General features: G+C 34.2%; 4 protein-coding genes across 4 annotated transcripts; 2 read left to right on the top strand and 2 right to left on the bottom strand.

Annotated features, from left to right (window-relative positions):
* Positions 1-14,061: 14,061 nt before the first annotated feature.
* Positions 14,062-41,597, top strand: LOC132556778 (collagen alpha-1(I) chain-like). Its single transcript, XM_060221219.1, has 49 exons — positions 14,062-14,374; positions 19,358-19,561; positions 22,217-22,233; positions 22,673-22,774; positions 23,111-23,155; positions 23,573-23,626; positions 23,987-24,040; positions 24,224-24,277; positions 24,574-24,627; positions 24,778-24,831; positions 25,197-25,295; positions 25,456-25,554; positions 25,962-26,105; positions 26,999-27,097; positions 27,582-27,689; positions 27,869-27,922; positions 28,368-28,475; positions 28,838-28,882; positions 29,100-29,153; positions 29,283-29,381; positions 29,926-30,033; positions 30,204-30,257; positions 30,583-30,681; positions 30,787-30,885; positions 31,007-31,060; positions 31,316-31,369; positions 31,698-31,916; positions 32,157-32,210; positions 32,393-32,446; positions 32,851-33,012; positions 33,316-33,423; positions 33,595-33,702; positions 34,472-34,579; positions 35,399-35,506; positions 35,779-35,832; positions 35,960-36,013; positions 36,535-36,588; positions 36,757-36,810; positions 37,072-37,125; positions 37,463-37,534; positions 37,724-37,759; positions 38,022-38,066; positions 38,466-38,519; positions 38,717-38,737; positions 38,924-39,068; positions 39,283-39,386; positions 39,733-39,777; positions 40,191-40,403; positions 40,604-41,597. The coding sequence occupies exons 1-49, from the start codon at positions 14,284-14,286 to the stop codon at positions 40,757-40,759; spliced, it is 4,188 nt and encodes a 1,395-aa protein (XP_060077202.1). The 5' UTR covers positions 14,062-14,283; the 3' UTR covers positions 40,760-41,597.
* Positions 41,598-46,291: 4,694 nt separating this feature from the next.
* LOC132556773 (cysteine sulfinic acid decarboxylase-like) lies at positions 46,292-58,393 on the top strand. Its single transcript, XM_060221215.1, has 16 exons — positions 46,292-46,408; positions 46,814-46,932; positions 48,082-48,215; positions 48,621-48,714; positions 50,135-50,225; positions 50,566-50,672; positions 51,004-51,119; positions 51,446-51,580; positions 52,034-52,150; positions 53,439-53,503; positions 53,829-53,907; positions 55,630-55,711; positions 56,130-56,247; positions 56,823-56,877; positions 57,083-57,172; positions 57,426-58,393. The coding sequence occupies exons 2-16, from the start codon at positions 46,833-46,835 to the stop codon at positions 57,603-57,605; spliced, it is 1,563 nt and encodes a 520-aa protein (XP_060077198.1). The 5' UTR covers positions 46,292-46,408; positions 46,814-46,832; the 3' UTR covers positions 57,606-58,393.
* LOC132556772 (fibril-forming collagen alpha chain-like) lies at positions 58,228-88,751 on the bottom strand. Its single transcript, XM_060221214.1, has 50 exons — positions 88,480-88,751; positions 84,069-84,194; positions 82,597-82,616; positions 78,629-78,658; positions 78,408-78,461; positions 78,014-78,082; positions 77,577-77,669; positions 77,278-77,322; positions 76,978-77,031; positions 76,692-76,745; positions 76,398-76,451; positions 75,901-75,954; positions 75,656-75,709; positions 75,362-75,460; positions 74,926-75,024; positions 74,560-74,703; positions 74,315-74,413; positions 73,943-74,050; positions 73,275-73,328; positions 72,972-73,079; positions 72,715-72,759; positions 72,046-72,198; positions 71,800-71,907; positions 70,457-70,510; positions 69,976-70,074; positions 69,702-69,800; positions 69,418-69,471; positions 69,025-69,078; positions 68,646-68,861; positions 67,852-67,959; positions 67,554-67,715; positions 66,686-66,793; positions 66,118-66,225; positions 65,662-65,769; positions 65,048-65,155; positions 64,575-64,628; positions 64,389-64,442; positions 63,955-64,008; positions 63,696-63,749; positions 63,308-63,361; positions 62,682-62,753; positions 62,355-62,390; positions 61,973-62,008; positions 61,696-61,770; positions 61,420-61,443; positions 60,849-60,984; positions 60,383-60,489; positions 60,108-60,185; positions 59,373-59,594; positions 58,228-59,033 (listed from the first exon to the last, which is right to left on the bottom strand). Exons 1-50 carry the CDS (start codon positions 88,565-88,567, stop codon positions 58,878-58,880), a joined length of 4,302 nt encoding a protein of 1,433 aa, XP_060077197.1. The 5' UTR covers positions 88,568-88,751; the 3' UTR covers positions 58,228-58,877.
* Positions 88,752-108,847: 20,096 nt separating this feature from the next.
* On the bottom strand, positions 108,848-124,413 carry LOC132556817 (motor neuron and pancreas homeobox protein 1-like). The gene is made up of 3 exons (XM_060221262.1): positions 123,867-124,413; positions 112,499-112,659; positions 108,848-109,192 (listed from the first exon to the last, which is right to left on the bottom strand). The coding sequence occupies exons 1-3, from the start codon at positions 124,411-124,413 to the stop codon at positions 108,848-108,850; spliced, it is 1,053 nt and encodes a 350-aa protein (XP_060077245.1).
* Positions 124,414-133,345: the final 8,932 nt, after the last annotated feature.

The following is a 133,345-nucleotide window of genomic DNA, read 5'->3' as shown; positions in this document are numbered from 1 at the left end:
TCAATTCTAAATTTGATCTCGCATACTTTTGTGACAGATATTTTCTGTTTATTTAGATGTTTTTTTTTTTTAACAAAACGCGTGTTCAGTGAGCTATTCGCAAATGAAATATCATCCTATATCGAAGAGAGTAATTTGTAAATCTGCGGCACTAAAACTGTAAATAATATTCCGTTTTGCCAATGTATTTTTTATGATTTGTCGTTTTAATTTATAAGAATTGTTTTTGTAACGAACATGAGATTCCCTTTTCACTGCTCGACAAATTGGCTCTGGTCAGACCGGTCAATGCAAAGACAGCGTTATATTTTGTAGTGAACGGAGCACATGTAATTAACAAATGGACGGTTTTCACAGCTCAATGAACAAACACAAAAGCTAACACCAGGCTTCCCTCTCTAATATGCCCCTGGGCAAAATGCCTGTTTTTTATTTAGAATCCGAGACTTACATATTTCTGTTTGATCATGTCTGATTGGGAGGGAAAAGGTACCATTTGATAAGATATGTTTTGTCAGGGACGTATAATAATATAATTTGTATTATACGTCCCTGGTTTTGTTCAAATTGTAGAAACAATGTAACAATAATGAAATTTGGAAACTGCCACACGTAACACCGCCCGAGGTGTGAAAGTTAACTGCCATGTGGTGTATACCAATTAGTACCTATGTTCTGGACACGTGATGAGCCAAGTGGTATATGGGGCATTTCGGGATTGACGTAGACAAACGTCTGAAATATGAGCTGTGCACAGATAATGACAATAATGCTTGCCTGATTCGTCATTATTGTTTTATTTAATGTAAGTGAATCGGTCAATATATATTTATACCAATGGTTACAAATATCAGTCGTAAACTGTACATATGTCTTTGAAATTGTATTGTGTATACGAACGGAATGTATAGTGACAAGCTTATATATAAATGAATGATGTAAAAAAAGACGAAAAGATTAAAAAAAATAAAATAAATAAATAAATAACAGAGACATAAAAATCAACTCCAGTGATTGTTGATATTCACATACTTTGAGCTATGTTTTGGTTTTAACTCTGCCGCTATGTGGAAATGTCGTTTATATTCCATTATTCATTTCGTTAATTACATATGAAATCCTATTTTTTTAAGATATCAAATGTACTTTAATAAAAAAAAAATAATATGATTATTTACTACATGTAAACAGCAGTCCGTCTTAATTACTCACCGATATATGTTCATGTTTGTCTCCAAAAAATCTTCAATTGCTAACAGGACGGAACACTACTTACTCAGATGTGGTACTTGTGATTAATTGTTTTTTATCTCCTAACTTATAATGATGCACTTTCTCTCTATGCACCTTTTGAGAGAGAGAGAGAGAGAGAGAGAGAGAGAGAGAGAGAGAGAGAGAGAGAGAGAGATGGTAACCCCTGGAGTATGGAAGGTCGTTCCAGGAGTACAGAGAGAGGAAAGGAACGTAATACCTGGAGTATGGAGGATAAAATATATCCTCTAGCTCTAGTCAAGCTTAACTGTCTATATCTGTACGAGTTACCTCACTTGCATCAGTAATTGTTCTCTTCGGTCCTTTTGGTTAGTGGCGGAGTGTTGTGTAACTCGACAGAATGTTGGTTAGTGGCGGAATGTTGCGTAACTCGACAGAATGTTGGTTAGTGTTGCGTACCTCGACAGAATGTTGGTCAGTGGCGGAGTGTTGCGTAACTCGACAGAATGTTGGTTAGTGTTGGATAAATTGACAGAATGTTGGTTAGTGTTGGATAACTCGACAGAATGTTGGTTAGTGGCGGAGTGTTGCGTAACTCGACAGAATGTTGGTTAGTGTTGGATAAATCGACGGAATGTTGTTTATTGTTGGGTAAATTGACAGAATGTTGGGTGGTGTCAAGTAGGTAGTCAGGAGTGTTGGGTAGGTCAGGAGTGTTGGGTAGGTCAGGAGTGTTGCGTAGTTAGTCAAGAATGTTGGGTAGAGTTAAGTAGGTAGTCAGGAGTGTTGGGTAGGTCAGGAGTGTTAAGTAGGTAGTCAGGAGTGTTGGGTAGGTCAGGAGTGTTGCGTAGTTAGTCAAGAATGTTGGGTAGAGTTAAGTAGGTAGTCAGGAGTGTTGGGTAGGTCAGGAGTGTTAAGTAGGTAGTCAGGAGTGTTGGGTAGGTCAGGAGTGTTGGATATTGTTGGGTAGGTAGTCAGGAGTGTTGGGTAGGTAGTCAGGAGTGTTGGGTAGTGTTGGGTAGGTCAGGAGTGTTGGGTAGGTAGTCAGGAGTGTTGGGTAGTGTTGGGTAGGTAGTCAGGAGTGTTGGGTAGTGTTGGGAAGGTAGTCCGGAGTATTGGGTAGTGTTGGGTATTTAATGAGGAGTGTTGGGTAGTGTTGGGTAGGTAGTCACGAGTGTTGGGTAGTGTTGGGTAGGTAGTCAGGAGTGTTGGGTAGTGTTGGGTAGGTAGTCAGGAGTGTTGGGTAGTGTTTGGAAGGTAGTCAGGAGTGTTGGGTAGTGTTGGGTAGTGTTTGGTAGTGTTGGGTAGGTAGTTAGGAGTGTGGGGTAGGTAGTCAGGTGTGTTGGGTAGTGTTGGGTAGGTAGTCAGGAGTGTTGGGTAGTGTTGGGTAGGTAGTCAGGTGTGTTGGGTAGTGTTGGGTAGGTAGTCAGGAATGTTGGGTAGTGTTGGGTAGGTAGTCAGGAGTGTTGGGTAGTGTTGGGAAGGTAGTCCGGAGTATTGGGTAGTGTTGGGTATTTAATGAGGAGTGTTGGGTAGTGTTGGGTAGGTAGTCACGAGTGTTGGGTAGTGTTGGGTAGGTAGTCAGGAGTGTTGGGTAGTGTTGGGTAGGTAGTCAGGAGTGTTGGGTAGTGTTTGGATGGTAGTCAGGAGTGTTGGGTAGTGTTGGGTAGTGTTTGGTAGTGTTGGGTAGGTAGTTAGGAGTGTGGGGTAGGTAGTCAGGTGTGTTGGGTAGTGTTGGGTAGGTAGTCAGGAGTGTTGGGTAGTGTTGGGTAGGTAGTCAGGAGTGTTGGGTAAATTGACAGAATGTTGGGTAGTGTTTAGAGGGTAGTCAGGAGTGTTGGGTAAATTGACAGAATGTTGGGTAGTGTAGGTTAAATCGGCAGAGTGCGTGATAATCGACGTGGCAGTTTTTACAAAAATATCATCTTTCTTGAGAGAAAATATACATGAAGGAAAGAAAAGATTGTTTTGTTAGATCTTGTAGACATGTTTTTGATATCTGTCACTAATTTGCATATCGAGTCTACAGGGATCACTATAAATGGATAAAAGAACCAATTTAAATGACTGATCAGTTGAATACTTGTGTCCAAATGCAGAAGACCTTAAATGTGCCCGCGTGCTCCCGTCGCGTGCCCCACTATTACCCCGTCAGAAAAGTTCGGCATTCTACAGTCAGGAAATATTTACACAGTTCGGCAATCAGCTGCCATTTGTGTTAGACGTTCGAAATACACAAGTTTGCTGTTATAGAAGCTAACATTTAAAAGAAGATACACACTGCGCATAATCAGACCTATATGTTATTAAGAAGCACCTTATCTCCCTCTTCTGTTTTATCATATTCATTTGTTGCTCGAGATACTAATTCGTATCTGATTGCCGTGCTCTGATTAGATAGATATATTTCTATACTGTTTCCAGTACTGTTACCAGTTAATGATAAAATTCCATAATCACTATAATTGTTAGTAAAATACTAGTAAACGTGTTCAGTTATTGATATTTAAATCTAACTGATCTGATTAATTCACTTCTTCAGAAGCAAAACATAAAAAGTGAAAACGAAACCACCATGTGTTGCACTTGTATGTTTAAATTATGTTATTTTGTTTTTTAAACACAGATATAATTTTGCATTGAACATAATGAATTAAGAATGAAGTCGGGAGTAGGGAGTGGGGATGGGAGGTTAAACAATTTTTGTTCCATACTTTTTACCGATATAACGGAATACAGAATTACCTGACACGATACATATCCTCGTTGTGTGAGGACCTATATTACATCTATTGTACAAAAATTAGGTAAATGACACACAGAAATAGAAATAAATCACATAACTCAGTAGTGATTTCCTTCTAGATGTTGCAAACATATTAACTGAAATTTCTCAACGACGTTTCCATACATTTTCAACAAACACTTTCAGTATATTTTCACATGTACAATTTTAACGGCGCTAAATTTTGAACATCAAAAAACACAGAAACATACATAAATGATAAGTTAGCAGATAGTTTCGAAGAAAGGACCGTAAATTTTGTGGTCTTATTGTAATAAAAATAAGAAAACTTGAATTTTAATCAAGGGAAAAATACACTAAAAACAACAATAAAGAAACACCCCCCCACACACACACCCCGCAAAATAAAAAAAAAGCAAAAAGCATGCTATACATATAATTTTACATAGCGTTAGCTAAATGAGATTCCATTGCTTATTTCGTTTTCTTTGTAGATAAACATAGCCAAGAAACAAAGACTTCGCGATTTATCAAGCTTATTTGATATCTCGTTTGTTGAAATACTTTTTCATTTAAGATTTAAGGTATTGCAATATTTAGAGGGCAGATGTATGGAGATCGATTTGCGAATTGCATTTAGGACTTGAGCTACAATGGTGACTTTCCCGAAAATTCAATATTTGTTATATAATTATGAACATGCCTAATGAAATCTAAGGCTGCATACATGTACCTAGCCCTGCATACTTGTACGTCTTATTCATTTAAATCGTTTTATGCTTATATCAAGTCACTAGTCAACGGAGGAGACACTCCATGTTTTAAATTTCCGTTGAAATGTTGAAATTTTCAGTTTAAATATTTCCATATTTACTATGTAAGAGTCAAGGTTGGCTTAAATGTTTCAAATTGTTACAACATAGCTATTAGTGTCATTTTTTTTATGAAAACGGAACTCAATTTGGACACTACCAACTTCAAACGATCTATTAATGATATCAATTATTAATGATTTTTTACATAACTTGCGAATTTCGTTTGTACCATTCTCACAGATGAGACGCGGAATATTGTACAATAACTACATAGTGACTGTAATGTACAATGTGTTTCGTCGCCGCCATCTTGATATGTCCCCTCTGAATCACGCACAACCCACAAATACACAACATAAACATAAAACAGACACAATAACAACGACTTACACACAATATAACACATGTTACATCAATAATACAAAGGAAAAACAAAGTCTAGGTGTTCGAGTAATGTGAACTGATTTTATCATTGCTGTCGATGCAGAACTGGTACAATACGTAGATTTAGCTCGTATGAAGTAACATTTTCTGTAGTGGTTTGTGGTCTACTGAAGTCATAAGCACCTGTGTACGAAATGTAAACATGTTTCATGCCGAGATACATGTGATTGCTTGGTTTTTTATCGTTTGTTTAATATGAAGTGTTAACAACGTTCTAGCGTGGGAAACACTTTAGTATGGAGAGCTGAAAGGGCAAACCGAGTGTTATCCTGTCAGAAAGTTGTATGATATATCGTATGTAACACAACACGGGATACTGTTGAATTTAATTCTCTTGAATGTTCTGAACATCTTTGTTGAGGGACAAATATGAACAATTGAAATTACAAATCAAATCCTAATTACAAAGAAATGATATTCACTGATAAAATCATCAGTACATTTGAATGTCAGGAGAATATACATTGTTTTGTTTCTGTTTCTTAAAAAGACATTTTTAGAAGTGCTTCACATCGTTGACCATAACCGCTTCATAATCAAGAAGTAGTGTGTTGTTAGAACTTTCCATAAGTAAATGAAAATTCATTTTAAAATGAAACTCACCCAAATGTTTTTCAGGCCAATTGATTTAGGGAGGCGATGACCTTACTACTTTTCCAAATAAACAGAAAGCACATTTGAGTTAGAGACAGGTATACGGTTTACTTACATTTTCTAAATAAACATATAAAACCCATTTTGAAATCAAATTATGTTTTGCTTTTCTTTGGGAAATAGATGAACGACACGAATTTTACTGAAATAAATTAACATTCTTACGTTGTATAAGTATATACCGACGTTTTGATGTAATTTTGTATAAACACTATGGTTGATAATTAGTTCTGGGTGCAAACAACTTTGGAGATCAGTTTTGTGACAGGTATCGATGATAGCTGTCATTGTCGTTAGGTACATTCATAAAGATCGAGAAACCAGACATGCAGGAAAATTCGATATCTGCTATTTTTTTTACCGGCTGTACATATCGTCTCTACTTATATATAGGGTACATTTGACGTTTAGCGTTGAAAGGATACAAAGTTTTATTTTTGGATTTAACGTAAAACAGTAGTTAGTCTGTCAATGACCTGAACGGATACGGGGCGGTGCTATTTCAATCAGCTGATTTTGATACAGGCGACACGTGGGGCCCAATTAGGGCAATTCGTTTGAAATATACAATAACTGGGACATCACCATGGTGAATGCACTTCAGATGATTATTTCATTCTTTGATTACTGTCGACTTAAAACTATGAACCCTTTTCAATGACAGTACCTAATTTTAAAGAGCACACTGCTGTAAAAGTATCAGCAGAGGATCGTGACTTCTGCTGAGTGTTTCCATGGTGGAGGCTGAACTGAAGCAATGACCTCAAATGTGGGCGTTTTCCTACCTAGTATACACACTTTATTTTGCCAGATATTTGTTTTATAGACCTAAATATTTTATGTCCATTCAAATCTCGTCTGTTCGACTTTATCAAACTAGATTTGTTTGAATCAACATGCTTCCATGAACATTAAACTTTCACATCTATCACGAAATTCAGGTTCACATAATATTTAGAAGAACGTGTATTATGGACATTACAGCTATCATCAGCAAGTCTGTGAGATTGGTGTTCTTGTGATAAATTACACTCATGTGAGAGCACACATGTTTTCAAATGAGAAGTGTCAATTTACTTGAGATGATAACGCTTGTAGTCGCTTAAATCTAATTTTCTTCCGTGAAAAAAAATCTGTAATAATGGTACTCTTGCAAAAGCAAATGTTAAATAAGACCTTGTTAAAAAAAGTTCTAAAATATTATGTCCGGTGCGGTAATGCTATCCTGACACTTTGGACCGTTTGTACAATCATCACAGACAGTCATCTCAATATGGAATGTTTTCATAAATATTTTTACACTGAAATAACTAATAGACAAAAGTTCAGTCAAGAATTCCACATAATTGGAGACCTGGGTTAGTAAACTTGCCAACTATACGACAGTCTGACTTTTTTAATGATGTATTTGAATAGCTTTATTGTCTACATCTCTAAGCATATGTACGTTGTTGTTATAATGAACATATTTTACAGTATACAAAAAGGATGTTTGCACCGCGAGTATTATTTACTGGCAATATCGCTGTAATAACATGTAAACATAACGCGTTATTGTTATATTCCCTAACAACACCTTTGAATTCAGAACATTATATTTCACAATAACAAATCTGTTCTGTAATGATATTGTGGTAAATTCATAATAGCAATGTTAGTAAGAAATTATCCTTTGAATATTGTATTCGTGGAATATTGAATGTTACTGCGGTGAGATGGAACTGTCGCCACGAAATAGACATACAACACAGTGTTGTTTATACTAGACATATGACTAAGTATCAGCGGCTATCACAGTTAAAACATTGATGTAAAATCACCTGCCAACTATTTTTATCAACACTTTTACTGATTACAAATACAGCATTTAAAAGTAACCACTTGAGATGTTTTTGCAATCTTCCAGACACAGGAATATATAGTGTTTGAAGCACATTGCACTATCTACATGCATTCCCACTGAAGTAGAATTTATCTTTTTTTTTTTCTTTTTTGAAAGTCATCCACACTTCCGACCCTCCCTGGTAGCTACGCGAAAGAGTATAACATTCACGCCACTGTTAGTTAAAGTAAAAAACGAAACATTTGTGTTTTTTTTTCTCTGAACATATAATTTGTATTAGGTGGCAGCTGAAACCTGTGCTTGGAGTGTAAACTGAGAGGGCCCTATCGATGTCCACCGATAACCCCGAGCTGGGGAGCGAGATAAACGTCCCATATCCCTCCCAAGGATTGACCCAGTTACCGTGTGTTACGGCGTCTTAGAGAATCGTTCGTCGTCTCAGATACTTCTTTCAATACAATAGTGCTCCGTAAGCAATTCAGAGTATTCTCTACGCTTGTTTTTGTATGATCAGCTTTTACTTGAAAGTTAATAAAATATATAATTTTCACATCAATAATATTTAGATACTGGAGTTGAATCAACGGTTTCAAACTGTATGTGTTTATATTGTGAACAGAAATTATGTACAACGTAGCACCAAAAATACAGAGATCATAACTCGCCATTTTTATAAGATTACACCACCAACAACAACAACCACAAATACTAATTACAAAATAGAAAATTGGGACGAATATTATAGCAGACAGGTATGGAATCTTACGACATAGTCACACAAGAATGACGCAACTGCAGGTGATTAGTGACGTTTACAAGTTCAACGAGCCTTTAAAGTGATTATTGTGTGGTGGCATTTTTCACGATAATAAAACTCAGAAAATATTACGCACAACTTGCAAATTGATAGAATATGGGCACGTTTTGTCAAGTAAGCACATACGTGTAGTCAATTAAAGGCACATTGAGATCTCCGACTGTTTTTGCCATGCAAGCAAATCAGGATTTGGAGGATGAAGCACTGTAGTTAGAACACACGTTAACATAACGTATCAGTTTCAAGATGAACCTGAATTAAGGTCGTTAATGTTAATTCCAAAACTGATTTAGTTTGAAATACATTTTGCCTTTTTTAAAATCAAAACTACATATTACGAAAAAGAGAAATACACAAATACAACGGACCACCGAGACTGATTTCCAACAAATAACTCTAGCAATGTGTAATGTTTAAAACTAATGTATACATCGGGTTTTTTAATGTCATTTTTATCGCCTATCAGCAGTCTTACACTTTAAAGAATATTTGATATAATTTTAGATTTTATCATATCGTCATAAAATGAATATATTTTATTTCCAAGTTCACAAAGTTTCATCAGTGTGTTTTGTTAATACATTTCCCTAAATTATGTGCTACTAATTAAGCGGAAATCACTTGCAAACTGTTAAGAAACACTAGCTTTAATGATTATTTTGTCATGAAATATTATTTGTTATTTACATGTTTTATTTTTTCGATATTTTTGTTTTGATCTATCGGCTATTTTGCGTTATTAAACAACAGTGCACTGCAGGCCATGATCAACATTGAAATCAAGGTCATTATAACAAAAAAAAAAACAAACAAACAAACAAACAAACAAAGAATTTCACCAGTTAAGAAATAAAAAAGAAAATTTCAATAAAACTGTTGTCAAATGGGGACAAGTCCAAATAAATGAAACAATACACGCGTCTCCCGATAATAAGTAAATTATATTTTCTGCGAATTATTGTACCAAAGATACACAAGTGAGTAGCACCTTGCAATACAAATTTAGAGTTGGATTTAATAGGAACTCAAATAATAAATAAAACTGATTCAGTTGTTTCGTCCTTCTAATGTCGGTAATGTTGACGATCTAAATGTACAATAAAATACATTGTATCAAAATCGATAGATAAAGAGATTCTATTGCGTCACATATGTTATTCGTTAGATAGGATATAAAATAGATGTTGATTTTCTTATTTCGTAACTATATGTTTTTGTACTGAAAATACTGATGATGTAGATAGACAATAGCGTGCGGTAGTTTATTCACTGATTAACGAGCTCTCACTCCCTATGTCAGATCACACATGTCAACGATCTAGACATTTATCTCCGGTCTAAATCTTATCAACTTGTTTCGACCTAGATCTTGTTTCCATTCTCTTGAAGGTTCTTGACCCGAAAGTGAAATCTTTACATGGAGATCCCCTTCTTCCATGTGGCTTCCACTTGTATACTTGGTAGTTACTGATACATATAGTTCAGGTCATTGCCATCTTCAGGAATACATCAAAATTATATACAGTGTTAAAATATTAAAAAAACTAACATTCAACTTTAACTATATGATCGTAAATCAGTTTCATTTCAAGTTGCGTTAACAAAAAGAATGTATTTTTAACCATTAGTATGAACAAATTAGATACTTTTTTCATTAGTCTCGTATATTATAGAAATTCCTTCTGCAAAAATGTAAAATGTTTTCTTCATATATCACCCGTGTTTTGTTCTTGTAATCTCAATCGAGACTTATTTATACACGGTGTTATTAATAGGTTACAATAAAATAACACAACATACCAAACCAACGACATGAATGTATTCACATAACAACAGAGCGATAAACTTATGCAGGTCTGGAATGCAAGCTCTGAACATTACCGATCTCGTGTGTTTATTTTTAATGAAACAATGGAAATACTGACAACACGTTCTAAACGTCTGTTTTTAACACAAACGTGTGGTTACACGTTCAAAGGAACCTGAATGACATGCTTAAAGTATCGAAAAAGATGAAAGAATCCTATGTGTTTTATGATATTTAAATTGGTCATGCATCGCTGGAAAACATTTGCTTCATGTACCCCCAGCTTCATCAACTAAAAGCTGATCATACAATTCTTTATCAATGCGCTGCTATTTTGATTTCATGCCGTTTTTACCAAAGTGGAGTATGATATGTAATCGTATCCACGTCCAGGCCAATATCTTAACGAGAACATGACTACGAAATTAATTTCTTATATCTAATCGAAGTATTTATAGGCGATATTTGAAGAGAAATAATGTTCTTATTCCTTTTATGACAGTCTTGCAGATCACGTGTAAAGTATATTATATTTAACGGTATATCAACACAGACAACGCCATAATGACTACTTAGTAACAGAAACAATACTGGAAATAAACATAATACCATTCTATTGGATTGAACAGATATAAACACAAAAAGTGGTTTTTTATGTCCTTGTGGAACTTCAACCTTCGATTTTTATTTGGCGAAGCATTCCAACAAAAGCTGTTACCCACTCTTGCTTTGCATTATGACAATGAACAAAAGTCTCGACAGCATTAAATCAGATTACATTGAAGAAATATCTATTTGTATCTTAATGAACACGAAACCTGGACAGCGGTATTTTTGAACAGGAAATGTGCGTCAGATGTCTATTTCCTCTACCTAGTGTTTTATATTTCTACAAACCCCATATATCCGTTCAGTAGTCGTTTGTGTGATATACATACTTAAATCATTTATATTCAGTATATTCTTCTCTTCCGGAAACATGCATACACGTCAGAAAAGGAATGTCTTGTCTATATCAAACTATGTTTCACATCAGAATTACAGTTTTTATGGTATAAACACAGTTGACGCGTAATGTCGTGAAGAATTTCTTATCTTGTTTGTGAATCGCAGTGCTGAACCATATAACTACCTACTGAGTCACAAGGGATCTTGGCGTATTAATGGTCTTATTTTGTTATCACGAAACTGGCAAAACATCAACTAGGCAATCTTTGATTCAAGATCTTTCAACTAGGAGATGAAAAAACAGAATTTTTATTTGTTGATATAGAATATACGAAATACTAGGGTTTTTTATCATTGCAATATGGAAAGAGTAGTTGAAAATACCAACATTTCAACAGAATCACGATCCGAACTTCAATTCTATGAAAATAAGGCAAAATATGAACAAAAGAAAGATAACACAGAGACACGTGATAAGATACAAGAAAACGACCAGGTGTACTGCAAGAGAAAGTGTCTTCTGTTTCACCAACGACATCCTCCCTGTAAATCTTGGCCAGTCCAAGTATGTAGCCAAATGGCACAATTCCAAATTAGAACAATAAGCGGGCATCATACGCGCCCAGTTCCGTATTGCGCTAAGAAATATAGTATTTCTTAATAAGATCTTTATGTCGACGTGTTTGCACGTCATTTATCAAGATAATGAATAATCTTTCTTCAGTGCAATACTCATTCACTAAACCTCCTTTAATCGTTCTAGAAATCTAACAGGTAATATTATATGTCCTGCTGTTTATCTATTCCATTTATCATTGAAATTTAAATTCAATGGGGAATATTTTGACTTCATGAAAAATATTTATCATGTTCATTCGTTATGTTAGTGAGAATGACATCTGTGCAAGGTTCATTAAATCATAAATAAGATGCTTACTTAAATTTGCTTATTGATAATAAAACGAATTAAACAAAATGTCATAAAATATCAATGACAAGTCATACACACAAAAATAAATTTACAAGCGAAAAGAATAGAAAAATTGAACTTAAAATTGATACACTTGAGTCAAAGGAATATTTACAAAGGAAATATTAACACAATTTTCTTCACTGATAAGACATTGTGTTCAGCAAGTTAAAGAGTATTCCTCTTTTATCGGCAATTTAGCATCATCATGCATTTCTATCTTTCCTCTAACAGTCTATTAATCAAGGGATCATGGTGTGATGAATATTCGACATAAGATTTTGTTTTTGCCTTTTAAACGAAGTCATGGCTATTATATCAATAGATTTAAAGTGTTAGACAAAGCCTCTTTTAAGCTGGATGAAAAACTCTTATGCTAATTAGAATATATTGATATACAATTACTTTAATCGGAACGTCACTATTTACAATAAAAAGAAAAGAAAACAATGATCAAGACTTTAAACATTACATTCAGTTGTATATATTTACTTGGACATATTGGACATTATCAAAATTCTGTCCCATTGCCTTTAGCTGTCAACCTCATTGCGCTTTCTTTAATCAACAGGTGTTCTGGCCACACAGGAGCCAACTGTACTGATTCTTGGCCTCTGTTAGAGAAACTTCCTATGGTGATACAGCACGCTGGATACAGTGGCAAAGGTTACACGCAAAACACTTTAATAGACGGCAACTGTACGTGTGTTCCCGGTTAAATTTTGAGAAGCAGGCAAAATCAGCCGATAAACAGAATGCTGACTACAACACGTTATACTGTCTGCTTCATAAAGAAACCAGCCAGTTCAGAAATCTGATGTTGGCACCGCTTCCTAGCTTGCATTACCTCTATATATTAAGTGTCCTGCACTGGTATATCATATCCATATTCTAAATTAAACGAATCATCTGTAATGATACATATCCCAAATCATATTTTATAATAATGGCTGTATTCCAATTACACAGTAGATACTTACGTAATCAATATTTTTAGTTGTCAGTAGTTTTATATTTAACTTTTACACAAAAATTAGACTACAACCTTTATTAAAATTATTATCCCATGTTACATGTACAAGGTCTTTTTCAGTTTTGGAGAAAAGTAATTGTCATCATGGATATATTCAAATCATCTCAAATTAATTATGTGTGCAAAAATCATGGACAAACAAACCCATTATAAATTGTCCTTAGTGTTGTAATGTATATATTTTGTCTTGCAGGCAAAATCCGAAAAATCTAAGTGCGTCTTTGGTTTATTGGTTTTAAGACTAACGTCCTCCATAAATCTGAGAAAAGTTGACGAAGCGAAAATTTTCTTCGGCAACTGAAATGATTTTCCCACTACGTAAAATGACACGTTACGTTAGACAAACAGGGCACAGAAGACGGGCACAGAGACGTGAATAGTTTAAATAACGGTTTTACGGCAGGGTCAACCCAGGTCAAGCTCAAACTTATTCACGTCTCCATGGCAATAATTTGTTTCATACTCAACAAGTTTTTTATCACATACATGTAAAGTATACGACTTCTACGGAGTGTCGGTATCAAGTTACACCCGAGTTGAGTGTGCAAGCTTGTGTTTTTGCCACTCATATAACTTTGCATAATTGAAACCGAGCTGGCCCGAAGGTCCATCCATCTTACGAACGGGTTGCAGATGCTGGAAACGGGCTCAGGAAGCAGCGCGCGACTGGTAGCCTAGGTCACAGTTGTGGAGACTGATTGGCCGTTAGCGCATGTGTACCGTATAAAATTCTGACTTATCATCGCAAGCATTTGAGGGCTAGCCGCCTGGCTTTTTGGTCGACGGTACTAGACTCAATATCTCCGACGTCGCTCTAGGAATCCTGTGTTGCTTTTTCTTCAAAAGCAGCACGGCTCTTCCTAGTGTTTAAAAGGCCTGAGCATTCAGGCTTTTACTACCAACAAGTCTTTCAATCTGGACAGATAATTCCATTTTTCTACTGTCCCCCCATAAATGCAGTAGATAGTTAGGAAAGGACACTCATTAGCTCAAAATGACATCGTACGAAAACGTACGATGGGGCATTCTGCTCATATGTATGATTGGAAAAATATCAGCACAAGGGATTAACTACGCTCAGAATGGTACGTATCAAACATTTTCATACAATTACTAATTACAATGTAAATTACAAATTAATTATCAGCGTTTTAGAAAATGGAATAAGGAAGTATAGCCTCACCAAAAGATGTACATATTGGACATCAATTGAAAGTCTGTGTCAACTTAATTATGCTGTTACTAAACTTAAATGAATATTAAGATTATATTCTATTTCTGTGTGTCTACACCAATTTATTTTTTTAACATCTAAATGTCACTTTATTAACAAACAATGTATATTTTTTCATTAGCTTTTATATGTCTATACCTTCAACAGGCACAATAACGCTATTGTTACAGCATGTCGTGACTTTGTAAGCTTTTCACCTTGCTTCGTTAACGTGCGATATGATATGAGAGATAAGTATTGCCTTACAAGAGATTCATTAAGGAAATGTTATAACATACAAAGACAGATTTTTCATATATATGTATCTTTTATTCTCTCATGTCATGGACCTATTAAGCATATTTCGTATCATAATGGCATGAGCCGATTTTTCAGATACCATTTCTAAAGATATCGCCAGACAATTCTATGAAAAATACCGAAAACACTTTGCGATATAACAACAATGTGAAATTATATTTCTGGATATTGCCTTACTTTATGGATTATATTACAATGTGTAAATTTTGCCCAAAATTTAACTATAAATTGTGGTTTCAATTCAATGAGTTATATATGGTGCCACGTTTGCAAAATGAATGTCCGCCATATTTGTCATTCAAAATGGCGGACATTACCTTAAGAGTAGCAATTGTTTACTTTTATTAATTTCTTTCGATATTTTCTTTGCAGTTGCCATTTCAGTTCCTTTCCTGTTTAAATGTCTATAACATACTTTCATTAACTCTAAGTAACGTTATATCAGTGATGTATACTTTGATCTTAAGTGCCACGTAGACATCTACAGCTTGAACTCTCTGTCAAATCGCTGACTTGGCAGTTCCTTTCAATGGTGGCACTTTTCATCTTCTTAGGAAAAAACATGCGATAAAACATTTAGACTTAAACATTTTACCTGAACATTTAAACGATTAGAGTTTTATGAAAATAAAAATCAAATAAATACCTGTTCACAGATTGCTGATTACATAAGAAAAGATCATGTCCCCAGAAAGCACAATAACGTGTTTTATAATTTTCTTATTACATTGTAAAAATCTTTTTATTGTTTTAATTAATCAAAGGATGTTTTATAACTTTTGACTAAATGATCACTTTTACAAGTTAATTTTCACGGTCTTTCTTTATCAAACATTTCTAAATTAAGCAGGAGCATAAAGATGATACACGATACATAAGATTATAATCCATCCTTATCCTTGATATATAAATTTCTACCACGTGCTTTATAAGCTCGTAGTACGTGTTGTATATAAATCTCATTTACAGATAAGCTTATCTATTTTCATGAATTACATCCTACAGCGTTCAGATGCCAGTGTATGGTCGCCCATTCAGTGGATGCTGTCTTTATCAATTATATGCTATAATGATGTAATTAGATAAAAAAGATGATATAATAATAATTAATTTTTTAGTCAATTAATTGAAAATTAGCATTACACCAAATAATCTATGCCTACGAAGTCTGTAAGATTTTAGAACTTCGGGAAAACAATACATTTTATATAAAAAAAGTTATTGAGTAAGACAACGTTTGAAGATATGCCGTCTAATTTAGGAGCTTAGAAAGTGTTGACTATATGTTATTGTAATGTAATGTTGACATACAAAACAGCTTAAGGTAAATACCATCTTTATCGATGTTGAAAAATTTCTCTTCTATGTATCATTATTGGATAAATAAAATAGTCAATGTTACGATGAACAATATCGCAACTCGATCTATGTTGAAAAGGATCATTCGGAATTCGTAACGAAACAGGCAAAATCAATAATATTTTTTAAATTTTATTTTCAATGATAATCCGGGTATGGGCATCAGTCAATAGCTGAAAACATTCAGTAAAGTCGTGCTGTAAGCAAACAAAATATTTAATACAAAATGATGATGTCAAGACCGTTGACCACACTTTAAACTTATAAAACACTTGTCCTACTTATCTTCACACTTATACTTCTCCATCTGTTTTGTTTTAATGTTGAATGTATCATACATTTTCTTGTTCCCGTTTTCTTTTCTTTCTGATTTTAAGAGTGGACTGGACACATGAAAAGTAGAGGTGAAAACTCTCTTTGGCACATTTATGTAATGCAAAAAATGAACATTCACATATCTCTACTCTTAAGTCTTTAATTATTTGAAACTAGCTATGATAATCACATAGCATACACTTAATAATGTCAAAATATTATATGAACAAGTTTTGACGTGAAGTGTCGCCCATTCTCTTTTTGAAATCGCGACATTTCTTGGATGTGACCTTTGTGCACTCTAGGTGTCACGTTTACACAAATAATGTTTTTCCTCAATTGATATTTTGTATCCTCTCTTGATATGATTGAATTCACGGAATACTATGTACTCATTGAAAAGTAGCCACATATCTTGTGAACTATTATTTTTCGGATATTATCATATCAGGTGTTTTGTAGCGAGAAATTTTGTACCAGTAAGTGACTAAATAAAGTCTGACATCATTAATCAAATTTAAAGGAAAGAAATGGATTGTTTATACAAGCGACATTACGGGCCCATGACTTACATAGCTACCGATGACTAAAATCAATTTTCAGTTTATGAAATATTCATTACTGAAATACAATTCAACTTTTTTGCTATGTATCTTTAGTAACTGTATAGATATGAAACGCCTTCCATAGAAGAAGTAGAGTAAACTAACAAAATCTCAATTCAATCTTTGTAAAAAGAAATAAGACAATCTATGATTAAAGGATATATACTACACGGGGATCTGTGACATAGTACAAGATGGTGTAAATGTCTGCTGCTGCACCGATAACACCAGACAAGCAAATTGGAGTCACGTGATGTAACGGCCTACAGTAAAAGTCGAATTAATAACAATGACAACAACATCATTATTTACACATCTAATTTCATTTTGCACAAAACAAATATGTTATTTATAGGCTTTGATGATGGCGACCATAACAATTGTCCATTTTCTTCATCAGTCTGCATCATTCGAAATCATGTGTTAAAACTATCATGGATATTGCAATATTGGGGACAAGTACATGGATATCGAATCATATTGAGTGAAATTAAGTGACTCTTCAATGTCTTTGGTACATGCTTAGATGTAACATTTGGTAGATTTAGCCTCGCACGAAACATACTAGTCAGACAAGACAGAGACTTGTTATTATTATGATATATTGATAACATGAAAGATTTTTTACAATAAAACTCATCATTATGAAATAATATGGAATAAGATATAGATCAAATTCCTTATTAATTTGCATGATATTTACTAGTGTCGAATGTTGAACTAATGTTAGTATTAGTTTCATAGAAATACATCTATATACCGAGCTGTTGGTGGATTTTAGGTTCATATAGGTTAGTGCTTAGCATTATTTCTAGGTTTCATGTATCTTATTTCATATTTTTGCTCGTAAAATATAAAATATTGTTTCAATAATAAACTTATACCAACACATTAAAACTGGTATGATAAATCATCACTCTCGCTTGTGCTAAATACCTTTCCAATTGACGTTATGTTTTTAGATATTTGACCAATCAGAACGAGGCATACTATTCATCGCATTAGAGTTTGATGGATTTCCTGTTTAGTGTAAAATTAAGCAAAGGTTGAATAAGTGGATTTTACAATAGTTTTGCTGATAATTGGCTGCGATTCCTGGCAGAAATGAATAGAATACGACGTATAGTGACCCATTCAAAATGACACTGTTGTCAACATTAACTCATAGATATCAATCATCAAAGGATATGTTAATACTAATAAAATAGTAGGAATAAAAAACCTCTTCAAAAATAGAATTCTATTCGAAGAAATTCCTGACTACCTTAAAAAAGTACAAGGGAAATAAGACCAGACGTTCCGTAATCGCAGGCGTCTCATGGTCATCGTACACAAGACATGTAATCTGGGTTAATTAAATAAATATGATGTTCTCATAATTGTTATACCAAGGTAACCAGCGTGTATTGAAGAAATCGAATTTTATTTATATTTCTCATAGTCTTTAGCAACCTCCATCTCTCGATCTTTTCGTGTTTGATGTGGTTTCTATATGCTGTCGACATCTATTACGGCAATCGAGATATCATCTTCACTTCGACTTATCAACGTTATTGTTTCTAACTATAAATAACGGAACAAATAGGAAAGGGGGTATGCATGTCCTACATCTTTGCGGTAAGGTAACCTAGATGATTACATTGAAAATAAAGACATTGCTTTGTAAAACAGTTTCTGCTATATGATGGTACAAGAGTTCGAAGTTGGAAATTGTATTAAGTTGATATTGCTCTGGCTGTTTGGTTTAGGTTTACAAACTCTATTAGTTTGAGTATGGAGCAGTTCAATACACCACCACACATGACGACATCTTGATATAGTATTCGCAATGGTTGTTATGCTAAAGGAAAATTACGTTACGCTGAACATTGTAAGGGATGCAATGTAGAAGTCCAGTGTAACAACATATATACTAAAGTATATTTATTCTGGTGGTGTAAACAAAGCTTATTCAAATGTACCAAGGATTGTAAATAGACACATTTACATAACAAGACACCTTCTGCCACAAAAGAACACATGCACGTTGAGACCAAACACATAACCGACACTTTCAGTTCTGTTAGATCGTTCTGTTAAGCTCTTGCAACTATATGAGACAGGTTGTGATAGTTTCTGTACGATTGGTCTCTTAAATAAGGTTAAATAGGAAATTTACTGCATTTTATTTTAAATTTCCCATATTTATCTCACCAATATACCTTTTTTTGCTTGCATTTTAGCAATAACTATATTGTGTCTTTTGTCTCTTATAGGTTTACCGCCACCAACGCCGCGAGACTGCAGTCTTGGCGGCAAGACTATTCCTCATGGCGAGACTATAAACGAATGCAGAACTGGTCAATCCTGCACGTGTTTTGATGGAGAACTGGACTGTAATCAGATCCAGTGTCCAGAACCTAATTGCGGGGACGGTTACGAATTAGTAGAAATGCCGGATTGCTGTCTTCAGTGTATCCGTAGGTTATCGATTTCTAAACTTTGAAACTTCCTTAAACTTCACATTAACGTGTCTGGCCTTTAAGAGTATGTTATTTCGTTGTAATAGTAACACGTTGGCATTTTAAGTAAGTGAGCGTTTAAACATTAAAATGCTGATTAGGTTGGCTTGTACTTTACATTTCGTTTTTTCACCTTCTTGCTAGCAAAAAGGCGCTGGGCGAAAAAAAAATAGATGAATATCCGCCAAAGCGTAAAACCGAAAAGACGAAAACCGAAGTAAAAAGGACGTCAAAAATGAAGTGTCGTCTTCCTTTTTTACTTCGGTAGGAAGTCTTTTCGTCTTGGTGAATAAACGGTTTTTCTTCTTTTCATTTTCCACTTTAGTGGGTTTTTTTTTTTTTTAATCTTTTTGTCATTTTTTCTCCTGGCTTCTTTTCATTGGCAATAGTGAAAAAAGGCGGAGTGTTAACTCATATATACTAATATTGAAAACAAATAACAGCACACTTTTTGATTAGCATTTAAGTATCCAGATGCAAAAAGAGATTTACATAGATCGTGCCTTTTTTTGATAAGAGGCAGATTGTCTATAACATTTTACTTATGAACGCACCATCCCCTATTGGTCTAAAATGATCATCATTACTTATTATGAAAAATATGATATATAGGCAATAGATATGATGATGCCGTATTCTGTAAAGTCATTCTTGTTCACATTTATTTTCAATATCTTTCAACGTCAGAATTTAAAATGTATGAAATATCGTTGTGTGCATGTGCAATCATTTGTCAATATGATTTTACAAAGTTTTCGTAACTATGAATAACCATTACGGCTTCACTTTCCTGGTAGAATAATTAGATTGTATGGGAAACGCTCGACATTTCATTTTGCCATAGACTTAAACAGTGTTCATGATTTGCAAAATTTATAATCATCATATCATTAGCAAAGAAATGTTTCCTGCCGACATTAGGGCATTATTTACAAATACCTTTAGATATTGGTCAGCATATCATTCCTTGACGATGTTTGAACATCATTTTACCATTGTCATTAGATATTAGTCAGTATAGTATTTCCTGACGATGTTTGGACATCATTTTATCAGTAATTTGGGTCAGTGTATCATTCCTTGACGATGTTGTTTGGACACCGTTTTACCATTGTCATAAGATATTTGTGTGAATTCATCATTCCTTGACGATATATGTGAGGACATCATTTTACTGTCTAGCAGATAATAGTCAATTTATCACTCGTGAAAATTATATCATCAGCGGGTCAAATGTGTTTAGTGTGATGAGCTTGTAATTTTGTATGATAAGCAAATATGGCTGCAGAACGGCGCTTCGGGAACAAAAAGTGAGAATGCAAAATTCTAATGAATATTGCGCTTCGGTTTTAAAATTTTAGCAGATTACACCATATTCTGAAACAGAATACAACATCCTGCATCCATTGCATGATGTTTTCGGCGGGTCAAGCACTTCTACGCAAGTTTAACATCAGTATGACAAATACAACCACTTATCACTTTAGATCATTATTCAACATGTTTCTTTAAAATAAATCGTGTACTCAACTGTCGGTATGCATAATTATGTCATCCCCGGATTTGATACGATGTGCTTTTCTTTGTTATATATATCAGCATTAAGAATGGGTATGTACACTTGTTTTCTATTCTTTGAACCGGGACTGTTTTTTTCGTTCTTCAACATATTTGTCTTTACATTTTGACTTTGTTCCGAATGTGAATAGGTTTCAGAACAATAATTCATTACATGCCGATATTTCACATCGAATAAGTTATACCTGGTTGTTTTCTTTTTGATATAGGATAGTAAATCAAGTTTGTGGACGTTCTAAATTTGACATCATTGACGACCTTAAAAACACCAAAATTTGTGGTGTACATAACTGAGCATACCGAGAGTTATGTACACCAAAATGAAATGAACGATATGGAAAATATAGTAATTTTTTAGACAGAACCATGTATCAATATTTATTAGTGATAAGTGATAATAAGTTGATGTGTTTGTCATACTCCTCTTCAATTGACTTAAGTGCGTGTCCAGCAGAAAAACGTCATGGGGTGTTGTTATCTGTCTCAGAATATATTGTAATCTGCTCAATAACTTCTCAATAAAAAATGTCGTAAATATGTCTGCCACGAGTGAAAATAGCAAACATTCCATCAACGCAACGCGTTATTCGTTAGAATCTTGCCTTCTATATACAAGGAAAATCTTGATTTCTATATTTGATTATCATACCAAATTACACGCTCATCATACCAAACACGTTGGACCCTTGATTATGGCATTTGCATATCGGTCAGTACATCCGTATTCCTCTTACGGTGCAGTATTACACACGTATACATTAATGTAACGTTTGCATTCATATAGTATTCAAATTGTTCATCCTTGCGTTAATTATGATAATGTGACTATATACGGTCAGTTGGAAGCGCTGGGCGTAATTGCAGTCAGTATATCATGAACTTTTGATTGGTTACCTTGTACCAATGAGGTAGGAGGGTGATGTGACGTTGTGTGCCGTTTAACGTAATGAATTTCACGAGTATTTCACGATTAAAAATTAAGTTTGCGTACAGTGTTGATCTTACATAACAATAAGCATACATGTCTCTTTACAGCTGTCATAGGCAAGAAGGTATGTATTACTTTAAATGTTTCGTCTTCAAATTGGATAGTAGTACTTTTCAAGACACATTCAATTAGAATAAACAAAAAAGATGTTCTTATAGTTTCTCACACAAACCTATTATTGATACTTTTATATTTAACATTTCCTTAAGTCTATCGCTAGTAATTTTGATTTACAACAACCATACCTTAGAAGATACAGTCTGGATTAAAGAAGCAATTATATTGTCTGTTATCAAAACTGAACTAAAAAATAATACTCCCTCTCTCATATTCTTTACATTCTTTTAAAACTGCAAAAATAAAGCTATACTTATATCTACTAAGGCTAAGGCGATACCGGGATCAATTTAACACGCGACCAATGATATAGCTATTAGTCACAGTTCTACAGACATTCTATGAGAACTACATTCTATTGTATTATGCGTAAATTTTGTCTCTAGGATGTGGGTCTAATTCCCGACCATACTCAACTCGTTGGAAAGATTGCTGTTGTTGCCGACGAGAAAGCTGGACCAGCAATCGCGGGTATTCCACTGACACAGGTAATTTTTTAATGTATTCTGATAATACCTTCTTGTCTACATTGTTTCTAATTTCACGTTTTTGAATCAAATTCGATCTGGTTGATTGATGCGTCATTACCTCTCATGAGAAAATTACGTCGTTTGCTCAAGACAGTACTCTCACAAAAATGACGTGACAATCAATACATGAGCAGAATGCGGAGTATGCTATTCATTTAACTAGGAAACCAATGCGCAAAGATGATTCCGGTCGTTGACACAAAAATACAAATAAAAAAATACTGATATTAATGATATGTACATTTATAATTGTTTATTTATCTATTAAAACATGTAATGGTATTTGTATTGTAGGGAATTCCAGGACCACGCGGACCTCAGGGACCAATGGGCCCATCTGTAAGTCCTAGCTAACATTTGAAACTTGGAAAGATTTGTTTATTCATTGTACATATGTACATCATTAAGTTCCCAATTGATAACTGATGTCCTGATGAAATTGATAGTACAACCACATTCTAAGAAATAAAATATGACAGTGTGTCGAGATAATTTCTAACCTGTATTAATGACCTTCTTTAGAGAAAACTATGATGATACCGAGAAAAACACAAACGTGGTTGAGAATGATATAATGCAATCGATGCATATTTCATTGTTTGCCTCTCTCTTTTCCTCATTTAAAATACAGACCGATATACAAAACATTTTTTGTTTACAACAGCATTTTATGTTAGTTCCAGCTTTTAAGACTATATTGGAATAAAAAAGAAATAAAAAATAACAAAATTAACACGATTGCGCTTTTATTTGCAGGGACCACAGGGATTTATGGGACAAAGAGGAGAACCAGGAGAACCTGGTCCACCAGTAAGTCGACTCCCCTTGATATCCTTACTTTCTAAACTTTTTTTTTATTTCAAGCACCATTTTCTTGAATTGACTACTTGGTTCAAAATATGCTTTTTGGTTTAAATATATTTTTGATATGCTTTAGGCATGTTATGTTTTTAGCAACTAACATAAGTATACTGATGGAACTGAGTCTTGTTTACTGAACTTACATCAACGTTAATTTCTTAAGACATTGTACACTACGTACGTCAGCGTTAGGGGTAATTTGTCTGATGAAGGTGACCGTGTAGTCATCGAAACGTAACACTTAAATCTTATACTGGTCTGGTTTAAAACTTCTGTCTCATGAGTCCTAAACTGTTTTTCATTCTTTAGGGACAAGCAGGTTCACGTGGATTCCCAGGACCATCTGGTCCACCAGGAGCTGATGTAAGTAATATGTGCCCAACCACAGAGTCGACGGGAAATGACTTAAAATCACTGTTTGTTAATGAAATATAAAATGTGAAAAAAAAATAGAAACATTCTATCTAAGATACGTTTCCAGTGGTGACGACTTTATTTAAATTTAAGATTTCTTAAATTAATATTTCATCATTCGTTCAATATCAGGGTGATGAGGGACAACCAGGAGAACAAGGACCATCTGGACAAATTGGTTCCCCCGTGAGTATAAAGTTTTATCATTAATAATCTCCTATGTTAAATATCATTCATGAATAACATTAGCATACTTAGCTTGTGAAATATCGTTTTTATTCCGCATAATATACAAAACAATTGTATGCCAAAAATAAAAATTAAAACATTTATGTATATAAAAGAAATAAACAAATTATATTTTTTTTTTTAAAAAATACGAATTATAAAGGGTTGAAAACTTCCAGAATATTGTATATTCATGTTTGTCGTCAACTGAGTGCTAAAAGCATAATATCCAGAGATTCTACATTCTGATGTAGGGAAACCCAGGACGTCCAGGTATGCCCGGTTTGCCAGGACCTAAAGGTCACAGGGTAAGTAATAGATTTTTGCGTATGAATGTAATGCCTTGATAAGGAAATATATGCATAAAATTCACATATACGCCGATAATGCTCAACATAACAATTCGTATCAAGTTACTCTTGACAATTCAATAAATTATACTTATATAATTTGAAAAGGGTTTCCCCGGTGTCTCTGGAAAAGAAGGCCCAGTAGGAGGACCAGGACCGAAGGTAAGAATCTTGATGACATCTTCAAAAATGTTACAATAGACACACAAGTGATTAGCACCGTTTCATACAAATTTAGAGTTAGCAACTGCATCCTACAGCTGTCTCGTCCTCTGAGCACTCGTCAAGTGATGATAAGGGCCTAAATTGTGAAGCCTGGGAGACGATAAAGAAAATGTAATGTGGTCGAAAGGAATTTCAAAAGTTCTAAATGTATACCAACGTCTACAACAACTGCCTAGAGAGATAATGGGCTTTAAGTGTACTTAAATGACGTTTGTTCACTTACGCTATTAAAACTGTTTTTAAGAATCATGTGAAACATATATGTAATTGATGTTCGTTCACACCATCGTTTATCTTAAAAGGGACCTGCTGGTCTTTCCGGACCACCGGGAGCACCAGGACCCATGGGACCTACTGGACCGACAGGAGAGCGCGGTAGGGATGGATCTCCAGGACCAATGGTGTGTTAATATATATATGTTAATTACATTAATACAAAGATTTTGTCAACATTTTGCCGACGCATAGTTTTCAATTTTATCAATAAAATCAATTGTTCGCATGTGACATTTATGAATATAGATCATCATGGACACATTCGATAATATTTATATTTTACAGGGATTACGAGGTATGGACGGAGCGCCAGGGGAAACCGGACCTCAGGGACCAACTGGAAATCCAGGACCTCCAGGATTTAGTGGCAGTCCAGGACAAAAGGTAAAACATCATATGACATAAACCAGTAAGATACTACAAGTATTACTTTAACTCACACTAAATTTGTATTGTTGCTTGTTGCTTTTGCATTCATTGTTCTCGTTTGAGAACATGACATTACTTTCTTGGATTGACCAAGTTTTACATGGCAGGTGTCGTCAATGAAGCAGAAAATCGCCCTAGTTTTATTGAATTTGAGTTTGGGATTTTAATATGTTGACATGTTGATTTTTGGCTCTACATGAATTACGAGCGTCTGTCAGCTATGATTTCTTTACGGAAAGTCAAAACGTTTAATCATATAAGGAATAGGAGAAGTGGTATAAACACATTAAAATAGGTCATATGAACCAATGATTTTCTCAGTATACATTTTCGATAAGACTAACACATCTTACGTTATACAGGGTGATGCTGGACAAGCAGGTCAGCGTGGTGCTTTGGGTCTTACAGGACCACCGGGCGAGAATGGAATCTCTGGACCACCTGGTACACCTGGAGCAGCTGGGCAAGCTGGAGTCGATGGCACCCCTGGCCCCAAAGGAGAATCGGTAATTTTTTGTTTACTGTAAATGAACGATTTATGTATTTAACTTATGATTTGATTCGTTTTCTTCATTTGGGGATACGTGTTCATGTAGGAGACACGGTGAAATATTGGTGTATGCATCAATATTTTACTGATTGCACTATTTGAACCTAGACGTACATGGAATTGAAACATGCAAAAATTGGACGTTATCTCTGCGAAACGTTGTATTGATGTAAAATTTAATAACCTGCGATTTTATCATAGTCAAGTGACTCCTGAAGTCATGATTAACTGTTAACAGAATCAGGACCGTCACTTGTAAATATGGTGATTCTAAACATAATTTATCTGAAATTAAAGCGATTGTCATCATAAAAATCATCTTAGACCATCAATACTGTTACTCGTCCTTACAAAATGACATTGCAGATACAAACCCTGCACTAATCAGTAGGACTAAAGAAAATTTCTAAGTTTCAAGGTGGCTGTAATAGCTTATCGCTACATCTGATAAAGTCACCATCTTTAAAAAAAAAGTGTCCGTACCACTTTACACAAATTCGTATTCAGATAGTTTTATCAAGATCTTGAATGAACATTTGTGTGTGTGTCTCTCTCTCTATATAAATTATAAGAATAATAAATAAACAAAATGGCAATTACAACAACCATGTTCATTTTTAAGCAATACGATAAAAGTCTGACATGGTAGAGTATATTTTTGCGTCAACAATTCTCATTACGTGTATCGAGTTTTTGAAGAAGACCTCGTTAATATTATAATGTGAAGAAGGGTATGAAACTGTTAAGGTTTACAAGAAGTATACAGTAAACATAACTGATAATTTGATAGACCATTTATAAAGAACTGTATTGAACACACAATAACTATGAACATGATTTTTTTTCTAGGGTTTGCAAGGTCCTCCGGGTTCACCGGGATTCCCTGGTCCTCAGGGACCTCCAGGAGAGTCTGGCGAATCTGGACCAATGGGCATGAAAGGAGAGTCTGTACGTGTAACATCAACTAATTAAGTCTAACATAAACGAAATATATGTTCTAACACTTATAAGGTGAACGAGACAGCAAAGCTATCATAATCTCATTGAAAAGTATATTCTCTTGTGTGATAAGATGTTCAATTCTCGGTAGTATCTCTGGTTATCTTTTGTCTTGTTTGCATATCCAGAATGATATTATATTACGTGAATTTGATCGAAAATGATTTGTACGGTGCTGTGGATGAGACGGTAGATGCTTACCTGGTCTTGCGTTCTTGGTTCTATTCCAAATGATTTCTTTATTGTTGTTGCTGTTGCTGAATTGAGTTTTCTTATTTGATTTTTGATATTGTTCGTGATCAGCTTATCCCATTAAAACCAAAACAAACAACAGGAAAATAACATTCAATGTCTTTTGATATTTCGATTTTTTTATTTAGCCATTATTATTTTAATGGGAATTTAAGAATGATTTTAAGAACAATTTATACAGGGAATGCACGGCGCTGATGGTCGTGAAGGAAGCCCAGGCCCAGCAGGTCCACCTGGCCCCCAGGGAGAACGTGGTCTGCCCGGATTAGCTGGAAATCCAGGTTCACGTGTGAGTATAGCTTTCAATTCAATCTCTTCAATTCCCTTTCGATTCTATATATACTGTATGGAACATATTTGCTGATATGTCAGATGATGATAAAACATGTTATCAACCAACATTTGTAATACTTTGCGAAGGTATTGCAACACAGAAAATGTAATGGAAAGTCGATGTTTGTGTTGTAGGGGCCTCAAGGATTACCTGGAACAATGGGAGCACCGGGAATATCTGGCGACAGAGTATGTAATATATATGTCTACGTCTTTGATGAACGTTTTCAATATTTGGAATCTTTTGCTTTAATTGATACTGTGTTAAACTATAATGTTTTCTTTGCGATGAAGATATCGCTGGTGTGACATGTAAAAGACACAAAGTATTTGCACGATCCAGTTGTACTTAACAGTCAAATATCAATATACTGTATATATTTTTTTTCTACGTCACTATTACAAATGTAGTTTAATTTCATCATCTCTATTTTTGCACTTCTTATTTCTGGTACCGAACTCTTCACATCTCATTGTGAGGGAAAACATCAAATTTGAATTTCGATACAACTATGTATTCTAAACGCTTAAATGATAAGTGCAAGGAATGAAAACAGAAATGAAATCCGAACTCATGAAAACAAATTTTATTTATTCATGGAGTGAAAATCAGAAACGTATTATCTCAAATTAGGGACCACAAGGTCTGCAAGGAATGCCAGGTGCCATGGGACCACCAGGTCAGCAGGGAAATGACGGGGAGCGTGGAGCAACAGGAGAAGCTGGTGAGCCAGGAGAGAATGTACGTAAACAATGATAAATTAGAGATAATATTACAATCTTAAAAAACTTTATTAAACCTAAACTTTAAATGCATGTAAAATCCACTATGCCCGTTTCAGTGGCAGGCTTTTAATCCATCATGATATAGAATAAATTCCAAACGACTTCATTCAAAAGTTTAGACATGTAATCAGTCGAAACTTAGATACTGTCACTCTCCGAATACAAATGAAATTAATACGGGACCAAGGAGTGGTTTGATTGTTTGTATCGCCACATTTTTTCCAAACAGAGTTATCAATATTATCTACACGGAATTATGTGGGTGATGAGATTGAAGATTAACACCTGTTATGATTATGGTATTGGTTTTCATTACAGGGACAACAAGGACCGGCTGGATTACCTGGTTCACCGGGACCAAGGGTAAGTTATGTCGAAAAGGTTTCCCTTTAAACATGAAAGGGACTATTGTAATTCGTTCATATTGACATACATATCGATACCAATTTCACCGCATCTTGGAGCGCGGTTTTCAAAAAGTAAGATAAGCTTAAGAAGTAGGATTTTGTAATAGAATTGATCTGTCATCTTCATATATTAATTATAAGAATTTTGTATTTGTCTTTAAATGTGTTGATAGGGACAACCAGGAATTAGTGGAAACAATGGGCGAACTGGACAACCTGGAGCAGCGGTAAGTTAATTGGTTTCGTTTTTTTTTTTTTTTTTTTGTCATGGTAGTCATGGTATAAATGGATCCAACTGCTATGCAACTCTGCAACAAATTGCATATTTTCATGATATGTTTTTTCCCCGTATTTAGGGAATCCCAGGAGATACTGGAAAGCCAGGAGAGCAAGGACCCACAGGGCCAGCAGGTGTACCTGGTCTGCCAGGAGCAGCCGGAGCAAAGGGAGATGAGGTTGGTTTAATCATGTTTGGTATCTGATAATTTTTATCATAACAAAATGAACACGTTTTGAAAACCATCAAGCGTAAGTACAAAGTATATTTGCCGTTCTAATAGGGGAAATAAGAAAAACGAAAGATAAAAAACAAGTGCCAAATGATTTATGTATATAACTTGAGGTTTATAATTATTGAAAATGGAAGCATTGCAATTTCACATTTGTGAGAATATGAAATCAGGCTTTCATATGCCTTCCTTATGCATCAAGTAATATAAATCTGCGTGTAAAAGTGTTTTAAAAAAGTCATTTCGCATTTCATGAGGTATAGAACCAATATGGGAAAGTACATATACTCTTTACGTGTGTTTTACCTACATACGGGCTTAAGTTTGCTGCAAGTCTCATTTAATACCTAGCTGGTCGATTTACCTTGAAAAGCAATAAATGCCTTTAAATATACAACCTGTTAATAGAAACCACTATCTATTTAAAAAAATAAACCAATTAAATGTGCACCAATTTCGTTCGCATATCTTCTTTCATTTTGTATTGTAGGGTAGCGCTGGACGACCTGGCGACTCCGGACCAACAGGTAGGCCTGGACCACGTGGTGAGAAGGGACCAGCAGGAGAGGTTGGACCTCAAGGAGGACCAGGAGCTGCCGTAAGTTAACACTACTTACTCACGGTAACTTAAAAAAATTATTGATTCTATTTATGGAAAATAAAGATGCAACAGACCAATTTTTTATGTGTTGGTTAATGAACTGTTTCTATTTATTCAATTTTGAAATGATATCAACAATAAGCTTGCTTGATATGTACTGTTTATAGGGACCACAAGGAGAACGTGGTGAATCTGGACCTATTGGAGAGCCAGGATTCCAGGTATGGTAAATCGTGCTTCATGTTCAAAGTATATCACTTTGTGTTTTAATCCAATTCTATCTATTTATTAAGAACATTAGTATATTTGAATACTACTGTCTGGCCGCTTATCACCAATAAATTTTAAAGCCAAATCAGCAGGTATTTAATGAGGTGGTACTTACAAATATTATTTTCGTTAATTTCCAATTTGTGTTAATGTATGTTTATTTAATATATATTTTACAATCACAAAATAATCTGTCTTTCATGTGAAAAACACTTCTCAAATGTTATGTACATATGTCTAAAAAAATAAATGACGTAAAGTATTCGTTGTTACCAGGGAATTACTGGACAAGCTGGACCTCCAGGAGAGGCTGGAAGAGCCGGAGAACCAGGCATCATGGGAGAGCCTGGAGTCCCTGGAGAGGCCGGAGCCAGAGTGAGTTATATACAGATTATCTTATGTTTTCTCCAAAACACTTATAAATATATATCCGATTTAAAGCATAATCTCCTTGTTACTGTATCATGTACTGCTTGACAGGGTGAGAGAGGATTCGCTGGAGAACAAGGACCTGCTGGACCTACTGGTGCCCCGGGAGAGAGAGGAGGTGAGGGACCAGCAGGAGAAATCGGACAACCTGTAAGTTTAGCTGTTATTACAATATTTCACAAAGTGACTTTAATGATATTTCATTATACTATAATTATTACATAACCTTATTCACACTGGGAATAAAAACTTTTACGTTTTTTTTATAAAGGGACCACCTGGACCATCAGGAGCACGTGGAGATAGCGGTCCTCCCGGACTCGTAGTAAGTGAGATAACACTTAGAATTCGAAGTTACGCAGAATGGTTTGTCGATGTTTTTCAATTTTGGTCAGAACAGAGGAGTGAATTACAGGAATCATAAAATATGTTAGTCCCTGAACAATTTCAACATATGTAGATTATATGGTTCTATATCATAATGTTTGAATAGGCATGTTGTTAAGTCATGTATTTTAATCATCGCATTTTTGATACATCGCCTGGATAAAAATATAGTATTTGTTGTTTATTTTATCAGGGACTTCCAGGAGAGGCTGGAGCTCCAGGAATGCGTGGAAAACAAGGTTTCACTGTAAGTTATTTATATGCAAGAAAGACAAGAAGCGCGTGGATATTCTTGCTTACATTGTAATATGTGTTCCATTCTGTGCCAATATATTCGCTTATGAGTTGATCTGGAATGTTTTCAAAAAGTAATATTTCATTACTGATGTTAATCACAACATAATATATAAACACAAACGAGAAATGAACGAAAAAAGACGAAGGAAAGTTTAAATCACTGAACAGAATGAAACTTTAAACCATTTGTATTATTCTACCCAGTAATTTGAAATTTTAACTTCAAGATCAAGATCAGTTTGTGTGTAATTACATATTAAATAGCCTTTTGTTGAAAGGGTGAACCCGGTGAGGCTGGAGCACCCGGTCTCCAAGGTCTCCAAGGAGAACAAGGAGCTCCAGGACCACCAGGACTTATCGGACCTGCCAGCCTTATCTCGCCACCGAAGGGAGAACGCGGACCACCCGGAGAATCCGGAGCATCAGGTGAACCTGGAGAAGGAGGACCAAGGGGATACGCTGGTCCACCAGGAGCATTGGGACCAATAGGACCATCGGTACACACAAATAACATTTCAATAGATACATTTTAATTGAATGAACAAGTAAATCCATCAAACTGCTGTAGACAAGGTCATATATAAACGATAAAAGTTAGGTGTGTTTAGGTCTAAAATGCTTAATACATAACATAATGATATCTAAATATATATTTTCATTCGCTTAAAAATATTCAGTTTTCACTAAATGAATATTTGATAACTTGGTTTTCAAAATCGCATAAACTCCTCCTTTAGGGACCACCAGGCGAGAGCGGACCAGAAGGAGACCCAGGCCAGACAGGACCACGAGTAAGTCATGCCGTTATTCCATATGCGCAAGGATGTTTCTTCATTTTGAAGTTTTTTGTAAATATTAACGATATAATTAATAAGTCATAGGAGCATACTAGACAAACATATGTTTCGACGTTCTTTCGTGAAGAAAAAAAATGATACTGTTATAATATATATTTCGATGTTGTTGTGTTTAGGGTGACGCAGGCCCAAGAGGATATCCAGGAGAACCTGGAGCTACCGGAGTGGCTGTAAGTCTCATTTTTTTCACCTAAAGATTCCCATATTAGTTTGCTGTTCTAAGTAAGAGCAGTTATCCATTGTGCAAGCCGTGAAATGTTCGTTGAAATATTTATTGTCCCGTTGAATGTAAGTTTAATTCAGGCTGGTTTGTACTAATCTATTCATTTGATTTGGTATTGATATTCCAAAAGACTGTGGCTTTTAACGGCTGATACCTTTTCTTGAATTAGAATGTTTTATTTTCCTATTTTACAATTACTTCGGCAAAATTCAAACCCAATATTTTACTTACTATGGTTCAGACTGCACGCAGATGTAACTTTTAGCGTCTTTCGATCGTAAGCGATATTTTTTTCATTGCTGAAAATCCTTACAATGGTTTTGTGACTTACGTACATTACCCGTTTTACAGGGTCAGGATGGACTTAACGGCGCTCCAGGAGCTGTTGGTGAGACCGGCGCTATGGGACTGGCTGGTTCCCCAGGTGCTCCAGGCAGGCCAGGACCCGGTGGCTTGCCAGGGGAGAAGGGAAATACCGGAATGGCTGGACCAGCCGGTAGGGCAGGAGAGCAGGTAATAACGGAAACCTCCACAATTTCATCATAAATGATATTCTTTTCAACTTGGTTATAATTATTAACATGGACTGATACTGATGTTATACAAAATTGTCATTTATATTACAATCTACAATATAGATAAGATCTTATTTACAACAACACAACTAGAGATTTTATAGAACTCAAATGACCGCTATTGTATCTATCCTGATAGCATATATACTATCACATTTTATAACGCTTGTATTTACAAAATACTTATCTATCCATATTTAACAACTATTATTGGAGCAAATTGTTATGAACTTTCTTTCAGGGAGATCGTGGAGAGATCGGACCACCAGGACCTCCTGGCACGCCTGGTGCAGCTGGATTCCCAGGTTCTGACGGAGCACCTGGAGATAGAGGAAGTGACGGACAAATTGTAAGACGTTTTTATGTGAAAATTAATGTATTACTTGTCATTTCACAAAAGTTAAAAAAGATTATATATATATAAATTAAGATGGTGATTATAAGAACATGGAAAATATCATTCAAATATATACATATATAGAAGTTATAATTAAATCGCTTGTCTAACATACGATTGCAGGGAGCACAAGGGCCTGTTGGTCCTACTGGACCTCAAGGTGAGAGAGGTGGACCAGGGTTCCCTGGTATGCCTGGTGAAATTGGACCTGTAGGAGAGGCTGGACCACAGGTAACGACCTTTCATATATAATACAATTATGTTTTCAGACCAATTCAAGGATGTATTAACCCAAGAAAGTATATATCACCTTTGAGGGTAAATAAAGTTTGACAAATCAGCGTGTAGGAATAATGGCAGTTAAATAAGAATCAAATTCAAATACTTTCTCTTGAATCTCTCCCTTCATCAGATAAAGAATAAACAACTCCATCATCTGCAAACTCCAAGAGAAACCTAATCCGTAATATATTAGATACTTATTGTAATTTGTATATCGTCATGGTATATAATTTCATAATATTTCATAATGATAAAGTAAATTATTTATTATTATTGCACTGTTATTGGTTCAATATGAGAATTTATGGAGTACAAAAAATATATCTTTATATATATTTGTACTCCAAAAAGTCTCATATTGAACTATTAATAGTGCAGGATTTTTTTATTGCATGTCTTACAAATTTTTTTAACCAGAAATCCACCAGATCCCATTGATATCTTGCTGACCGTCTGCCACAGTGTTTACAATCACAAATGAAGGGCGCTGAAGAAGTCCTTTTTTATTGGTTTAAAAAGATTCGTGACGTAAATAGGAATTCCCATCTATTAAAAATCGAACAAAGCGGTGCAATATGATAAAATATCCGGTTTACAGTGCAATATCAATAAAAATCGTACCATGTCTCGACAAATGGAATAAAAACAAAAATGTAAGACAAGTGGAATGATTTGAAAATCGTTTCTTTATCATAGCCATATAATCGTTTATTCTCAGGGTGAAACAGGAAATACAGGAAAAGATGGACTGGACGGTATCCCAGGACCACCAGGATCACCTGGACCAATGGGTAGCGCCGGCTATCCTGGACTGCCTGGAGAGACCGTATGTAACAAAGCCTTTGTATATACTAGATTGGAAAAATTTACGTGAAATAAGAATATATATATAGACAAAATAAAAGCTATTAAAAGTTAAAACTAATATGTTTTTACATTCTTTATCTGAAATGCATATGCATAGTATGTATCGAAGGGCATGGCCGCTAAAAATCATTATGAACATAAACCCTTTGAAGGAAAGGACATTGTCGGTCTGGCATTGTAACACTACAGAACTGCCGAACCAATAACTACAATAGAATGTACCATTAATCAGATCCCAAGTCACATTTTATATTTAACGACCAAAATTAATCCAATGCTAGAGACAAAATACCGTGAAAGAAAGAGCAATTGCTATTTTAAACGTTTCGTTTTCATCAAAAATAAAAATTTCTCAGAATAACATATATTAATGATATCATATTTCACTTAATCGGCAGTCTCAATGCCTTGTATCGCAACTGCAGATTCTTAGTAAATAATTCAAATTCGGCCAATGCTTGTATAGAAAAAATGTTATTTATTGAATCAGAATTTGCTGATGTCTAGAAACATAACGTAATTTGGTATATAACGTAAACTTAGTTATTTTAATCATAATATCGCAATTGAGATAACGAAAGAATCAAGATATTGTGCAATCTGATGTTGTAGCATGTACCGTTGCTAAAATAAATCCCAAAAATCTATGTCATGCATATTTCTATAAATTACCACAATTTGCTCTTATGTACATCAGATAATTGCATAACTTACTTAGTAATAATGGCAATTATCTCCTTAGTAAAGAGATGCTCAGTTGATACATTTATTCATTTAGGGATCCCCTGGTATGGATGGCAATATGGGACCACCAGGTGTTACCGGAGCCAAGGGCAGCAGAGGACCAATGGGCGTCTCTGGACTCCAGGGACCACCGGGACCACAGGTTAGAAAGCACCGCCAGTATTTTCAACAACCACCTCGTCGTTATCGTTTTAAATGTATTTTAATGGGTAAAACTAAAAACGTACAAAAAAAAATAAATAAATAAATAACATTGATAAGCTATAATTCAGCATTTTATTGAGAGTCATGATGATTATGTTGGTGTACGATTGAGGTTTAAATTCACAAAACTTTATATCTATACTCGAATCTTTGATGAAATCATTTACAATGCAAGATAATGGCTTTATTATTTAATATCATTATTTCTAGGGATCAATGGGATCTACAGGTGCACCAGGAGCTCAGGGTGAACGAGGAGAGAGGGTGAGTAAATAAAGTGCGCGTTTACATGTATTTGTTGCACAATTGTTTAACATATTTTGATATTTTAGTGAAATCTTTAAAACCAGATGATCGCTTTTAACTTACTTATAACCTGTAATTGTTTTAGGGAGCAGCAGGAGAGAGCGGACCAGTCGGAGCACCAGGACAACCAGGAACACAGGTGATTATATGTACAAGTGCGCGGTGCCATTAGCCGACGTAATTTCAGTAACTCTGTAAATAAATGATTTTCAACATTTGAGTAGATGTTAGTTTACTGGCATAAACTTTTTAAATGTGTATATTATACACCTGTCATAGAAAATATAGGTATTTTAATGAAGTTTATTGAGGAGGCCAATAAAACTTAATTTCAATTACAACAAGTTGAATATTTGCCAATGAATTGAATTTGTGAAATTATTCTTATCTCTTTTACATAATATATTTAAACGTTTTATTTTTTGCTTGTATAGTCATTTAACGATAATATGATCATATCATCATTTTTATAAGCATTAAATGTATGGTGTCATCATTTCTATGGTGAATCCATTTGCATATTTTATTTTCTAATGTGATACTACATCACATATGACATTAACTGAAAACAAAACAAAAATCATTGCGATGCTATTTAAAAGGAGGGGAGGCACTTAAGAAATGTTTGATACAGATATGACTCATTTTCTCCTATCACAGGGACCAGCAGGACCTCAGGGAGACAAGGGAGACGCTGGAGCACCAGGTTTAAGAGTATGAAAAATTCTTATTAATTCTCAAAGCTTAAATAAAGATAAAATTACATAACTATATCCTAGCATGTTCTTTGTAAGAATGTTTGATTTACCTGGCTCAATTTCCTCCAATACATTATTAACATAAGTATGAAAAGGTTTCATTCAACTATTTCTTTCAAATCAGGGAGATAAGGGATGGCCAGGTCTGCCTGGAGGACAGGGACTGCAAGGACCTCAGGTGAGTTGATATCGTATAAATGTTGTGATCATTTTCTTATCTATTCTAAAATAACTTGGTTATCAATAAAATAGATAAATGAGAAAAGACAAGGGGAATTATAACTTCACTGTCTTATGCGAGCAGTTGCTTCTATCTATGATCAATCAACAGTACAATGCGCAAAGTTTATCTTATATAAAACATTCATAATTGTAATTTTTCATAATTCATTCATATCTTTTTTCTTTAAAAAAAATGTTTTGACCATTTGTCTGACAGGGAAACCCTGGTGAAATGGGACACTCTGGACCTCCAGGACCACCAGGACAGCCAGTAAGTGGACATCGTTCATAATTAAAGTAACAAACTGAAACATGTTTATCTTATATCTCAATAGTTAATTATGAAAAGGTGCTTTTCACTAATATGTTTTTTGTACGATATTATTAGTCTCTAGACGGATGAATTAGCATATGTGAATTCGCAATTCATTAATTTCTCTATCAGTATACCTTATGGCAATATTAATGACCGACAAATTCTGTCTTTTGAATGACGAGAATTTAGGTCAGTCACGTCAAAGAGTGCAATTTATTTTTGAATGATAAAAGTGAAATCTGATTGGATTTGAACAAACCTATTGTTTTTTTTTTTTTAATTTTGATTTCAGGGTATCCAAGGGCAACGCGGACAAAGTGGACGCGATGGCGAGCCAGGACCCCAAGGATTAACAGGAGCACAGGTAAATCTTTCTCTCATTTTGTGGTAGTAAAATCACGCTCTTTTCATGGAAAAATATGTGGTAAAAACTTGGCACAATAGTCTATAAAATGTTACTACTTCATATGGTTAATTCATGATACAGGATGAATTTAATGGTCATGGTTTGTTAAGATTTGTGTTACCCTATCTTTTTTGTTCTGCTTTCAAGGGACCACGTGGACCTTCCGGAAATGATGGTGACAGTGTAAGTATCAAAAATATTTAACGAATAGTAATGTTTATATTTTGATTGTACAAACACTAATAAACGTGGTACGTTTATTATTGTTCCTGAGCATAATAGTTTCAATTCTCACTATCGAGTTGATTAAATTGAATCGTTTCTGTAACACCTCTTATAAAATCAAGGTTAAAGAAAGAAATTGACATCCAAATTTTCATTATTGTTGTAATGAATAGATAAACTCCCATTAACCATTTATTGACACATCATCATTGCATTGCAGGGCCCTGCTGGACCTCAAGGACCACGTGGATCTCCAGGACCTCCAGTGAGTTATTGGGATGAGAGAGAGAAAGAGATCTTCAGTTTCCAAAATCACATTAAGTGTAATTGGAGTAGTTTGGTGATGTTGTAGTACAAAGTATAGAAAATAGTTCTCTTGTAACAGAGACAATGAACATCAGCTGTAACTTAGTGATGAAGAGATTCTTATTTCATAGATAAAATAACCTAACGTACATAATCCATTTAGAAGATTTCACATATGAATGGATTTTAAGATGGAGGGATATTTCCAGTAAGATTTCTTAATATATGTCACTAAAATACCAAAATACATATTATGGTAGGTTTTCGATTATATATACATTTAACAGAACAAAATGATAAGACAACTTCTATCTGAAAACTTATGAATATATTGTAATGTTGTATGTTTGATTTGAAGGGATTCGGACAAATGTGTGCCGGAGCAGCAGCGCCAGTGAAGGCAGGAAGCTTCGTAAGTGATATTTTTTATATTCAGCAAAATTAAATTATGAAAGGAACATTTTAAAAATGACAATTTTTTTACAGTTGAAAGCAGGACAAAACATTGATACAATGCAAATTTCGTCTTGATTTTTCCTTTCATATTACAATAATGAATACTTTTTCAATGATTAAAGTCCTATACAGTTTGATATTCTCTCATTCCAGATGTACGATGAAGCTCTTAAGGTAAGTAAATTCTAAATCTGAACTGCATGTTTGTCGTAATTGTTAGATGGGAAAAGGTATCAGTGGTTTCAAAATCACGTGCAAAATGATATGATTTGACACACATTAAAAGCGTAAATAATTTTAATACAATATTTGGGCATATAGTCTGCAAATATTAACTGTAATTTACTTGTATCATTAAAGGAACTTCCATCCACATTCCTGCTTAGTTTAAGAGAGTCTATCTCTCATATATACAAACCTGACGGCACAAGCAAATCACCAGCCTTGGACTGTGCTCACCTTTATGATACCCAGACTGATGAAGCTAAAGCACAACTTAAAAACGGTAGGTGGAAAAAAGCATTCATATAGAGGACACTTCGACTTCAGTTCACACTTATACAATCATTCACTTTCATCAGGTTTGAAGTAAATTGATTTCTACAGATGAAGAAATGTTTAATGATACCTTTAAGTAGTCTTTTGGCAGATATTTGTCGAGAAAGGAAAAAAATAAAACGTATATCATAACCAGTTGTATTACATTATATTTTTCCAAGGATTTTATATGATTGATCCTGATGGTCAAGACATCAACAACGCTATCCGTGCCTACTGTAGATTTTCCACCAGAGAAACTTGCTTAGTACCAGGACAAAATGAGGTTTGTATATATTCTTAACTAAATGATTATTCGAAAGCATCATATGAATTAAAGGGTATTGCCTAACCCAAACCCTCCGATGAAACGTTCCATGCGAACTCATTTGAACGTTTAAATGAGATATGTATTATATATTTGCTTTCGCATTCATTTCATGTATGGAGTGATTTGTTTACATTTTCTGAAACTTCATGGCATTAAAAAATTACTCATTCCATAAACTTATATAACACATGTTGAAATTAAAAAACAAACAAATAAAAACATGATTGCCTGTGAAAATATCATTCTGACGTATATGTGTTGCATTCTGTTTGATTGAAATTAAACTATTTTTTATTTACAGTTAACATGGGACTCTGTTGAATCATTCATTGGAAGCACAAAAGAAGTAAGCAAAACATTTTCTTTAATATGTATGCTCTAACAAAGGATAATAATTGATAAAATTAAGTTTATTCAGTTTTCATATATAATACGACGAATTCAATAGTTGCGTTTTAAATAGATATCGTTAATTTTGTTTTGTTTTTTTGTTTTGTTTTGTTTTTGTTTTTTTTGTTTTTTTTTTCTTTTTTTAATCACTGCTAGATTTCGAACTGTCACCTGTTAAATATCGTTCTTGTTTAAATTTCAAACATTTTACCGATACACCATCTTGAAAATGGATGAATAGGTTCTGGATGTTTGGTCTTCAGTGGTAGAACATTCAATGACTGCATATATATAACTTACATATATATCAATCAATAAACACATTCATGATAATATCATCCTACTACATATATTTTTTATCATTTTCAGTTCTATTACAAAGCTACTAAGAGACAAATCAGGAGTTTACAAGACGCAAGCGAATCATCAAGACAAAATATTACATACAAATGTCGCAATCATGACATTACCCACAGCACCACCTCCTTCGAGACTTTCCTCGGCTGCAATGTCATGGCCAACAAGCCAATCGGTGCCAAGCCTCGCTATGTTGACGTCAGCGTACTCGAGGATAACTGTGGTGTAAGTAACAGAAGTACATTATAAATTCATGGTATAGTTATTATCTAAAAAGTAATTAGCCATTCTCTGTTTGCTTATCAAAGCATATTTTTATCACGTCAAAGGTTATATCTTTCCGGACATGGCCAAGCAGCGATGTATTGATATACCATAAAAATCTAAAATATAGCGATGTAATATTAATTGTTCTTTCTTTGCAGAGATCAAGCCAGTGGGGCCAGAAGGTATTCAGCATTGAGTCAAGGAAAGCGGAAGCCCTGCCAATATTAGATGTAGACATAGAAGAAAGTGATATTAACGGTAGCAACGCAGAGTTTAAAATAGTATTAGGCGAAGTTTGCTTCAAAAAAGACTAAACTCATTAAATTGATAAATCTAATCTTCATTCTTTGAAACATTTACTTGAAATCATGGCAGACGTTTGGTACTTGAAATCGTGGCAGGATGCCACACATTTGGTGTATTATTTGAAATCAAACCATCTTCCGATTGATGGTGTAAAACACAAATGAGAGTCTCGAAACAGCATAATAAATCATGGCAAAAATAACATCTTTATTGAAAAACAATTAATAACAGCGAAAAATGCGGGACCATTTTTCTTTGGTAAAATATCAACTATGAGCAAATGTGTGTAAATATGAGCAAATGTGTGAATACGTGATGAATTGGTGATACTTATTGATTTTAAGAACAAGAGAACACATAATTGGTTAATATCGAAATGCATATTTACAAAAATTCAAATTCATGGCAAATTGGAATATAATGGAATATAAGGGCAATCATAGCAACTTGATAACCCATGTTATATGTTCTCTTATTCTGATAAAGGGAGATAACCTTATCACATCCGTCCATATGTAATGATCACTGTTTCATCGTCTTTCCTTTCTGTCTATGCATATTTATAGGGGAATGAAATATGTGTCCTGTTTAGGTTAACAAACAGGATAGGTATGCAAATGCATGTATATGCCGTTGTAAAAAGGGGAATAATCAAATATCTGTCTACTGTGTTGGTGTGAACATTTACAATTAAAATCTGTCTTTACTTCTGGTTAGGGGGACATAATTCGCATACTTTATTTTTCTACCTCTCATTATTTCATCATTATAAATTCATTTTTCATGCGGCGTCATTTCAAACACTAAACAGTAGCTATCGGGGAACAAAATAAAGTTTATTAAGTTCACATGCGTTTGTGTTGTTCTATCGTAACCTATAGAATATTAAAAACTACTTTGATACAATAATGTTTCCGTGTTTATAAAATGCGTTGATATATTGTAAACTGTCGCTAAGTGAATACTTTTGTAACCTGTCGTGGAGCCAGTTAACCCATTTCTTGTTTTGGAGAACGAAATTGTTATATACTGCTGCCAATTTCTGCACGCAGTAGTGTTATCTGAATTCAAAGTCATACTTATTTTAAGCTAAACAGATTACAACGTGCAACGAAAAAAGATTTCCTGGCCATTTTCGGTTCACGCCAGATATTTCTAACAAATTTAGGAAAGTGAATAAGTCACTACTCTGTAAAACTATCCTTACTTTAATACTAGCTGTGGTAACTGATACCTGATGGATAAAAGTTAGGTTCTGATAACGAAGAAAAATTCATAGAAGATTGAATCCTGTCAAATAAAGCTTTCGGGAATTGCATGTTACCTTCTTGACAATAGAAATACCAACATAATCATAATCCAGACTCAAATTCAATAAAATCAGGACAAAATATTAACAAGAGAAAGGTGACGCACGATGACGTACAAGGATAATAAGACCAGGTGTTCCAGAAGAGTATGCATCTTCTGCTTCAACTACGGCACAGTCTGAACCATCTGTCTCCATATGGAACTTAAGCACCAACTGTGGATATGCAATATGCGATAAGACTAGTATTTTGATACAAGGATTACGAAAATAAACGTCCTGTGGAGAGAATTTGGCGTAGGAAAATATATCACAAATTTATCTTATAAATGATGTTATCAACATCACTCTTCGTACGACTTCCATAAGTCTAGCCTAATATAGAACTAAGTTATCAATTTACAAAAGTACGATAATGTGAATATAGTAGGATTTGAAAATAAAATACTGGTACATACATGTATATTTATACATACATTGAAACGATTTTCAAAGGTATCCATTTCAAGTAAGGAGTTAGCATGTCAATTTCAAATTCTATTACGAAAAATATATATTAGGATATCAGGCAAAGCCTTTATTAGCTTCGGTGATTCAAATAATTAATCAAAACAACATACTGCTGGCTTTATTCCTAAGTCGACATATAGTTACCTTTATATTTATATTTCGACTGTTATCATTCATAAGCGTTCTTTTTGAAAAGTTTCGCCACTTTTAAATAGTGTAAATTGTGATAGAGAGATGAATATATTAGAAAAGTGAATATAATAAAAAAAATTATGACTGTGATAGCTTGCTGTTCGACATAGAGAAATATGTATTTGTTTTTGTTTACATAATTAATCAATTTACCATTTTCAGATAGTATCACACGTTTATATTTGTAAGTAGCGAGATTAATCAGTACTTATTACTTCTATTTTTCTAGAGAAGATCGTTGACATAGCTTTTAAAAGTTGATGATGATTTTGGGGACGTGTCACGTACACCATAATGATCATTCGCGGTGAACGGTACAGACAAAGCCGGTTGGTATTCGTGTAAAGGTTTTAAGAAACTTCACCAATAGATAGCAGGCATACAAGAGGAAACTCGAGTTTAGAACAATTTGCTGGCCTTGCAAATGACAGTATTAAAGCAATACACGAGAAAAGCATTCCTAACATACAGGAAAAGGAAAAACGCTATTGACAATCAACGAATCAAACCGGATTTGTGGTGACGCAAAATTAACCTAGTAATAAAAGTAATGATCTACAGGAATCTCCGAGAAATGCAGAAAACACAGTGAGAATTTTTGGCAAAAAAAAACCTCTAAAAATGGAAGATCTCAAATGCCCCTCTTTCAGTGAACAAAGAAGTAAATATATCATATCATCGTGTTTAGCTCTCTGTTTACAAATTTATCATATCGTTATCAACTGGTAATATCAAAGAATGAATTAACACGGGTAATTTCATATGTCATGCTTGTTTATCACAATTTACCTTGTTAGCGTCTACCTAGTATGATTTGCAAGCTGTTCGTACATAAAAAACACTTAAATTGTAAATTCCCTTGGGTGTTTTTGTATAACAGCCTTTGCTAATTTTGAATGCACTTTAATATGAGATTGTCCTTTGTATTGTTGAGATGTTTATGCTCAAGATAAAGTAAAAAATATATTAATAAAGCACAGGCTAAAACGGAGCTCGGTGCAATTAGACCGACTGCAAACGGAAGTAATACCCATCTTCTCACTTCCGGCGTTTATGTGTAAAATAAATGTAATTAAAAATCCACCTGGTATATCTTCAATATCAATTTTAAACGCCATGTGTCTATGTATATAATTTTTATTCAAAATATTTAGAATCAATACCAGGTTCAGATAAGAAATCGGAAATATGCATTTCGGAATGATACCGTGGTTGTCGTAAATGGGTGGTACTTCTACATGCTAAGAGATATAGTACCTCCTTGCTTTTGACATGGCGACTTGCGGTATGCGATATGAGTCTTAGGTGATGGTCGTTTAATGTTTTTTGTCTGCTAAAATCCAGATCAATTAAGGCAGGTATGGCGTGAAGACTTCGTCAGCACGTACTGATTTTTTTGAGATGACATCTTTCAGTCCATATATACTGTGCGGACCTCAAATCGTTAAGTAAATATCCATTTCAAAAAATAATCTCAGAAAATATACTTTTTTGCGTGTAGTATAACCCTTATTTTTGTTGGCATTACCAAAATAGGAATATGACGATTTCACTTGTCAAACGATGTGTTTGATTGGTTTGTTTGAAATAAACCATTAATTCAATAACTCATAATATAAACTAGTTATAACACAGTTTACATTTTTGGTGTTTTTTCATTAACTACTTTTTTCTTCTGATATATTTTCAATGTTTGAAAGATAACAACTTGTTTCCACGCTTATCCAGATACATTAACATGCAAGGGTTGTCATGCAAACTTAACGTAAATAAATGACTCAAAATAAAGCCGAATTTAAACTCATGTAAAGGACCAAATCACACCAGAAACTTAGCGATAACTATCTTAGTCCAGTATTAAAAATCTAATTTACTGAAAATAACTGTAACCTATCATATTCTTGTTTCTTTTTTCTATAAATAAACATTTTCAGGTAATAATGGTCTTCGCTTGAACTACGTTTGATTACAATTCATAGATATAATTCAGTTGTGTACGTTTAATACCAATTGCAATTTGATTGTATCAAATAAGCGGAAAATAATACAAATACAACTTACGGCATGCTTAATTATATGTGCATAGTCAATTAAAATGTTTGATTTGTATTGAGGGGAAAACACTAATACATCAAGTTTTTAAACATTTTAGTTAATCAGAAATATTTATTCAATTTACATCAATACATTTTATTGAGCAAAAATGACGAAATATAGAAATTATTTTTGTTAGCTATAGCTTGTCAAAACCATGATCATATTTTAGAGGAAGAGTTTATTATTGTAAATAAATCTGTGCGATGTACGCACGATGTCTGCACAATGTACGTACAAAGGTTTTGGTGCGTTGTGCGCAACCACAACTGTATTTACTCTATGTTGTGCCTGTTGCTTAATTAACGAATGTTTTCCTAATAAGGGTAATGTTCAATTAGTATTTGATCCGTCTCTTATACATAACACAGGGTCACACTGTCACATCTATGACGAGACAGCCCGTCAGTGGCGTAGCAACTTTTTTTAGAATATGTTTTTAAGATAGGGTCCAGGAGCGAAGCTGAGGGTCTGCGTGATCATGTTTAGACAAGTGACGATGTCTGCTGGCCTTTAGATCATCAAGTTCCTCAACGTTCAATGGGATGGATGACGGGACTCATATTTTGAGTTCTTTTGTACTTTTGCAAATTTAATTTCCCTTTGTTACCACCGGAGTTATTTAATCGAAGGAAAATATTTCCGAACACTACATCAGTACTACAATATTCAGTACATAGATATATTTGCTAGGAGTTCCTTTTTCCTAAACCAGGAGTTTAGGGACATTGACGGAATTGGTTTTAGAAACAAATAACTGTATATTAGGTATTTGTTTAATAAAATCACCAACTTGTTTATCTGACTGTAAAATTGCATTTGTGAGCGGCATCCCACTTTGTTGTCAAAAGGGAACGACGCCACTGCCATCCTTCAGTTCGTTTTCTGAAATGACGTTGATATCATGATGAGGAGGTTAATACCCGGAAGGCTGATATTTGCCTCGAGATGTGTCACAAGACATAGTATCAGAAAGGTTTGTCGTCTTGTTTTCACTGCCTAAATTGTCTTTTGACCACGAGACATATTCCACATATCCGATTAGCGTTAAAAAGTTCAGGAAGTTTACGCTATGCCATTTTGAAAGTGAATCAGGTATAAACTTTATAACCCGGAAATAGAATTGTTATATCAATAACCAGAACCAAATATATTTGAAGGGCTAGATATTCCGTATCAAAATATGTACTACATGGAAATGATGGTTTGATGTTATATGCATACACACATACATGAATGTGCATATTTATTGAACAAAGCAACCAACACGATTTCAAAAGTAGAGTAAAAACAAAAATAAGAGAACTCATCTCAATGGAATTCGAGTGTATGCTTATACAGTATCGCTACGTCACTGTCCGTTGTGATACTAAGCTATCTCCATACTAGCTGACCTACATTATGATAAGACGACAGCTCACTAACACAGACCTGACGTCGATCTGTGCACTGACTGCATGATCAAACTGACTATATACATCGCCGCTTGTATTTCTTGCTGTTCTTTACCTTACTAACTGAAAAGGACCTACAGGACTCTCAGTGAATATTTGTAAGTATGAATATAAACGTCGGGAAATTATACTTGCATGGTGTTAAGATGAACATGTTTTCTCAATCTGCAATGAAATACACAGTCTTTGGTAAATACATAGATATTTTTACTTACACATTTACCTTAAAATGCTCTTAAATCGGCGAGACAATTGACCAATTCATCTGCTGAATACGGGACAAGGAGCACGTGTCAAGGTTACCAGGTCTGAACTAAAGGTGATGGCGATAGCGTGTGTAAACATAATAGCCCTGTACTTGATAAATATGGAAATTCGTTAAGGCAAAATACAAGACTCGATTATAGCATGATCGGACTGAAGAATCGTAAAACCGTAACCAAGTATTTGAACACATTTTACTGACTGTAACATGTACAGGTGAACGAATTAATATGTTACAGGTGTCTGCTGCTAAAGTTCATGTTCCGCCAAATTATCAGAAAACTACCTCTTCGGGTCACCGGCAGAAACGCATCACTGAATCCCATCAACAACATCCAACGAACTATGGCATCTTTAAGTAAGCAGGTTTTAAATAACATCACATTTATGAATTATGAATAATACATTTACACCCGCATTATTATGTCATTTTAATTTCGCAATCTGCGGACGGGACTGGAATTCAATCAGCGTAATTTTATCGTTGTTATAATTATTTCGAGGTGATCACTATGATTAGACAATGCTATTTATAGTCAATTGTAAATATATGAAAACGTTATAGTGGACGTAATACCGTTAAATAAATAAAAACAAGCCATCCTTTTCTGGCAATAATGTTGTCTAATTACACAGACGGAATTCAGCCAGTGATCTCCAAAGTTAAACTAAGATTGTACAAGACACATCATCGAATGTCTCCTTTGAATAGAGCTGTAGCGTTAGATACAGTAGAGCCAAATATTGAATTAAGCTGCTTAATACTAGATGGGTTTAAGTTCAGTACCGAAATACCATTTTTCCTTATGGAACTTTGGTTGTAGAAAAGATTTCAGATTTATACTTCATGAGTAAAAATGCTCGTTTTTGTAGAAAACCCGGGGTAAAAGCATGTCATGTATTACTTTAAAAATCGGCCATTTTGAACAAGATCATTAATATTCATAAATATGCAAATAAGCTGGTGGACATATGTTGGCATCAAACTAAAGCAGAAGTCATAAGCTTTTATTTGGGACTAACTTGATGACTCTAGATCTAAAATTAGCGAAGATATAACAAAATTTATGTTGCAAAAATCATCATCGAAAAATAGGGGGTGGGGGTATTTTACAATGGCGCCACGCCCAAAAGCCCCAACGGCCAGATGGTAGACATGGCTTAAAATGTTCCTGAGACAATGTACTTACAGAGAAAATACGTGTTTCTTGATCATGCCTATCTCAAACAGTAAATTATTACAACATCGATATAAATAGTTTCTCTTCTTTTTTTAGTGACAGTTGCGTATATTAGGGATTTAATGCAGTACCACTTTGTTCTGTAGCAAATGTCCGTGATGCAAATGACTTGAATTACTAAAATCTATAGGAGGCGTTTGGGAAAATCAAAATTTCAAAAAATAATTAAATTTCAAAATAGTGGGGAGATGAACCAACATCATAATACAAAGAATTTTTTAGTGCTGATGTCATATAGAGCTTCGTTATATCATTATTTTTTATAGACAAACCCTTTACCGACCCGTCTATGAAACAGTTTATGGAAGATTTTCATAAACTCATGATCAGTGAAGCCATAGAAGCGGAGGAGGATGTGAACAATAAAGTTTGTAACTTTGTCCAACCACAGGAATTAGAGGTAAGCAAGCATTCCGGTCTCATAACGCATTGCATTTATAGGTAGGATAGTGCTTCAATAGTACTTCTTAACATAAGCCAATGGAACAAATACTGAGGTGAGAGTATGAGTGTATTTCAGAGGGATTAGTCAACTGTAGGGAAATTGAAGAGAGACTCGAGTTAGAGGAAAGATTGTTTTCAAATATAATTGCATGTTCTTAACTGGGAAAATCGAACACAAACTAGCGACAGAGGTTGGATATCAATCCAGTGTTATTTGCTAAAACAGATCTGCTCTAAAATCAAATGTTACATAAAATTTTGATTGTTTGACTTTTATCTTGATCACACATCACACTAAATTAATCATAATTCTTTTTCGTTTTGATTATATCATGTTAAAAGAATTTGCGGTTCATTGCAGAAATTACTTGACCTTGACATTCAAGAAGGTCCTACTTCAAACGACCGATTATTGGAGTTGAGTAGTGACCTTATCAAGTACAGCGTTAAAACAGGTATTATCTTAATTTGTACATCAATGAATAGAGAAAAGAAAATACGAGTTTGAAAATATTTTTATTGTTCACAACATAGATAGCATTGATGTGACATAGCATGTAAACACATGTATAAGACATATAATACTGCATGTAAATACATATATAATACCTGTAGTACTACCTGTAAACACACTTATAAGATATATAAAACTACATGTAAATACATATATAATACCTGTAGTACTACCTGTAAACACATGTATAAGACATATAATACTACATGTAAATACGTATATAATACCTGTAGTACTACCTGTAAACACACTTATAAGATATATAAAACTACACGTAAATACATATATAATACCTGTAGTACTACCTGTAAACACATGTATATAATACTACATGTAAATACATATATTATACCTGTGGTACTACCTGTAAACACATGTATAAGACATATAATACTACATGTAAATACATATATAATACCTGTAGTACTACCTGTAAACACACTTATAAGATATATAAAACTACATGTAAATACATGTATAATACCTGTAGTACTACCTGTAAACACATGTATATAATACTACATGTAAATACATGTATAATACCTGTAGTTTTACCTGTAAACACATGTATCTAATACTACATGTAAATACGTATATAATACCTGTAGTACCACCTGTAAACACATGTATATAATACTACATGTAAATACATGTATAATACCTGTAGTACTACCTGTAAACACACTTATAAGATATATAACACTACATGTAAATACATATATAATACCTGTAGTACTACCTGTAAACACACTTATACAATACTACATGTAAATACATATATAATACCTGTAGTACTACCTGTAAACACATGTATATAATACTACATGTAAATACATCTATTATACCTTTATACTACCTGTAAACACAGGTATAATATCATTAGTACTATTTGTAAGCACATGTTTATTATGTGCTATATGCCACTAAGCACAAAATCTTTATATGTTGTATAATTGCTATATTTCCTTTTGATTTAAATTTGATTACCAATCTCCATTACACTGAAAACGTAGTAAGATAATTGTAACATTTATGGTATTTGTAAAGTGTATGTTGACAAAACAAAAATATCAACATCGTCATCCATCAATGATTAACAGGCGTTTTTGACCTGTTTACAGTTCAAGATAATGTTGTGCAATATTGTTCAGATATATAATAGTCTGCATACGCTATTTTAGGTAATTACATCGTACAGTCTAAAATATATATGTAGTTCATGATATATCCAGATAAGACTGGAAAACGTCTGTTTGGGGTTTCAAAGTAGAATAGAAGTGGCCTTTAAATTCAAGAAAGAATAAATATTCAAAAGATGATTAAACTTTCAAATCCATGTTTTTATTGTTATTTTTGTCCAGGTCATCCGCGGTTCTATAATCAGTTGTACAGTGGTAAAGATCCTTACAGCATGGCAGGGGCGTGGCTAACTGACGCCCTCAGTACCAATCTGTGAGTTGAATACTTATAATGTAATCATATGTGCTATAATGCCATTTAAAGAAACGTGAGTTTCCTAGATTACTAACCTCCGTTATGAATTATAATTTACTTCGCGGGATCATGGAACTACAGCTTTGAAAGACAAGGCTTGTGTTTAAGCTTAAAATTCAGGAATGCCACCAAACCCACAGCGGTAATCCATATTCCACAGTAATTTAGCATAGTGATAGATATTAACAATTGATCTTTGGTTGCAAAATGACCATAGATAATGCTTTTACGATATCAGTAACGGTTACACACGTATGTTGTATGGGTTTCAAATAAATCGTCTATTTGCTTTCACCAGGCACACATATGAAGTAGCCCCTGTTTTCGTTATACTGGAGAAATACATGATGAAGAAAATGTGTTCCGTTTTTGGATTTCCAAACGGCGATGGTGTTTTCTGTCCAGGTAAGTGATATTTGTTGACAAAAGAATACCTTTGTTATAATCGAGCCTGTATTCATAATAGCTGTGTATTGTAAGTATGACCGAGAAACTCTTGATTACGGGGAATGTTCTTCGTTTCTGGATGAATAAGATAGTTTTCAAGTGAGATGGAAAACATTGCCTTTCATGGAGATTACCTTTTTTTATGTAGTGCGTCGTTTTCATACACGCGTCGTGTAAAGCAATTGTTTAAAATATCACTTATTTAGAAGCATAATTTGTTCCGATTTATGTCATTAAATCACTAATCAAATATGACCGTGTCATCGGTAACTCTACTTTCGCTTTACAGGTGGATCATATTCCAATATCTTGGCACTTCATGTCGCAAGATACAAGTCCAACCCTTCACTTAAACAGACGGGGAATTTCGGTTCGAAGGTCATGACAATGTTCACTCATACAGATGTATGTATCATAGATGCATTTAGACTTTTAAAATCATCTTATTTAGTATACTATCCTGCTTAAAAGTATTTATCTTTTTTAAGTTTACAACTTGACATAATTTGATGTAGATAATCGAACATCTGAATGGAACCATGGATTTAAAGAAAAAACACTCTTGGCAGTATGTTGTTCATATCTTACCGCATTAAATAGTATAACAAGCCAGTGATACAATATAGTCTTTATTTCATAGCATTTGTAACAATATGATATCAGCTACTGTATGATAGAAATTAAAACTGAATGGTTGTTGTAGAATGAAAGAAAATCTAATTATTTTTAAGGCACATTACTCTCTGGCCAAAGGCTCCAGTTTTTTAGGAATGGGAATGAACAATCTTATCCGAGTCGATACAGATGATATTGGGCGAATGTGTCCCGAAGACCTGGATAAAAAGCTCACAGAACAGAAGTCAAAAGTGGGTATTAATGAGAATTCACATCATTTTTTCGGATAAGAAAAAATGCATTTGAAAATAACTATATTTTGATTATATAAGCTAACAACAAGTTTGATACTTTTCAAATGTTATTTCAACCTATTACAAAAACATCCCTGAATGTCAATTTCTGGAAATTGTCCTGTTGTTTTCCCTTGTGTTAAAGTTTTCTGTTATAGAAATTGTGGTGGGTTTTGCTCGCATTTGTTCATTAATTATATATGTAAAATGTATTTGCTACAACAAGAGTAAACTTCAAAACGGAGTATGAAATACGGTGCCGTATCTAACAGCTTTAAGTTTCTATCGAAACCAAATCAGTACATTTGGAAATGAGCATATATCTATTAGTCTAAAAATAATAAATCAGTAGGTTATCTACACCTTAAACATACATATACTTGATAATGACATGCCTGTATTTTCCTCAAGGGAACACAACCCATTTTTGTGATGGCGACCTGTGGTTCGACCGTTCTCGGATCATATGACGACCTAAATGCTGTAGCCGATGTGTGCCAGAAACACGGTGTTTGGATGCATGTCGATGTATGTTTCATTCATCTACAAATTGTCATTTATAAGTTCATCATTGTCTCATTGTTTTGGTATCATAATTTTTTAAAACTTTTTAGTACAATTTTAATTCAGTTGTGCATTGTTCAATGTAAGCACATATGATTATGTCTAGGCTGGGTTTCCATGGTTATTTGGTAGTTATGATTATGTAAAGGTTAGGTTTCCTTGGTTATTTGGTAGTTATGATGATGTAAAGGTTAGGTTTCCTTGGTTATTTGGTAGTTTTAATTATGTCAAGGATGAGTTTCCATGGTCATTTGGTATTTATGATTATAAGTAGGATTGGAATTCCTTTTTTGGGGTAGGTATGATAATGTATAAGTTTAGTTGTCTCGGTTATTTTGCAAATATGATTATATATAGAGTTTGATTGCCGTTGTTATTTGGTTGAAATGACCTAATATACCTTTTGGTTTCCTTGTTTATTGGTAGATGTGCTAATATATAGGGTTGGGTTCTGTGGTTGTTTGGTAGATATGATGATATATAGGGTTGGGTTCTGTGGTTATTTGATAGATATGATAATATATAGGGTTGGGTTCTGTGGTTATTTAGTAGATATGCTAATATAGAGGGTTGGGTTCTGTGGTTATTTAGTAGATGTGCTAATATAGAGGGTTGGGTTCTGTGGTTATTTGATAGATGTGCTAATATATAGGGTTGGGTTCTGTGGTTATTTAGTAGATGTGCTAATATAGAGGGTTGGGTTCTGTGGTTATTTGATAGATGTGCTAATATATAGGGTTGGGTTCTGTGGTTACTTGATAGATATGATAATATATAGGGTTGGGTTTCTGTTGTTATTTGATAGATATGATAATATATAGGGTTGGGTTCTGTGGTTATTTAGTTGATATGATTTAGTATACCTTGGGTTAATTTGGGATTCCTTGATACTTTAACTGCAGTCACAACATCGCACATTTCTTGTGTATTCTTAAATATACAGACTTGTGCTTTGTGATTATTGTATTATGTAAACCGAGTTAGCATTCAATTAATAATATTATCGACATTAGAATTGATTTGAGAAAACACAAATTAGTTAATGAAACATAGATATTGTGTTATTAACATTATAGACATCCCTATATGTAATTCAAATTTATTGATATGTTATTACCATTTGAACTATGTCTTTTATTCCGTTACTTAGCAACATTTGAGGGTGACCTCACATTATCATATCCACTTAACCTTAGACAGATGTCATTATTATGGCACAATATTCTTATTCTGATACATGTTTTTCTTATAGGCTGCCTGGGGAGGAAGTGCAATTTTATCTGATAAACACCGGGCACTGATGAGTGGAGTTGAAAGGTACATAGTGCACTCGCTAGTTCCCTGATATAGAATATGATATCGTCAAAACTACCAAACTTCTCTTATATCATTATATTGAACCGAGCTTTTGCCATATAAAAAACTTCTTGCATGCCATTTTTGTTTCCTATACACAGTTACATAGTCATCAGACCATAATTATTTAAGTCATTATATTTCAGTATAATTTCTTTTTAATCTTTTGGCGTTTTAAACACAAATTTCTAACAAAAATAATATTCAGTTCGTTACATTCTTCTTTCATAAACCTCATGATACTCTACTGCCCTGATATTGTGTCTATGTTTTGTATTTACATCAGGGCAGACTCAGTGGCTTGGAATCAGCATAAGATGAGCGGTGTTCCCGTCCAGTGCTCATCTCTTCTAATGAAAGAGAAGGTATAGATATATAACATTGTCCGTTGTTATCAACGTTTTCTTTCGGTAAACTTTATCACACCACACCAATTACTAATTGTCATATACAATTTATATTTCATGCTAAATTAGTCGTCCTTGATTACTTTTCTACCAAATCCAATTTATTCTAACAAAAGTAATTTTATACCAAGCATTGGCTTTCAAACTGTTATGTAACAATCACCACTTGCTCTTTATTTAGCGGTCCGAACTTTTACTAGTGTACTCCATTAAGGAATTATAATTAAACGTAATCAAAAACAATCAAACCATAGGCAAAATGATCTTGCAACTGACTTCTATCCACGATTCTGTTTTGAATTTGTTATGGGTCAATGATCATTAATAATTCCTATATAAAAGCTTTAAAAACATGGAATTTCAAAGAAGGACTGTCACTACAAAATCTCGCGGTATATGTCATTATAGACCTACCGAAAAGTCAACTCTCACGAGTTTGACGGTCATTTTTCAACTGTGCTTTAAATGTGGTTGTCAGACAAAACTTGAGTAGATGTATATACTTAACAACCGTGAATGGCTTGATATTAACTTAAGGCAATAGAAAAATTAATTATTTTTTCATCGAAATATCATTTACAGGCATCGATTGTTGTAAATCATATCAAAACATTGCTTTAAAAGTAGATTAAAACAAAAAATTAAATACTTGCCGCACTACTTTTTACGGTGCAGTTGTCAAAATATGTGTAACAAAAATTAATTCCTTTTCACATTTTCAATAACAGACATTTTCTGTTATTTTTGCGATAACCTTTAAAATAGATCTTCGTCTCTCCTCACTAGGTAGGGGTATGGTGGTTGGATATTCAGGAAAACATGATGTCAATGTGCTAGGCCTTATTTCATTTAACTTTTAAACTGCATAGCAACAAAAATCTGGAAATGTTCTGAAATGACTTAAATCCTTTATTCGACAGTCTTCTAGTATTTGAAAGACTGCTTTAAAGACTTTATGTTGAAAGAGAACGAGGATACTTTGGTTAACGTGGTTTATTGTTATTTCAATTACTTATATTGATACATACAACAGTATTCTGCACATCGCATACAGTTTCAAAAATAGCAATTAAACGTGCAGGAACAAACTATCGGTAATGAATGAAAACGAGGGAGCTCAAGTGCTTTCTTTTTTTTAAATTTCACCCAAAGAACCAGTTTTAACAAGCTGAACTATTTCATAACGGATTCTTAAAATACGAGATAATGGTCAATCAAAAGGGAGTTTACTTATTTGAAATATGAGATTTAAGGTGATACTTCTTGCAAAATTTAGTTTAAATGTACCAACGACTGCAATGATTATATTTAAGAGGAGTACCTTAACAACCAGAAAACGTTAAATTGTTGACGCTTTAAACCGAATCAAGCCGTCAACTACGCCTTCACAACATTAACCACCAATCGAAAATTCTCCTAAACGTCATAAGAATGGCGTTTTTAAAAACTTCATAACTTCAACTACATAACAAAGTGTTTAAAACAAAAAAGTCCGAGATATTAGAGCTAATTTTATATTGGATTATGTTAGGTCAAACGTCCAAGAAGTACGTTATTTAAGTCGTATAACTAGTAAGTTAATTTTACGCTTTACAATTTTTAACTAACTTTTATTATTATATTGCTTTTATTTTATGTTTTTGCCATTGAAAATCCAGATTTTTCTGTTGTATGATGAAGGGACTTCTGGAACAATGCAATTCCTTCCGAGCAGAATACCTCTTTCAACCCGACAAATGTTATGACACCTCGTATGATATTGGTAACGTATGGATTTTCTCACTTTATACTATTACTTTAAACATATTTATATGAAATCTGTCACACATCAAGTACTTTTCAAAAATCGGTCTGCAATGTTGTTGAATCAATTAAAAGTTTATTTTGTATATCTAAAACATTTCTTCTTTTCGTTAAGCCATCATGCATATGACATTACAAAAGTATGACTTCAGTTAACCACAGCTCCGTTAGGTCATACTGCACGTGTGGAATTACAAGTAATTGTGGAATTGGTGTTTTTACATCTGATACATGTATGTATCTCCTCATATCCGGAATCGGTAACGTGATACACGCTACGTTGACATTCTTAATTAAAGCATCATGATAAACATAAAATCACGAGACATCTGGAATTAACAATGGACTTAGATTGTTTTCATATTATATAATAATAGGTGACAAAACGATACAGTGTGGACGAAAAGCTGATGTGCTTAAACTCTGGATGCAATGGAAAGCTTATGGTGACAATGGCATGGCAGCTCGAGTGGATCATGCCTTCGAAATGGCAAAGTATAGAACCCATTTGTACAAAGCAATATTTTGACGTCAAATTATTCACGTCACACCTTCATGTATTTCATTCGTTGAATCGCCTCAAAGCAATTAAAAATAGAAAAAGCTGAAAGCAATTCTCGATCTCCCTACGCCCAACCCTTGTCTGTCTCGTCTGTCATATTTATTAGTTCCATCCTTTGACATAAAGGTTGGCTTGACCTACAACCTGATTATCTGACGTTGCCTTATTGTCTTATTTGTGCACTGCTTCATAAACGCATCTCATTTTATTATTATAAACAGTTCTTTATCATGAGATTCATTAGGATGGAAATGCTTTTTTATCACAAATCTTCGCCTAGGTTTATATCGACTTGTCATATAGATAAGAAGTGATAAGCACTTATTAAGCAATGGTAATCCGAATTTCTTTATTGTTTCTCTATTGAAAACACTATTGTTTTGATTATAGTTATTAATGTTCTGTATATAGTGGTAGTAAATACACAGTGCACCGGTTAGACCGTTAGGCCTGAAAACGTTAGCGATCTATCATGTCGATTGTATCTTCTTAAATAATCTCTTTCTAGATACTTGACACAAAAGGTTAGAGAAACAGAAGGCTTCCGGCTTGTCTTACCTGAGGTAAGATAGTTTATAGACATACCCGCTGATCAAACAGTATCCGTATGTATATCATGCACTTAAGTCTTGTCAACGACACTTCTTCTAGGGCGAAAAATAAATGTCACAAAAGAGGCAGTGTTTCCAACATAATTGACATAAATTAAACATAGACATAAACTAATGATAATGTGTTATAATACTATAATCAAACGTGTATTTACAGTTTCAATGTACGAACATAAGTTTCTGGTACATTCCACCACGACTGAGAGGCCAACAAGAAAACGATGATTGGTGGAAGGAAGTAGCTAAGGTAATATAAACAGTCAATTTACACATTTAAAATGTGTATATGGGAAATAAATGTAATGTGTAATAACACTTTGATCTAATAACCGCACCATCAGGCATTATCAAATATGATATTCCGTGTATATATACACTACATGTCATCAACACACTATTTCATCATTGAATTATAGATCATATGAGTCAAATGTTTTTCCATCAGATCAAAGCAGATTGAAACAGGAAGTGACTGATTTTTTAACTCTGTAATTTTCCAGGTGGCACCACAAATAAAGACAAAGATGATGATGGAGGGAACAATGATGACCGCCTATCAGCCCTTGTCTAGCAAAGGACTGGTGAACTTTTTCCGGATAATAATAGAAAACCCGCTTTGTGACACAGCCGGGATGGACTTCATAGTGCAGGAAATAGATCGACTAGGCCGCAGTCTCTAATAAGATCGACTAGGCCGCAGTCTATAAATAGATCGACTAGGCCGCAGTCTATAAATAGATCGACTAGGCCGCAGACTATAGAGTATCATCTATCGGAGACATACATTATACATATACCAATGCGTTAGCACATCGTTGGTTCGTTTTTACCTACTAATCAGAGGTGGATATTATTTTGTGCCAATATCAATTAGTGTTTAGAAAATTATCTATTTATTATATTATATTATATATTATATGGATAACTTGTGGTAGCAGTTAGTATATTCCAAGTATATGATGTCCGTGTATTACTAACTTAGATATACGTGAAATATTTATGACAATTGTGCTCTTAGAGCAAATCATGTTTAATCAGTGAAACAAAATCTGATTTTCAAAATAATAATGGCTTTTAATAAATATGGCGTCAATTTTTTTCTGTCCAAAGCCCAAAATCCAAATAAGTTATTCTACCCAGAATGGCACATATTGAATTATCGAATAATAAGAAAGAAACATAGTTCATTTAACTTGTATCAAACTTTTATAATAAGAAATATTTCGTTTTACATATGTATCAGCGGTTGTGTCAAGAAAATATCTTAAAATATATCGATGAAAAGAGAAACGAAACAACATCTTATCATTTTTTTCTCATTTTTATTAAAGAAAAGGGTTAGACAAGCGAGTGTCATGATATAGTACGATGTACTGTCAGACTACTTCAAAAATGAAAATGTAAACGACCAATGAAATAACAGCATTCAGACGTCTGATAGTTTTTTTATAGCTTTCAGTACTTGAAATCATGGCAGTGTTAGCTGTATATCACAGATAAAAATACAAGGTCTGAAACGTGACGTCATCGGGGGCGGTATCATGGCAGACCGCAGGTGGTACACCTAACGATGACGTCACGTCTCGTCATCCTCCATGGCAACTTTCATACACAGAATACATTAAACATCCTGTCACGTGATATATTATCTTTCTCTGATAAAAGAAAACAACGAAGGAATGGTCCCACACACACAAACATCCAACATGCTAGATATTCTCCAAAAAAAACCCCAACCCAATGATGATATACATGCTCCCATCCCAACGGAAAAATATCCCTACAAAATGTACATTTCATATGCGGCGTCATTTCAGTAATAAAATGTGTATATGATATTGACCAATTTTTCTTTTCTACGTTTAATAATTTGAGTCATTAAAGTAAGTTCTCAAAATGACCTAAAGATATTAATTGTCCAAAATTTTCATTTTCAATTGTGAAAAAATCATTTAACTTTCGTGAGAGAAACACACAGGTCCCACTTCAATCTTGAACTCTTGGTTTGCTTTTCCAATATCGCTGATGCCTACATCAATAATTGGCAGTCTCTCTGTTTTCTTGGTGCTAACCTCTACCACGGTCTCTCCCCATCTGTCGGCAGCCATCTGTTTAGACAAGAATATTGTTACATGTTTGTCCATAATGATAGTGACCTGTCATGTTTATTTCGAATTTCTAAATCGGAGTTTCGTGTCTATTGTCTTAAGTAAGTATATTGATTCAAATGAACGTTAATAGATACAACATTTCTGGATTCATCGTAGACATTTGCATGAAAAAATATATTTCCTTTTTTGCCATACGTGTTTTATTAATACTTGTCTTCGGGTTACTTTTGGATCTTTCCAAATGGAAACATTCCGACAAGGTGCTGACATCAAGAAACAAATCCATTTAACAAATAACATGTTCAATAAGTCGGAGAAAAAATGAGTTATACGTACATCACAACCATCACTGATGACCTTGTATCTGTACTTCTTCCTGCCTTGCGCACCAAGGTCAGTATCGTCAAATGTGACGAGTTTGATGGCCTTGTTGTAGGCGTCCGCAGTACGGTCATAGAAGGCAACATTGTTCCTGCACTTGTACACAATTGTCTGGATGGCCTTAGAGCTGACCTTCTGCAGGAACTTCAGCTGTACCCTGTTGGACTTGTACTGTAGCTATAAGGATATTAATTGATGATATTAAATTACATGTGCAATCAGTGATCAACTATTGTGTGAGTATTCCTATTCTGATACTAATGTATACCTGTATATCTAATTTATATTTGAAACTAGAAGTACAACTGCAGAAGGAAGGCAAATTTTATTAGTGCCCTATCTGGGCCTCGAACTACGTCACTAACTCGCCTATCCAAGACATTGTACTTAACCATTTGGACCACCACGGCATCCACAAAAATGCATATTTGAACATTGTAATAATAGCCATACAGGAAAATTGTCCATTACGTGGTGTGAAAGCCTAGATCGCAATGTATTTATACCTATTGATACGAATTGTGCAATGATTACATACCAAACCAGGGTACAATTAAGACAGTATTCTCAAAACTAAAACCTTAGGATCAACATACATCGCTGTATATGTTGCATTGTCTTTTTTTAATCTATGAAATATTCATATAAATAAGCTTGCAATATTATGTGTTTTTATGATAAGTCACCAACCTCTTTGCCCTTGATTGTCTTTTGGGCAAACATAGCATAGTCCTCTCCGTCCTCCTTTGTTACTGGCTGATTCTCGTACTGAAAGTAGTATACAGTCCATTAGCATTGTATTCGATAATAATACAATAACCATATGTTTGATGTAAATACTATTTTTTTAATCCACTAACAAAATACCACTCACTAAGATGACATTCAACAGTACACGAGTCATAAAAGTAAGAAAAAAAAAACAATACTCCACACTCTTATTGGAAATATAAGCTGATACTGACCATATCATACAATGGCTGCACGCATGTGTATGTCCTCTTCCTGAAGTCGCAGAAGACCTGGATCTTGTTAGAAGGTACACCGCCATCAGGATCGATCCAATAAAGACCTGTAAAGGTTAGTATATTTGTGATAACCAACTTTTTTTGTTATTGTCAATTCTAACTTCATGACACAAAAAAAACTCCATGTCATATATGTTTTCATGTTGTTACTAACGCCAAGCAAACTGACCCTTAATCTTGAATATAACTTTACATCGTCAACAATTTGAAAGATATTCGTACACGTGTACATTACTGATAACAAAACTATTTCCTTTCGGCTTGTAAGGATACATACATGTATGTGAATAACTTTACGTAAATCACAAACAGTTACAAAAGTGTATGACGTTTCGATTGTGTTATCTACATGTAACTAGACAATGAAAATGAAAGTTAATGTCGTCATTGAAAGGTAGTTAACCGTTTGTTAAATCTGGGTTCTTCATGCGGAGATCCAGGCAGGTCCTGGCGTAAGGGGAATCCTCCTCTCCACGTGGATGAATAATTTTCATCAACTCCTCTCCAAGATAGTCAAGATAAGCCACAATGTTGGTTTGCTGTTATAATATTAATATAAGAAATGATACATAGCGTTGCACGTTGCAGTCAAATTGATGGAATTAAAATTAAATAATAAACGTACAAACATATTCATGATTCAAATATTTTTATCAAAAAAGTGGAGGGGGGAATTATGTTCGTGTTATTCACAGAACTATTAAATTTTCTGCAAACGCGAAACACATTTTGTGTAGAAATGAAAAGGTCCTACATCGGAAAGATGTTCAGAATTAATTTTGCATGGTATCAGTTATCTGTATAAAAGTTACAATCTTCTGCAAGAGTGGCAAACATTTATGTTACGGGTAAATATATTTGATGTGATGAAGGGGTCGCCGTGCCGTTAGGTCTAGGATTTATTTCAGAGTTCCTAGTATATTTCAGAACTTAAATTTATATTAATATGGTTAGTTGTACTCTGTAATACATACCTCTTCAGTCAAAGGTTCGTCTCCCTGGAAAAAAAAAAAACATGGTTTGTTATTCATGGTAGCAGGTGCCAATTTCAGGTCACACATCAATAATGACATTGTGTTACCAAATCATTGTTCTAAACGAATTTCTATTTTACTTTTCGCACCTCTCCATTTAGTTCGGCCTTGATATATATCTGATGATTTGCATAACTCTGCATGTGTTTTTACATTGAAAGTTACAGACGTCAACGTGTTGTTCTTAAATCATACGCAATTGTATAAAATACTTACCTGCACTCCCTTCAGGTTAGAGCGATGGAACCATCCAGAAATTGCCTGGCTGTAAACGGATCGCCCTGGCTCTCCCTGTCATTGAGAAAATCAGGATCAAAATTTACATAACATGAATATTGTATACTCTAGTGTGACCCTAGTAGTAGAACCAATCGTTAGGATTTATTGCTAGGTCTTTTAAATACAACCAACATTATTTGCTTCAGTTTGTTCTGATCTGTATGAAAACTTTCCTTGCCATATCGTTAACAATACAACACAATTATAAACTTACCGGGGGTCCTGGTGGACCAGAATTTCCCATCACACCCTATAATAAAAAACAGTACAAATGAAAGAATAATTAGTTCAAAACAGTGATAAAAGTATTTTTTATCGGAATGCAACATAACGTTTCCTTAAGAACTTGCGCAGTATTTGATTTTTCTTAGATATTTTCCAATACAGTAGAAAACTTAGTATCTAATATTATTTGATGAATATGGTTATTCTTTGTCATATCGTTGCAGATCGAGAAGAAGGAATAAATTATGGCATTAAGTTATAACGTAAAAGCGGCTAATATTGTTTCAAAAATTCTTACTTAGAGATTCGATTATGTACCCCTCCCCTGAATGAAATAACTTTCAGAATAATGTTAAATAAACAGTACATACAGATCGACCGTCATCTCCTTGCTCTCCACGTGGTCCCTGTTAACAAAAGCATACGTTACGTGTTACCATTGTTTATCTGCTCAATAGGACCTTATAAGGCAAAGATCACCAGCTGTCGCGGATTTAAGAATGCTCTTTTATCAACACGATTTGATACATCATATAGGTTATAGATAGATGGTATGTATAGAATTTGGAATATATAGATTTTTGTTTTTATATTGGTGGTCACAGTAAATGGATGTTAGATTCCGTCAAGGCATCAAAGTGAATAATGATATTTATCAATGTCATTGCAAGCAATGAAATGTGTATCGAGGTACTTGCCATAGGTCCTGGAGGTCCGACTTCGCCAGTGTTACCTGGTCTACCGGGAAGTCCACGTTGTCCTTCGGGTCCCTTTAACAGACAATCCATAATATTTCACTGGTTGTGTGTCTGAGTTTAGTATTCCGACATGAGAGGACTATTAGTCTTTCTAGTATCCTTTTTTAATGTATCAATTTTGATATTCAGTATTAATCAAGAAGAAGGAATGAAGTGTATTAAGGTCAAAAGAATACAACTTTTCAAAAGTTCGAGAGATTACATTCTGATACAGACAAGGATAGCAATTCAACTATATATTTATTTACAATAATGCTTCTCCTTGTCGAGGCTTATATATTATGTAAAGAGTCAGAAATGATATACATTTACTGCTGTGCCATACGATAATGATTCACTGCTACAATTATCTCAAACTAATCAAACTCAAGCCGAGGTGCCAGTTGTGTAGAAACAGGAACCAAAAATAGATATTTCTTACTCTTGATGGCGTGATTTCGATGAAATATGAATGTGTATAATTACATTTAGAATGACACCTGTATTTCCAGTATTTAAGAATATACTTTAGTTGTTCTTCTTTTAGACAGTTATTCACTAATTCATTTCTGTAACACTATAAATACCTGTTGTCCCATAGGTCCCGGAGGTCCAACATTTCCTTGGTCACCTGCAGGTCCCTGTTTTAGACAAATTCATTATATAGTATCAAAATTCTTGAACTCATTGTAACTTGATTTTATTCACAAGTGTGACGTATATCTATTCCCAGTTTTCAAACCAAAGAACACTCACTTTTGCATGTAAATCATATACAATCAGATGTTGATCGATGATTATTTATTGAACCTGGCGATTACCTTAAATATGAATACTAGAATTCGTACCTGATGTTATTGATATGTATATCAAATATCATGACGTTTATTTGAAATATAAATACCCATATACTTGAAAGCATAACATATATAACATATACATAACATAATATATATAATCGATATGTGTACATACCTCTGGTCCAGGAAGTCCTGGCATTCCAATCAGACCAGGGTCTCCCTTGTCACCCTTTATTATAAAGACAAAATATTTATAAAAGTTGAAAATGTAAATAAATCCATTACGATACATTAATAAATTACTACATAGATAGATATGACGTCACATAAGTTCATTTTTATCATTCTCAGCCCTTACAGCAAAGGACACTTGAAAGGCAAGCTTGCTAAGCAGATACATTTCAATCCAATTCGTTAAATAATGTTCTGTTTACCTGAATTCCGTCGTCTCCCCTTTCTCCTGATACTCCCTGTGGTCCGTATGGGCCCTAAAACAATAAAAATACAACAATGTACCCTTTATAAATAGCATTTGAACAATCAGTCATTAGGGTAAAATCTCGGTTCGTTATCTTTGGATTCAAAACTGAAGTAATGTGTAATTTTACTATTCTTTCGATCAAGTTTACTTTTGTCTTTGACTCTGTATAATTAGAGACAAAGGCAAGGTTTAACGAGGTTTTGCTTTCTAATAAACACTCCTATATCTTATTTATATTTTAGGGAATATAAAAAGTCAACCATATGTAAAATCAGCACACCATATCAGAAGAATATTGCGAATTCAGTGAGAATAAATTTTAATGATAAATCCACACACATAATTTAACATATAACTATTTTCATAAAGGAAAGCAAAACTACTTACTGGTGGTCCGCGTGGTCCTTGAGACCCTTGGGATCCATCTGGTCCCGACTCGCCCTAAAGTACAGAAGTTCAATGTATTAATCGATTTCAAACGTCATTTACATATCCTGCCTTAACACGATACAAACGCATTCTTGTATAGTTAGTTATCACCATGTTATCAAGACGTAATGAACAGCTACTCACTCTGACACCTCGCTCTCCGGCAGGTCCTGGTGACCCTGGGGGTCCAGCGGGTCCCTAAAACATGAAATTACTAAATAAACGCTCAATACACATGTTATATTTACCACAAAGACGCCCTAAATACTCGTTAACTCGCAAATGGAATCATAAATGGTCATGAGTGGATTATAAGTATATGATAAACAAGCTGTATTTACAGTACCGTTTTCAATGAAACGTCACATTAATACAATTTTGCTGAGAAGTGTCTTCAGATTCAAATTTCCAAAATTTTTTTCCTTGTCAATTGTCATTATTGGTTGATGAAATCTTTAGTCATAAGTGTGCTATGTATAAACCAACCATCGTCTATTCTGATGGAGTAGTGAGATATCTAGATAACATTTATTTACAGTACCAACATTTACGTGATTGTGCACCGAATCACAGATAGTGTGGTGTATATGTCTCATAAACTTTTATTCTATACTTACTGGGAAGCCCATCAGACCAGTAGCCCCAGGCATGCCCATATCGCCATCTGGTCCCTTTTCTCCTTCTCTTCCTGGAAGTCCAGGGGTACCATCCGCACCAGGGGAACCCTGAGGAGACAATAACAAAGTCAATGTCGATTCCTTCTTAATATCTTTAATTTTTAAGGGTTTTGATGGTCGGTTGGGACCATATAATTTGCTATTTTGGTTGATGTTTTTTCCATGGAAAGTAACAACAAAATTTCATATAATAAGTATTCATCGCTTTACGAGAAGAAGGCAAACAAAGGCACAAGGCAATATCAGTAGGTCACTTGATATTTTCAAATTATCGATATATATCTATAAAAATAGATCATCATAATTAATCAAATTACCAGCAGCTGCACCATTCGGTACCCAGATACGAATAAGATTATTATCAACAATTATTAACACAGTTTATGATTAAATCAATTCGACGGAACCATATCATATTTCTGATTCTTATTTTTATCATTCATGAAAAATCTGGTCAACTTCCACGGAATAAGCATTTTCTTTTTTTTTTTTTTTTTGTAATACTCAGACATCACCAAAAAATTAAAAAAATTCTACCACAGCAAAAAACTCACTATGTTACCAGGTTCTCCAACTGGTCCTGGAGGTCCGGCCACACCCCTTGGTCCAGCCTTTCCTGGATGTCCATCTTGACCCTCACGTCCGGGAGATCCTTGGCTGCCCTGGATGTTAAACGTCACCATAGAGTATATTGAATTATGAAGTTACATTTTCGGTGTATTGTTAAGGTGAAACACTTGTTACTATGTAAGGTAATCATTGTCATTCTCATAATATGTTCAAGTAACATAACATCAATCATGGTATTCAAATATTGACGTGATATGAGTCATTATTATGTAATTCTCTCATATCTGAGGTTGAAGCTACATAAAACGCTTGAACAGATGTCTCTGCAGTGTTCATCAATGAAATCTTCTTTTACAGAAAATAATCGACTGCAGAAATCTATAATAATATTATGCATTACACTTTACATGGTATCAATATAACATCGTAATGTAACATACAGGTGGTCCAGGAGGTCCCATGGGGCCCCTCTCTCCTCTGATTCCTTGGATACCGGGTTGTCCTCTGTCGCCAGCTGATCCCTGAGGTCCAACTGGTCCAACTGGTCCCTACGATAGATATATATATAGTTGATAGGCATGTGACTTTCTGTATTTCCATTAAAGAATACTTCACTTATGCTTATGAATTAACGCGGTTCACAGGAAATGTTACGATGATTATAGTAAATACCAGGCCAGATATATAAATTTTTCATTTAAGAGTAATAAACGAAAAATTATGTTTTTTCTAAAATGAACCGGTTTTCCAATATGCATGATCACATGCTGATGTTATTGCAACAGATAAGATGAAACAAGACAGTGTACATTGCACAAAAACATGTCAGTTTTAGATAAGGATAATGGATGCTACCTAATATTTCATTGATTGTAAGATGTTATTATATTGTCAAAATTATAAACGATGTTACATAATACAATGCGTCACTTGCAGAGGAAACGACTCGGTGATAAATCAGCATGATCCTGTTTTTACGACAGATGCTACTTTTCATTGAAAACTTACCGCATTTCCATCTTCTCCGCGTACTCCCTTCTGTCCAGACTCTCCAGGTAATCCAGCAGCTCCAGCCTCACCTGCATAGCCCATATGTCCATTCATTCCACGTTGTCCCTTTAGAGGTCATAACAACATTTGAAAGTTAAAAAAGTGATGAAGTGAATGGTAATTTGTCTTGACGTTCGCGAAAAATAGAGCCTTTGGCACAACTTGTAAAACCACGAAAAGTCTTACCATTGGAAAACAAACGTTTATAGTACATAATGACAATAATGAAGGTACATACGTATATCCTAATTTATTATCTATTTCAAATTCTAAAATATTTGTTATATAACGCATGTTTAATTTACATGATCTAATCCCCGACATTTTCATTAATTCTGACACAAACCCAAAGATTGTGGCCATTTTTCCTGTTGAGGCAGATAATCGACATCGACATTGGAGAAAGTCAAAGACACATTTTACTACTTATTATACGTTTCAAGTCAGACGATGTTTAAAGCCCCAATGCCACAATGCCATCATATGACCGAAAGTGGGTACTGGAAATGTTTTGGAAATTGATAACAGTCGAATGGAGCGAGATCATGCGAAAACGGCGGATTCTTAATCAATTAAAGGTCACACTCATTAATGGCAGCCATGGCAATGACAGACTTGTGAACAGGGGCATAATTCTAGTGGAACAACACACCTTTAACAAGTTTTCCGCGGGGCTTAAATTTTCTATTTTATCTTTAACTGCGTAAGAAGTGATGCCAAACACGTGCCATGGTTTGTCCGTTTTGCAGATAATCTACGATCAGAATACTCTCAGTATCCAAGAAAACCGTGGCCATAACCTTTTCCAACTGATGAGTTGACTGACCTTGATTCCATCAGCGCCAGGTGGTCCGGCATCACCAATTTCTCCAAGACTGCCTTGAGGTCCCACTGGGCCTGTACGGCCATTTGGTCCTGGTACACCTGGAAGACCCGGGGGTCCTTGTTCTCCTCGTACACCCTTGGCTCCATCTAATCCTGGTTGACCCTGTATAGCATTAAATACCAGATCATGATCTGTATGATGTAAGACCGAGGGAGTATAAATGTTTGTGATAATTTTTGTGATAATTTATTATGTTTTAGAGATCGGTACATGATAAGAGTAAGAAGATATAACCTACCCTAGCTCCAGGAGGTCCGGAGATTCCGGCATCTCCAACTACTCCTTGATCACCTTTTTCTCCAGGATATCCTTGTTGTCCCTTTGGACCAGCCGGTCCTGCATTACCCTACAAATGAAACAATTAAGGCGATTTGAAAATTGCTAGTACCGTAAAATCTTTGACATGGATCAGTTTTTCGTTCGCTTTGGACTCATCTGTGGTACTGAAAATTCCAAGGATGAAAACTTCCTTAAAGATTTAACCGCATGTTTCGGGCGGGTAAGGTTTCTCCTAAATCGTTTGATAGATTTGCAGAGTTATGGTCAAACAATTGTTTACAAATCCTAGAAGGGCAATACAGCCATGTAAAAATGTTTAATTCATTATCTGACAGAAGCTCGTTTTAATACTAAAGACGTTTATAGTGTCATTCACTTGTGTGTCTTTTGTACAATCACTTCATAAATTATTTTAGTTTTCACGTACAATGTAATAGAATTAAGTGATGAGATAATGATTAATGTATGTTGCCATATTTCTGCTAAATTATGACAATCTAACAATGTTTCGTTGCATAAAAACATATATTATGTGAATGGCATTGATTTCTTGGTCCCTTTTTACATAAATGATATAAGTTCACTAGTTACATTTATCAAGTAGCTAAGGACATTGTCTCAATTAATCTATATACTTTTACTTTTAATTTGGCTTTTTCTGATAAAGAATGGTTAAGAGGTTACAAGAATGATATAAACTTTGAGTTTTATTCTACGACTATTGATGTCATCTTAATGAATCCCGTTACTTACTGGCATGCCAGTTAATCCGTCTGCACCTGGCAATCCCATAGGACCTCTCTCTCCAGGAGATCCTCGCGATCCCTTTTCTCCATCAAATCCTGGATCTCCGGGCTCTCCCTTCGGTGGAGTTGGTCCGGGTAGTCCGACCTCTCCTGGCTTTCCCGGTGGTCCAGGCTCTCCAGAACGTCCGGTAGATCCGTCAGGGCCAGGTGGTCCAGGGTCACCCTGTGTTTTAAAAGTTGAATATTTTAAACAATTGCATTGCCCTTTATCCATGGTATACTTGTACATCATGGTTAAGATCTTGCGTAACGAAAAATATGCCTTACACAATACACTTAATGAAAATTGCTATTAACTTGACACTATGAATACATGTAGAACTTACGGGCTCTCCCTGTTCTCCTGGCGCTCCCCGTCCTCCTCGCTGTCCTTGAGGTCCCTGTCATCATAGAAAATAAATGCAGTGAAGACCTTGTTGATTCAAACAAATATATCAAGCGAAGAATAAAAAAGAGTCCCATGATTCTCCATCTCTTTCTTTCGATATCAATTTTATTATTATATATATATATATATATATATATATATATATATATAAATGATAAAATCCCTGATTATTAGCTATCAACAAACACTTATCCGCAATGTTATATAGAAATCACTTTAACATTTTTAAAAATGAATGATAACTTTGTAGTTAAAATATAACTATATATATTTTCAAACGTACTTAATAAACAAATATTTTATTTTCTTTCTATTTCAGAAGATTCCTTACCAATACTCCAGTTGGTCCGAGCTCTCCTTTCTCACCTTGTTCTCCGGGAGGTCCCTAAAGCAACGAAATAACGAAATAGTCATGAAAGTGTACTAAAGGAAACTTTTGAAAAGTAAATGAACTTTGTTTGCGTCGAAAAAAACAAAATACATGCAAGTTAAGGGAAAGGTTTACTTTGTTGTAAAGTAGCCATCTTGTAGTTATACAACCGAAGAACATTTCAAGAAGAAAATCTGTAAAGACACCTACATCATCTTATTGACATTACTTTAGCGTCATATTACCCTTTCTCCAGCCCTTCCAGTCGGACCCTCTGGTCCAGCTTTTCCTGGTTCGCCAGAAACTCCTGGTTCTCCCTGTTCTCCTGGGAATCCTCTCTCTCCCTGGAAAAAAGAACAACGCGCAACCCAATGGTTAAACGATACCCAAAGTCAATGGTATCAAACTCCTAAACATAATTTTTAACTGGCTCATGCACGACTACTGTAATTATAAATTTTAATCCTTTTCATAGTCTTTCACAAATGGCAATAGCTGAAACCTTCACAAAGCACTTACTGGAGATCCGGGACGTCCATTCCTGCCCTGATTACCAGGCTCTCCCTGTTCTCCAGGTTTTCCTGACTCACCGGGTGGTCCAGGCAATCCTGGTGCACCCTATTTTGTTTAAACATAATCAAATTCATCAAAAGAGAACAGGATTCTATTATCAATGAAGTTTGCTGCATGCTTTAATAATACATTGATGTCAACATCTATATGTTCATATATCACTAGGTTACAGCATACATTTTATCATATTGACATAATGAATCTACATTGTAATCGAAATGTCATGTATACAATTTGTGCACAATAGAGTTCATTTCTTTAACCATAAAAAAGTACGTGTTGTAATCGAAAGGTATATACATTGAAAATTGACATTGCTTATATATTCACAACTTATAAGAACCGTGTGTATTTAATCCCGTTGAATGGGTAATATGAAAGAACGCCACCTTATACAAATGTTATCGTATAATCAAATGGTGTCTACCTGGTATCCTTGTGGGCCGCCGTTTCCAGTTGGTCCTCTCTCGCCAGCCTCTCCCTTGAAAAGATTTACAAAAGTTCAATGAAGACCGTACATTCATCACGCCGCTCGCCACGGAAGGCATAAATCTTATTTTTAAAAATGAAGACCCAGAAAAAATCATTCTGTTTACATAGTATGAACTTAAACTACATGATACACAGATAAATGAATGCAAATGATTAAAATTGCATTCAATTTGCCGCCATTGGCCTAATTCATCAGGCCTCTGGAGCCTCTTATAGCTCATCGCGAATATGAAATTAGTGAAATCATGGATTCACGAATATGTCTTTAGAGATGCATTCGCGAAATCTAAGAAATTTACAGTTTCAATCTGCTATGCCTACTGATAGTTCTGACCAAGTTGATTGTTCTTTCTATAGAAATTAAATTAAAACGCCAGCATATGTATGTTTCTCTTATAAACTGATTAAAAGTGTATATTACTCCCTCCCCAGGAAGAAATGTGAGACATCACATCATGAAATTCACAATGTTTGTTTAATAGTCATCAATGTACCAAAAGTAATTATATCATGTATGAATCCTGAAGAGAAAAGTTGTGAAAATTTCTATTACTTTGATCCCTTTTGGACTCGCTATTTAGATCCGTGTGGATCTATGCATACTGTGAAACTACCATGCCTTATAACGTGTAAATATATTTTAATTGTTTACAAATGAAATTAAACAAAGTATGATCAATAATGCAATTTTCCCAATAGACTACAGTAAATTTTACCCCTCTCCGAAGAAAAACGCGGGACCCTGGGGTAAGAAAATTCATATGAAAATATTGAAATACCTTTCCATCCATGAAGTGTGTTTTATTTTACCATATTTAGGCTTGAGAAGATGATTTGAAATTCGGTCAATTTAGCTCCGTTGGCCCCAGCCCTTAGGTAGCTGGTTGACAGTGAGCTTATAATTGACAATGAAAAGATTTGGTATTTTTTTTTTATTATTATTGATTCAGAGTTTCGGATTCAGAGATGTCGAAAATGGATGGACAAACGGACGTACGGACAATAGGTCAATTGGACAGTTATTTAACAAAAACGCAGAAAAAAACATATTTTAGATACAATTGACATCAAAAACACTAAAGTCTTTACAGCAATTCGGAATTGTTCTTGTTTTGCTTTTTTTTAGTTTTCCACAGAAATTCAATCAATGTGATACATTATGTCTCAATACATTGTTATATTAAAATTGTAAACCATAGTAAAATTTAATAATTGTATGAATATACATATACAATAATGTAGATACTTTTTCTCACTAATATAAGATAGATTGCTCACTATTGGTCCTGGGGGTCCATACGGTCCCATTTCTCCTTGGGGTCCAGCATCTCCAGCCGGGCCTCGGCTACCTTGAGGACCATGGTTCCCGTCTTTACCTGGAGTACCCTAAAATAAGCCAGGTAGGTTATCAGTAAGTTGCATTGCCTTTTTAGCAAATCTCATTAAATAAATCAGTATTAATTTTGTGATTATATTTATCTAGAATATTTTTTTATAAATAGGTTAATTTTCTGTAAGACGTACCCTATCTCCTGTTGGTCCTTGTGGTCCTTGGACACCGGCTGGGCCAGGAATACCCGGTGGTCCCATTTCTCCAGGGTTTCCGTCATTGCCGGGAACTCCTTGGTTTCCAGCTCGTCCTGGAACTCCATCTAATCCGGCCATACCTGAAGGTCCCTGTATAAAATATGAGTTGAGAATGTTATCAAACTTGCATGCATCAAGAACAAAAGTAAGTTAAGATGAGCCAGTCAATACGAGGACCATTTGAAACCGTATTTAGACATTAATGTTTACCTAACGAAGTAGAAACAGAAATCATCCTATAGCATTCGGAATACACTTAACATGGTGATGCCGTGGGTGATAGGAATGAGATAACTATTTCTCTATTTCGCTTAGGTAAGTTTATGATATATACTACCAGTGGTAGAAGACCTTCCGATTTTTGATTGATTGAATAGTTGACCTTCAACAGAGATGACACTCTGGTGGAAATTGAACCCATTGATAATAGTCCAAGATTGTTAATAATGTGTGAATTTCCATCGGTTAACATCGCATTCGTTCAGAACAGAATCTCAGAAAAAAAAGTATAGCTTTATTCTTGTTTTCATTGCTTAAAGTGAATATGCATATACCACAACAATGAAATACTCAATGAGATAGAAACCCTTCCATATATATACTTACTCTGGATCCTCGATTTCCTGGTGCTCCCTGACGTCCGGGTTCTCCCTGTTCACAAGATTTGGAAAAGTCAACACATAAAGATCTTTATAGAAACAAAATATTGGTAATAAAATTTGATCCATTTGAAAATTAAAAAAAAATGAAATTTCTCTCTTTCTTTGAATATTGTTTATAATTTAACGTTTTATTATTGAGTAAAATAATTAGGCACAAACCAGTTAATCATGTAATCAGGTTTTAAGAATAGAGAAATTCACCATTGGTCCACTGATTCCACGACGACCCCTTGATCCAGGAGCTCCATCTTCTCCAATGTTTCCTGCCTCACCAGTAGCTCCTGGCATCCCTCGTTGTCCTGGTGGTCCCTGTATAGAAATAGAACGCTTTAATGGCTAGTAACAACCCCATTATTTTGACATCCTCATATCGCCTATTGCTTCTACGTTTTATAATTATCTTAAAGGTTTATCAGTATGTGTCAAATAGAACTCGTTTATTAATACTATCAGTTTGTGTTGTGTCTTTTGGTAGATTTAAAGGTAGGTTAAGTATTCACTTACTCGCTCACCCTGGGGTCCTGCCGGTCCCGTCTCTCCAACTACTCCACGTTGTCCCTGGTATTGACAATAACCATGAACATGAAGAAATATCTTTCTATACAACAATAAGTTAGAAAAAATAACTTATCATTCTTGTATAAAAGTATTGCCATAAAACCTGGTTGATGTGCGCATCACATCACACATCAAGTACATTTTCTGATGAAATGGCATACCAACAACATACATTATACAAATGTGCTTTTTCTGTTGAAGTGGCTTAATAACAATTTTGTACATTATGTCTTTGATGTCTAATACATATATCATATATGTTTTCTGTTATTTGGCATACATAGCAATAATTTCAAAAAAGCTTTACAATTTCCCATGTGCAAATGTTTTATAACAGCGTAATAAGAAAAATCCACCATTCCATGTCGAAAACAGAATTACATACAAATGTAATCCACCAGACTATTTACAATCGTTCTTTTAACATTTTTTATCGTTGATTTTGTGTCTATGAATACATTATGAAGCAACGATATCGAATTTGCATGTATGGCATTTGGTAACATTTTTGTTTTTAAATAACGGCATTAAACAGATCTCTTTTAAAATGGTGTATGAATGATATCTCGTTACAGACTAAGCATTCATCTGAAGATACGTAATGAAATACCTACCCTCTTTCCCTCGTGTCCAGCTGGTCCTTGGATGCCCCTCTCTCCAACAGATCCTGCAGGACCACGCTGTCCTGAAGCTCCCTTAATGCCCATTTCTCCTGGTTGACCCTATCATAAAAATATTATAACAGCCTTGAGTAAAAGGGTTTTTAAGATAAAAGTTTATTAACTTCATATAAACAATATGAGTCAATGTTGTGATAAATATCTATTTTAAACATGGGTTACAATTCAATTACAAATCAGAAAAAAATCTTTGAAACAGTTATATTACAATGGGCATTTTGTACAGCAAGAGTTATCTCTCAAAATAAATACAGGAAGACATCAATTAGTTATTACTTAAAGACATAAAATGTTTGTACAACATACCGCTGATCCCTTTGGTCCCTGGGGTCCTGGACTTCCACCAAATCCTGGGGAACCACGAGGTCCTGGAAATCCTGGGGGACCGGAAGGTCCGGGTTCACCCTGGTAATGAGAATCATATATAAGGTTTGCATACATGGCAATATCATTATCGAATTACATTTGAAATCACCAAGTAAATTTTATGATTAAAAACCTGAAGTGATATCCTTTTTTAAACCCTCTTCTCTTTCGATAACTTGACTTACGTAAGCTCCCTTCTCGCCGTTACTTCCGGGAAGACCATTGGGTCCGACGGCTCCCGCCTCCCCTGCTGGTCCTGGTTCTCCGCTATCTCCGCGTTGTCCTTGAAGTCCCATGGCTCCCTTGGGGCCAGGGGCTCCTGCACCTCCCTGTTATATGAAAAAATAGCAAGAATAAGATTGGAACCACACATCTTTTGAAGAATACTATGCAAATCGTGTCACAAAAATACTGATTCTCGTACTTTCATTTACAGGCATTACCAACAATATCTTACCTGGATTTTATGTCATGATTAATGCTTAGTCATTCTTTTGATAGAGTAAACAGTTGATTTTGAAAGAGTATATCATTTTCCGTCTATATATTACCTTTGTCCCTGGACGTCCAGGAATTCCTGGTGGTCCGATGTTTCCGACGGGACCAGGAGCACCTGCAGCTCCTGAAAGTCCATCAACTCCTCTCAGACCCTGGAAATAGAATTACGCAGCAGTATAAAATTACAAGAAGAAAATATGAACTGGCGAAAATAATATCAATCCCAACTCAAATTCGATAAATCTAAAACAAAATATGAACAAAAACAAGATTTAAACCTTGTCTGGAAAAGTAAAAGGACAACACCTGCTATGTCATTCGTCAATAAGAGATAACACATTCTCAAATGAGATCAAAGCATACAAAAATGGAACCAAAATTAATCTCATGTAGAATTTTGCAATGTCTGATACAATACTGGGCTTTAATTAAAAGATCAAACGCTTGAAGTTTTGATCAGATCATATGAAGGCCAAAATAATCACTTACCGCTGGTCCATCATTTCCATCCCTTCCTCTGTCTCCGGCCAAACCACGCATTCCTTGGAGACCTGGGGCACCGGCGGGTCCTGGGGGACCGGTATCTCCCTAATTATGTACAAAGATCCATTTAATAAAGTTTCGAGGAAATTTGTGTTACATTGATAATATCAATTCGTTATCAAGTGGAATGAATCATAAAGATAGATTATTTCGCTCGTTGATAGTTCATGCCTTGTTAAAACTGGACTTAACAAAGTAACTTTTCACTCAGTTGCAAAGATGGTGACGTGACGTCCTTACCTTATCACCTGGTAATCCCTGTTCTCCAGGAGGTCCCGACAAACCATGGAAACCCTGTAATCAGATAAACGTGATTTAGAATGTTTGCCATTAACGTTCGAAAAAAACATTGCTATTGGTTACATACCAATTTTCCCCGGTTAAATCAACGATTGTGTAATCAGAGGTAGTAAAAATGTATTATCAAATAGCAAGTTCCACTTTGTGGGTATATTATGGAGATAAAACGCATTCACATTACATACCCGATGTCCTTTTGATCCTGGGATCCCTGGAGTTCCAGCTGGTCCGTTAGGTCCCTAGAAAGACAATATCAGAGAATTTCTTTATTTTATTTTTTAATATCAACCTTATGCATGTCATCAATTTTTCGCCTCACGGTATTACTAATCTTAGTCCACTTATTTTATTTGGGATCGTTTATTTACTTACATTATAATGAGCGAAAACTACAGCATAAATAACATCGCAATCCTGTAGCGTATTTATGCTCCACCTTTTGGCTATATTGTATATCATAGTATTGTTTATGTTGTGAATACAACATGGTTGGCATGCTATTCGTTATAAAATGACATCACTTGATATAGTTCTTTTTCTATTGTTGTTGATATATGATAAACTCAAAAACATAGCAGCACAAATCGTGACTCTATGATCAGTATGGAGATTTTTACAAACAAATTATGTACTGATAATTATTAATTGAAAATGTCTCGCGCGTGAGTTTGTCTGGTGTTACCTTCCTTCCGATAAGTCCACGTGGTCCTGGCTCGCCATTACGTCCAGAATCTCCCTGTGAGAAACAATAACTACGATTGATGACGCTGTTTAATTAGTTGGAAAGTAAATGTAATAAAAGCGTCAATTTCTGTAACTGATTACATTTTACCATCATACCAGGTAATTGAAACATATGTGTTTGTTTATCAGAATATTCTTTTTTAAGAAAATACTAAGATACAATACAAAACAATGAAAATTAACTTTGTAGCTACAATTTTTGTTTCAGAACATGAAAAAAATGATAACTCACATCTGGTCCGGGTAACCCTGGAGGTCCTGGAGATCCTCGTGGTCCAGGTGATCCCTTGAAACAAATACAGGTAACAAAATATAGTTTAGATAACAATGCTGAAATATCATACATATAATCATAAACTTATATGTATTAAGGAATACGTTTTGTTGGAATCGTCAAATAAAGAAAAACTCGTTTATTTTATTGAGTGTCGGAAAGAAACGACAACTTGCCATGGATAAATACGATTGCACTGACTGAGGGCTTCGATCTTAAATTGTTGATTTGAAATGTAACTTACAGGGGGTCCGGAATCACCTGGCTCTCCGCGAATTCCGGTCAAACCTTGTGGTCCCTACAGCGAATAACAATATTTTATATAGCAATGAGTTCATAAACGTTTAGAAATCAGACATTTTGACTGAAGGAGTTATCTTTTGTATGAAAGGCATTTCATGAAGATTATCATAAAATTGCAATTACATTTTTTCTTTTCACCAAGAAAAATCAAACTGATATCAAATTGTTTTACGTTAAAGAACTATCCAACTTAAAACAAGGTACGTTACCTACAACAATGGCTATAGATGACGTCACTTACCGGCTGTCCTGGGGGTCCTGTTGGTCCACGAGGTCCAGCTGGTCCCTACCGATCAAATCAATGGTGTAAAATATTATAGGACATGTATATTCTTTTGTAAAGTAAATATGAATTTTTCTTGTCCTTAAATATACATATACTTCCTAAGTCACGTTTAGCAATGTCGTAATAGTGGGAAGTTAAAAGACACAATAATTATCGCGATAGATATATGTTGTTGTTTTTTTTATTTCAAAAAGAGCGATATGCCTTGAAAAGAAAAACCCGGAAAAGGTCAAAAGACATATTGTATTACTTACGATATTAGCTTGAAGGTATCGTTGTCCCTGGGCAAATCCGCCTGCCTTTTGGGGGTAGGCCTGAGCCCAGTGCATAAATGCTTCATCGGCTTGCTGTAATAGTATAAATTAATTGATATGATTGATGCGGTTGTCTGATCAAGAATGTCGAAAATCGATTTCGTATATTGAATGGGCTTTTTATGATTGTTTTCCATATTCACGACTTACGATCTGTTCGGAAAAAATCATATAAACATCAGAATGCCTTGTCTGATTTTTTCATTTACTTAGAGTGAAATTATGGGCAATAACAAAGGTTAAGTCCCATGAAGCTGAGATAATTGTCGCGTATCATATAAGGGGACATACACCAGCAAACGATAAAGATATTGACTACCCCTCATCCAAATATTATCTTCGGTTCCTAGAAAGGATGTCTTATTTGATCTACAAACCGTCTTGGGAACGCCGGGTGGTCCTGGGGGCCCTGGGATACCATGATTTCCATCGGATCCTGTAGGTCCCTGTGAAATATTGAATTACCAAACGTCACAACGGAAAACCTTCATCACGAAATTCAATGATGAAAGCTATGAATTTTGCAACTCGGAAATATTTGTTGGGGGATATTATGATCGTTTTGAAAACATGATTGATAAGTTTTATCTATTTAATAAGATCTGGGTTTTCCGAAACTGCCGTGGTATTTAGTTATGACAAAGGGGACACTAAAGCAGCAAACCAAAGCCAAAAGTTGTGATTTTTAAAATATTATGAATCGCTTTTTAGAATGTAACAAAAGAATCACTAAATTATCGTATTGTAGACCTAATAAATAACAGATCATACCATAGCTCCTTGTTTACCCGTGAACCCTATATAGCCTGGCTGTCCTCGGTGTCCCTGAAAGCAATAAACACACTTAGGAAATAGTATCATCTCTTCCGTAAAGAGAAAAAGAATACTTTGTGTCTCTTGGAGAAATATACTCTATAGAGAAAACAGCTTAATAAAAGCATTTGAATAATTTTGCAGTAAATGATTTAGATAAATTAAAGTAAATAACTTACAGAAGCTTCACTCTCGCTGACCGAATCTCTCTGAAAATGAATAACCATTTATGAAAATTATGTAAAAATTCGATTTTACATGACACAAACAAAGTTCCATTTTACTTATGTCTTTGTTGTCTTTGTTATAGTATATAATATAATTATCAAATATGATATAGGTAATAGCTGCTACAAAATGATATGGTGAAATTGTGGTGAATTCACCGTGCCCAGCAAATATAGTTAAATGACTGGAAAATACGACATAACATCTTGAGAACGCCGGGTGGCCCCAGTCTTTTTAAGAATATTCCAGTGTTTGAATATTTATTACTTAAACTTAAAATCGGTGAAGCAAGCTCCAGATTTGATCAAAAGGTTTACCGGAAATCTTTTAATTAACAAATAGAAAAAGACAAAAAATGTTTTAAGCTTCAGTAACGACACACGGCATGATTATAGGTCATTATATGTAAGATCAAATTCTCACATGAGGATCAGGTTTATATCAAAGAAAATCCAATCAGACATACCAGCGAGCATCCAACAATTTAACTACGGATTGCACAAGAAAATTAAGTATTTTCCAATTAGGTCAAAATGGTCAAAACTTCCATGAATCATGAACATGACAAAAATCCTATGTTGTATTTTCACATGTTAGTTAAGAATAGTATAAACTTTTACACATTTATTGTATTTTGGTAAAATTGGTTTCACTTAATTAACTATTCCGACATAGTTAAATATATCAACAACCCGTCCTAAAATATCACGAACCACACACAGTAAAGTAAATCAACAACCCACCCTGAAATATCACGAACCACACACAGTAAAGTAAATCAACAACCCACCCTGAAATATCACTAACCACACACAGTAAAGTAAATCAACAACCCACCCTGAAATATCACTAACCACACACAGTAAAGTAAATCAACAACCCACCCTGAAATATCACTAACCACACACAGTAAAGTAAATCAACAACCCACCCTGAAATATCACTAACCACACACAGTAAAGTAAATCAACAACCCACCCTGAAATATCACTAACCACACACAGTAAAGTAAATCAACAACCCACCCTGAAATATCACTAACCACACACAGTAAAGTAAATCAACAACCCACCCTGAAATATCACTAACCACACACAGTAAAGTAAATCAACAACCCACCCTGAAATATCACTAACCACACACAGTAAAGTAAATCAACAACCCACCCTGAAATATCACTAACCACACACAGTAAAGTAAATCAACAACCCACCCTGAAATATCACTAACCACACACAGTAAAGTAAATCAACAACCCACCCTGAAATATCACTAACCACACACAGTAAAGTAAATCAACAACCCACCATATCACTAACCACACACAGTAAAGTAAATCAACAACCCACCCTGAAATATCACGAACCACACACAGTAAAGTAAATCAACAACCCACCCTGAAATATCACTAACCACACACAGTAAAGTAAATCAACAACCCACCCTGAAATATCACTAACCACACACAGTAAAGTAAATCAACAACCCACCCTGAAATATCACTAACCACACACAGTCAAGAAAATCACCCCCACCCTGAAATATCACTAACCACACACAGTAAAGTAAATCAACAACCCACCCTGAAATATCACTAACCACACACAGTAAAGTAAATCAACAACCCACCCTGAAATATCACTAACCACACACAGTAAAGTAAATCAACAACCCACCCTGAAATATCACTAACCACACACAGTAAAGTAAATCAACAACCCACCCTGAAATATCACTAACCACACACAGTAAAGTAAATCAACAACCCACCCTGAAATATCACTAACCACACACAGTAAAGTAAATCAACAACCCACCCTGAAATATCACTAACCACACACAGTAAAGTAAATCAACAACCCACCCTGAAATATCACTAACCACACACAGTAAAGTAAATCAACAACCCACCCTGAAATATCACTAACCACACACAGTAAAGTAAATCAACAACCCACCCTGAAATATCACTAACCACACACAGTAAAGTAAATCAACAACCCGTCCTGAAATATCACCTACCACACAGTAAAATAAATCAACAACCCACCCTGAAATATCACTAACCACACACAGTAAAGTAAATCAACAACCCACCCTGAAATATCACTAACCACAAACAGTAAAGTAAATCAACAACCCACCCTGAAATATCACTAACCACACACAGTAAAGTAAATCAACAACCCACCCTGAAATATCACTAACCACACACAGTAAAGTAAATCAACAACTCACCCTGAAATATCACCTACCACACAGTAAAGTAAATCAACAACCCACCCTGAAATATCACTAACCACACACAGTAAAGTAAATCAACAACCCACCCTGAAATATCACTAACCACACACAGTAAAGTAAATCAACAACCCACCCTGAAATATCACGAACCACACACAGTAAAGTAAATCAACAACCCACCCTGAAATATCACTAACCACACAGTAAAGTAAATCAACAACCCACCCTGAAATATCACTAACCACACAGAGTAAAGTAAATCAACAACCCACCCTGAAATATCACCTACCACACAGTAAAGTAAATCAACAACCCACCCTGAAACATCACTAACCACACACAGTAAAGTAAATCAACAACCCACCCTGAAATATCACTAACCACACACAGTAAAGTAAATCAACAACCCACCCTGAAATATCACTAACCACACACAGTAAAGTAAATCAACAACCCACCCTGAAATATCACTAACCACACACAGTAAAGTAAATCAACAACCCACCCTGAAATATCACTAACCACACACACTAACCACACACAGTAAAGTAAATCAACAACCCACCCTGAAATATCACCTACCACACAGTAAAGTAAATCAACAACCCACCCTGAAATATCACTAACCACACACAGTAAAGTAAATCAACAACCCACCCTGAAATATCACTATACACACAGTAAAGTAAATCAACAACAACAACCAAACCCCCCCCCCCACAGTAAAATAAATCAACAACCCACCCTGAAATATCACTAACCACACACAGTAAAGTAAATCAACAACCCACCCTGAAATATCACCTACCACACAGTAAAGTAAATCAACAACCCACCCTGAAATATCACTTTCCAGACAGACATAGTAAAATATATTAACAAATCGTCTTGAAACATTGACATGTTGACATATAAATATTAATAGCTTGACACAACAAATTATTTCCATCGTGACACAATAAAATGTTCTATTTCCGAATATAGAATATTACACTTCCGGCACAATAACAACAAAATATTGAAATCAAGACACAGTAAAAAGTTACTATCCTGATATAGGAAAATATAAATATTACTCTTTTGACACATTAAAATATTACGCTTCTGAAACAATAAAATATTACTATCCTGAAAACATCAAAATGTTACTCTCCTGACATAGTATAATATTATCCTCCTATAACAGAAAATTGATTACTATCCTGACATATTGAAATATAACTCTCCCGAAACAGTAAACTTTTACTCTTCTGACACTGTAAAATATACCTCTCCCGACACAATTTGTCCCGACAAAGTAAAAATATAGCAATCAACCACCCTGAAATATTAATATCCTGACACAGAAAAGCATTACTATCCTGACACAGTAATATATTACTCTCTTAAAACAGTAAAATGATACTATCCAGACACAGTTGAATATATCAATAACTCGTCCTAAAATAATACTATCATTAATAGATAAAACATTACTATCCAGACAATAAAATACACCAGTTATCCTCACACAGTGAAAATATTACTCTTCTGACAGAGAAAATAGACTAATACCCTACTTAAGGATATCAATGTCTTGACACTGAACATTGTACAAATATAAAATGCTATGTAATGACATTACGGTACTTCATCAAGAGATTTATTTCACAATGTAAGATAATTATATACTCACAACTTCTTGGTTGTCACTATCTGAAATATAGGGAAAAAGACAAATGAATATATTCGAAAGGCATAGTAAGATTCACCACAATATCTGCTCAAAGGATAAAATAATTTGAGACATAATGGGAGACATATTAAATAGCTGCACATTAAGTATAACATATAGAATCCAGTTGATTTTAAAACGTAGTAAAATAGTATGTGTGTATCTAAATGTTATGACAGAGGAAATACAATAGATGTTTTATCAGATCAAGTCCTATACAGACTTTGAAATAGAGATTTACATGGCATTTCGCTGAAAGAAAAAATATCTAATCCCGCGATGTTGTAAATCAGGAATAATTAAGAATGATTAGTGATACTGTATCTTCAAAAATGTAGGATGTTTCGTAACCATTTGCACTGACATGACACTACGGAAAATCTTCTCATCCGCTTTTTCTACTCCTAATTAAAAATAGCAAACTGTCCTGGAAATTTCCCCTATCTCCATGGATGGGTGAATCTAAGATGGGCAAAACTTGGTAACACTTGTATAACCCTTTTACATGATTCTCAGAGGGTGGAATAAATATGAGGGGAATTTTTGTATCATGATACAAGAGAGGGAATAACCTTAGCGAAAGTTTCCAGTATGAATCTCGCGTATTCAATTCCTTTGCTATTTAAGGTTGAAAGATGGTTCATTTAGGTCTTCGCTATTAAGGTTTGACATTACTTACTTGGATTGACCAAGGTTAACATGGTGAATGTCGTCGATGAAGCAGAAGATGTTTACTCTTCCGGAACACCTGGACTTATTATCCTTGTATTTTTTCAGGAGTCTCCGTATAAATCTTCCTTTTGCTCATATTTTAACTAGTTTGATGGAATTGTCATGTTGGTATTTTCTTTATGTTTGTGAGCAGTGTTACCGCTAAATTTGGAGGATGTTTCGATTAGATCTTTGTTATTAAGTTTTAAGAAATGTTTCGATTCGATCTTTGTTATTAAGTTTTAAGAAGTGTTTCGATTCGATCTTTGGTGTAAATGTAGAGGCGTATGGTAGCTCTTTCTTATTAACATTTTTTAAAATGTTTCGATTCGATCTTTGAGAACTGAGATGATCAATGTCGTTGTGCAAAGTTACAAGAAGACAAACATATACCTTGAACTCACATGCATTTATATCAAATAAATATTATTAAGCAAACACATCTCTTCTGTATGGTATTATCCTCAAGTATTTTATCCATAGATAACTGAACAAGTTATAATCGTATTTTTGGAAATAGATTAATTTCAAGCATAATTGATCTAGCATTACAATGTATGAAATAATTCGGAAAGATCATAAAACGCACATAGTTGAAACAAACACTAAAGCAAACCAGAGGCAGTAGAGACACTGAATTAGACATTACTCAGCGAAAGTAAAAAACAAAGGATGGAAAAATAGACGTTAATATACACATTTTAAAACAATCTTCAACCTACCGATGGGACATTGATCCGTTTTAAAACATTTGATCTTTCCCAATTCACAACTACATTGTGTGCATGGTTCTAATCCGTCAACTATGTCTCCATCTTGAAGAATCTCTCCGTTAAATACGCATGTCTCTGTAATAAAGACAAACAGTAGTGAGTTTATACAATGTTGTACAATGTTAGGGTACAAAGTGATGTTATACAATGTTGTACAATGTTAGGGTACAAAGTGATGTCATACAATGTTGTACAATGTTAGGGTACAAAGTGATGTTTTACAATGTTGCACAACGTTAGGGTACATAATTATGTTTTACAATGTTGTAAAATGTTAGGGTACATAGTGTTATCATACAATGTTGTACAATGTTAGGGTACATAGTATTATCATACAATGTTGTACAATTTTAGAGTACATAGTGACGTTATACAATATTGTACAATGTTAGGGTACATAGTGATGTTATACAATGTTGTACAATGTTAGGGTACACAGTGACGTTACCCTAACATGTTGTACAATGTTAGGGTACATAGTGATGTTATACAATGTTAGGGTACAAAGTGATGTCATACAATGTTGTACAATGTTAGGGTATAAAGTGATGTTATACAACGTTAGGGTACATAGTTATGTTTTACAATATTGTACAATGTTAGGGTATATAGTGATGTCATACAATGTTGTACAATGTTAGGGTACAAAGTGATGTTATGCAATGTACAATGTTAGGGTACAAAGTGATGTTTTACAGTGTTGTACAACGTTAGGGTACATAGTTATGTTTTACAATATTGTACAACGTTAGGGTACATAGTTATGTTTTACAATATTGTACAATGTTATTGTAAAAAGTGATGTTTTACAGTGTTGTACAATGTTGAGTACATAGTGATGTTATAAAATGTACAATGTTAGGGTACATAGTGATGGTATAAGATGTTGTACAATGTTAGGGTATATAGTGATGTTATACAATGGTTTACAATGTTAGGGTACATAGTGATGTCATACAATGTTGTACAATGTTAGGGTACATAACAATGTTTTACAATGTTGTACAATGTTAGGGTACATAGTGATGTTAAACAATGTTGTACAATGTTAGGGTACATAATTATGTTATGCAATGTATAAATGTTAGGGTATATAGTGATGTCATACAATGTTGTACAATGTTAGGGTACAAAGTGATGTTATGCAATGTACAATGTTAGGGTACAAAGTGATGTTTTACAGTGTTGTACAATGTTAGGGTACATAGTGATGTTTTACAGTGTTGTACAATGTTAGGGTACATAGTGATGTCATACAATGTTGTACAATGTTAGGGTACATAGTGATGTCATACAATGTTGTACAATGTTAGGGTACATAGTGATGTCATACAATGTTGTACAATGTTAGGGTACATAGTTATGTTTTACAGTATTGTACAATGTTAGGGTACATAGTGATGTCATACAATGTTGTACAATGTTAGGGTACATAGTGATGTCATACAATGTTGTACAATGTTAGGGTACATAGTGATGTCATACACCTCGAAGTTTATAGTTTTGTTTGTACAATGTTTATGCTATACATCACACATGCAGGTTATTACGTTGCATGTGATGTTGAGTGACTTTGTGTGACCTCATCAGTTAATGATACGTCATAATCAATATAAAACATAATGATACATAAAAAAAAAACAGGAAAACTTCAAGAAAATTTTAATTGTTGTTATTTTGTTGATGTTGATATTTTTCACAAAACATATTTAATAAGAGGTCGTATGATTCAAATAGAATTAAAATAAGAGCATTATTCCTATAATTTCTGTATAAACTATGCATCTTCTATCCTTTTTTTCAAATGCCTACGCCAAATTAAATCCTGTGTGTATATTATCAATCATTGAAATATGAAAGTAGGCATAATTTTCCTATCTGAACCTGAAATTTGTAAATTTGTGCGCGTTCGCTGACGTGGCAAATCATGTACACCTTCACACGTGTACACATCAAATTTTATCTACATGGCTGACGGTGGTTGAACGTGCGGGAGGGGGTCGAAAGGAGGGCGAAAGGAGGACTAGCGATCGTTGCTAGGTCGTTGAAGATAACACAGAGAGCTAGTTTCAGAAATATCGGCAATACTGTGTAACCTGACTTCATCGCCGTACTGATCCAGGTCTGGTGGCGTATTAAATTTCACACAAAACTCGTAACACTCTGAGAATGCTACATGTAGCGGCACAGATTTACGGTGTTTAGCGCTTGGATAGATAGTTTTCTTTCAAGTCAATGACATAAATGGTCTGAGAAAACAAAACTCCTCTCTATGACCTAATTAAATTCTGTACGAAAGACAATATATATTCTGTTTCTTGATTTGTGAAATTATACACAAATTAGTTCAGTAAAACAGGTGTTTAATGAATTGCTCCTCGTGTCAACATTTCTACTACTCTTCTAATGACGTATTAAGCAACATCATTGTTTTCACTAACAACAAGTACTTTAACAAATCACGGGTTTAGACAATAAAAAAGTACATATATGTAGGTCAAATTAATACATAAACGATTTAATATATGCAACTAAACTGGATATTTCGATCGAAAGCAAAGAGGGAGAATTGGCTGTAAGTTGGTTGTCGTTTAAAATTTCTAAATTATAGCAATGTCTGTAACATAACACTAGACGTCTTAGCAGAGATATTGGTAAGACTTAACATAATTATATATATATGTAATGGCTTTTTGATGAAGTTTCCCACTGTCAAGTAAAGCAAAGACTATTCACTTCTATATGTATATTCCCTCCCCCTTCCATTTCCTACAATCTCATTATATTAACATATATATATTGGGTACTAAATCTGATAAAAAGTTTCAGAGGTATTAAAACTTGACAACTGAGCAACCTTTTTATAATGCAGTATAATGCCAAAACACATGTGTGTAAATGGCTGTGCCACGTTTCAAATTTTAAGGGGCCATCCAAAGGGGTACAAGAACTGCCATCTTAGGTAATTGTCTACTGCAAATTATAAAGAAGTTAGATGAATGTGTCGAGTTTACTGAGCAAGCGAATATGTTCATAAATATAAGTGTGCATTCTCTTTGAGTACCCCAAAATTATTTTCATATGACTAATTTGGACAGAGAAAAATGTAGTTCACCATTTTTGCAATGTTGGAATCAAACTGAGCATTCATGAATATTCATTAGAAAAATAGCAAGAATATATGCAATATACTTATCATACATACACACATACGTATGTATATGATACCCGAGTTAACCTCATAAAAAATTCAATCCCGATTAAAATAAAAAATGGCATACTTAAAATATCGATAGACAAAATGGCAGTTTGAGGTACATCTAGTATAGCATGCTATTTTTAAAAATCTTTTCGTTGTTACTCAATGCGCAAAAATATAATACTCATGATAATTATAAAAAAAAGATTTAATTAAAAAGTGGCGAAGAGTTCCAAATCACGCATGTTGGACATCTTTGTGATGTAAACCACAACCTATCTCGGTTACCCTAACGTCATCATTTTTCAAATGCGCATGCGCACAAACATCCTTATTTGTTGACAACTAGTTCCGCTTGACAAAAGAACTTACAATTTCCTATAAGTTAAATTTCGTTTAATTGGCTGATGCCTTCTTTTTCTTCCTTAAGCAATACCGAACGTAAATTTAATCGATCGCATTGCTTTTCCGGTGTAAATATCAGACGGACGTTTGTTGAAAAAACAGTTTCGCTTTTAAGACTGAATTGCTCGTTAATTATGCATGCAACGTGGCACCGTTCTAATTTATACCATTTTTCTTTCTTTTTTACAATATGTATAATCCTTCTTGTTCAAAGTCATACAGATACAGCTACTGTATCACTAGCATGACATTTGTCTATCATAAGATCGACCATATGGTTTCTCTTGGATGCAGTAATTACGCCAGTCGGAGACAATTTTAAGTGTGCAATTAGAACTATGTATTGTCTTACTTCTTGAGAGAGAGGAATTCACAAGATCTCTAAGGATTTTGTCCAAATGCAAAAACCTAATTTTTTAACACAATTGTTTTGATTAGCGAGACAAAACAATATTCAACATAGACACAACAATCTGCATAATACTACAATGTTACATTGTTATCAAAGTAAACACTAAAATTATTCTGATTCATGATAGAGAAGAAATGTTTTCAAATGGGGAATCGAATGCATACATTTTCCAATGACAAAATGGCGGCATTTGTGACAATTCATGTGCATGCTATTTATATTTTTCAGTATTTTAAAATAAAATCCATGCCTAAAATTTCTAAGTCGTTATATTGATAAAATTACATAATGATCATATTAATTATTATTGATAATTATCAATCAGTAGCGATTATCATACGTACCTTGAGCCGTACCTTGAGCTGCTGTTACTGTCACCCATAGCAATAATGGGAGTATACAGTTCGACCATCGAACTGTTCCAAATGCCATTTTATAAACGTTTAATCCCGAACTTCATAAAGAATATAGGAATGGAAAAAAGTTCAGGATATAATAGTTGTAATGTCCGAAGCCGGATAACGGCTCCTAGAACTAGGAAGAGCCGTGCTCCAATATCTGAGTATTGGAACACCGGATTCCTAGGGTGGCTTGGGGAAAATGACTTCACTGAGCCGAGCAGCTTTTAGGAGGCCGCCTCAAACTACTACACAACTGACGAAAAGTTTTAATATACCAGTCATCAAAAACAGGCCAATCGGTGATGTCGTACTAAACATCTCATGGCTGGCTCTTGCAGGTTGAGAAACGCACGAGACAAAACCGCGTAATGTGACGTGTAGCCACGTTCATCAAAACGCCGCTGCAGCAAAGAGGGGCTGAATACTCCGCGGCAGTGACCTCGGAAGCTGACCTCTGTTGGGAGATATTTTATCACTAAGCAATGACGCCGCAAGAGGCCACTGGCTAGAAAACATGTTTCAACTGCTGGAAACGCTGGGTTGGTTTTTGCATTCATGCGGAAAGTACTCCATTTGAAACTCAATCTTGTACGGTTGGGAGAAGTTAAAGCAAGACTGGCAGACTCGCCGTGCCGATTGCTGACTTCGCTGAAATCGACATTTTTAGGTCGTGTCTTGCTTTTAAAACATTACTTTACCTTCAATAAAAAGTGATGTACCCTACTTTTCCCATGGACCGTTATCTCCCGGGGTCATCGACACAGTCTTAAATTGTGTGGCCCACAGAACGAGAAACGGAGACAAGATTTACCATGCCAGAGATGGTCTCCGAATCGTCAGGGTCATGTTTCCATAAAATCAATCTGACGTGTTAAACCACTAAGAATAAAGCCGTTCATCCCCAAATTCAATGTTCATCATATAGAGAAAAAATTAGTAGAAAAATTTCTGCTACTTTACACGAGCGTTTGTCAAAACCCATCACAAATACTATTTAATGGAAAAGATAGCGTTTAACAATGACAAACGTTGTTAACACGTAGGACAAAAGCCCGTATCAAAACATGTTTTGTTCTTCCTCCTGCATAATATGTACTTTGATTACAATTTCGATAACATTTCTATCAATGTTTTATTCGGAGAAATTTCAAATGTGTACATGTTTGCTAAACAACATCACTGTAGGCCTCCTAAGGTAGATTCTATTTATCGCTTACTTTGTTCTGGCTGCTCATCAGCAGCAGTTCGTGAGTAGGTTGACCTCTGCCGATAAAACATCTGTGTTGAAAAACATATGTTTTACATCACATATGTCTCACGTGCTGATGTTTATCGTGAACTCCAGGAGTAATGACCAATTTCATTGTCTGTACACTGCGTTTCACAGTAGCCCGACCTTAAAATGCCGGGTTGCTAACTCGACAAATAAATGTGGCTTTCAAGGTTTGATTCAACCACAAATCGTATCTTGGATTTGCGCTTTGTTGCTTATGCTTTTTTATTTCTGATTTAATTAACATCGCGGGTTGACATCAGGTTTTAATAACACGATGAAACAACCGTATACTAACAATACTTTGTATGTAACCGCGGAATGGAACTATCGCCTATCGTTTGTAACAAAATAGCTCTTCAATACTGGAGGTAAAATTGTGCATTATCAGCGACTTTTGTGCACCCTTGTCTTAAAATTGATGTTTTAAAATTTTGCTGAGTAATGCCACTTAATGATATTTCGTAGGCGTATGCGGTTTTGAACACACAGTTTAAATTAGTGCAAGTTTTCATAAGAACACTTACATATGAATCATGTATATTCAGACTTTTGCAATTCAAGCGGAAACACTTATATAATATCAACTGTATATTCCCTGTAGTTGATATGCGAATATGTTGGCAAAACCACACTTCAATTGACGGGAAAGGATTGGTGTATCAAAATGTGCTAGAGTTTGAATTAAAACTTTTGATGTTTTTAAATAGATGTCTGTGTGAAATAAATGTTGGCAACACATCCATTCCAAATATATATATTCCTATGCACGTGGATGTAGTGCTTTCAATTTTGATTATTAAACACAAGGTTAAACAATTTCACTTATCTACTCGTGTGACGTTTTCTTTAACCATGACATGTTCATTGTCCACTGGCGACATATATTTCAGGATTCAGGATTTTTTTTATCTATTTATTCACGTACATGTCACAAAGACTTTCTCTACTTATAGTATGTTAATATAGATCGAGCTTACTTCACAAACCATTTATTACATACCCTGATCATTCCGTTTTTCCATACAATTTGTGATTCACATGATAATGACCAGATATATTTATTGTAAAGCTGAAACGGTTTCGTTATTTCAATAGTATGAATAGTGGTATTCGTTTCCGATAGAGTTTTTACACAAAGGTCAAAATCTTTCCTTGCATTGGACGTTTATCTGTAAATATTCTTATAAAAAACAAATCTGCATTGTATTGGGCCATTCATTTGTGCATTGTCCTAGACAATTGTATAATGATGACGTGTCAAGTTCTGGGTTAGTAACGCAGGTCCGCTTCCGAATTCATCAGTTAAGATGTTGAAATTCTAAATTCCTATGAACGTTATTGACAACAACTGCTGTTCAATTCTAATGATCGACCTTTAATGTAGCATATCATTCATTTTTATTAAAGTCGATTTTCACACTGAGGACTGTCTAAATAATATTTGTACAGCGCCCTCGAGCCTCCATATTTGTTAACGATAACGCCTCTATCGTTATTCTCCGCCCGCCTTGTAGGACCCAGCGAAAAGATAAGTGTCTAACAGTAAAGATAAACCCGACCTAGATTACTCCGAAACAATTACACAAAAGTCACAGTCAATAACAATGATGAAACGAGCCTTAAAGAGGTTTTAATTTGCGAGCTTTAGAACAAAACTTAAAATTCGAGACAAATTTCTTGAAATCTCATATGAAATGAAAACATATGTAAAGTAAATTTTATCTCATAATTCAGAAAAGTTCTATTTTGGCAAATTTAAAAGTCAAAATATTAACGGAGGCAGCCATTTTGTTGCGCCGTTTTCAGCTCATGACGTAACGTCGTTGTCAATGTTATGACCTCACAATATGACGGGCCCAGCCAATGATAAAAGCTCTATTACATATATGCAAAAATATTACATAGTTCAGTGGATATCAGACCAATATTGTGTTCAAGCGTTTTAAGTGTGTGCCCAGTGTAAAAATTACATGATCTAATAGGTACGTTACAAATGGTTGTATCATAATCTACTAACATCAGATTTAGGTAAAGAAACGATATTCCAGTGATAGATTGGATCGTGAGCTGACATTGCAGATCATATATACAGAGCTGAAATTACTTCAAATTTCACGTTTCCTACAATACCTGCCTAACGACTCGTTCATGTGATAAACAGAATCGTTAATTCGCGTTAATTTAGATATGTGATCAAGGAAATTCGTTTCAAAATTTTAATTTAAGCTCACCAAAGCCTCACAAAAATATAAAATTTCTAGACACGTGTCATAAGTCTTATGTGAAAAAAAATCATTTAAAATTCTATATTTATATATACTTATGAAAATTGAATAAGCATGTGAACCTTATTATTTCCTAGGTTTACTGTAGAATGAACTTGAGTCAGGTAAGCGTGAACTTACCGTTACATAACTCTGTGACATTGATTTATAATCACTCAAGATACTTGTACATCTCCCTTAAACAGCTAATTATCATCGGAAAAATTGGAATGCTATTTACTTAATTTTTGCTTTTGTTTTTTGTTTTTGTTTTTGTTTATTTATTTATTTTTTTTTTCTTTCTTTCTTTTCTTCTTTTTTTCATTTACAGTCCTTTATTGTCTTGAAAGATCTGTTTATGATACGAGATTATCGATTACGGGGTTAACTGAGAGCTACATACAAGTGGACTGTACTTCTGTAGTATGATGTACATATATCTCTCTCACTGGATGACTAGATGTTTTGTTTTTTGTTGGTTTTTTTTTCATCAGGAGTTTGTTAGTCTTAAATTATAGGGTGTATTTTTGCTCGGTAGTCGAAAGCAAAAGTCACAGACCTGCAGTATCACTTTACACAGCACCGGAATATTTTTGTGTTTCAACTTTAGTATTCATGTATTTCCTCCAAAATGAAGTGTTACAAAGAACAATAATTTTATATGTACTACTGAAGACACGGATTAAACTGATTATCTCGTTGATGTAATTCACCAATAAAATGATTGATACATTTGTTGTTGTGAAGTAGACCTACACGTTATTGAACACAATACATAAGACCAACATTGGGTCATATCACGTAAATATGGTTCCGGGTTTCTACAGTAACATGTAAAAGAGCAGTTTTATTTTGTTAATTAATTTATCTTTAGGTACACAACATTCATCTTTATAAGGTATATTTAAATCTAATTCACGTTATTTGTGAATAATTAAGAAAGTTATTTAGGCGAACTAATGCATCATTCAAATACAGATGTTTTCCAGCAGTTACATGTGTATTCTGATGAGGACAAGGGAATTGTTTATATTGTACTAATAAAACAAAATATGTTTTCTTTTTGTTTTACCGCACATAGGTATGCACATGTTACATGTATTATCATCTTATGACCCGTTAGCTGATTAGCTGGCAAAAAACATCTAGGATGGAGAGCCTGGGTTAATAAAATCTTTGAGATTACAGGAATAGCGTATTCAATGCACACTGACAGACAGGTCAGTGTTCTTATTATTCTCGGGATCCAAAATTCCCCCTCCCTTCCCATCCACCCTCCCAGACCATCTATAACCCCATGGCAGTGATAGAAACAATATGGTGGTCAGTGGAGATTTATTTCTGTTTAAGAGGATCATAAAACTCCATCGTTGTAGTTGATGATAATTTTTTTAACAGGCCAATGACCCTAGACATTCAAGTCTAGGCCACAGTCGAAACGTACAAAGGGAGACAAATCAAAAATGTTTACGTTTTTGTTCGAATTGCCGAACTGTGGTATGTATTGCCTTCGAGGTTCTAAAGGGTGGATGGTAATTTTTCATTAAAAAGGCAACTGTACTCTGAGAATAGATAAAGGATTATATACAGGGAGGAAAAGCTGTATCCTCACCCAAATATCAAATTCCTGATTTGGTAACTATGTCTGTGATCTGATGAATTCTTAACGAAATGCTAGATACTTTAAGATTTAGGGTAAGCATTGGAAGCGAGATAACTCTTAAACTAAATAGGATTTATCTGGACTGAACATTTTTAATTCGATGTTAATTTGTAGTAGTCAAATAGTATTTAATACAATAATTTCATGCCTTTCTTCTTTTGGATACTCGAATGTAATGAACAGGGGAAAAAATCTCAATATGCTTTGTGTTCATGAAAAATTCATAGTTATTCATGATTATTTCCACGAACGATATAAGTGTTCTGTTAGACTAGTTCTCCTACCAGAATGTAATGATCAAATTAAAGATGCCTTGTTTCTTTTCCTTCGGATCAAGATGACTTGCCTGAACAACGAGGAGTTCCTCTAAATGAAGTGTTTGTCCTAGGTGATTTTTTCCCGAATATATTTTAGTTAGGGACGAGAGGCGACAACATGGATCAAAAGCGAAGGGATTATATTTTTGTAGAACGGCTTTGGATGACAATGACTTGAACGAGGAACCGGGATGTACGTGTCTTAACAGAATTCTTACACAGATAAACTTTAACATTCCTTTGAATGATTTTCAAATATTAACTTATTTCCATGAATAAAAAGATAGCATATATCGTTTCAATAGTCAAAATTACCTTTTACAAGGCTGTTTACCATTGAGAAGTGTTAAGTATTTCAGCATTTAAACATAATTCATTTTTCAAAATGTCCATTGATAAGATAGATATACAATTCACATTTTTGAAGGAATCAAACATCGCTTTGATTATGAGAACACCTATATTAAACACAGAATGTCTCAAATTTAAGTATTTTTCATTAAGTAGTAATTTCAATGCCCTCCTTCAATCATATCACTATTATAAAGCCACGGAAATCTGGAGTAAACAAGAAACAGTGTTCCTTAGGATTAAGCTGGGCCTCGATTGGGACTACATTTCTATACAACGAGTATTCAATTAACTTTTAATCGACGGCCAAACATTGGACATTATCAGGGTGGCCATAGGTCTCCAGACTCTGGCGGAATTTAATTAAGTGGCTACATCGTCTTTAGTGCTCGTTGTCATAATTTAGTAGAATGATCTGTTGATTCTGTAATATTTATTGAATAATAATGTCAACCCAACAAAAATGTTATCCACGTTCGCTTGTATTTATCACTGTACAACGATCACGACACTGCGAGTTGTTTGATGCTTTGGGTAGTTAGGGTTTCCAGCGACTAGTTAGCTTTGTACGGGTTTTACTCTGCTTAGTTACATTGGACACATGATCATGTCTTCTTCAACACTTAGTTATGTCCATTATGTCTGTTAAATTTTCATTTGTGTTATAACTTTTACAGATTTAATTTCTATACTTATTAAACATGTTATCAATCAGCATAATCATTATATTTTCGATTTTGTCATGTTAAAGTTTTATATGTGTAACGCTTAATCACACAATCAGATTTTCGATATGCAAATTAATTGACTGCGCGTTTAGATACTTACATTTCATCGTTCTTTTTTTAATAGGACTCATATTAATGTCAGAAAATTGTATGTGGGTGTGGTCGGATGAGATGATAAACAACTACTGTGCTAAGAAAATAAATATCTTTAAAAATTGGATAAATAAATTATATCACCGACTAAACTCGATTGAGAAATAAATCTTATCTAGTACAATTATAATTTCAATATTTTTCGTGAGAAATTGTTTTTAATATCCAGTGTTGATCTGTGTAATCTTTGATGGTGTAAACTAACCATACATTAACAGTTAGAATAGGTAGGGGATACCAAGATAACCTTGTTTGTCGCTTATCTAGAATTTAAATCAAAATGGTTAAATTATAAGAGTGACATTTGGCTGACTGGGAAGAAAATTTCGTTACTTATCACATCCGTGTTGAGTAATTAGTGTTTAACGTGAGCACAGGTGTTTAATGAGGAAAGTCGACGTCACTCAGGACGAGTTTATCACCTGATGTCATATCACCATGACAACGCTCGCGAGTTCTCGCATGACACGTGATAATGAATACATTTTTTCGAGGTTTTCTGTAAGGGTTCTTGGGCGAAAGTCTTTTTATGATCATTTTACTTCCGACGCTTGTGAAATTTTTGTGAAGTTTGCTTTAAATCATTTGTTTCATACAAACATTGGTATTCTTAATACACGTGTATAAACACATGTTGAAACTATCTAATTTAAAGATAAAAATATTAATTAACTCAAATTAAATGAAAAGCGTGTATTTTTGTAAAGAACGAACGTTATTTAATTTACACTTATACTACGGACAATGATCAAAGATAGCCAAAAGATTTTAGATTGCCAAATATTACAAAGGCTAATCCAACCAGCAATATTGTGAAGTTGCTTAAGTTTTGACCTTTGTTGGGCTAGTACGACGCACATGAAGGATAACAAAATAAACTTGTATTTCACCCAATTTGACCTTTCTTTTTCAACCATTAACTATGTTGGAATGCTGTGTTGAAGTCGATTACATGTACAGTGTATGCTAACGTTGGGAATATTTCAATCAAATTAGGCAGGAGTTTATCTTAGTTTCTCAGCAAAACCAGGTCACCGGTTATATGTTTAGTCCGTGGATGAACAAAATTGTGTATCAAAAAGATGACTTGCAAAAAGAAAACTAAGAAAGAATAATATATCTAATACTGACATGACTTGGAGAAACATTATTTTCTTGAAATTTAAAAAACTTTCAAACAGATGTGGCTAGAACGAAAATCGGTGCCACAAAATTGTCCAGTTGACCAATGTCACTCCTCGCCATCCCAGCTCCCCTGCCCTTCCAACGTTAGAGGCAGAAAACAAAATTTGAAATTGTACATTGAATAGTACAGTTAAGATGTGGATAAATCTAAAATGATTGGTATTTCTTACAGGTGATCTCAAAATCTATAGAAAACAAAAGCTATGAATACATTTTCCTTTACTTAATTATAAAAAATCTACTTTGGGGACGTTTCAAGTATTCCAGACAAAGTAAAATGGCGAAAAATTCAATATTGTATTGAACGCCATGTATGGTATAGTAACATATGATAATAAAAATAATAATGAATTCTTTAATTTAGACAGGGTTACATATTTAGACTCTCGTCTAGTTTACAGTACGGCCCTGCTAAATACACACACAAGTATATACAAGGTACAACAACACATTTTAAGAATTTACATGAAAACACATACATAGAAATAGGAGAGATAAATAACCTGTATATATAAGTAAGACAATCAGTAATTACAATATATCTTCGTGTAATTAATTAAGAGGAAAAATATCAGTTACAGATATAAAAGTAACATATAACACAAACATACACTACGTAATACTGTTAAATAATGTAATTATTGAATTTTGATAAGATCAAAGAGAACCCGAGTCAAGTCACAGGGTTTGTACATGTATCCTTTTGTTTTAGGTACTAAGTCACCAAGTCGACAACCTTGTTTAGTAATAAAGGTTTATACAATGGTAATATATATATCGCCTGTGCAATTGAACCATAGTATATGTAAGATCTTTTAAACCAGATAAAAAATTGTTTCTCTGCTTTGGAGATTTTGGAGATCTCTATTTAAACCCATATTCGCCGACGATGCCAAAATATTCAGAAATATTAATAAAGTATCTGATAAAAACACTACTTCCGGAGGATCTTCAGACAATGAAAAAAAATAGTGTGAAGCGTGTAGTTGAAACTACATCCAGTGAAGTGTGTCCATGTGCACATAGGAAGAGATACTGCAAATGACTTTATATATTATCTAGGTAATACAGCATTAAAGAAATCAGAAGCGAAACAAATAGGAGTAATTATTGACAGGAAACCTGGATTCGAAAAACATATTTTTGAAGGTAATCGTTGGAGATAATTTCAGAACTTGGAAAAAGAAACTTTCATCTTACTATACAAATAATAAGGTAGAACTCATCTGGATATCTCGTGCGTTATTTGGTTTCCATATAAAACAAAGTCTATCAAGAAAATCTCGAGAGACTAAACGACTAAAAGTACCAACGCTGTCGTACAGGAGACAGCGAGGTGATCTGATTGAGCTTTGTGACAATTAACGGCCAAGAGGTTACTGGTAAATTGAAATCAATGATAGATTTGTTAAATCGATTCAGAAACACGGAAAATACTTTGAAAATATATTATCATCATTATATAATAATGAAGAGGCAATATAGTTTCCTCCTTAAATCTATACAGTTGTGGAATGCCTTACCGGAAATTTAGTATTCGTTTATGATTTAAAACGTTTCAAAATTTAATTGGATAAACACTGGAAACATGGATTTAATATATAACTTCAAAGAACATTTATCAAGTATAGTGTCGTTACAGTTAACTTTCATGTTTATAGAGAATTACTATGATTTGAGCCTGGTGGAAAGGATACTTAATTCTGATCTAGAAATCTTTTAAATATCATTTAATTAGTCTCACTAAATGACGTCGCTTCATAAGTTGATTCGTGTACTAAAAGGGATAAATACATAGTGAATGTAAAATAAAACATGTACAGAGTATTTCTGTGTATTTCAGATATTCTTATTTCATAATTTTCAGTTGATCGGTATCCAAGAAAACGAATTATGAATGCAAGGGATAAGAGCTAACCGGAAGTGGGAAAAAATAAGGTAAAGTATTTCCGGTATATATAATGCACAAGTCATGCTTCTTTGTATCGTGGGTTGTTTGGAAGAATGTTGAGAACCCTGTGGTCCAGAAGCCTCATCATTAGTAAAAACATCATTGCAGAGTAGGTTTTCATTTGAACCTTAAATTCTATAACACCTAATGCTTATCTATATTCTAATTTTCTTCGTTTTACAGCTGTGCGCTATCTTAATTTTTCCCAAAGACCATATAACTTTGGATACTCTAGTTGGGGATTCTTCTAAGTGATCATGTTAAATTTTAATCAATAGGATGAATTTATTTACTTTTAACATCCTAAAAATCCCATTTTTTCACGCATATTTTGGTCTTGTATAGTGACTAAATTTAACGTTTACCGGGATACTTCACGATTGAGAGAGACCGTAACGACTACGGATTTTCCAAGTTCACTGGGCGTCCATACCTTAACCTAGGCTGTTTACAAAAATAACGACAATTATTGCAGATTGGTCACCTGTAGACCCTTGTGAATCCTTAGTGATAATAGAGGGACAAACGTCACGTACTTATAGATTCGTACCATGTCCCCGTTGTTTGGGCAGCAGTAACGCCTGGAGGACGCGACCTCTCCTGTTTGGCACGGTTAGCAATTCATAAACGTCATTATCAACCAAAAACATGCTAAAATGTCACAAAAAACTCCAGTCTTGCTGACTTTCCAACCTGAGTATAATCGCTCTCCACATGGTTCCAATAAAGTCATATGGGACAGCTGTATTTTTTCTTGGTAATATATTGGCACTCGGGATTGTATGATATTTGCCTGATGACAAATGCATAAGTCTTTAATATGGTCTAATATATTTTAAATTCACTTTAAATCTTTACCGTAAGTCGTGTGATTAAATTTCTTTATCGATAAGAACAATGTTTGAGTCAAAGTAAGCTAGGGATGTTTTTGATCGGTTTGGAATACATTTATCAGCAAATTTGAAATCCAGAAAATCCCATTTGTTTGAATTAATATCGGTAGTTTGTAGGTGAGATCGATACAGTATTGCTAGTGATTTCCACATACCAGTAGAGCTCGGTTCCCTGGTCCGATTACACGTGCAAGACAGGTCGCACGCTCGGGTCTCAAGGCATTTGATACAGTGTAAACTTTTCTGAATATATATGAGGACAATAAACTTTGTCATAATCATGTCGCTCTGTGTTGTGTACATCATAACGGACGTCAAACTCAAGAAATTGATCACTTACAACAAATCTACCCAACGCTTTGACCCAGAAATCACGTCATTTGACATAGTCCAAGAATGCATTGATACTCCTTCACGCGTATATATATATATATTTTTTTTCGATTCCCAAAACTTACATTTAATCCACAAACGCAATTTTACAAAATGCAGAAGTGATATCCAGTGGAGTGTGATTAAGACAGTTGCTGTGTTGAGACTAATGAGCTATCCAGGTAAATGAGTTGTCTCATTTTGCTTAAACTGAATTTTATTTCAGTACAAGGAACATGTACTTTTGGAAACATACACACAAAGAAACCAGTACTTGTATACATTTTTGTATGTATAAACAGTCTTCACTAAATACAACAATTAGCTAACATTACACGTATAACTTATACATTATACCTGTTTAAGGGATATTCCGTCCACGTTGTAAAATTTCTGGTTGTTCTGTACCACTTAAGAATTCATTTGAACTTTTGCTGGCATCCAAATATTTACCCTGTGGTCAATTTGGACAGGCGAAATCCCGGCCAATATAAATTTAATCGTTTAAATATAGCGCATTGGGAAATCCGGTACTGACGGATCACTGGTTCATAGATTTTATGCACAGTATTGGGTAAATCCACAAGAGTGAATGCTAGTTACTAAAATTTCTGCTGAGGTTGCAATTATAGATTTTATAATCTACACAAGTATTTCATTCTAATAACTGTCAGCCTTTCATGCCACAATCACGGCCGCGCAAACGTTTTAAATCGATCTAGTTTAAAAGTACCTCATGAAATCTTAACTTGTGCGGAATATCCATTAAACAGTTCAGAGGTGTATGTACATGTACCTTTCATAAATAAAAAAAGGAAATGAGAACGAAGCAACATATTGATATAGAAAGAACGTTAGAGGTTTATGCTTAAGTTTCCCCGGTCGGTAGATAGTTTTATAATCGTTGTGGGATAGTTACGTTATTTCCCCGGTCGGTAGATAGTTTTATAATCGTTGTGGGATAGTTACGCTAATAGATGTCAAACATGAATACTAATTGTTTTGGAATGTTTATGAACTATTGAGTGTGTATAAATATTTCTGCATTTTGATCATATGTTAAAGATTCACCAAACCATATCATATCAGTACTAGTTGGCACGCCAAGGGAGTTATCTACCTTTGTCGTTTTATATGGTTTACGTATTTCAACAACTGAAAACCCCTGACGCCTCCTGAAATAGAGACAAAATTACTTTTAATTTTACACAAGGAAGAACTATTACGATTTTCACAGCTGAGGGTAGAAAAGACTTACGATAGCGCTCTATTATATATCTGATGCTTACTAAATTATCTACCATGTCTAGTGCTGTAATTTTACGTCTGAGATGTACACGGAGGTGCCAGCTTTAACAAGTAATCGGGAAAGAGACGTTGAAACATGTTATGTTTCTTCTTTCACGTCATAATTTCTATTAAGTTCCTAAATAAAGTTTTTTTCTAATTATTATTTTCATTCTTAATCTCAAGTCTATCTGATACACACCATGTCTTCTACGTAAAATCTTTACCGTATATGTATGTCGTTGTAATTTCAACTATTATATCAATTATCAATGTTAACGTTCCATGGAAAATGTAAACCGCAGCTGATATATATAGTAACTTCTCGTTCACAAATACTTCCGCAAAACTAATTTGACGCGATAATTTGATGAAAACAATAATAGTTATGTCAGATTTGTAAAACAAAACAAACAAGAAAGAAAAAAAACAGAAATACTTTCTTTTAATATTAGAAGATTAATAAGAAAATTTTCAACAAATTCTACGAGTTTTTTTTTTTTTTTCATTTGTAAAGAATTGTAAAATGACGCGAGCCTTTTTAGAGGTGTTATGTATCGCTGTGCACTCTGGGATAGACTTGGTTCTGGCCTGATAGTAAGGTGTTATTACATTGTAGTTTTTTTTATGTTCCTTTATATACACAAAAATATGCTAATAACTGATTGCTTTATCAGGTACTTCCCGAAAAAAATTCGACTGCTGTGAGAGAGGAGAGATGTTGAATGAGATGAGAACTGGGTTCAATTGGATGCGAGTGTTGATGAACACATGACAAGCCGGTCAACTGATTAATACCAGTTTCTGTACCTCTATAGTAGACAAACCCTGAACGTCATATGTATCTGGGCTCGCTTTGGAGTTTGCAAACGTGACTGTTTATGCTATAGATCGTACGTCTATCACGTAACATTTCATTTACACATCAGTACAAGTACAATCAAATACTAATTAATTCTAATTTAAAAACCAATTACAACATAGGTGTGTACTGCTTTTAAACTTCGCCTGAAATTCATTACTATTTTATCTCCAAACGATGACAGAATGGTCGAATTATTGCTCTCGGCATTAAAGTTAATGGTTCAAATTTTGTTTTTATCGACGGCCACTTTGATTCACTGCCTACTAGATTACGAAAGTATGTTTCGGTGTGGTGCCTACAGTTCACTATGTAAATACAAAAACTAAACTTCGTCACGAACGCAGAGCTGCAATCAATTTTCTCAAAATTAATCTCCGTCATTTGTATGTTTTAATCGAGGAAAATTGATAACAGATTGGAAAGAAATGACGCGAGGCGTTGTTAAGAGGAATTATAGGAGACAATTTGTGCGATAGTCTAGGATGTGAGACGCACGCGCACCCCACACAACGCCGTCTGCCGTCTTATGGTCGGCAATGTTGTATAGCAAGATCGGTAAGTTACGGTTTACGTGGAAACCGCATACTTTATCTTCTCTACAGCACAAGGACCTGATAATTTGTTTCAGTCTAAGACAATATGGATTTATCCCAGACTGTTCATGAGGTTTATACAGGTTTTGAGATATCGTGAATTGCACCTCTCAATGATGTATATAAGGAATAGTTTTTACCTACTTATGTCTTTCCGTCCAAAATAATATATCAACGATTGGTGCACAAAAGTACCATTGGCACGATGAATTGTCAATTACTCAGTTATCTCATTTATCTACGTAAGGTTCATTCTCCTTACCCACACATCACCTACAATGTATGTATTCTACATAAAGACATATCATTTTCTCATTTCAACACTGGATGTAACTATGCAAACTTGTATTTTAATTATCACTCTACAGTGTGGATGGCTGGCTTATTTTTGGTTGCTGTACACATCCAGTGCTACACTCGACACTGTTCATCTACCAGAAGAGTACAGAATAAAGAATAATTTGTGAATTGCGATTTGTAGGGAAATCTATAAATAGATAAGCCTGCACACAGCCAGAAAATGTCCGAAACCTGTGACTTTGTTTGACATATTACAGTCCACGAAAGAGCATCAATCTTTGCAATGATACCGTGTGTGATTTTGTATGCTCATCGGATATATGATTTGTTTGATCGAGAAACGTTACTTCATGTCAATTAATGGAATAAAGATCTAACTACCATCATCTTCTCAACATCCGTCTCTACTGAAAGACAACACGAGTCAACATCCGTCTATACTGAAAGACAACACGAGTCAACATCCGTCTATACTGAAATACAACACCAGTCAACATTCGTCTCTACTGAAATACAACACGAATCAACATTCGTCACTTGTAAAATAAACACCAGTCAACATTCGTCGCTACTGAAATACAACACGAGGCAACATTCGTCTATATTGAAATACAACACGAGTCAATATTCGTCGCTACTGAAAGACAACACCAGTCAACATTCGTCGCTACTGAAATACAACACGAGGCAACATTCGTCTATATTGAAATACAACACCAGTCAATATTCGTCGCTACTGAAAGACAACACGAGTCAACATTCGTCGCTACTGAAAGACAACACGAGTCAACATTCGTCGCTACTGAAAGACAACACGAGTCAACATTCGTCTCTACTAAAATACAACACGAGTCAACATTCGTCGCTACTGAAAGACAACACGAGTCAACATTCGTCTCTACTAAAAGACAACACCAGTCAACATTCGTCTCTACTAAAATACAACACCAGTCAACATTCGTCTCTACTGAAATACAACACGAATCAATATTCGTCACTTGTAAAATAAACACCAGTCAACATTCGTCGCTACTGAAATACAACACGAGTCAACATTCGTCGCTACTGAAAGACAACACGAGTCAACATTCGTCGCTACTGAAAGACAACACGAGTCAACATTCGTCGCTACTGAAATACAACACGAGGCAACATTCGTCTATATTGAAATTCGTCGCTACTGAAAGACAACACGAGTCAACATTCGTCGCTACTGAAAGACAACACGAGTCAACATTCGTCTCTACTAAAAGACAACACCAGTCAACATTCGTCTCTACTAAAATACAACAGGAGGCAACATTCGTCTATATTGAAATACAACACGAGTCAATATTCGTCGCTACTGAAAGACAACACCAGTCAACATTCGTCGCTACTGAAAGACAACGCCAGTCAACATCCGTCGCTACTGAAAGACAACACGAGTCAACATTCGTCGCTACTGAAATACAACACTAGACAACACCAGTCACTGTTGAAGGAAAACACCAATCAACGTCCCTCTGCATTAAAGGACAACACCGATTCTATCCATCTGTATTGAAGGACAACACCAATCAACGTCCTTCAATACAGAAGGACAACACTGATTCTATACATCTCTATTGAAGGTCAACATCAATCTACGTCCGTCTATAGCAAAGGACAACACCGATTCATATCCATCTGTATTGTAGGACAACACCAATAAATATCCGTCTATATCAAAAGACAACACCGATTCTATCCATCTCTATTGAAGGACAACACCAATCAACGTCCGTCGATATTAAAATACAACACCGATTCAATACATCTCTATTGAAGGACAACACTAATCAACGTTTGTCTATATTAATGGACAACACCGATTCTATTCATCTGTATTAAAGGACAACACCAAACAACGTCCGTCAATATTAAAGGAAAACAGCAATCAACGTTCGTCTATATCAAAGGACAACAACGATTCTATCAATCTCTATTAAAGGACAACACCAACCAACGTCCGCATATATAGAAGGACAACACCGATTCATATCCATCTGTATTGAAGGTCAACACCAATCAACGTCCGCCTATATAGAAGGACAACACCGATTCTATACATCTCTACTGAAGGACAACACTAATCAACATCCGTCTATACCAAAGGACAACACCGATTCTATCCATCTCTATTGAAGGACAACACCAATCAACGTTTGTCTATATTAAAGGACAACGCTGATTTTATCCATCTGTATTAGAGAACAACACTAATCAACATCCGTCAATACCAAAGGAAAACACCGATTCTATCCATCTGTATTGAAGGAAAACACCAATCAACGTCCGTCTATAGCAAAGGACAACACCTATTCTATCCATCTTTATTGAAGGACAACACCAATCAACGTCCGTCTATAGCAAAGGACAACACCTATTCTATCCATCTTTATTGAAGGACAACACCAATCAACATCCGTCAATATTAAAGGACAACATCGATTCTATACATCTCTATTGAAGGACAACACCAATCAACGTCCGTCTATATTAAAGGACAACATCGATTCTATCCATCTTTATTGAAGGACAACACCAATCAACGTCCTTCAATACAGAAGGACAACACCGATTTTATCCATCTCTATTGAAGGACAACACCAATCTACGTCCGTCTATATCAAAGGACAACACCGATTCTATCCATCTGTATTGAAGGACAACACCAATCAACGTCCGTCAATATTAAAGGACAACGCCGATTCTATCCATCTCTATTAAAGGACAACACCAACCAATGTCTGCATATATAGAAGGACAACACCGATTCATATCCATCTGTATTGAAGGTCAACACCAATCAACGTCCGTCTATATAGAAGGACAACACCGATTCTATACATCTGTATTGAAGGACAACACTAATCAACATCCGTCTATATCAACGGACAACACCAATTCTATTCATCTCTATTGAAGGACAACACCAATCAACGTCCGTCTATATTAAAGGACAACACCGATTCATATCCATCTGTATTGGAGGACAACAGCAATCAACGTCCGCCTATATGAAAGGACAACACCGATTCTATCCATCTGTATTGAAGGACAACACCAATCAACGTCCTTCAATACAGAAGGACAACACCGATTTTATCCATCTCTATTGAAGGACAACACCAATCAACGTCCGTCTATATCAAAGGACAACACCTATTCTATCCATCTGTATTGAAGGACAACACCAATCAACGTCCGTCTATATTAAAGGACAACACCGATTCTATCCATCTTTATTGAAGGTCAACACCAATCAACGTCCGTCTATATAGAAGGACAACATCGATTTAATCCATCTCTATTGAAGGAAAACACCCATCTACGTCCGTCTATATAGAAGGACAACACCGATTCTATACATCTCGATTGAAGGACAACACCTATCAACGTCCGTCTATATTAAATGAATGTTTTAATTATATCAAAAATAAAGAAAAGACGAGAAATATATCGATGTCAGTATAATGTAAGTGTTTGTCATGCGCCCGCCCTCTATATGCTGAAATAATTGGAATAGTGATAATGTAAGCAGGGCAGTGTAAGTAAGCGTCAGACAAATAAGTGTTTGTGATGCTGCCGTGGTATCCATGAAAAAATATATTCGCTCTGCTAAACCGACTCTAAACCCATTCTTAAACCTTACATACACATTGACTTGACAGAAACTTGTTGCCGTTAGACTTTGGAAAGGTATCCACACAAGCGAATCAGAGTCTATCATTGTCACATTTATCGGGGGAAGACATAGTTAGCATCTGAGCATTCCAGTAAGTTTTCATTTTTCATTTTGATGCGGCAGCTTTTCTGAATGGAATCTACTGGATTGTTCCTGGTTTCAGGTTGCAACAACTTATTTATAACCCAATAAAAATACACCATGCCGCATGTGTGCCGTTGATAATATTTTCAATGGAGTGGACTAGTTCAGTATTTCATTAAGGTATTGGTATGTTACATATGTCTACAAAGAGACAGCATCACAGCCAACAATGGCGGAGGCGGTTTCCATTAAAACATTCTCTAGTGGAACCAGTATCATTTACTTCCGGCGACATCTCAGCAAATCTGCAAAGTTATCACAATTATCAATGTCAGTCGTGTTGGAAATTATTACAATTTTTCATTATCTTTATAATGATGACACGACTCGTTACTAGTGGATTGGAGACTGGGAAAAGGCTGTGCCTAGCTTTCATGCACTCACTGGTTATGACACTTCACAGAATTTACGGGGAAATCGTGAATACAAGGAAGACAAGCGGAACTAGAAGAACCTGACAGCATTATTTTTCAGTTTGATTTGTTATGTAAAGCATTAACAGCAGCAACAATGATATTATATCACTGAATTATAAACAGAGTGTTATTTGGAAATAGATTCTTTAGCTTGTTTTTCCAATCCTATATGTGTCATATGTATGTTTAAACTGTTGAATATTGAAAAAAAATTAGTGTAAAATGATAATAAAATGTTTCTTTGAATGGACGAAATGATATACATTTGTGAGAACAGCAACTGTTTATCTAGCACTGGGTATTAATGTGATATTTCTCTCATTAAGTTAACCTGTTTTTTATATGCTGAATTCGATTTCATTCTGATAATAAACTCATTTACAGATCTGTATAAACTCCTAGCTCACTTCGTGTATTTCTCCATTGAATGCAGGGTTAAGTAATAAGTCATATCGTTTAATTTGTATGTGTTAGAAACTTAAACGTCATTGTCTATGTAACTATCTAAAGTTACAATAATATTTATATATTTGTTCATGACGTGCAGGACATTTCATTGACAAATGTGACAAAAACGGCAAGGGAGGTAAGTTTATGGATAAAGGATGTTAAAACTAAGAAAGGTAATGTAATGTAATTATCATCGTACTGAATGAAGGCCTGTTAATTTTTTGTGTTTATATAGACTTATTTTAACACATTGGTAAATAAAGTATTTAAATGCACACTGATTTTTCTGAACATTTACCTTACTCGATTGCTATCAGGAGGCCAGCGACTTAAAAACCGGAAATGATTTTTTTTTTTTTTGCGATGCCTCCATATATATATATCCTTTTCAGTTTTGGTTCAAACTCAATCTCTATCAAATTTAATTATCTTATCAAAACGTGCAGGATTTTATATTTTTATATTTTATATTTCACTAAATACTGTTAATATGCCCCGCCCTGACGGTGAGATCATTATCAAGTGTCGGATGGTACTGTTTTTAATATCATGTGTGATCATTTTTCTTCAGTTCTCTTTTATATTAATTTGTTTAAATTTTGTCTTAAAAACGACATAAAGAAATGTGTCTCTTTTGAATGATAAGACGATTTCAATAACAAAAACAATGTACATAATGTTGTCCTTATTTTATTATCTTAAAAACGTTTACATCACCATCATCTTCATCACCACCATCGTCATCACCACCATCATTGTCATAAGTGACATCTGTTCATACACTGAGCATATCTATAAATAATACCGACTTGATATAAGTTCGACTCGACAATCTGATTGGTGGCTATTTTCTTCGCTCGGAGAGTATGTCGGTCACATGACTCTACATGATAATGAACTTACAGAATAGCACTAACCAATCACAAAACAATAAGATGTCGATACGTTTTCATATTGCAAGGCAGATAGGTAAAACTAATATATATGTCTACGCCACTGCTTTAGTCCGGAATCCAAGGTCACATTCCTGTTTAAAATGCGGAAAATCATAGTCAAAATCCGATTCGAAATACGTATACAAAGTCAAGTTAGTCTCTAACAAACGGAATACAAGATCACATTTGGAGAGAGAGAATACCAGGTCACATTCCTTCCGAAATATGAAAAAGGTCGTATTCCGATCTGAATGCTGCCCTTTATAAATACCGTTTACATACGCTTAGAATGTCATTGCATCACAGAACGTGTACTGTTGCTATGCGTAGCAAAAGTCGTTTAGCACAAAATCTCGCGGAAACTTTGAAAATCTGTCTGGTTCGTCAGTGCCCTTGACAAGAGCTGCCGTTTTGATGATATATGATGATCCTATGTTCCTACCCTACTTCATAGTAAATCTAAATGCTGGCTTGTATTAATCCGAACTGTTTCAAGCTGAAATTTGAATCCGGTAAACCACCTCCGCGAATATCAGATTGTGTATGAACGATATCATTAATATCTCCATCACGTGACTCACAATCTACTTCATCTTCATCATCGTCATCGATTTCTACCTCCTCAGATTCTGGGTCGATGTCAAATGCATCTATTTTGTCGCCAGGTTGTGACTGATCCTCTTTCTGTGTGACGTAATGGCTATTCCCTTTATCTCCCTCCGCCATTCTCTTCTGTGATGTTTCTGATGAAGGCTTTTTGCTTCGTTTCCATTTCATTCTCCGGTTTTGAAACCATATCTTAACCTGAAAATAATAAGACATGTTATGAACTATTAAAAAGGTGTAGAAACTACTTAATTCAAATTGACCTCTAATTTAATAAATGGGTGTTATTTGGATTTCAGATTCGTTTGTTTTCCCATCCCATATGTGTCATATGTATGTTCAAATTGTTGAATATTGAATAAAAGTAATTAATTTAAAGTAAAGTGTTTCTATAAATGGACGAAATAATATAATTTTATCACTCTATTGTGACACTTTGTGAGAACAATATCTTAACCTTAAAATAACAAGACATCATGAATTATTTTTTAAAAAAGTTAAAACTACTTTCTTAACTCCAACGATCTTCTAATAAATAATTTACAAATTGTGCAATAGCCAAAATGTTCCATTAAATGCGACTACAAACGTCAACAAGAAAACAAATCATTGCATGCTCTCTAATGATGACGTATGCTCAGACAATGTCTAGATATTGCGGTAGGCTGAGAAGAGGGTGACTGAATTGCCGTCACCTGGAAATGCGCATCTCAACTTCTTAAACATACCGGATGTTAATATGTTTTAAAAATTAATTCGTTGGGGTCATTCTATGATTTGACTACGTCACAGAAGTAGTAGAAGAAGTCGCAAAGAACGTTCGTGTACATGTAGCAAACCCATTGATTGCGTCACTGACGCATGAAAGGCTTCGCGACAACCGCACTTGTGGCGTAACATGTTCATATGGAGAAAAGAAATATCCATCAATAGAATTCGGACAACGTGAGTATGTCATTAATAGATAGACCGTTAGGATTAGAAAACAAAAACTATAAGTGATATTAATAAGCATGTCTGGACATGAGGATGGCGTCTTCTGTCATTTAACAAAATATATCAACCGGAAATAAAGATAGTTTTTGACCGGATTTTTATTTCCGAAGGAACCAAGTTCTTCGTCAGTCTAAACTGTACTGGGATCCCTATATTTGTCTGAGTAGTGAGTCACAGACTCTTAAATCTGATAACTTTTGTATTTTGACAAGGTGTGAATCCGATACGGAGGTCCAAGTAATCATTAAGCAAGATCCCTGATAGCATAACCATGCATTCAAAAGTACAAATAACTCGTTCATTATGAGAATAACGACCGTGTGAAAAGCTACAAATCGAAACCCGAACAGTCAACTACCATCAGATGTCTATTGGTTAGCAAAGTCCTATCACTATCCTGCAGAAAATACCTTTCTTATTTCTTCGTGGGTGAAATTTCTGTCATTAATCAAGACTGTTGCTGGGACAACTCGAGATAAGTACGACTATAGGACAGCTGGATATATATAGATAATATACAGGTGTTGTTTGGGGTATTAAGAAGTGTATCCTTGTTTTCAGGTAAGGTGTAAATTTTAACCCCGTATGCTAATCCCTTCTTAAATGGAGGTTGGTGAATTTACAAAAATCGTATAGTCCCTTTCGATAAGTTACCTTGCAGTCCGGAATTAGCGTCCCAATATTAATCGCCCGGGCGTTTAGACACGACCACGTTCAATTGCAGTTTCTGTGTTTTCATTTGATAAAGAGTCAACACGAGGAAAATATGCAAGATAAAAGATTTGTATAGAGAGGAAGATTAGCCACGTTCTCCTACCTGTTTCAGCTATTTTATCATAACTTAAAGGTGATTAAGAAGTGAACATTTGCTAATGAGCTAAATTCCATGCCTAACTTTGACATATAAAGGCTATAGAACGACTGATAGATAGGTTTTAAATGACGAGGAAAGGAATGGGGGAAGTCGGGAAATAAATACTATAAGGTGGTACGATCACCTGTACTTGAGACATCTTAAAGAGTTATATCATGCTTATCATCGTATCGATGTGAATTGGACAACATTTTTTCTGTTATAATATCATCGATTTTCACTTATAAAAGCATTTATACATCATATTAGTTGTTCCTTTTGTAAGACATCAACGAGATTTGTTAATCTAATTAATCAATTGTAACCTTAATCCTATATAAAATAAAACATATATGTACGGATGAAAACCTGAAGTTGACGAAGAGTTTAAGTACTATAAAATATATAACGATAATCTTATAGTAAATTCAAATTCAAACCACGTCAAGCACAGCCTTACAATAATCGCATCAGTTTTTTTTCATCAAATATCAGCTTTGTCGTGTTGTTAAATCAAATGCAATGTCAAACTGCCCATTTTACCTCAAGATGTTCTTTAGAAATAGCCATTAATTTGTCCCAACCTCAAATAAAAAGATGTAGTATAGTGTTTATGACAGATGCTTGTATAGTCATAGTCAACACTTTGGCAATAGACTAAGTCTATATGTTGATCTTTCTATCTAAAAATACCTCAGTTTGGACTTCAAAATTCGAACGAAATCGAATTGTAGGCGAGCATATATGTAAATAATTGTAAAGTGTGAGACATCTATACACGACTAAATTAAATGAACGAATTGAATATTTCCCCTGTTCAGTTAGAGTTCATAACTCCGATACATACATGTAGTGCTGTCTTACAATCTAATAGCTAGCTTTCCTTTATTTCTTACTTCTTATTGTTTATTTCTTTGGGTACACATGTACAGTGTACTTACAAAAACTTTTTCCTGGTAAGTTTCATGTTTTCTCTATAGTTTTTGTTGTATTTTCTTTCAGCTGAAGGTCAGTGTTTCTGGAGTTACGAAATAGTAACATTATCATTATTATCTTCATTTTTTAAAAATTTATTCAACTGTGTCTGGGACCACTTCCGCCCAATCTATTTTCTGAACACCGTATGAATTCGACATTTTATTGCAGACTCAAAAATGACAAAATTGGGTTAGAACATCTATAAAAGCATTTGTGATATGGTGGAAGTTCAGAATAAGTTGTTAAAACTTTTTTTAATTATCCACCACTCGGCCATTATTATCATTTTTTAACTTTTGTCAATCGCGGCAAAGATAGATTTAATTAATAACATCTCGGGCAAACAGTGGAGAACTTGAAATAAGTCACCAAATAGAATTTGTCTTTAGATGGTTTGTGCATTATTTTATATCATTTTTAATATCATGCACTATGTTTTTATTTCTTTGGGTAAATCTTTATCCTAAATCATCTTGTTGATCCAGAGATAACTCATGTCAAGTCTCATCAAACTATATCAATAAAAGGATAAATAGACCCATGGTTTTGAGTTTTTGGACTTCTTCCATCTCAAAAGGAGTAGTTTTTTTATTCGTTCAGTTATCAAACTAATCCTATCTAGATACTGTTTTTTGCAGTATATAACCATAACGCAGATGTACTGCGTGATATCATACCTGTGTCTCCGTAAGCATTAGCGATGTCGCCACCTCGAACCGTTTGGGCCGTGAAAGGTATTTGTTCATCTTGAATTGTCTCTCCAACTCCAGCAATTGTTGACTGGTGAAGGCCGTCCGAGGTCGCCTAGTCTTACCGAGTAGACTGGACTGTTGCTGGGCTGAAACAAAACAGTACCATACATTATATAATCGGGGTAGCCTTGCTGGGTTGAAACAAAATAGTACCATATACTGAATAATCTGAGTAGACTGTTGCTGGGCTGAAACAAAGAAATGCCAATTACAACATCAAATTTGCTGGGCGGAAACACAGCAGTAACATTCACTTCATCAAATTGGTGTATATGTTGTTGCTGGGCCGAAACATAACACTGCTATATATAACTTACTGATTTGTAAGACTTTTAAAAAATTGTGCTTTCGTTTGTCAAATATTGGCACCTTTTTAAGGTTTATATTTAAACATCATAATTTATGTTTGTCCAGTACACAGAATATAGACCATCAACCATGCTACACATACGTGTATGTGTAGAATGTGTCGATCATCAATTTTACAACTGACATTCGAATTAAGCATTGACTTTATAATACCAAAATATGAGATAATACATATATATTATTTAATCTCTCATTAATAAAAAAAATGTAATGAGTAAATAAAGATAGGTCTTCAAACTAAATACATGTGTGTCTGATATTTATTAAAGAAAATACATTTACAAGAATTATTGCTATTTTCTCATTTGATAAAAGATGGACACCGTGATTAAAAAATGAAACCGAAAGGCAGTGCAGCAAAATATACAGTAGTGTAATCACCCTTAAAGAACACTCAAATGCTCTCACTATATCCTAATTTTGAGCATCCTGTTTTATTTGCCGTTCCAGAAATGCAATTACATTTGTCAACAATCCACTAATTAGCTCTCGAAATATAACGGAGAAGTTCAAATAAAGACATGCTTGGTTAGGGAAGGATCATAACAGTAACCGTGGCTTCTGTGAAAACGTAGTCATGTGGAAAATCGGAATTCACATAAATTCTATTAATGTATTGGCTGCGGTGGGGAGAACAGATTCTAATGAATAAAGAGGAGACTTATCAAGATGTTCTCTTTATCCATGATTGGGGCCATAAACAGGGTAATTTTAAGCATACTTGGTTTTATTGATCAGTGTATTTAAATATTTTTGTTTGTATCTTCCCGTAAATTTCATTGGATTTATTTCATTTGTTTCTTTTAATGTATATATATTTTGATCACTTTAAAAAACAAGTGTGAACGATTACGTTACACCAGTTTCCCTCTCTGGTACCTCTTTTGGGTGCTCCCTTACATATGCAGACAGAATAAAAGCACTTCTCATCCTGTTGTTTCTTTAGAATTAATGAAATTATCTTTCCTCGGACAGATTTTCCACCAATGATTAAAATCGTTTTCCTCGTCATTGTGATGATTAATTTCGGAAACATTTCCTTCCGCTTCATTTCCAATTAAATTGTAATTACTTAACCAGTCGGCGACGACAACAGAGCTTTTCTTGAGTGGTAACCGTTAACTATAAAGAGCTTGAACTTAACCTCGGAAATATGGCGATACATTTCACACCGGTAAACTTTTTATGTTTAACGTGGTGCAGGAAATTAGACAAATCATCTCTACAATGAAATCAGATCACTGAATCAATATCTAAAAAAATATTACTGTTCTTTGAATCGAGATAAGTATCCCACGATTCGGTAAGATTCGATAAACCGAAACAATATTCTCTATTTAATTTCAGTCTGGATTTGTTTGCTTTCAGAATCCACTATGTAAAAATCTACAAACATTATCATTATTTAACGAATAGCATTTTTCCTTTTTTAATGAGGAAGGCAAGTTTGTGAATTGATTAAACATAATGTCATTAATATGTGAATGTATACCATATGTCTTTTTGTTTCAATGTAAACGCAATGAACTGTGATTGAAATTTGATATAAACTATTTCAGTTAAATTTGATTCACCAATTTACTCTCTACTTCTCCGCCATGTCCATAACATAGCAAGGGGAAAGTGCAGGACAAATTTATAAATTCAGCACATCAAATTACAACTAAATATGTGTAAACTATTTTCCTTTTTAAATCTATTGTATGTATAAATCAATATTATGAGATTATGAAATAAGAAATATTGCTTCAAATAACCAACACAAGCAGACTTAACAATATGACTTTGTCTTGGTAGCAGCTATTTTTATAATAGAAAAAGAAAAACCTAAAATATCGGTAGATCCTGGACTACAGGCCATGTCATACATCTTCGTCGTCTTGATTAGAAATAAAGATTTTTTTATTGAAAATGCTATTTTTATTAATTGTTATGAATGAAATGTAAGTATGTTATTTAAATCTTTTCACAGAAATCCAAATATGGTCATATTTATCACATAGATATTAAGTTAACAGAATGAACTGAAATTTTCCAATTCTTTCTTGTATAAAATGAAGAAACAAACTTGGTTGAGTGTTTACATAGAGAGAAACACGTCACAGAAAAGAATGTTAAACTTCCAGACATTGAATTATAAGACAAAGCAATTTTGTGCAGGAAAAATCTAAAGTTTAATTTTAAAGAGCCAGAGGTGAGACGATTCGACGAAAACAAAATCTTGACCCTTCGAGCGATCAACTTGAAATTGCAATGTATGTAATTCTTGTAGACAAAACCACTTGTATTTTTACAACGAGTTGAATACTAATGCGTAACATTCCATTCCAAAATCATTCAATTAAGTATCGATTTTTGCCTATTAAGTCTGGCAGGCTTTTTGTACATTACATCCATGGCTGTCCGAAGTGGTGCTTGTCAAACTTAAATGAATTTTATCTTTACTTTTTGTGATTACTTTCTTGATATTAAATTCAATTCTACTATCTTTTCTATTTAGGCGATAAATGTACCGACCCTGTCAGTGGCTGTAAATCTCGGTCATCATGATTGCTGTGGCTGTTTTTGATTGATTACACGCGCTGAGTGATGTCAGCCGGTAGTACAGCACTACAATACTGTTTGTCGTTGTGCTTTTTAATCTTCGGTTTTAATTTGTAGGATCAAGTGGATTTAATTCTGGGGGAAATAAGTTGATTAGTTAATTTGCCCTATCGTTAGTAACTTAAGGAACCATTCTGGAGAGCTTTCCTCGCCTTCCCTTTGTGTTCCGACCACAGACGCTATTGAGAAGCCAATTCAGTCCTTACTGCAGAAGAGCCCGTCTCCTTTTCAGCCTTTCTCATGCAGATTTGATTAATCTGGCGAGCTTGCCCTATGGTGGCAAAACCAAATACAAATTGTCACTAATGTTAGGCTAAATCGACTGTCTCGGAGGCTAATAGCTGGCGAATTGAAAATTGAATTAGCAAATTGCGCTCCTTGCGCCCGTTACAGCGCCGTTTTAATCATGTCGTGATAAGGCAGTGCTGTTGACATTTACAAATGAAATACAATCTACCAGATGCCGCCAATACACTCTGTACATTCGTAATGAAATTTTACTACCAAATTTTCCCGTCGTTTCTTCGCCTCTTTCCTGGCTAATGAATTACGCTTGGTCTCCAGTGCATTACCGGCAAATAGCGATACAGAGACAAACTATAGGAACGATTTCTGTCGTTTAGGGGCAAGGCGTGACGAGAGAGAGGATGAAATGACCAATTCCTCACTGGATGATGGCCAATTTGCGTCGATGAATTCTATCATTGTTGGGGGTAACTAGTCGTGTAATTTAAGAATAACATTCCTCTAGAAAGATGTATGAAATATCGTGATGATGGGAAAGCCACTTTAATACTCCAATGGCAAGACGATACCGATTGAAGAATGGGGTCCTCTTGCGTGGTGCTATCAGAGGAATCCTTCCATGTATCTAACTGGGTAAATTTGTGTTTCCGGCAATCAAAGTTTAAAATCTCTCTTCTTTGTGATATCCTTAAATGGGGATTTGAAGAACATCCATTACAAACTAATAACAATATGAAGCAGATTGTTCAGTCATTCATAAAACAACTAAAGGGTCTTAATCTAATTAATAGACAACTATTTCAACCAGAAACCCCCAACCCCTATCCCCCACCCCAATCCTCCTGTATTCGTTATCTGTCCTCCTTTCACCTCTTCTTTCATCGTCTATTAGTTTGTCATTTATAGCAATGCGTAATGTATTGTCGGGAGAGGAGCCTAGGAAGTTGTAAGAATTAATTTGATGGAACATCTCTCAATTACAGTTTTCTGCTTTTCAAGACTTCTTAATATATATCCATTTATCTTTTTTAATATAATTCTTGAATAATTTGATACATAAAGAATAGTTTGTACTTTGTGTCATTAAAAGCATCTGGTAAAGGGTGCGGCGTACTCAAGCTATGTGACACAAAAACAAAATGGCGGCGCTACGTTATTCGCTCTAGTCGAGCTGACGGCACGAATCAGCAGTACGGATCCATGTGTTATCTTCATTAATTTCGTATGAAATGAAGTAATAATGAATAAGATATCGTAATATTTGTTAACTTATGAGATAATAATAAGTCGTACTCGTGCAGGCCGCAATGGATCGTTCTCCAATGTCGGACGAAGACTTTATCGGTCATAGTTGCCGCTATCGGTCATCTTTAATGATGTACAACTTAAGATAAAAATTATCAATCAATAGACGATCACGTCGTTCTCTTAACATAGTACTACCGTATTATGTCATAGACTTAAGATTTGGTACGGAATTACAGATAGGAACGTATCTTGTGAGATCATGCTTAAACCGTGAGAGAATGCCATTGAACTTGTAGCATGCCTACATTAACTGCTACGTGGCATTTCTGAGGACAGAACACCGTAATATGCATTTTATATCATTTTTTATTACCAACAGACATATAATGAAAATTATTTAATCAAGAATCATTTTACGATAGTTTCAGTCAAATATTTCAAAAAATACTTGTGTAAAACGGCAGATTAGTTCATATCATTTAAATCAACGGTAATTTAAACCAAATTTCGTGTTATTTTATCTGTTTAAAGATAGTTATTACTAGACCCGATGGATAAGTACTGTATGTGCTCCTCGCCCTACTTAGTAATCGGAACTGACTAATACCGCACACGGAAACGGGCATTTTCTTTTGTAATTTGTTGCTAAGATGTTTGAGAAAAACGTCGACCGGAAATAGTAATTACCAGGCATCCCCAGCATCCGTTAATCGAACTTGCTATTCAGAAACGATTTAAAGAGTTATGATAAGCTGAATACAAAACAAATGGCTTAAAGACGTTTCCTATATTGGCCAAATAGTTTCTTGGTGTGTTAATTTCCACACGTTAAAACAATTTTCATATTTTTCACTGATAATTCCCGTTCAATTGTCAAACCAGATAACTATATAAACGGTAGGTGTTTGCACAGGTACGCCGTTGTTACCTGTCTACCTGACATCGGCGAACTCTTTGATGTGCCCAGGTGTTAAGGCTGTCACTTTATAACTACATATTAAGGGAGATTTGGGGTTGTAAATTGACGTGTTTTGTTGACAAATCTGCCCAAAATCGTGCTCTAGATGCTGAAATACCAGCGTGCGTTAATAAATGTCACATTTTATTTGATAGGACTGTTTCTAACACCGACCCCAACCATATGTCTGCAATCACGTGATAGTCTAGCTTTAAAAATAGTACTTTACACTGAAGTCCTTTTCTTTCACTACGTACACTTCAATCATCTTTAACATTATAGGTTGGCACATTGTCATACTATATCCACATTTCAGATTTCGCTTTGCGTAGTTTGGAGGACCACAGCGGGACACTCAAGATTGTCTAATTAAGAAGTCAAGCTGACCAATCAGAGAACGTCTTGACAGATGGGAGGGTCCTAGACCAATCGAGTCTTACAGAATGATTAAACTACAATAGAACTATCGATGACCGCGGAACAGCCACTCTGGAGATTAACCTAGGAAAATCAGTCGTTATCAATCATTGAATAAGTACGTCCTGTCTGTATTTGTGTAAACGGCGTGAACTGTCAGCGTTTTACAACACCAACTGATCAAAGCTGAACCTGAACTTGGCTGAAGTGGTCTAATTCAACCTGACAGAAGTGAACGGTGACAATTGTTTACGTTTAAACTAATTTTAATTTATTCACTTCAATTCCAAGCAACATCACAACAATTTGATATTTGAAGAATGCCATCTACAAATCTCCTCCACGTACTGAGAAAATACACAAAAGTACAAGTTTGATAAGTTACCTAACCTTAAATGTTGATCGTTTATTAACGATTTCACTCCCGTTAACACACCCGTCAATTACCGGGGTCTTCTATTACGAATAGTAACCTTTTAAAACTTAAAAAAAAATTGAGATTTTTCTTCGGCAAGGCACTGACGCACACAAAATAAACCACTTGATAATCTGAGAAATTCGCTGGAGCCCTGACCGTGATATATTGAAAGGTGAATAATAATGCTTGTGTGTCCTAAAATTACAGTATTGCGTTTATATGCCTACAATACGAATGTCGACCTATCAAAAACAATACTAGAACTTTCTGGTCTCCAGATAGTATTGATTATATAAACAGGAGTATTTGAATAATGAACGATGCAGTTCATTAAACAAGTTTTCACAAATGACGTCTAAATAAAGTGAAGAAGGGCATATAAACATTCTTAACTTTGATACGAAAAACTCATTTTCGTATAAGCTAATTAAGTTTGAAAAAGAATCCTTTTTCAGTACACAATCAAAGCCCTAATTTGTTCTATAACCATGGATTTCGGTTCTTTGGTTTCCATCTCAGTTCTTCACCCCGTTGCCATGATATGTATCCGATACCGTTATCTGTATAGCCGAGGACTAAGTCTTGTTCTCACTTCTATCATACAGACACGGATTAAACAGACTTAACACTGCCTTTCCTCTATCGTCCATTCAAAAATACCCGTTAGAGTGTTATCAACACCTGTATCAGCTAGATGGATTTCCGATCCAAAGAGAAAGGTGAAAATCCAAAATGGACGCCTTTGTATTTCAAATCTGTCCCGCAGTACAAAGCAGGCATGTTCCTTTGAAATGCTGCGCCATTTTTCAGCGTGTTTCGATGAATGGGATTATGAGTACATAATTGGTTTATGGGGAACTTAATGATTCAGTGTATCGAGGAATTACAGGGGAATTACAGGGATTATGGTAGAGTGTGGTTAACCGGGACAGGCCTTCTCACTAGTTAAGGGGGCCAATAGCCAACACACCCAACACATCCAGGCAATGATGGATGAGCATAGTATACAATGACATCCGTATGATTAGATCGTCATCAATAAATACACGACAAATTAATGAAATTTATTCGAGAGTGGTAAATATGAAGGATGTAATGTAAACTAGAAAATTTGTGATCTCTACAACCATAAATATAGTAATTAATATATCATGATAACCATGACAACAAAGTGGACTCTCGAATGTCGCAAATTCGAATTATCAATTGTTTAACACATTACAATCAATTATTAGCAAACCGAATCAATCAGAACACTATATTCATTATTATATATGAAATATTCTATTAAAATGGTTCAGACATGAAGTGTGGCGTTAAACTATTTTCTTTCATTTCAAAGATGTCTTCTAACAACAATGAATAAGAAATTACGGCATACAACTGTAGCTATGAACCAGTGTGACATTAAGACTGACTTGATCTTGACTCTTATAAACAAAATTGTTCTTTTTTCGGAGCCTCTATTGATGTGTTCTGCACGTATAAATAAAAACATCACGCGGATTTAAAGCAAGCTTCTCACCGACTTACCAGTACAAGTTACAAATGTATTTTATGCATTTCCAGAGTGATAGAATGTAAGATGGGATATTCATGTCAGTATAGTCAGTGTGTCAAAACTATACCCCGGGTTATAGCTTGTGTTGTAGAATCATAATATAAAATCGTACTTGGGAATTATAACATCATTGATATTGGAGTTCGTGTATGTCTGTGAAAGAAAACCCAATTATATCAACTTTTTTTGATAAATGATAATCATTATGTTTGATAATCAAATTGATACAATGACCCATAATGATTTACAAACTGTACTAAGCAATATTTCAATCCGGATACCATTACCTATTTGTACCTTATTACATGTATATGTATTTATATAAATATATACGTGATTAAGGATAGCTATTCTTTACATTGCAAGTCACACCTACTAATCGATCATTCATGGAAATACTGAATGATACGTTTTATAGTCAGCGATAAGCTGCAGTTCCGGACTGGTTTATAGTGAAAAAATTATTTTTTATTTAATATGTAAATGAGTTTTGATTTCAACTTTCAACATCTTTTATTTTGGTGTTACATCGACTGTAGAATGGCAAAATTTCTGTTGGAAGTATGTAATTTTAAATCATTACACTTAAATCAGAAATCGCCTATGTTTCCAAGTCAGGATTGACTAGCTCATTAGAATAACTCTTTAAAAGGAGATAATGGGATTTCTGGTCCCGTGGCTTTATTTCAAATCTAACCACATGCACCTGAAAATAACTAAACAACGCCAGATTTATTGTTGTTAATTATGTTTTAATGATTTTTACCTCGGCTCCTGATGATTAATCAATAACCGCATGATTTTCAGTTTGTTTAATCTCTAGACAGAATAGCTACAGTAGTTATTGTAGAATTACATAATGAAGTAGATCGACGTCGGACCAAATTTACGCAACTAAAAAAAACATGATGAATATTGCATTTAAAAATACGAGTTTAGAAAAATTAACATCAAATAACATTATACTGGATATTTTCCAGTAACGGTTTATCTCGGGCCAGTTTTCTGTTCACTTTATGTGACATAGTGGTATGGAAATAATTTTTTTTTTTTTCGTCGTTCTCTCGACTGATTTAAGAATTTTCTATTCGATAAAGTTATTAATAGAATTGTGTCTACTTTTTAAATCAGTCCGAAGTCTGTATTGTATATACATACACTAAACAAAAAACTTTCCGACATATTCTGCATTTTCCTGACATAGATTTGTCCATCTATTTACTACAGACACATATATGTACGATGTATATTAGATACACATGTATAAAAATGTATTAACTTCTGTCAATTTTTTTTCGAATCAGGATCCACCTTCTTATACACCAGTGAATCTCTCCATTGTGTCGCGATATTTTCTTTCTGATTGTAAATAAAGTAATTAAAATTAGATGCATACTTGAGAATTAATTTCAATTATTTGAATTTCCAAACTGGTCTGAAACTCACGTCTATCTTCATATTGATCGTGGTATAACAAAAGTCAAATAGAAAATGATTATCGAGTGAACTTTTGGTCGATACAAGAAAAATATTTGATCAGATTGAAATAAAATATATTGCGTATATATCGCATTAAGAAAATATTAGCGTGGATGTCAGAAACAGACAGTCAATGAATAATAGACGAAACAGCAGTATACTGCTGTTTAATTTATCATTTTGGTATTTAGTGTATCTATATATATTTCTAAATATTGAAATGTGTCTTTTACCGTTTTTTGTTGGGTTTTTTTTTCTGATACTTTAATGGTATCACATGTATATTTTGATAATATGCCTACCTATTATACACAGAATCTCTCTCCATTTTTACTTTTTTTTTAATTTCTTTTGCGTTTTAGTCTGAGTAAATATGGGATACACTTGATTGAGTTTCTCCTATTATAGCGAAAATTTCTGAAATAGTGACGTGGATTTATTTATTTCTAGCATAAGGTAAACAAAGCGATATATATCATCTAACGGTAATACTACTGTATAGTGTATTTGGCATTTGTATTGTCTAATTATATATCGAATTATACACATTGAAGGTCGGATTGACAAAACACAGCCTGCCATTAAAATAACAGTAACATGTGTCGTATTTTACGAAGGCTCTTTCGTACACGTTTAACGGTACTACTTACCATAGTGTTATACTAATAAATCAAACCTATATCAAAATAGCATTTTCTGTTTACAAGTACAATGTATTCTTCTTAAACAAAATTATTTTATGTAATAATCTATCCTACTTTTCAAAGTAAGGATGTCTTTGGTTATTGCTTGTGTGTGAATATTCAATATGTATCCTAACAACGGCTGCTACTAAAAGAGATATTAATTTTGTTAAATTAACTCATCAAAGATTTTCTTTAAGCACATGTCAGGTTGGTCGAGGATTTTTTTTTCGTCGAACGAATTAATATTAAATACAGCTATTTAGTTGTTTAATTTTACATTAACTTTTTTTTATTCCACATTACATTTCCCTAAGAACAAAATATCTCACTGTGTATGTGCTTATTGATATTCATAACTTAGCAAACTTTTTTCTTGTTTGCAAAATCGGATTGAAATTTCTTGAATTCCCTCATCAAAGTGAACATTTAAAAAAACGATTAATAATAGAAACTATTGAAGCGGTTTTAACTTTAAGTAAATGAAGAGTATTCTGATAGAAATATACGCAAGGAGTGTGCAATTAAAATCAAGCTTGAAATATTGATATTTTTAATAGTATTAATTTATTCATATATAAGACTTTGAACTGAAATAAACGTTCTTTAAAAATTATAAACAAGAAAGTTGTAAGAAATGTATTTGAAAAATTACACATAAATACACATTTACACACAAAATGCTTGTGAACTAGATACATATTTAAACTTAAGTCTCTGGGAAAAAAACAGACACGTAAACGTGCATTTTTTAGCTTCATGTAGGAATGAATCAATATTATTAACTGTAAGATAATAATAATTTGTACACATACCATCTGATAGAAAAAATGGCTTAAAAAATGTTCAAAGTAAAACTTTCGACCATTCTTAACGAAAAAAGCAATTTAAGTTTTACGTTAAAATGTATCTCGCTGGTAACTGGAAAAGCAGTGTTTGTATGTTTTTATATTATACAACATTATTCTTGAAGTTGGATTATTGCAATGTATCTAATGGATAGTAGATGATGAATCGGTTATTTGGATGATAAAATGAGTTTCTAACCTGGTGTGCATAATAGAATTTATCATACGCCCCTTTTCTCACACTGGAAAAGTTTAAATTTTCTCCCTATTTTTCTTATAAACCTTCGATTTTCTTCTCGTATGAAAATAATGTTCATACCTTGTCCACACGTTGTTGATGTTAAAAGAATAAAATACTTGATGTACAATTCAATATGATACACAAACTCCTAAAATAAAATACTTATTCTCCTAGGCTTATCCGTTTTCATATTCTTTTCCCGAACCAATGACGTCACTCACCTGTGTAATCCATCATACGGGGCATCAACATGCCGCCACGTGCAAACCACTCATTCAGGTAAGGCTGGATATTTTGCGCGTGTTGTGAAAGTTTATATGCATGATCCGCAGGACTGTGGAAAGCACTTCCGGAAAACATGGGAACACCACTTCCGCTTCCATTATGCCCACTTGCGTGTCCATTAAACGCCCCGTACATCTGTTGGGCATGCAGGAGACCTTGTATTGCAACCGAATGTTGATGTAATAGAGCTGGATGCTGTGTATTTAAAAGTCCTGGGCGGGGAATAAACGTGCCGGATGTGAAACCACCGGATCCGGAAGGGGATAAGCTCGAGTCAGGACTGTTACTTCGGTGGCTAGAACCTGAAGACGAGGGTCTAGGCGACCCTAGAGTTACCACAGGTGATACTAATGGTGATTTAGAATGAAAACGATGTTCAGAGTCTGAAGTTTTCTTGGGTGTTGAAACGGATGAGGATTTCGACAACAAAGCGTCGATGCTGAACGATTTGCGAGAATTATCCATCTTCGTTGTGAAATGCATCAGATCGTCTTTGTTTTACAAAATGTTTTATTCCTTTTTAAAATGTAAAGAAATACATATATTAATTCTGTTTCAATCTGAATATCGTCCAGGAGAAAACTTCATTTCCTTCGTTGAATGATGTCGATATCTTCTGTACAGACAACTTTCAGATACGAGTCCTACCCGCGCACAAGTTTGTTTATCCGTCACAACATGAAGCTGATTTTGTTTTTCCAGTCCGGTAATGACACTGTCCGGAAAATACAACTTTCTCTATTTTTATATCTCGGATCATTTACCACACAAATCGTTCAATGTCCATAAAAGTCAAAATATTTGTACCAAACGTCAAACTTTGTCACAATTTACCAGTCCAAACACCTCGACAACATTCGATAACGGGAGCACTCTCATAGATTATATCTCCTGTTATCGTCATTAGCATAAAGGGGTGGAGCAATGAAGTCTTATGTAAATAAGGGAACCCAGCACGCTGTCGATATCGCTCTCATGTTTCTGATTGGCAGATTTGTATAGAGCTTAATCTCTGTATTTGGTAGTACAGCTACCGAATTTAGTAAAGAGCTTTCCTTGTCAAATAGTTACTGCGAGCATTTATATATATAGATATGGTGATGCAAATTTAACGCTGAATTTTATCGTTAAAACATGATTCTTTAATTTACCAAAAGATTTCAAATCTGTTTCCTTATTTTGCTTAAATATCAATCATATAGCACTAAGAGAAATCGTCTTATCGGTCAGAAAACCTTAGATGTTATATTTATCTTCTTCCGCTTCTGTTTGGCTTCTATATCGTTGAACAATTATTTATTTTTTTCAAAACAATATTGAATTTTGATAAATATTTTCTTTGTGTAGAAATCAAAATGATTATACATGAACGCAATCGACGATGATGTCATTTTGAATGAATTCACATTTTTGTTTGCAAAAACAGTTTAAGGAGGCGAGCTTCTTTATCCATATTGTACATTTAATAGTTCATTTGGTGAGAGATATTACCAACAGTATAGGTTATGCCCTAACGAAGTTAATGTCATGTTGTACATATATAAGGCTATTGGGAATCAAACTGATAATGTAAAAAAAAAATGAATCGAATGTCAACACGCTTTGTTAAATAGCTATCTTAGAACTGGTTTCTCATCTTTTATTCTTGTTGTCGATTAGTTTCCTTGTTTATCTCATTTGTGTATTAATATAAACTTTATTTTATTAATTGATATGTACATATATATCACGATTATATAAGACAATTACATATTGATTGGATTCGGAAACAAGTTTTTCAACTTACATTAATCCGCCTCCTTTTCTGAGGCACATGTCACACGACAACAAGCGGAAAAGAGAAGATGTAAACGTTGATTTGTGTACTAGTATATGTGAAAAACAAAGGATAGAGACAAAAATAAGGATAGGAAAACAAAGAGTGATACTGAGGGTGTAAGAGAGGATAATTGCCTATATATATGAAGACTGGAACAACTGTATATTGTGCCAAAAAAAACGATCATAAAAATCTCTTGGAGCTCATAATAAAGTTTTGAGTACATGGAAATATCAACGAATTTCATTATCTGTAAGCCCGTGATCACAGAAGGATAGTATTCCGGTTGAAATATGTCGGTTAATAACACTAAATCAACGTAAGCGAATCTTAAAAAAAAAAAGTCGACAATGTAATTAATACGGCATAGAGAAAGTTATTATTGTAAACATGAGTTACTTAATACATATTATATGTTGATTTCCTTACTCATAAAGTTGTGAGGTAAAATAGTGCACATTCTAAATAAATTTCTATATTGGTACAAATAGAATATTGTGGACTTATGATATTTTATTAACCAGCTTCCTGTTGAGGTTGCTTGTTATTAATTTCATGATGACGTCATAATGTTATGACGTAGTTGATTCTGTCTTATTCGTGTTTTTTGTATTTTTATACATGCATATATATTTATATATAAATATCTGGTGGCTGATGTTCTTCGCCATCTTGTACAATATTTTTGTTATGATGTATATATATGTATTAAATATAAAATCTCATATACTATTGCATACGGAATGAAGGTTTGGTCATCCTAGGTATGGCTATCTTTGATTGAAAATTTTACCCTTATTGTGCGTATATATATATTTCAATATCATTTTATAAGCTTAAATATGTCTGTCTATATATATATATATATATCACCAAACGGATACAAACAAAGTGATCTCGATTACTTTAATAGATAAATTTAAATATATGTAAGTAAATGTATCCTTATTTTAAACTTTAAATACTGGAGTTAATAGGTGTTTTGTTACAAAATCGTCAAAAGATCTATACTGAACCTGGAATTTTGTTCAAAACACGCCTAAAATATCAGTTTTTATCAGCAAATAGGAGAAATTCGTGTAGAAGAACTGACATTGTTATAGTAATGGTGTTAAAGTTGTAAGTGTCTGTTTTATCATCTATTTGTAGATTTTTCTTTTACCATCTTTTCCTATATTAATTTCAGTGCTTATTATTTCATCCGTTTTATGCTGATTCCGAATTTTAAACTTTTTCACCTGTTTAATCTATTTTTACACGTTGTGTTGTCACGTGGATTGCTAGATTGTATATTTTATCGTCAGTTCGTCTGTTTAATCATTACTTTATGTAATTTCATTATTATCTGTTATATCTCTCTCCTTTCTCGTCTTCCATTAAATGTATCCCCGCACCACTACGTTGTATTTACACAAGCACATTTTTAGCGAAATAGCCATTGATTGATTTAAACATACATGTATTTATTCCCTTCGATAGCAACGGGATTTGGCATAAGTTAAATAACTTATATATTGTCCTTTCCTTACAATAAAGCATCTATATATCAACAAATTTCAAGATGACATATTTATAATACTGAAAAACACTTTATCACATAATCCGCTTATTTTCCAGTTTATTCAAAGGTGTTATATTTTTGCGTATATGTCCTAGTGTAATATAAATCGAAGCGTTCTACATTGGCTGTGCCAGTCAAAAGTCATAATTTGGACACTGACGTTACGCCATGAATTGAAAATTGGAAATTACAAAGAAAACAAAAATGGCAGACTCATTTTGAAACCTGTCAAAATGTAACTTTTCTGAGTTATTTGATAAAAATTGTAACAAAAAAGTCTCGTCTCATAAAATCTAATGTGAAAGCTCAATTATGATCTTGTATGTCTTAAACTTTCATGCAAACAGACGATATTCTGAAGTAATTTTTTAAATACAATCGTGATAGGAATCATCTTTTCCGACACTTACGACAGAAAATAATACTTATCAGTACTCCAAAAGTATCTACTTGTATAATTGTTAATCACGTGGTACCCCGTGCCCTGGTTTACTTTCACCTGGAATAACCATCAACTACATTCATGACGTCATAGACTACTGTGACGTCATACTGAGCATAAAGACACTAAATCAAATTGCATGGTGACATTGAAGGATGCAGGAGAATAAAAAGAAATCATTTTTTTTATTTGGAGAATGTAGTAACGATTTTCTAAGTGCATTGATATATTGTTCACGGGGCGATAAATCCAACACACAGAAGTGTTCTGATATAAAACGTGCTAAGTAAAACAGGGAATCAAATTCGTTGCAGGCAAAATCTCATGTGAGGCAAACACGATTTCGTTGGGATTTTTGTCTTGTGTTGTTTTGTTTTTGTTTTTGTTTTTTATTTGTTTGTTTATTTGTTTGTTTGTTTATTTAATAATCCAGGAAAAGACAATAGGTAAATTCTTTATGTGTTATTGATAATCCATTAGTTGCCCAAAATCGTGAATCCTAAATTATACTATGATTGCACGTTATGCAAACAGAAGTGATCTATCTTTACGTTATACTTAAACATTAACATAAACAATCAGACTCTCTGTCGTATATACAATATAAAAGTACAGCAAGGATATTATCTCTATTCAACACTTCAACACATCATTTCAACGTATTCAAGGGACGTAACTCCGTTTAGGGGGAAGACTCTATCAGAATTTATATATAATTACCGAGATTTATTATCGATATTTCATTTAGTCAAAGATTTTGAGAATTTTTTTAGACTATTTAGTATTGCTGAGTTTTGTTATGAAACATATTATTGAGTTTTGTTATGAACCATTTTGTTGAGTTTTGTTATGAAACATATTGTTGAATTTTTTGTGAAACATATTGTTGAGTTTTGTTATGAAACATATTGTTGAGTTTTGTTATGAAACATATTGTTGAGTTTTGTTATGAAACATATTGTTGAGTTTTGTTATGAAACATATTATTGAGTTTTGTTATGAAACATATTGTTGAGTTTTGTTATGAAACATATTGTTGAGTTTTGTTATGAAACATATTGTTGAGTTTTGTTATGAAACATATTGTTGAGTTTTGTTATGAAACATATTGTTGAGTTTTGTTATGAACCTTAATGTTGAGTTTTGTTATGAACCATATTGTTGAGTTTTGTTATGAAACATATTGTTGAGTTTTGTTATGAACCATATTGTTGAGTTTTGTTATGAAACATATTGTTGAGTTTTGTTATGAAACATATTGTTGAGTTTTGTTATGAACTTTAATGATGAGTTTTGTTATGAAACATATTGTTGAGTTTTGTTATGAAACATATTGTTGAGTTTTGTTATGAAACATATTGTTGAGTTTTGTTATGAAACATATTGTTGAGTTTTGTAATGAAACATATTGTTGAGTTTTGTTATGAAACATATTGTTGAGTTTTGTTATGAACTTTAATGATGAGTTTTGTTATGAAACATATTGTTGAGTTTTGTTATGAAACATATTGTTGAGTTTTGTTATGAACTTTAATGATGAGTTTTTTTTATGAAACATATTGTTGAGTTTTGTTATAAAACATATTGTTGAGTTTTGTTATCAACTTTAATGATGAGTTTTGTTATGAACCTTAATGTTGAGTTTTGTTATGAACCATATTGTTGAGTTTTGTTATGAACCATATTGTTGAGTTTTGTTATGTACCATATTGTTCAGTTTTGTTATGAAACACATTGCTGAGTTTTGTTATGAAACATATTGTTGAGTTTTGTTATGAACCATATTGTTGAGTTTTGTTATGAAACATATTGTTGAGTTTTGTTATGAACCTTAATGTTGAGTTTTGTTATGAACCATATTGTTGAGTTTTGTTATGAAACATTTTGTTGAGTTTTGTTATGAGACATATTGTTGAGTTTTGTTATGAAACATATTGTTGAGTTTTGTTATGAAACATAATGTTGAGTTTTGTTATGAACCATATTGTTGAGTTTTGTTATGAACCATATTGTTGAGTTTTGTTATGAAACATATTGTTGAGTTTTGTTTTGAACCATTTTGTTGAGTTTTGTTATGAACCATATTGCTGAGTTTTGTTATGAAACATATTGCTAAGTTTTGTTATGAACCATTTTGTTGAGTTTTGTTATGAGACATATTGTTGAGTTTTGTTTTGAACCATTTTGTTGAGTTTTGTTATGAACCTTAATGTTGAGTTTTGTTATGAACTTTAATGTTGAGTTTTGTTATGAAACATATTGTTGAGATTTGTTATGAAACATATTGTTGAGTTTTGTTTTGAACCATTTTGTTGAGTTTTGTTATGAACCATATTGTTGAGTTTTGTTATGAAACATATTGCTAAGTTTTGTTATGAACCATTTTGTTGAGTTTTGTTATGAACCATTTTGTTGAGTTTTGTTATGAGACATATTGTTGAGTTTTGTTTTGAACCATTTTGTTGAGTTTTGTTATGAAACATATTGTTGAGTATTGTTATATATGTGGTCCCATTCGTGACTACTTGGAATGTAATAATGCTGACGATCAGCGAGTAAGTGGCTTGGCGAGTCAATTTAACAATAAAGTCAACACCCTGAACTATCTGATTATATAGAGCTGTGCTAAAGACAATGTCCCCGTGTTAGGTGGTCGTGTGTTAAGTGCTATTTCACTTACCTTGACTGCAGGTGTGAAATTACACGCCATTTAATTATTCAATGTGTCATTTTTATTAGCGATATCGGGCGATTTTCCCTCCTACAAGTACAATGTACCAGTATATTGCTGAGATTGTCCGTCATTACGTAGAGCAGGAAATATGCCCTACCTTAATTTTCCCGAACCTCAGGTATCTCTCAGGAAAAAAAACATGAGTGCGTGATAATATGACTGTTAATATCTTAATTAATTAACAATATCTGAAGACCTTGCGACATACGTACACCAACTGACAAGTGTCAAACTAGCATTGCCTAGAGAAACAAATATGTCTTACCAGTCATCCCGACTACCAAGAAGTAGTCTGGACTGTTTATTAATTCTGAAATTTAATAAGATAATTTCTCTATTATATGGTAATATGACGTGTTTATCTGAAACACACTGATACAGATTCACAGGTAAATATTTGTATCACTTGTGTAATTTCAAAAGTATGTGTGATATTAGAGTACACTAAATTAATTAATGGTTTAGACTGGAACTTATAAATTTGTCATCTTTTCTTTATAATATACCATCACATAGTTCTATCAAAGTAAATCCCCACTTAATGTCAACAAGGTTACCTGTGTGAGTGATAAGTACCTGTTTGGGGACCTAGTTACAGGTGATTTACCAAAGATGTACCTAGGTGTCACAAATTAATTACAACCCACTTAGATAGCACCTGTTAGCAAGGTAATCTAAAGCGATGTCTGTGTAAGAAATACTACAATTTCTCTTAGACAAGTAAATTTTCATTTTTATGAAAAGAAGACGAGTCGACCTTTAAAAATTTGGACAACATCACGATGATTTCACCGTCCACCAACATTTGTTATTATTTCCAGGTTATCAAGATTCAAATGGTGGGGGAGGGGGCGATATATCCGTAAGGACCGGCCCAACCATTCTCGTACTTCTCCAGCCATCGGATTGGAGTATTCCTCAACGTGTTCTATTTAACATGTTCTATTTTTCTCATGTACTTTAAGTGGTATGAATTTTAGTGTCTCATAAGTCAATTATGACAGACCATACTTTGCATGTGTAGTTAATTATGGTTATTATTATGTAAAATATGTGTGATACTTGAATATAATATTTCATTATTATTTTTTTGTTTAATTGGTCAATTCAAATTGATATTACATATTAATTCTACTCATTTTTTCAGACTAATGCATGGAATTGAGGCGAAAAATGTGGCAATCAATTACAATATGCGTAAGTAAAATCTCAGCGTGGTAACATCAATAAAATAGCTTTATTAAATGACCAAACATGTAATAACACGTGACTCATATGACGTTATAACGTCATGACTTCATAAGAATTATAACAATGCCAGAAGTGAGAATATTGCCAATTTTATTTTCGTATCAGCCTGATAATCGCATGATTCTGTTATCGCAAATTCTCGCAAAAGAATCAAACTTATGTGAAAACTTTATTTCACCTTCTCGCCAGCACCAACGACTACATTTACCATACGGTTTTTAACAGATATTAGTGATAACTCTCTATTTGATGAAGGCATATCTCTGACTGACATGTTGAGAGCTTCACTCGACTTCCTTGCGCACGTATCATATCACCGCAAATGATAGAAGATGTTCGGATCCCTAGAAGAGATTCTGCCAAGAGAACATGCTATAAAATTGACCAAAGTAGATGTCCCTTACGAATAATGTTATTATGATTGTAACAAGTAGGTGTTAACACCGCTAGCTATATAACAGACGGTGAGTGTCGTAATTTACAGGGGCACGAGAGTTATTGCGCAATGTTTTATCGACCTCCGACAAGTATTATAACTTTACATGATAGGTTAATAATACGATAATCTCTGTGTTTATCAGCATCATTTCTCCGCGCATTGTTGATGTTTACATTCCAATGTGAATATACTTACATTTACACGACAATGCCCGTACATATAGGTAGCATCAATCCCACCCAACACGTAACTATAACAACGCATGGGAAACATAACGGTTCATATCAATAGATTGTGTACACTTACTTATATCAGTAGATTATGTTCACTTATTTATATCAGTAGATTTTGTACACTTACTTATATCAGTAGATTGTGTACACATATTTATATCAGTAGATTGTGTACACTTATTTATATCAGTAGATTGTGTACACTTATTTATATCAGTAGATTATGTACACATATTTATATCAGTAGATTGTGTACACATGTTTATATCAGTAGATTGTGTACACCTATTTATATAAGTAGATTGTGTACACTTAATTATATCAGTAGATTGTGTACACTTAATTATATCAGTAGATTGTGTACACTTAATTATATCAGTAGATTGTGTACACTTAATTATATCAGTAGATTATGTACACTTAATTATATCAGTAGATTGTGTACACTTAATTATATCAGTAGATTGTGTACACTTATTTATATCAGTAGATTATGTACACATATTTATATCAGTAGATTGTGTACACTTATTTATATCAGTAGATTGTGTACACTAATTTATATCAGTAGATTATGTACACTTAATTATATCAGTAGATTGTGTACACCTATTTATATAAGTAGATTGTGTACGCTTAATTATATCAGTAGTTGTGTACACTTAATTATATCAGTATTGTGTACACTTAATTATATCAGATTGTGTACACTTAATTATATCAGTAGATTGTGTACACTTAATTATATCAGTAGATTGTGTACACTTAATTATATCAGTAGATTGTGTACACTTAATTATATCAGTAGATTGTGTACACTTAATTATATCAGTAGATTGTGTACACTTACTTATATCAGTAGATTGTGTACACTTAATTATATCAGTAGATTGTGTACACTTAATTATATTTATTATATATATTGTGTACAGTAGA

Source organism: Ylistrum balloti, unplaced genomic scaffold (genome assembly GCF_031769215.1).
Source record: "Ylistrum balloti isolate Yb309-2 unplaced genomic scaffold, AGI_CSIRO_Ybal_v1 Utg370590, whole genome shotgun sequence".
NCBI classification, from domain to species: Eukaryota; Metazoa; Mollusca; class Bivalvia; order Pectinida; family Pectinidae; genus Ylistrum; species Ylistrum balloti.
Note: the sequence above shows the minus strand (reverse complement) of the source record. Positions and strands in the feature narration are given on the sequence as shown.

Bases quoted from the DNA above. Each gene is read 5' to 3' on its own strand.
- LOC132556778 (XM_060221219.1), top strand. From the start codon at position 14,284: ATGACATCGTACGAAAACGTACGATGGGGCATTCTGCTCATATGTATG. The intron at 27,690-27,868 runs GTGAGTATAGCT...TTTGTGTTGTAG, and splicing joins CTGGAAATCCAGGTTCACGT to GGGCCTCAAGGATTACCTGG. The intron at 36,014-36,534 runs GTGATTATATGT...CTCCTATCACAG, and splicing joins CAGGACAACCAGGAACACAG to GGACCAGCAGGACCTCAGGG.
- LOC132556773 (XM_060221215.1), top strand. From the start codon at position 46,833: ATGTTCCGCCAAATTATCAGAAAACTACCTCTTCGGGTCACCGGCAGA. The intron at 50,226-50,565 runs GTGAGTTGAATA...TGCTTTCACCAG, and splicing joins GACGCCCTCAGTACCAATCT to GCACACATATGAAGTAGCCC. The intron at 53,504-53,828 runs GTACATAGTGCA...TATTTACATCAG, and splicing joins CTGATGAGTGGAGTTGAAAG to GGCAGACTCAGTGGCTTGGA.
- LOC132556772 (XM_060221214.1), bottom strand. From the start codon at position 88,567: ATGGCATTTGGAACAGTTCGATGGTCGAACTGTATACTCCCATTATTG. The intron at 77,323-77,576 runs GTAAGTAATACA...TTTGATCGGTAG, and splicing joins GATACCTTCAAGCTAATATC to GGACCAGCTGGACCTCGTGG. The intron at 77,032-77,277 runs GTAAGTGACGTC...TATTCGCTGTAG, and splicing joins CAGGACCCCCAGGACAGCCG to GGACCACAAGGTTTGACCGG.
- LOC132556817 (XM_060221262.1), bottom strand. From the start codon at position 124,413: ATGCATTTCACAACGAAGATGGATAATTCTCGCAAATCGTTCAGCATC. The intron at 112,660-123,866 runs GTGAGTGACGTC...GTTTTGTTTCAG, and splicing joins CCGTATGATGGATTACACAG to CCCAGCAACAGTCCAGTCTA. The intron at 109,193-112,498 runs GTATGATATCAC...TATTATTTTCAG, and splicing joins TAATGCTTACGGAGACACAG to GTTAAGATATGGTTTCAAAA.